The sequence below is a fragment of the Eulemur rufifrons genome, chromosome 29 (genome assembly GCF_041146395.1).
Source record: "Eulemur rufifrons isolate Redbay chromosome 29, OSU_ERuf_1, whole genome shotgun sequence".
In the NCBI taxonomy this organism is placed as follows: domain Eukaryota; kingdom Metazoa; phylum Chordata; class Mammalia; order Primates; family Lemuridae; genus Eulemur; species Eulemur rufifrons.
This window is the reverse complement of record NC_091011.1, coordinates 55,368,306-55,512,484: the sequence shown is the minus strand read 5'-3', so window position 1 is coordinate 55,512,484 and position 144,179 is coordinate 55,368,306. Positions and strand designations below refer to the sequence as shown.

At 34.2% G+C, this 144,179-nt stretch overlaps 1 protein-coding gene across 5 annotated transcripts; it reads right to left on the bottom strand.

The window, feature by feature from the left end:
• Nucleotides 1-65,898: 65,898 nt before the first annotated feature.
• On the bottom strand, nucleotides 65,899-132,987 carry HGF (hepatocyte growth factor). Of its 5 annotated transcripts, none has more exons than XM_069461441.1 (18): nucleotides 132,824-132,964; nucleotides 126,014-126,179; nucleotides 122,694-122,806; nucleotides 120,754-120,868; nucleotides 115,215-115,357; nucleotides 108,401-108,521; nucleotides 106,733-106,851; nucleotides 92,885-93,059; nucleotides 89,151-89,278; nucleotides 82,620-82,722; nucleotides 79,889-80,022; nucleotides 74,665-74,703; nucleotides 73,334-73,430; nucleotides 70,759-70,833; nucleotides 69,726-69,872; nucleotides 69,109-69,215; nucleotides 68,860-69,005; nucleotides 65,899-66,179 (listed from the first exon to the last, which is right to left on the bottom strand). In XM_069461441.1, exons 1-18 carry the CDS (start codon nucleotides 132,909-132,911, stop codon nucleotides 66,003-66,005), a joined length of 2,193 nt encoding a protein of 730 aa, XP_069317542.1. In that variant the 5' UTR covers nucleotides 132,912-132,964; the 3' UTR covers nucleotides 65,899-66,002. The 5 variants fall into 5 exon arrangements, with proteins under 5 accessions (XP_069317542.1, XP_069317543.1, XP_069317544.1 ...); XM_069461442.1 differs by having other exon boundaries at nucleotides 92,885-93,082; nucleotides 106,729-106,851; nucleotides 115,215-115,342; XM_069461443.1 differs by having other exon boundaries at nucleotides 115,215-115,342.
• Nucleotides 132,988-144,179: the final 11,192 nt, after the last annotated feature.

Sequence of the window (144,179 nt, the reverse complement as noted above, 5' to 3'; positions counted from 1 at the left end):
AGCTCTTTTTCCATTAAAATATCTATTTTTAGATTTTTTTAAATTCTTAATTACTATTCTCAGAAAATGAATAGAGCCTTTATCTCTAAGATTAGAAACATCTACTTTATTACTTTTTCATTACTTCTCTTTTCCATTTTTAACCAGACTTGAAGATTAAGATGTATTACAAAAGCTCTCATGATTTTTAATGAGGCAATTATTTGGCTGTCCTTTAACAATTCTGTTATCTGAATAATAAAATAGAGCAATCAAACAGTTTTTTTTTCTTTCAAATTCAATTTCAGAATGGTTGGACAAACTTGTCTCACTGGATATTATTACCAGCAGTGGAGATATTATTTCAGTACAATTAAAGATTACCAATGGAACACATGGAAATCTGCTGCAACTCTTCCAGGTCCTAGGGCAAAGATGTCAAGCAGGATGAGCTGAGGTCTTGGAGAAAAAGAAAAGATGAATTGTTACTAGGAAAGGAGAACAAATGTTTGTTATTTCCTGCTATAAACTAGGACTGTTCATATTTATATTCCTGTTGTCAATAATGCTGTGAAATGGATGGGGCTTTTTCTTACTGGAATTAAACATCAAAGAGGCTGTCACATAACTATCAATGTAGCCAGAGGAAAAATACTAGTCCGTCTATCAGCAAAGCTGGTGGCCTACCAATTCATCATAAATGCATCACAGTCACCAGAAGTGCTTTTAAAGATGGTAAATCTCTAATTATGGCACCGCTATTATTCTGTTGTCACTGGAATTATAGGCTTAAAAAAGTGGCAGCCACGTTGACTCTGCCTGAAAAAAAAATTCATTTCAATGTCAGTCAACACTAGGGATCTTTGGTGCCCCCAAAATGATCCATGGCCTAAAATATATGAGAACTATTATTCTAGAAGATATTTCCTTTGCCAAAATCCTGTCTACTTTTATATAATCACATTTCAGCAAATTTATTCTTTGGATGATCTAATTCTCTCTGGATATAAGTGACTTTTCACTTGGGTCTTCTGTTTGGACAAATTTATAAGGGTCATATAACATATTTCATTTTTAGTTTGTAGAAACTTGAACAGTCAGATTAAAGAACTAGAGGTAGAAAATAAAAATAGAAAGGTTTTTCTTTTTTTCTTTTTTCTTTTTTTTATATACTTTCAACATTTTCTCTCAGGATCCAGTATTAACTTTCACTTAACAGCAATCTCAAAAGTATGCCTCTTAGTCAGTTCCCTAGGGAAAATGGTAAACCAATAAAAACAGAGACAGTACAATCATTTTTGGCATGAGAGCATGACTTATTTGAACAGATCAGAAAGCATCAATAAAATATAGTGCCGCACAAGATAAATGGAAATGTGATATACTGTAGAGTTATAGAGTAAAGAGTGTCTCTTCTCCTAATATACATGTCAATCTAGCAAGGAGATGAGTTAAAGCTCTCTGGTGTCTAACAGGTCCTAGGGTCATCCTGGGAAGATACAGTGCAGATTATGTAGAGATCCACAAATAGAACACTGCAAATAAACAGAGGGATTTATGTCTTCATGGATTTTAAGAGATAATGTTTCAATTAGAGAATGATAGTGTTCAGCCTTGTGGAATGTCACATTTTCCAAATTTAAAAAATACCTTTGGTGAAGCAGCCATTTATGAAATACCTAACTCCTTGATTAAAAAGAGAGAGAGAGAGAGGGAGAGAGAAACAAAAGAAGAAAAAAACTCCAGATAACTGTACTGCAATTTTCAGAACTTAACACAAAAATTAACTAGGCCATCTGAGATAATATCTATTTGATAGGTTAAGCCTCAAACCAATTGTTTTCTATCAAAATGATTATTAATAGTTTATATGTTAAATTTATTCTCTATTTCAAATGTTTAAATGCAAAAGAATTTATTAATCCTATCTTTGAAAAGTAGATGATTTAAATATATAGATTGATAAATGTTTAGCAGTCTCCAATTTCACTTTATTGTGAATATTACCATATCACAAGATAAATTATATACTATCATTAAAATATCTGTAATCAAAAAAATTAATAACTATAAAGTTTATCCTATATATCAGACTACTTTTTAAAAATCTAAGCCTGAAAACATTTTAATTATGTAGCTTTCCTGAAGCAAATACATTTATTTATACACACACACACACACACACACACACATGTTTGTTCAGTTCAAAATGTAAACCCTCATTAAGGAACTCTTACTAACCTCACTACTGAACTAGTCATTTCTAGGCATCAAGGAAAGAAAGATGAATAGAATATCACCGCTGTCCAAACAAAACCTACAGTTTCATGGGGAAATGAAGAGGCAAACATAACTTAGATTTACTGTGGTAATTTAGGTGAGAGAGACTTGCATTGAGGAAATGTACTTAATTAAGTCTAAAAAAAAATCAGAATACTTCCCTGAGGATGTAATACAACAGCTGAGTCTAAATGCATTATATCCACTAACCAAATTAAAGATGAAATGAAGTCCCTGCTAGGGAGAGGAAACAGTATGAACAAAGACACAGAAGTGTGAAACAGCACAGTGTATGCACAGCTGTGTATGTGAGAAAGAGAGAGAGAGAGAGAAAAGAGACCAGGTGTGAGTGAACTGTGAGGAAAGAAATGACAGATGATGCAGCTTGAACAGCAGATCATGATGATCTTTTTTTTTTTTTTTTTTTTTTTTTTTTTGAGACAGAGTCTCACTCTGTTGCCCAGGCTAGAGTGAGTGCCGTGGCGTCAGCCTAGCTCACAGCAACCTCAAACTCCTGAGCTCAAGCGATCCTCCTGTCTCAGCCTCCCGAGTAGCTGGGACTACAGGCATGCACCACCATGCCCGGCTAATTTTTTCTATATATATTTTTTAGCTGTCCATATAATTTCTTTCTATTTTTAGTAGAGGTGGGGTCTCGCTCTTGCTCAGGCTGGTCTCGAACTCCTGAGCTCAAACGATCCTCCCACCTCGGCCTCCCAGAGTGCTAGGATTACAGGCGTGAGCCACCGCGCCCGGCCTCTGATGATCTTAAGTATCGCTTTTTTTAAGTGGGTGATACAGTCAGACTTGTGTTTTAGATTAAGTCATTTGAGTGTGTTGCAAATGTCTGAGGGGTACAAGCTGATGCACAAATCAATCAGGACACTGTTGCAGTTACTCAGGTGATAGGTAATAGGGATCTAAGCTAAGGCTATATAAATATATATGTATATATACATACACACACAGACACACTATATATACTATACTATATAGACTATATATGTACAAGTCTATTGTATATATAGTGTATATGTACACTATATGTATTGTATATATAGTGTATACATACACTATATGTATTGTATATATACTCACAAGTCTATTGTCTACACACACACACACACACACACACACACGGAAAAAATGCAAAAAAGGGAACAGTTTTTCTTGTAACATATGCAAGTAATGAAAAGAATAAGGCAATACTTAATCAGATGTGGCTAGTAAGAGTGAGGAGTAGCCTGGGTAGCTCCCCAAGTCCCTATCTTGGGTGTTATGTGGGTGGAGGTATCATTAGATGAGATGGGAAATGCAGAAAGAACAGAGGATATGTGATTGAGAGAAAGGAGAGAGCAGTGAATGATGATTTGAGTGTGGGTTACATGTGAGACATCCAAATATTATTCGCTCGGTAATTTTATATATTTTTTTCTAAAGGTCAAAATAGAGATAAGGTCAAGAAGTAAATATCCAGCATAAAAATCAGGTTAGGATTGTTAGTTAAAATCTTGAACGTAAGTAAGATGATCCGAGAAAGAAGAAAACTTTTTTAAAAAGCCAGTATTTAAAAGGGAGTTCTAGAATGATACCACCACAATGGTGAATGGGAATATATGATAAAAAATTATAAATATATAATACATTATATATATATGAAGCAATCAGGAAAAAAGATTTCAAAAAGCTGAGGAAATAGAATTCAGCCATTGAATTTGACATCATGAAGTCATTGGTTCACATTCCTTTGCCAGGATAGTTTGAATGGTCTTAAAAATAGTCAATACACCAAAGTAGTATATGACGGGGTGACATATTCTCATCTCCTTCATACTCAACAAAAAATTTTAAAAAGAAAAAAAAAAAAACACAGAGGCTATAGTGGAAGTTAACTTCTCCTCTATTATACATTTTTAGTTACAACTTTTGATTCTAATGCATAGTTTAAAGGACTTTAAAATGTAAATAAATGATGAGAACTATAAGGGTGTTAAAAAACAAAAAAGAAAATCCATGGCAGTTCAGACGTTATAAGAACTCCCGGAATATCTAAAACATATAGAATTGACTTATGAGAGAAAGGAAAGAAGGAATACTATAGTTCAAAGCCTAAGCTAAGAGCAACAGGGCCCTTAAGAAGCTTCATGCTGGGAGTCAATAAACTCAAAATCCTTGAGTAAGCCTTAGGCTAATCATCATAGTAATTAAAGGGAACTTCACTCTAAACAGTTCAACCAGAAAGGCCCAGGGGATTCTGCCCTCAGACTATAAACCAAGAACTTCTCTGAAAGCAAAATGAGCCCTCTGCCAAGGGAGCTATCCAAATATGGGTGTTGCAGAATAAAGAATCAGACCCTGTAGTAGCTCTAAAATCTTCAGGACCACACATAGGGCCATATAAAAGCAAAGACAGCTTTACCCAAGAGTGAAATACAAATACCCACTCAAACACTGAGTGCAAATCTCTTCCTGATTTGGTAATGGTAGGAACCCTAGCCTTCCAACTTGCTACATACATTGAATCCTGAACAACAGTAAGTACTCACGTAGAGCCCTCAGATGTGCTCCTGTAAAGAACAAGTCTATTGCAGACATTTACCAAAATCAAAACAGAGGAAAACTGCACAGCTATCTAGATAATTATCCCAGCTCTTCATTTAAGAATATAAACAAAGAGCCAAGGATCATCAGATTTAAAAAAAAAAGAAGAAAATGCCTAAATGAAAGGGACCAAGATAAACTGAACTGGAAAACAAAAATAATTCAATTGAAAAAAAGAAATTTGTTTTAAATTTTAGATTTAGTATAACCACAGATTATTAAAATAATGTTAACATTAATTTTGGGCTTACTATGTGCTGGCCACTGTGTTAAGTGATTTTTAAGTATTGATATATGTACTCCACAATAAAACCTCATCAAAATAGTGCTAGGTGCTATTACTACTCTTATTTCATCCAAGGCCTACCACTTCTTAGGTTTTACAGTTGGATTTGAACACAGATTATTTGATAAATTGGTCCCTTAACCTATATTTATGTCACATCTCTTAAACAAAAACAGACTACTATGGAAAAATAATGTATCAAATAACTAGAAATGTTACTAGAAATTAAAAGTATGACTATTAAAGAGAAATAATGATGAATTGTATAACTGAATGAATCAAGTTGTTGATATACAAGATAATATCTAGCTATCCTTCCAAACAAATCAAAGAGACAGATATGTAATATATTTAAGAAAATTTGGAAGAAGTAGAGGATAGATCGAGTAATTCAGAAGTCCAGAGTGTCAGGTCTGATCTCTTGGCAGACTGCTCTCCTGGTTCTTTGGCTCCTTGCTTGGAAAAATCACAAACAGGTCCGATACAACAGAGTGAATGCAAACAGGAAGCAATTCCACACAAATAGCTTTTACTGTAGAAAAGAAGGAAGCTACATAAAGCAAAAATATGTTCCAGAGACAGGAACAGCTCAGTCTCCACAAGTGGAGAAAGAAGTTAAGAACTCCCAAGTGGTTTCCTTTCATTGGTCTGGTCCAGGGGAGGGCTTGTGGGAGGTATGGGATGTTACCAGATGATGATATACATGATTGTCAGGTGTTCTGTGTTTTCCTGCAGTCCTTTCCCCTGACTGGTTCCCTCCCCAACACCCCACCCTCTGACCTTCAGGGAACCTCCCAGCTTCTCCCTAGGAACCATCCTCCTAGCCTGTATCTGCCACCTGAAGATTCAGTCTCTGCCTAACAAGAGACAATGTAGGGGAGAAAATATTCAAATAAACATTGTACTACTGAATGAGATTGACTACAGTAAAATGAATTAAAGTAACCCACACTAGACTATTAGAAAAGTACCTCTCCCAGGCAACTTAACACCCCTCTCATATTTCCCCAAATTGTTTCTATGTTTCTTTTCAAATATAGAAGATACATAAAATGATCACTTTAAATATGAATAGTTAGTCAAATATCTTGCCAAAGATATTTAATGTCATCTTTGAAATTAATAAAAGATTAAATGAGTTAAACATATAGAAAAAGCCAAGGAATCATAGCAATAACTTTCTTATCAATATACAACTTATCCAAAATATAATAGCAAGATCATTTTTAAATTCAAGGAACAGCCAGTAACAAAAGAGCAGCACAAGTGAGAACTTCATCATGCAATATTTTATTTGGAAAAATCGAATCTCAAAAGATAAAGATTAAATGATTTAAAAGAAATTCTTCATAAATATCCAATTTTATATAGGAATGCTTTCATGCATACAAAATTATATATTTTTCTGAAAGTTCAAAGTGAATTTTTTGATGTAAATAGTGTATAAGCATATTTTGAAGCTAAAATGATACCTGGTTTAAAAGGGATTAGATGTAGCTAGGGAAAAATTAGTTTCTTCCAAATAAAATATAAACTTTTATCAATTACAAAGTGATCATTCAGATGGATCAATTTAAACATATGAGACACATTTTTATTACAAGAAAATTTTAGATGTGAGCAACACATAATGAGATTAGAAAAATTTAATTTCATTGAATTATAGAATTTGGTGTCCACTTAAAATTTGAATGAAATCAATGAATATAGGAAAGGAAAATATTCCTAACCTTTTATGAGAATTGCTTTTAAATAGCTTTTTTAGATCTGTGATACTTAAGTTCACTAGAATATGAAGCAGGCAGTGATATAAAGATGGTACATTGTCCTAGAGTGCTTTTTTTTTGCAATGCATAGGTGGGTGGCAACACTATGTGTTTTAGCAATGCTGTATGTTTTCTGTTACATCTCATCAAGAGGTGCATAACATCAAGTTGCTCCCCTTTTAATGATGTTAAGATTGATCAGGGGAGCTGTGAAAATTCCTGAGACCCAGGTGCAAGCGATACCAACTAAATCTGAATGTCCAAGGCTGGCTGCCAGGCATCAGTATTTTTTAAAGGTACTGAGGTGATACCAATGTGTATGTGGCAAAGTTTATAAACCATTGTGTTAAGGTGATTCTAGGCTAACCCATCCCTTTATATAATTCCCCGTTAAACTTATAGTTAATAGTTTTAGTATAGTGATCATTGCTTAAATCCATTATTTCATTAGGTGTGTACGTGATGACTTAACAAAATTCTGTCATTTCTGAGCTCATTAGCTGGGCTTCTATAAACAAATTTTTGTTATCAATTATCTGGTTAGCCTAAAATATAGTTTTTACAAGAAATCCAGAATAAATTTTTCTTATTCACCTTGACTTTATTTTAAAAGTTATACTAAATAATAATAGTCCGTATATGGCCCAAGGCCTCTTTTTGTATGGCCCATAAGCCAAAATGGTTTTTTTACATTTTTCAAAGGGTACTAATAAAAACAGAGAAGACTATGCAACAGAGACAGTATGTAGACCTATAGAAGCAGAAGGAGGAGGAGGAGGAAGCCATGGAGTCTGATGTGGACCCCAAAACCTAAAATATTTCTATGTGATCTTTCACAAAAAGTTTGCCAGTCCCTAGTTTAGCACAGTTTGTGTCCTAGCAAATTTTCAAAGGTAAAGGTAACTAGTAAGTGTTTTTGAGTAAATAATCATAAATTTCAAAAGTTACAGTTTCAATCATTGCAGTTATTATTTTATTTTGATGCTGTAGTTCTACCATATATTTTAGGTATACTTTAATGTAGTTTTTAAAATTTTGTTTAGTTTTATTTTGTATTTTTAATTGGACCCCAGAAATACTTGATAGCTTTCTTTGTTTCTGGCACAAGACGTTCCAGGACCACCTTATACTCTTCCTGCCCCAGACCTAGAACCAGACATTTCTTAAAGGAGTCCTGGTTCCCTTTTATGAGAAATCATATTTAGAAACCATAATCTGAGTAATAGAGGTACTAATTGCTAATGAGTTGTTTTTCCTTATAGGTTAGATTGTTATCATTCTTATGCTTTTAAACTATTAAATCTTCCTATTATTTCTAAAACACATTTAAGATTATAGAGAGTTCTCTTATCTCATTTGATATTATATCTCTTTTATGCTAAAATCTTAATTCTAACATTAACATAACTTACTTGATTTATTCTGTTACAATAAAAATAACATTATTAATGAATTCAGTTTCAAATTACATAACTTTGTTTTATGTAAATCTATTTAAAGACACCTTATTCGATATATATTGTTGGTTAATTATGTAGGGACCAAGGTCCTTGGCTCACTGAAAAATCGCTAACATGAGACAGATTAATTAGTAGTAGAAAAGGCATACAAATTTATTTGATCACAGTTTTACATGACACAGGAGGCTTTAGAATGAAAACACAAAGATGCAGGAGAAATTGTCCATTTTTATGCTTAGGTTCAACAGAATATAGACAGCCATGTAGAAATATGGTTGGACAAAAAAGATATAATCTAATGCTAATAGACTGAGTTGGGGAACCCAGCAAGGCCTGTGTGTCTAGATTTTTCCTGGCCTCTCTGAGCATGCATTCCTTCCTCTGGGTGTGGGGCAGGCACTCTCTGCAACGGGGGTCTTATGACCTGCAGTCAAACAAGGTAGGTCAGATATTTCTTTATGGGTAGTTTTTACACAGAATATTTTTAGGTTTTTGGCTGGCTTTGGGGAAAAGGAGTTCTGGTTTCTATGACCTACCTTGGTGAAGAGGGATTCTAGCTACCTTAGGGGAGAATGGGACTAAGAGACAGGACCACAGGAGAAGGTCAGAGAAAAACTTTTGCTTCTGAGGCTGTTTCTGAGACCTTCATTTTGGGGTACTGTTTTCTGGGCCCCGCAATTAACATTGAACTCATGGCCAATAGCACTGTAACTCATGCCTGCGGGAGGCTTACCTAATGCACATATATTTTCTCTCATGGCATATCTCAGCCATCTTGCACTTAGGAACCCTAGACAGCACTGCAGCACCGTGCTTGAAAGCCATTTTAAACAGTGAAATTACAACCAAAACCCACAAGAATGTGAAAAATATGGCATTAAATAGACCACAAAAACGATACTGTTTACAGTATGAGAATTGAAACAAGAAAGCAGAATAACCTTCTTGTTTAACATCTGTTGGGAACTAGCACCTTGGGCAACTCAATTTTTCTGCCACTCTGAAAGTCCACAAATGACTGTGAGAGCTTTGTGAATATTGACTTGAGGGTTACAAATAAATTTTGGTGAGTAGATGGATTGTCAAATATGGAATCTGTGAATTATGAGGATTGGCCATATGTGAAAGATTCACAGGTAACAGAGAGAGAAAAGATATGATGCTGAAAAAGTGAGGAAGGGTTATGTTAGGCTGACTTCTTAGCTTAAGAGTTTTAACCTAGAGGAATTTGGGCATAAGATAGGGGCATTAAAGGATTTTAAGCTGAATAATAATAACAGGGTATATCTGTTTTATAATGATCGCTCTGTTTATGTGTTGTGGGGAGAGGGGAGTGTTGTGTGAGGGAGAAGCTGGAGACTTATCACCAGGCTGTAGGAATAATTCTGGTAAGAAGTTATGAGGCCTGTCCTGAGGAAGTGGCAGTGGGCCAGATGTGAGTGGGCTGGGCATGGTGGCTGATGCAGCATAAAGGATAAATGAAGGGGAATCAATGTTGACTTTCTGGGTAATGGAGGTGCCATGTACTGGGATGAGAATTAAAGGAGACAGAACCAGTTTCAAGAGGAAAATAAATGAAGAATTAAGTTTAGCTGGGTTGAGTTTTAGTTGCCTATGGGCTATCTAGTTGTAAATTTCCAGAGAATATTTAGACATAGAAATCAGATTGTAGATGAAATTTAAGTCATGAGAAGAGAGCTGAGAACTGAATTAAAACAAAACAAAACAAAACAAAACCAAGATAAAACTAAGAAGCTGAAGGAGGTAGAAAAATATATGAAAAAAAAAATGTTTTAAAAAGTGGCCAGAATGGTAAGAAAGAAATGAAGAGTAAAACATTTTCATGACAGCTAAGCAAGAGAGAGTTTCAACAAGGAAGAAGTGGATAATAATGTTAATTATGGCAAAGAAGTAAAACAAGATAAGCTCAAAAAGACATCCAAGAGATTTGTCAATTAAGAAGGACTGGATGACCCTAGCAAAGAGAGTTTCACTATAATAAAAGCCAGATTGGTTTACGTTGAGAGGGAAACAGATGGCAAGAAAGTCTAGACACTCCATTTGTGATTAAGCAAATGGATCCAGCCTTGTAGTTGTTTCACATTTCAATTCGGCCACTTGAAAGCTGTGGTAACCTTTGGCAATTTACTCAATGTCTTTCTGTTTTTGTTTTGTCATCTGCAAAATAGGTTGGATGAGAGTACTCAATGTATTTAATTGTTGTTTCTTAAGAAGGAATGAGTTAATGCATATGAAATTTAAAATTAGAAACTTTAAAAATGTCTTAAGCCTAAGTAAAACTAAGATGTGAAAGATCATAATATATGGTATAGAATTCATTTTAAAATAATGCTCAAGTAGAATAAATATAAGAAATCTTATGAAGGCTCTTCAAAAGGAACATGATTTCAAAGTTAAAAATAATATTGGTTTTCTGAAACTGAATTATATAACATAATTAAACATAAATTAATATAAAAATTAGTAAGATAAATTTCCAGAGGCAATTACCTGGTACAAAGTAAGCACTTAATAAACATTACATCCCAAATGCCCATCAATACATGATTGGATTAGTAAGCTGTGGTATATGTATACCATGGAATATTACTCAGCTATAAGGAATGATGAAGATACGACATCTCTATGGTTCTCCTGGAGAGAGTTGGAACCCATTATATTAAGTGAAGTATCCCAAGAATGGAAAAACAAGCATCACATGTACTCACCAGAAAATTGGTTTCCCTGATCATCACCTAAATACAAATCTGGGAACGACATCAATTGGATATCAGACTGAGGTGGGGGGTGGGGGAGGGGATGGGGGTATGCCTACACAATGAGTGCATTGCGCACGGTTTGGGGAATGGTAACGCTTGAAGGTGCTGACTCGGGAAGGGGAGGTGGAGAAGGGAGGGATATATACCTACATGATGGGTGCAACGTGCACTGTCTGGGGAACAGACACGCCTGGAGCTCTGACTTGGGGGGAAAGGCGGTACAGGAGCAACGTATGTAACCTGCAATTCTGTATCCCCCATAACAAGATGAAATAAAAAAAAAATAAATAAAAAATAAAAACAATAAATATTTAAAGCCAAAAAAAAAAAAAAAAAAAGAATGGACATTAAGGCAAGGTGCAGTGGCTCACGCATATAATCCTAGCACTCAGGGAGGCCAAGGCAGGAGGATTGCCTGGGCTCCAGGGTTTGAGACCAGCCTGAACAAGAGTGAGACCCTATCTCTACCAAAAATAGAAAAAATTAGTGGGGCGTGGTGGTGCGTGCCTGTAGTCCCAGCTACTCAGGAGGCTGAGGCAGGAGGATCTGTCCAGGAGTTTGAAGTTGCAGTGAACCATGATGACACCACTGCATTTTACCCAGGGCGACAGAGCAAGACTCTGTATTAAAAAAAAAAGAAGAAGAATGGACATTAAATTTTATAATATGCTTTTTCCATATCTATTGAGATGATATATTTTTTGGATCTGTTAATGGGGTAATTGACATGTGTGTGTATAATTTTAATATCAATTCATCTTTTATATTTTTGGTATAAACACAGTTGGGTCTTGCTATTATCTTTTTCATGCACAGTTGGATTCAGTTTGCTAATATTTTACTTAGGATATTTGTGTGTGTCTATATATGTATGAATTAAATAAAACTGTAATTTTCCTTTAAAAAAAAAAAAGAATTCATGAAGGTTTTTAATGTATTGATTATCATATTCCCTCCATTCTAAGACATACAATTTAATGTTTTTTAAAGTCTTAGAACCAATGAATACATTGAGTGAATGTTTTTACTCCCATCCCACTCCCCTAACAACTTACTAAACATTTTTTTATTCATCCTCATGAATTCTAGATACCCTCATTGGATTTCAGGACACCCCCTCATGAATAAAATTTAGAATAAGATGAAGTCAAACTTATAAATTAATTTGGGAAAAAATGACTTCATAACATGAGTGTCCTTAACCAGTAGTATGTTTTGCTTCCCCATTTATTCAGGTCTATGTTTATTTTTCCCAATTGATCAGTGTCATTTTCTCCATGTGTATCCTGCACAATTCTTATTAAAAAATTAGTATTTTCTATTTGCATTGCTAAGGGGAATCTGAGTTGTTTTCCATATTTTCTAACTGATATTGTTAATATATATAAAAGCCATTTTTAATATTTAAAAAAATAAAAAAATAAACATTAAAAGACATACACTCTGATAGTATTTTTATGACAAACTTACTATTAAAAGATACACAATAATTAAAAGAGTATGTTGGCATATCTATAATTTTGGATCTATTTACTGGAGAAGAAGGAAGGTAGGTAGGCACCTCTTTTGGAGGTAGTCCCTCTATATATTTATTAAAATAGCCAAAACATGGAACACTGACAACACCAAATGCTGGTGAGGATGCCGAGCAAGAGGAACTCTCATTCACTATTGGTGGGAATACAAAATCGTACAACTACTTTGGAAGACAGTTTGAAGATTTTTAGAAAATATCCTTCTACTATATGATCCATCAGCTGTACTCTTTGGTATTTACCCCCCAAAAATTGAAAATTTATGTCAACTCCAAAATCTGCACACAAATATCTATAGAAGCTTTGTTCATAATAAATAGCCAATTCTTAGAAACAAATAAGATGTCCTTCAGTAGGTGAATGAATAAACTGTGATACATCCAGACAATGGAATATTATTCAACTCTAGAAAGAAATGAGCTATCATGCCGTAAAAAGATATGGAGGAAACTCAAATGCATAATACTAAGTAAAAGAAGCCAATCTGAAAATGTTACTGTGTGATTCCAACTATATGATATTATAAAAAAGAAGAAACCATGGAGACAACAAAAAGATTAGTGATTGCCAGGGGTTGGGTAGGTGGGGAAGATGAATAGGCAGAACACAGAGCATTTTTAGGGCAGTGAAAATACTCTGTATGACCATAACGGTGGATATATGTCAACACCAAGGTTGAGCCCTAATGTAAACTATTGACTTTGGGTGATTACAATGTGTCAATGTGGGTTCAGTTGTAACAAATGTGATCCTCTGGTGGGTAGGCTGCACACAGGAGAGGGGGTGTATGGAAAATCTCTATACTTCCTCTCAATTTAGCTATGAACCTAAAACTGCTTTAAAAAATAAAGTCTTTTATAAAATAAAATTGAAAAATCGAGGTAGTCCTTGTTTACCATTAAGTAAAAACAGACTGTAGAATGTTTAATTGTGTTATACACTTGAATTTCACAAAACCAAAGTTTATTTTTAACTTTGAAATCATGTTCCCTTCAAAGAGGCTTTATAATATTTCTTATATATTCTAAACTTTAGCATTATCATTTTAAAATGAATTCTATACCATACACTGTGATGTTTCACATCTTAGTTTTACTTAGGCTTAAAATGTTTTTAAAAGTTCTAAATTTAAAAAATTAGTAAGATGATAAATTGTACCTTTATTTTATGTGATTTCTACTTTAATAAAAATGTTATGTTTCATTTATTTATCCTTTAACATCATGAAGTGTTGAAATTTTTTTTTAATGCTGTGGTTTTTCTGGATGCTGCATTACTGTGAAACTGCAATGTTTTAAGTGTGAAAGCATTAAAGTTTCAAGTTTGGTTTGGCATGAATATTTTTCTTTGGCAAACCTTCAGCTTTAAAGACATACATGCCTATTTGTGGTTTCTTATGGTTTTGAGCCTCCCTCGTTAGGGGGGAAAGAGATTGGCTTAACATGGTTAAAACTATCTCTGTGGGGTGCTGGCAGGTAGAAAGGAAAACACACAAGAAAAGACCGACTAAATGAAGAATTCTCCAAAGATGTCCCAGGAGAAAAAAAAAAATCATTCTTTTAACCATGTTAAACAAAATAGCCATATTAGGTATAGTTCATACTTGACAAAATTATGCTTGATATTTATTTTAGCTACATTTGCCTTGGTATTAATCCAAGCTATTCAGTTTTCTATTTTTGGAACTTACTGTTAGATTGTCCTTACATTAAAAAATATGTCCTGAGCAATCCACAGTTGTCCCACCAGAACCTCAAGCTCAGTTTACTCAAATACATAATTATCATCTGTCTTCTACCATTCCACATCCTCTTACATACATGTATTTTTATCATTATGGGGGCTCAAGATCTTTTTTATTCTTTCAGCATAATAATTCACACAAAAAATATTGGGCAGTTAATATGTACCGTAAATTTTCTATTGGTACTGATGACAGAAATGAAGAAAATCTGTTCAAAGATCCCATTATGGGGCATTCAATCCAGAGAGAAGTCAAATAAAGAATAACTATTTGAAATAATTATTATCACATCTTTTCAATGAGGCTTGATGAGAGTGATTCATAAGCATACCTAACTTGCCTGAAATTAGACAGCAAAACTAAATTCTGGAAGTAAAAGCAGAAACAGTAGGTGCAAAGATAATATGGCATAATGATCTCAAGGTGTTCAAGAAGCTATTACAAGGACAGTAAGACTAGAGTTAAAGCATGGTTGGCAGGTGGGGGAGTTGGGATGATATGTTAAGGTAAATATGGAGATAAAGATAAGGGTTATATCATACTAAACTTACATAATTAAATATTAAGATATTTATTGAACTTTCTAGGTACTGTTCTAAACCTATTATTTAAACTCATTTAATCTTCAAAATAATCCCATAATGCAGATACATTTTTATCCCCATTGTACAGAGGAAGAAACTTGGCACAGAGAGTTAAATAACGTGCCCAAAATTACATAGTTAGCAAACAGGAGAGCTAGGATTTGAAGTGACTCCAGAGGATGTTTTCTTAGCCAAAGAGTTTTATAGTCTCACTAGCTGGACTGCTGGGCAATGCTAAGGATTTAACATTATTTTAAGTTTACGCTATTCTAAAAGCACTATAAAAAATGGCGTGAGAAGCTACTGTAAAGTTTCAAGGAGAGAAGCAAGTAACATGATAATTTGGTACGAAAACCACTCTGATGGTTTGTTAGTGAGTGGATCCAAGGAGCTCAATATGTCTTTGAGTGTCTTTTACAGTTTTCTAGAGGTGCAATAATGCTGGCTTAAACTTGGGTGATGGCACCAGAGATGTAGAAAAATGTGTAGCTCTGAGAGCTACTCACGATTTAAAATTTAAAATTGTTGGTGATTTTGGTGATGGAGATATCATGAAAGACTCCTAGGTTGCTTTCATAAACAACTTTGATTTCTAGATTATGGAAAATACAGGCCCTTTGCTTCCCAAAAAGTAAATATTCTAACACATGCATATAAACATGGATATTGTTTTCATATTTTATGGGACTAAGAACTACATAAAGTACATGTAATGAATGCTCAAGAGTTCATGGATCTCAACTTCAGAAGTGTTGCTCTATATATTCTCTGTATCACAGATTACATGATGGTTACAGACTTCTTGAAATGACAGCAGAGTCAAGTTTCAATGCTTAAAGAATACAGTAAACAACTGTACATAACGCAACTGTATTGTGTACAGTTCTTTACTGTAATTAATTTCTGTAATCATCAGAAATTTTTCCAAATAGTGAAAGCAGAGTTGAAGGAGAGTTGAAGTATGAATCTGATTCAATAGCAGAAAACACCTAGTCTAAGAAGAATAAATCCAAGAAGCAAATTCCATATTTGAGCCTACAAGAAAAACTTAGAAATCAAATACTGTGATTCCAGAAATTGTATGACTGCTGTGGCAGATACCCATGAAAGCACATGGTTGGGTGCTCATAGCTTTTCTTCAATTCTTATAGGAAACATATTTAGCCTAGTACCATAAATTTATAATCAGTTTACAAAACTCCTCTTAAAAGTTACTAAAAATCTGACTCTCTTTTCTATCTATGCTGTGACTGTCCTATTTCACTATAAGCTCCATGTTAGCAGGAATGGTAATCTGTTCCTACTCTAACAAAGTGCCAGACCAACTAAATACTTCCTAAAATAAGATAACAGCACTCCATGCATCAGTGTTATGACTATTCAAATAAACTAAATGCTATCTACCTCCACTTTCAGCATTTCCTGCTTTCCACATGAGAAGCCCATCGGTCCCCTCGAAGAAGACCAACTAAAGGCTTATGTCAGAAGTATCCCACATTGTGGTGAGTAGAGGTGGCATGGGATGGTTTATTGGTTACAGGAATTAGGCATCCAGTAGCTTTGTCCTGTCTGCCTTTGGTGTAGGGCCATGGCAGCAAAGTATTTCAGATTTTAATGGATGAAAACAACTACCGCTTATGTTGTTGAAGATCAGCTGTCTGATGTGGAGCAAGCATTCAGAACTGAGTATTTGGCTAAAATTTGGGTGCTTCAAGGATATACATCACCTTCATTGGCCAACCTGTCTCTGGAGTTCTGGTCAATATTGAGGTAGCTTATGAAATATAAATAGATGTTTTATTAGCAGGAATGATGGTGTTCTGGGAGAATCTGCCTAGTTTGAATATGCAGATTGCCCAGTACTAATTCAGTAAAGCTGACAAATGTGGAAAATCAATCAGTCTCTGGATTTGATCAGCATTTTGATCCAGCTTTACAATTCTTTTGTAAGAAGGTACAGGATAGTTTTGCACTGTGAAGATTTACCACATAGTTACACTTAGCACTCTGTACACTTAGCAGCTCTTCTCAGCCTCCTAAGGAAGTCATGTGGAAATTTTTGTAATGTTGCTTGCCTGATGTGGATCTCATTAGTATGTTGCTGGAAGAAAATGACCCAGACACAATATTTTTAATGGGACAAGCATTTTGTTCACACGGGGCCTCTTTCAATGATGCAGACCAGATACTCTTGTGATCAACATAGAATGATCCGTACTAGTGAGCTATTCTTGGTTTAGATATCAGCTACTACTTCACAAGCTCCAAGCAGGCTAGAATTACATGTTTCTCAAGTAACATAACAGGGAGATAATAAGAACACTTTGGGAATTTCAGAAACATGGAACTGTTATGTCCCTATGTTCACAAAACCACACCAATTGCCACCAGGGAGCCAAAGCTCCTTCAATACTTTCCCAGGATCCTCAAAGGAATAGAAGCTTCCACTATCACCAGAGTGGTTTCTTGGGACCATTCAGGTAGCTGAAGCTGTAGAGGATTCTTAAGGTTATGCTCATCTTTGGATCTACAAGATGAAGCTATAGATGCCTCTATTATCAAGATGAAAACTCTGTGCCATCCACTATGGTTTGAACAGAAGATACTATCTAATATCTGATTTTAATAGAAAAATATAACATTACACCCACTGCTATTTGGACCAATTACTGATAAGAATATAAAAATCTTGTGTTAATTTATTTTCACTAGAAACTAAAGACTGGCAAAAATTTTGAACCTGTATATGTTTGATTGCTAGTGTGACAAGCACTATTTTAAGATGTTATATGAGATCTAGAAAAAATCATAGAGGAAGTTGTTTCTCTGCTTTATTTTCTTTTGGGGTAAGACCTGATAAAGTGTGAAATGCCCTCTAATCAAAGTTTTCCTTGGTAGAAGTCCTCAGTCTGACATACTTGTTGATAGCATCTATTAGGAAGAATTTAAGTCAAAAGTTCAATTGTGTAAACTGAGTAAGAAACCTTCAACCTCAGTTGTGAATATGCTTTTTTGTGTATAATAAAGTAAATGAAAGTTAAGTATATTTTAGATTCAATGTGTCTTGCATGAAGCAGGCCGCAGTTTTGATTTGGGCCTTTTTGAGCAAGTACCATCGCACTATGTGAAAACTACTTTTTTCCAGAATCTATGATTTTGTTCACAGTAATATCATGCAATGCTGTTCCTAAGGAATATGATGAAATCTCTGTATATAATATAAAGAACAGGGCCGGGTGCGGTGGCTCACACCTATAATCTTAGCACTTCGGGAGGCTGAGGCAGGAGGACTGCTTGAGCCCAAGAGTTTGAGGAGGTTGCTATGAGCTAGGCTGACACCACGGCACTCTACTCAGGGGAACAGAGTGAGATTCTTGTCTTAAAAAAAAAAAAAAAAGAAAAGAAAATATAGAGAAAAATTTTGTTGTTTATATTTGAATATAATTTTCTTTTTTGATTTCAGTAGAGGAAAGGGATGATAATTTTCTTCCAATGGAGGAATAGCAAATATTTTAGCAATAGGATTTAATCTTTTATTGTTAGCAGTTAAGCATGTGGGGTTTCATGGAAATGTTCCAGGAATGGATAGTGTCTTGCAAAGTGGGCAGATCAGCTTTAAAATAGGCTATTTGTAACTAAAAGAAAAAAAAAATACATGTAAAAATTTATTGCAGATGTTTGAAAAGTTATCCATCTCATACCCTGTGTTATTAAAAAATTACCCTTGTCATAAAATAATGAAGGCAAAGTAATGATGTTTTCAGGCCAAAAAAAACAAAAACAAAAAAACACCCCAGAAAATTTGGTTAAGCAGATCTCTTCTAAAGGAGCACTCAGACAGGGGGAAAATTACCTGTGATAGAAGCATAATAATTCAGGGAGGCATAAGAAACATACAAAAGGGAAAATAGATAGGCAAATCAGAATTAACATTAATCATGTAAAATAATAATAATCTCTAAGTGTCACTTTATCTGACAAAGAAGCACAAAAGAGAAAAGAGAAGTAAAAGACAATCTAAGTGATCTTATATTGTCTCGGAAATGATGAAAACACCAATATATACCACGCTGTAGTAAGTCAGGGATGTACATTGCTATCCCCATGGTAACTATCAAAATTGAAAGATTATGTAATCAATAACTATCATAGGAGAGAGAAACAAGATATTTAAAAGGAAACCAATTCTTAATGCAAGATGAAAAACAAAAGAAAAAAAAATTGCAAGAAAAACATGATCCAAAGAGATAAAAACACTAAAATGGAAGCTGGAAGACTAATTTGTAATTGCTTTTCAAGAAAATAGATTAAAAGCTCCAATGAAAAGGTAAGATTGTCAGATTGCATTAACCAATCAACAACTATATGGTGCTTACAAGAGACAAACATTAAATATAAGAACACAAGCATTTAAAATTTAAAAAATAAAATTTTCCATTCAAACAATAGCAAAAACTACTGAAGCTTGAGTAGCTAACCTAATACTAGACAAAGACTTTATAGTGAAAAACATTACTAGAGTTGGCGATGGATATAGAAAAATGGTAAAATTGATCAATCCACCAAGAAGATATGAAATTCTAAATTTGTTGACAGCTAATAACACAGTCACAAAATGTATAAAACACAAATCAACAATTTTGTAGGAAATTATAATAAATATTTCAAATAACTGATAGAAAGAACATGTAGAAAAAATAACTCTGTGAAGATATGGAAGATTTAAATAACAACATTAACAAACTAGCCCTAATTGACATGTATAGAATTCCATGTCCAATAATAGTGGCAAAATCATAATTTTCAAGTGCAGATGGAACATTTACCAAAATGCTAGAAGCAAGTCTCAATAAATTTCTAAGTATACAAATAATACAGAGTATGTTTGAACCCAATTAAATAAAAGAAGAAAATAATAGTAACAATAAAAATATGAACTAAGCAAACTTGGAATTTAGAACTTTATAGGCATACTTTAAAAAAAAATTCAAGGATCTAAATAAATATCAGTCTATTAAATTAGAAAAGAGCAACTAAGTTAAAGATAGTGGAAAGAGAAATAAATTATAAAAAGAAATTATTGAAATGATAAGTAACTATGTAATAGAAAAAGCAATAAGCCATATTTACTTTATGGGAAAGATGAATAAAAGTGATAATTCCTTGAAGACTCAATTTAAGAAAAAGAGAGAAGGCACATATTAATATCAGGAATGTAAATGTGGACATACCTAAACTCCTACTAATATAAATTCAATGGACAAATTCCTAGGAGAAAACAAATATATATATATATATATATACACACACACACACACACACACACACACACACCCCAAAATGATACAAGAAGAAAAATAAAATCCAAATTGTACATAAAAACTTTCCTGCACAGAAAATTTCATATCCAGGCCGGGCGCGGTGGCTCACGCCTGTAATCCTAGCTCTCTGGGAGGCCGAGGTGGGCGGATCGTTTGAGCTCAGGAGTTCGAGACCAGCCTGAGCAAGAGCGAGACCCCACCTCTACTAAAAATAGAAAGAAATTATATGGACAGCTAAAAATATATATAGAAAAAATTAGCCGGGCATGGTGGCGCATGCCTGTAGTCCCAGCTACTCGGGAGGCTGAGGCAGGAGGATCGCTTGAGCTCAGGAGTTTGAGGTTGCTGTGAGCTAGGCTGACGCCACGGCACTCACTCTAGCCTGGGCAACAGAGTGAGACTCTGTCTCAAAAAAAAAAAAAAGAAAAGAAAATTTCATATCCAGATGCCTTCTTTGGTGAACTTTTCCAAACATTTGAAAAAGAAATAACACAAATATTATATAAACTTTTTCAAAGAATATAAAAAGGAGGGAAAATTTTCCAACATGCTTTATGAGATCAGCATAACCGTGATACCAAAGCCTGACAAAAACATCACAAGAAAGGAAAATTATGACTTAATCTTTCTCAGAAGCATTGTCACAAAAATTCAAAACAAATATTCACTAACTGAATCCGTCATGTATATGTATGTATACATATTCAGCTATCTATACACACACACATATACCTATATATTCAGAAAAAGCAGTTAAAGAGTATATTTTTAATCTGAGATTGGGCATATAAAAAAACCTATAGAAAACACACATACGAGGGCTATCTGGAAAGTACCCAGCCATTATTAATATAACAACAATGGGTTGCTGGACAGCGATGTAACCTGGCAGCCAATGAGAGTGTACTGAGATGTGTATGCGTGAGCAGTGACGTCTTCACTGTACTAATCAGTGGGGCGCTAGTCGCTGTTGGGTGAGCATGTGTACTGTGTGACCGCAGCACTCAACATGACTGAGCGAGTAGAACAACGAATCTACATCAAATTTTGCGTTAATGGTGAACAGTCCTCCACGGAAACTACTGGGATAACTCAGAAGGCTTTCGGGGAGGACGCAACCAGTGCAGCATAAATAAAAGTGTGACACAGATGCTTCAAAGATGGTTGAGAATCTGTTGAAAATGATCAACGTTCTGGAAGGCCTACAACAAGCAAACACCTGAGAATGTCGAACGTGTACGAGTTAGGTCAAGAGAAGCTGGGAGAACTGTGTGAGGTTCCAAGGTGCCTACTTTGAAGGTGACTGAGGCCTCATTGTTCTATGTACAATGTTTCTTGTATCTTGTATCTTCTTCAATAAATGTCCTATTTTTCATATTACATGGCTAGATACTTTCCGGACAGATCTCGTACTTATGTTTGTTTTCAAAAACATACATACATACTTATGAAATATTGAAAGTATCCCCCACACCTCAAGTTTAGAAATGAGACAAGGATGCCCATTATCACCATTTATATTTATCACTGTTCTGAGTACCTTAGCTAGTAAAATAAAATACAGAAGGACAGAAATAAAACTGTCATTATTTATAGCTAATGTGACTGTCAAAAAATTTTTGACTGTAAGTCAAAAAATTTAAAAAAATCTACAGAGTATACTATTATACCACTTTTCTACAATTACAATTTTATTATTAGAATGAATATATTAGAAAGGCTGATGACACAAGACTAATATGAAAATCAAATATATTGTGATATATTTATAAACAATTGGAGCACAAACTATAAAAAATGATACCATTTAAATCATATCAATACAATATTTGCAATACCTCTATATTAAACACTATATTACTGAGGAAAATTAATTACTAAGGATTTATAGTGGTAATAGATATACTTAATAATTAACAGAATGTCCATGTTTGTTGCCTAGCCCATGGAATAAGGACTATTATGATAGGAAAAAAAAAACTGGCATCCCCTGAAACTATTCCCACTCCCACTCCAGCCAGCACTGAGTCAAAAAACAAGAGCAATACCACATCTCTGGATTGTGCAGGCCAGCATTTAGATTGTATCCAATTCCCACATGAGCTATAGGGCACTGTGATTGAAGTTCTATTTTCAATTATTAGTGCCAGACTTGGCAGGCAGTGTGAGACTAGCCGCTCCAAATTCCATTCTGTGTTTTAATCTAAAGAGAACTGCAGGAACTAAAACCTTACATTCAAGTGACTTGTCCATAGGATTTTTAGGTTCCCTTCTACCTTATGGTCTCAAGTGGGCCCTGGATTTATTAATTACAAAAATTCTGAAAACATTCTGGAAGTCAGAGACCTAAATTTCAACTTTACCCAGAGAAACATGGTAGTTTTTATCAATGAACAAATGAAAGGAAATGCAAGCCTATATTATAAATATACATTTTCTTGGGTTAAAATAGAACTAAGAGAAATTATCCAAACTCAAGTATAAGAAGGCAAATAGACAGGAGTTTGATGAAAACATTGTGCCTAAAAATTAGGTTTCTTTAAAGAGAAAATGTGGTGTTTGTAAAACATGTTCTGATATAAAAGGAGTAGCTAATAAAAATTTGAAAAGAAATAATAATAATTAAAAGAAGACAAGGTGATTCTAATGTAGGGATAAGGCAGAAAAGGAAGGTCGAAAGAGACTAAGTGCAACCATTTAGACCAATGCAGACCCTAACCACGCTGAACAAGGAAGTCACCAGCAAGTTGCTGGCCCGTGGTCCCCCATAGATGGATGAGTTACTAAACCAGATGTCTTACTTTGCACTTACCTTTCTGTGACGGCCATTTATGATTAACCTTTATGGCCTAACCTAAAGACAATGCTGGTCACGTATGAGTTTTTTGAACATTTAAAAACCTTACCATTGCCCCATAAGGGGTCCCCCTCCTGTTCAGGAAAGGATCCCTACTCTGTCTGTGGAGTAGGATCTGTTGTCTGTCTCTGTCTCAATAAAACTTTCCTGTAGCTAGTTGACCCGCTCTTGAATTCATTCCTGCATGAAACCAAGAACCCACTTGGTGAGTTCAGGGGGCCTTCCTCCCTTCATTGGGGCACCCCCTGCATCAACTGCACAGGAAGACAAGAGAGATATCATTTGGAAAAAAGATTGACATACAAAGTTTAGACTACAGATATAAACTGAAAAAATGATATGTTGGAGGAAAAGTTGATATTTCTAGATCTAACTACTCCTAAAGAGAAAAATAAAGGAGGAAAGATGTGTTAGTTGTTACTGGATCATATTGTTGTGAAAGAACAGATTGCAATCATTTCCCCAAAACAAGCTAAGATTCAGGAAATGATGGAGAATGCTTCTTAAATTTTCATAGTAATTAAGAAACTATCTCTTTAAAGCCTGAGACAGGTAGGCTACATGACTGCAGAAAATAGTTCACTGACTTGAGATGGGAAGACCATGAATATTAGAGTAAAATATTCAAGGGATTACAAGGATTTTCCAAGATGATATAATAAATATAGATACAGACATTCTCTGTACCTAAGAGATGTGTAAAATCAAGACTCTAGGGGAAGGTTCAGGAAAAAGAGACATGTTGAAGCTCAGAGGACAGAGAAGGAAAGACAAAGGCAGATTGACTCCAGGCCTTGGTGATGTTCTGATGGGAGGACACCTCTAGATGTGACTCTCCCAAATTAAAAACTTGAAGATGGACAAGATTCATTTAAACCTGGGGTGGTTTTGGAAGTCCTTGAACTAATTTTCACTATTTATCCCATGGGAGACAACACAAGACAACATATAGAAGATTATGAGGGTCAAGGGGAGCACAGATATTGGGGCAAGAAAGAAGTGGAAAGGGAATGAAAGAAAGCATTCTGTTCCAGAAATCAATTTGAGCCCAAGCCCAGTAAAGATGGAGAGGAAACAACCGAAACTTGTAGGCATTCAGCCGAGCCTTCCTAAAAGAGATGAAGAGTTCAGAGGAATCAAATACTAGAGGCATAACCCACTACTGCTAAAAATGATGTAGCAGATAGAATGCAGCTCAAGGCCATAAAGCTACATGAGCCCTTCAAAAGCTGAAGTAATAGACATACATTGTGGAATGACTAAATCCGAAACCAAGCAGTACCCCTCTGAGGGGCCTGCCAGTACCCCCACGCATGGAAATAAAGACAAATCTTGAATTCCTTCAGAAGTTCCGGATACCTGGCTAGCCTTGAAAAGTGAATGGGCAACCTGATGAGAACAATGGCCATCAAAGAAAGCCAGAGTCAGGAGGTGTTTTGGTTCCCTATGGAAACTAAAAGATGACATCTTAAAATATGTTCTTGGGTTGTTCTTCAGAAACCCCCACCAGACAAAAAGTTCACATAAGGGGGAACTGAGGAATTGAATTCTGACCATCTTTTTTTGTTCTAAATTTCCCCCTGAGGGAACTGTCATACCCATCTTAACATTCAAAGAATCTCAGAATCCACCTACACTCCCACCCCTAACTTCAGGATAGCTCACCTTTTGGGGCCAGACCAATGTATTAATATAACCTCCATATATTGGTTTGAAATTAGATTTACCTGAGATGTACCCCTGCCATTAAAAGCCCTGACTTGTAAGACATTGGGAGTTTGAGTTTTAAGCATTAGCTGCTCATTCTTCTTGCATGGTACCCTGCAAATAAAGCCCCTTTCTGCTGCTGCTACTCTCAGCTTCAGTGTTTGGCTTGGCTGTGCTGAATGAGTGGACCCCAGTTTGGTTCAGTTAACAATCTAACTAGTTAATATATGCATTACCTCATATAGTATCTCATATAGTTAACATCCACTCTCTCATCAGTTTTTGCACATGATAAATACACAAAATTTAATCTGTCAATTAAAAAGTAAGTAAAATAATAAAAATAAATAAAATATCAGTGTAAAAAAAATAAAGCTGAAGAAATGGAATGCCTTGGGAAGCACACATTCTGACTTGATGTTCTGACTTGACACCTTCTTACATTCAGACTTTACTCACTCGTTCTGACTTGAACAATGGGGCCCAAGTTCCAGAGCGTCAGCTACAGTCTTGATTCAGAAATCTCCTGAGAACAAATATACATCTGAAACAATGGAAATGAGAGAGAAATCTTCCCTAGAAGACAGGTATTAGCTGAAAGCCTGGGGAAGCCATGTTAATCCCTGGAGACCATAATCAGCACAGGAGGGGCACATTACGTAGGAGAGTTTGAATGTGCTGGGCAGGTGCATTTAATGCAGGCTGGGCCAAAGTGCCAATTTCTGAGAAAGGAGGGGATATAAATCAATGACTTTTTCCCCAACAGAAAAATGCACAATGTCAAATAGACCACTTAAAACGAGAGTCTTCCAATTAAGTCTTAAGTCTGAAGTTGTGAACTCTGGACAACTGGTACAGACACAATGGCATCTTTTGAGGCAAAAACAGATTTTCCCTCTCTACTCTCTTTTTCTGAAACGCTACTGACTCTCCATATTTTGCAATCATTTGGGAGTCCCATGTGTGCCTGAAATAACTGCTTGATGGGCTTTTTGTTTAAAAATAAAAAGATTGTACCATTTTGTTTTTATTTATTTGTTTATTTTTCAATTTGGTGGGTGATGAGCCAGTGCTGTGATCATCTTATTTATGCTACTAACTCTTCAGCTCCTTTAAAAGGAGACACATGAGAGACTAATTAGGACTTTAAGGTACTGGAAAAACCACAGTGATTTCCATGGAAGAGAGCCCAGGCTACAGATGCTTAAAGATGCTCACATCTACCCAGAAATTAAGAATGTCTTTGGCTGAGGCTGAGCAGAATAAAAAATCAGAGAGATGAGTTTTAGATTTTAATTTCTTTGAATTTTACCTCACGTGGTCAAAAGGATTTGATTTTGTTCTTTAGTCATTTCTACTCTTTGAACAAGTAATTGGAAACTTGGCCAGTCAGCCACCTAGGGCTCCAGAAAAATTGGCCAAAAATAATTTTTACTCTTGCATGTTTGTGATAGAAAAAGTGTGATAAAGCATTAATAACCAAAAATAGGATATTAATTAGAAGAATAATATTCAACAACTGAGTAACACACACATATACATATATACATACACACACATATGTATCTGTAGGTTTATAAACCTATACACATAATATATTTTTATAAAGAAGATAGACTGATAGTGTTAGGGGTGCAGAGAATGATACCCCAAAGTATGGTGCTTTGCCATGCGAAGCATGTTGAATTAAAATAAATTGGAAGGACTTAGAAGCTGCCTCAGAACCATGGACTTTCTGATCTCTTTTGTCCCCCTTCCCCCAAACTCAGGGTAGAACTCTCTGGAATTTCCTTATTTGACTAAGGAAACTTCTTTTCAAAAGAAATGCAATTGTCTTAAGACCCTCCTCCTCAAGAATCTCATTAAATAACCAGGAAATATTAACCACTGGATAAGAGAAAAAACTAAAAGACTAAGAGAAAAGATTAAAAGTCATCATGCCAAGACAGACTTTTCATCTATTCTTCTGAGGGCAGCCCTGAGAGATTACCTGGGAGACTTTATCTATTGGCATAAAAAGACAACCTTACTTTACTGTCAAGTTCCAGCCCTCCCTTATCAAAACTTACCTCCATCTTCCCCAGAGCTCAGAGGAACATTTTCCTAGGCCAATCGTCTGTTCTTTGGGCTCATGCATTTATTTCCCCTGAAAATCATTTACAACCTACTCATAATTACGTACATCCCCTGTTTTCCCACTCCCTTATGAAGATGGCATTTAAGCTTCAATCATCTGGCCCTTCTTTGAGTCTCATATTTGCAGACTCCTGTGTTCATGTGTGTGCAAATAGTCGTGTATGCCTTTTTCTCCTATTTATCTATTGTCATAGAAGCTTTCCTTCTGCCCCTACAATACACAGATACATACATTAATCACTCTTAGTGACTGTCAGGTTTTAGTCTGAAATGTCAGTTCTTAGTGTGCTCATGGCCAAAGAATGACCAGACATGTCAAAGTAAGGCAAGCACAAAAATGAGGTTTATTGAGGAGAGAAAGATAGCATTACAGGGCAAGAGCAAGATATAGGTTTACAGAGCATGATATACACTCCACAGATGACGACCAAACCCACTGTTGCAGCAAAGGGAGAGCAAAAGAAAAGGCACAAAAAGAGACCTGATTATGGTCTGCATCTTGTTTTATAGTGCCAGGATTGGGACCTCCCTTGTGGTTCAGACGTCACCATGGAACCACTTTAATTAGACAGTGGGGAGTTGCATTACTATGCATGTGGGTTGTTCTAGGTCAATTTCCAGACTCTATGGTACCTATGCTGCTTGGCCTGTGGGCTAGAGAGTCCTCTGCATTCTTTTGCTGCTGGCATGCTGAGCTATGATTGGCAGATTCATAGGTGTTCCCTCCTCCCCAGGTATGGCAGTCCCTCAGGAGATTGGGGTGGGGCAGGACCAAGATGAGTGAGTTCTTCCCAGGTGGGGCAATTACATCAGAGCAACAGCACCCACTTTTGTCCCTAGGAGACCTGGACCCCTACCTAACAGTGATTATGTCATAATATGTTAATAGAAGTTGCCTCTAGGTGAGAAATATTACCGATAGAAATTGTGACTTATTTTTTGATTTCTGATAATTCAAGATGTACAAAAACATGATCAAGCGTTGGGGAAGACATGCGCTGTTTGGGGAGGATTAGATTTTTTTTATGCTAAAAAAATAGTTTAAAAATCAATTCTGTCTCTTATTTCTGCTTTTCCTCCCTACTTTTGATACATATGAACAGGATAAACCAAATTTATTTGCTTCTAAAAGATTACCAACTGGACATACTGTTTCTTCAGTATTTCCCTAACATTAACTTGGAAAAAGAAATATAGCTGACTTGAATGAATTTAATAAAATAATACTGAAAATAATGGCTAAGATTTTAAGCACATTAATTTATTATACACCAGATGCTGTACTAAGATCTTTACAAATCCTAACTATTTAATCCTCATCTACCAATGTGAAGTTTACTCTATTATATGAGATTAAACATCTTGCCCAAAGCCATGCAGGTGTTTCTGAGAAAATAATTGTTAGAGTTGGGACATCATTTTTGCTTTGCAGAGAACTTGACAAAAGATATTTCAATTTTCAGAACCTGGCTGGGCATTTCTGACAACATTTTTTTAATGTTTCTTAACTTTTTAATATATTGTCACAAAAAAGGAAAATCATCTAGGGTGATTTCATTTGCACCTGATCTAACAAATTACTAGTTGTGGAATCTTAGCAGACTCATGAATTTGATATTCATTTCTTTAATAAATACTTATGTACAAGAAGGTATTCCAGGCACTGAGGCTATAGTTGTGAAAAGACTGAGCAAGTTCTCTCTGCTCCTGGAGACTACATTCTAGCCAGGGAGATATATAATAATCACGCAACCAGTACCAAGTAAGGTCATTTTAGGTGGTTAATACTGCTTAGCTTCAATTTTCTTTTCTATGAATTAAGAAAAGTACTACATACTTCAGGGCTGTTGCTGAGATTTAGTAAGATAATATGTGGAAAACATTTAATACAGCAAAATTTGCAGATCTATGTTGGCTACTACAGTAACACATATTTAACTTTTGTTTGAATCTCTCTCTGTACATAGTTCTTTTCTGCTTATAAAACAATACATGTATACTTTAACAATGTTTAAACAATATAAGTAATTTTACTAAATATTACACAATAGGATCTCAGTTTATCTTTGAAAATCTAGGCCCCCTATGTCCCCATTGTGGGCAATATTCTGTTCTCTGTTCAAAATCTTTGCCTTTATTAGTAGCTTTAAGGAATTTAAGATAAATATTTGCATAAGAAAGAGTTTTTATTGAAATGATCCCAAATCAACATATGCTTTGTCATTTGCAATATTCTCCTGAGGGAGTAGAATGAATAATAAATGGCCAGCCAGATGTAGGATTTATTTAAGTACTTAACAGAGAGTTTATATTTGAGGCATTTAGCCATGACCATACTTCAGCTGTGTTTTTGTCTTAAGCCACATTTTTTCTGACTCCGTGAATACAGAGAGCTTCAAACATCTACTTTGACTCTCTCTCTTTTGGCTCAAACAGAGTTTGGTAGTAAGAGTGTACATAGTAGTTAAAGCATGGTAAAGAAAATTCAATTAAAATTATTTTAATCTGACATGATAAATGGCATTGCTCACAGGGACCTACCTATAGGTCAACGGTTGGTATATTATAAATATGAAAACATAGTGAATTGTAAGATATGCCTTGAGTCACTGTATCCTGGTCAGAATTATATTAAGTACTATAAATTTATATATTATAAATAAGCAGATAATTTTACTGTACATTTTAAAAAACAAATGTACTGAAGATTTTATTTATTAATTTAATAGCTACTTTATGGTACTTAGTGTGTGTTAGACCCTGTTTTAAGCAATTTACAAACATTGATTACTATATTATAAGAATCTAATGAAGAAGGTTTTAATATAGCCCCTATTTTACAGCTAAGGAAAGTGAAGCCAGAGAAATAAATAAATTTCCCAAGATTGTGTAGCTAGTTAGTGGCTCCAATACACATTCAGCCCTAGAAGATGAACTTCTGAGTTAAAGTTCTTAACCATAGTCTTCGGCTGCCTCTTATTTGAAAAGCATGTAGACAGAGTAACTTATGGGTAGGAAAAGAGAAGTCAAAGCTGGTTTTATTTAATATCATAAATTCATGAACTTTTGCTATCCCTTATTAAAAATATTATTTCCAATAATAAGTAATAGTATTCTATGATAATTCTTGTGTTTTTCAATGACTATCATTTGATCTATTCAGTTAATATACTTGGCATGATGGTGCAAAGTAGAATAAATTGTAATTTTCTAGGGAGCAAAGATATAGCCACACCAATTAGAATGTCCAGATATGACTTTTTTACATACTTAAAGGTATGATAAAGAGTTTCATATGTAACACCAGAAACAAAATGCATTTTGTGATACTTGGCAAACAATATCATACAGTGTACAAATAATATTCACGTAATATGCAGAAATTTTCCAAAGAGTGTATATACTTGGGTATTGACCTTTAAAGTTCAGGTCTATTCTTTTTTTTTTAATCTTGTGGTTCATCATAGTTTCCTAGCAGACTTCAGCGATGATGTGTAACTATCAGCAATAACATTATGAGAACAATTATTTATATTAGACACTGGAGAGTTTTGTACTCCTGGTCCACATACTAATTAATTAAAATCTCTGGAAAAGAAGAAAAGAAAAATGTCATAGAAAAGAAAGAAGGCAGATTTCAGCTAATTAATAAAGAAAGGAAAAGCCGAGGATCACCAAATAAATTACATTTCACACTAACTCTGGATTTTATAAATCAGAATGAAATTGCTAATAACTATTAGTATCTTTGCATTCTTAGCATAGTAATCTAGATAAAACTGTTAATCATATGCCACTATTTCCCCCTTTGAACCATTCATGCTCTTCTATATCACAATTATGTAATATGTGCTTGGCTCTCAATCTAGGTCAACTGCTTATCAAAGCACAAAGTCTTTACAGTCTTCAAAGTCTTGACCAATAAAACTAATTATCTCTAGATAGGTACTTAGAAGTTTAATCTTGAGTTTCTCTTCATGTTTATCAAGAATTCATCATTATGGGATAGTAGCTGATGAATCTATATCCAATTCCCTTTTCTAAGTCTGGCCCTGAGTTAATCTAGAGTCTCGATGATCAGAGAACAGCCTACTGGACATCATTAGGTGCATGTTCCCCCTTGGAAAAGTTTCCTGAAATGTTTCTTATGCAATGGTATTAGTTTAGATTTTAAATATTGTAAAAAAAATAGGCCCATGAAACATCACCAGTACAAGGATTTTGAGAAGGACAGTGTTCATTACTTTATGTCTTCTATATCAGCATACTTAGAACAAATTCGTTTCTGGTGTTGACATCAAAAAGAGTTGTGCCTCTTCTGATTAATTTTTGACATCGTAAACTGTGTGGCTACCTATATATCCCTTTTTGATTTGTTTGTTAAGAAGTTTAGAAAATAGTTGCCTCCTTTCATCTAATTAGGATGACTTGAGGCAGAGTTTTGTAGGCTACCCTCGTCTTTGTTATGTTCCTGTTATGTTCCTATCATTGTTTTCTTTTGGAATTCTCTCTCTTATCCATTTCTAATTTATGTCATTGTGCTGGTTCTGGGCTCTCACACATATTTAGTATCATATTCCCCCATTCTGCTCTTCACAGTGGGAGCTACCCTGCAAGCTGCATTTCCCAGCTTCTCTCATTCGATTTTCTACTGTGTTCTGCCAGCAAGAAGCACTGTTGGAAGGCTGGTTGGTGTGCAGAGGATGGGAGAAGACAGAGTACTTCTCTCCATCTCTCTCTTTTTCTCTCTAGAGATGCAGTCAACAACTTCATCTTCCCTGAGGCCCTGGCTGCCGCCAGATAGGCCTGCAGTGATTCTAGCTTCCATGGGGAGCCTTCAGTCCTACCATCCACTAACGCAGCCTTATCACTTTGTTCCTTCAGCTGAGGGATGGCAGCTGCTCCTGCTGTTACTAATTTCTGTGTTGCTTCACTGTCCCCTGTTTTCCCTCTGCCCTAGTTTATCATCCATGTAAACAATTTTTTCCATTAAATTCTCTTTGTTAAACATGATTAGAGCAGTTTCTGTTTTCTTGGTTAGACCCTGACACTTATCTTGCTAAATTTCATGTATTTCCATATAAGCTATCTTAAATCCTTTTGGAACACAGCAGGGATTCTGGATAGATAGGGAGAGAGGGGAGGGGAAGACAGAGGGAAAGAGGGAGACATGAGAGAGAGAGAGAGAGAGAGAGAGAGAGACGATGTAAATAATGTAAGTTTTTAATGGTTGTAAATAGATTTCTAAGGCATAATTGCTTTCAAAGTTGCATTTCTCAGACTATCTCTTTGCACTTCATTCAGGTTTTTAAATGCACTTTTGCTTTCTTCATGTTCTTTAGAAGATTTTTGTGAAAGAAGGTTATGGAATCTAATGTATGAAAAGAAATGATTAGCTATTTTTTTTTATGACTGTGAAAGTAGCAGCAATCTTTTAATACTTTCCATTTCTCACTTGGATTTATTTTAAGCATTCTTACAGTCTTGCCTAAAATAACATTTCTTACTTACAGGCTCTTACATTTTAAGTCAATTCAAAAATTATGTGCAAAATCTGATTTTTTTCAGAGAAAGACACACTTGTTTTATTTTTAATGTCATTAATATTAATCACTCCTAGAAGGCCCTGACATTAACATGTGGGAAGTATAATGTAGATATTATAAATCTGCTTAACCTTACAACAACCTAACAGCTATCTTAGTCCATATGTGCTCCAGATATTTTTCCAGAATCCTTTAATGGGACATACTTGTATTATTATGTACACACACAATTTTAATGTGTTTGTTAGGAGTTTACATTTTTTTATTTTTTTAAATGTTCCTTCCTTACATACCATATGTCAAGAAAAAGACCTATAAGTTGTAGCTCTTCAGTAGCAGCTGTATGTTCATGGGAGACCTTGGGTTTCCTTTTGTTAAATATTTATGTGACATTCACACCACTGAGCTTAGCTCTCAACAAGCAGCACTGATTTTTTCTCCATACAAACCTTTACTTAATAAATGTATTGGCAAAGGCAACTTTTCCCCATTATGCCAAATATAAATTATCAACATAAAAATCAGTTATTATTACTAATTATAATTTAAACATTTGAGACAAAGAGTTTCTCCTTCCTCAAAAGGAGGGCTAACGTTTCACAGATTGGTAATTATTTTCTGTTAGTAGTTATAGCATGTATAACATCACAACATTTATTTCTTTTTTCACAATTCATTAATTTCTTTCATCTTAATTTACTTATGATATATACTCCACTCGTTTCCAATAATATTTTTGGTGGAATAAAATTAAGTATGAAATAAAAGGGAAAAACATTATAAAATTTAAAAATAAATTTAAGACCACAGTTAAAGCAGTTGCCAAACCTTGGATAAACTAATTATCAATATTAAGTGATAAATGTGATTATGGATTTCCTAAAAATTAAGGCCAACAAAGGCAAACAAATATTGTCACTCACAGACAAAAGTTGCCAATTCACATGTAAAGATCCATTTCTCCTCAGAATTTAACTACAAATTTACTCTCCATGGCATTTAACAATTGTGTAGACAATATCCTTAACTATAACAAAGTTATCTTAAAATTGATTTTAATTATTCCAGTAACACTGGTTTAACTAAAAATTTCCAGAAGATGCAGAGACAATGTTTGTATGGTTAATTTTTAAAGCATCCTTCTATGAAGTGGAAAATACGGTATTAAATCAATATAGAAGACTGAGACATAAGGTTGAACACTGTTTTTTTTAATCTATTACTTAATTTTAAAATAGAACTTGGAAAATGTATTCAAATGGATTGTAAAAATGTCCATTATGCTATGCTGAAACATCAGTGTCTTAGAAGAGCCTGGCGGGTACTGGATGGCAGTCAAGACATGATGGAATCCTCTATTTCACTCAGATATGCTGGTTAATTGAAATTCATATGCTGTATCTAGCAGAAGCAAGGAAGACAAAGTCCTCATTATACTTTACATCTTTAAGAAGTACATATTTAGTCTCGAAGGCAATTCAGAATTCATACAGGCATTAGGCATCAGCAGTTACACCTAAGTTTGTACTCAGAAAAAAGCTTTGGATCTTCTTAAGTTCTTTGAGAATATGTCAAAAGTATGAACTTTTAACCACAGGAGATATGATAGTATGAAAACAAAAAATTAGGGAATCGAATGTCTAAGTCGTATAAAGAATTGTACCAGGCTATGGTGAATTAAACCGTAAAGCTGAAAGAAAGAATTGATGTTGTTATTTAAATCTACTGGTTTGAATGCTGGAGGACACATATGGAATGTGATCATTTTTGATTAATCAGAATTGATACTGAGATGCTTTTTTAGGCGTCCATCAGTCACCAAGCCCTAACTCAGCATAAATCCACTATCAAAATGCATCAGTGGTGCTTTGTTTTTGCCTTTTCATAGAGGTAAAATATTTATCTAATTCTCTAGAAGATTAACAAGGGATTATAGAATAAATAGCAAAAAGATATGAGGAAATAGCCATTTGACAATATTTAAGGTTGAAGTTATATGTATGTATACCTGACATGAGAATATACAGCATAAAAGATAACTATTAAATAGTAAAGATTAAAAGAATGAATTAAAATTTGTGCAGAAAGAGACGAATGAGAAAATTAGAATCAATGTTTAAAGAATCATCTTGATAAATTTTCCTCTGTTGGTTAATCCAGATTAGTTCAAGGGATTTTGGGGTATTATAAGAAGGTAGAAGATAATAACTAGCTTGTGGTGTTTCCAGAATTAAGTTTGGTTTAAACTGGAGGCTTTAGATGATAACTACCAAAAAGTGCCTTATATATTAAGCCCTACTCCTAACTGGTTTGAAAGCCTAAGAGAAAGCAGATCAATCCGTTCATTAAACTGGATAAAACTTCTGAAACCATACTTACTTATTCACAATTTTTCTCTTACAAGATCTCTATTTTGTGATGAAGTAATTTTTGTATAATTAATACCTACTGAGAATGCAACAATTCAAATTAAAGAGGCAGACTTTTAAGAAAAATTAAATCCATTTTTGGTTAGTTTGATTTTTGGTTCCACAATTTAAAAAAAAGAATTCTTTTAACAGCTTAAGTGGTTGCTATTGTTTGGATGTAGTTTGTCCCCACTAAAATTCATGTTGAAATTTGATCCCCAATGTGGCAGTGTTTGGAGGTGGGGTCTAGTGGGAGGTGTTTGGGTCATGGGGACAAATCCCTCATGGACAAATTAATGCCCTCCAGTGGGGATGAGTGTGTTCTTACTCTCCTGGGAATGTGTTAGTTCCTGTGGGTTTTTAAAAAGGAATCTGGCTTCTTCTATTTCTCTCTCTTGATTCCTCTCTTGCCATGTGATCTCTTTATACACACCTCCTCCCCTTCTGCTTCTGCTGTGGGTTGAGGCAACCTGAGGCCCTCACCAGACACAGCTGCACCAGACACACAAACTTTCCAGCCACCAGAATTGTGAGCCAAATAAACCTCTTTTCTTTATTATTAAATAGTCACCCAGCCTCAGGTATTCTGTTATAGCAACACTAAATGAACTAGGCAATGGTGGTGACGGTAAATTTCAAAGACTTCCTTTTGAGACTTATACTTTACTTTTTCTCACTTAAATTTAACAATTTTGCAGTCAACTTCCAATTAAATCTCCACCCAATCCTATTGATTACAAAGTGCCCTACCACTTCACTGCCATCTGTTGTCACTAATAATTCTAGTTGGACAAATCGTAACTATGAAATGCATTGTTGTGCCAAGGAGAAATAGTTTATGATTTTAAATTCATACTATTACTTTAATTCATCTATTGTATATTTTTATTCTATGCAAACTATGACCACAACCAATAGGCAATAGCAAACAAACTCCTATTCAAAGGTTGTAGTCTCCCAAAGGACAAGGGTAAGGCAAATTGATAACTTTAATCATGACATCAACTATGAAGAAGATTAACAAATAAATAAGACACAACTACATTTACCCACAAAAATCCAAAGTAGAAGTCAGTTGTTCACATGTACAGTGCAGAATCTTCACATTTCAAATGCCTAACAAAATGTAACTTTAATTTTAAAATAAACTATGAAGTTAATTAAAGATAAAATGTGTGTCTTTAAGCCAATCTTGAGAGTTAGAGTGTGCTACAGGACCTTGAAAGTCAAACTTGGTGACTTCCTTTCTCTGAAAGGACTGAAAAATGATTCTTTAGTACTTAGATTCACAGAAGCATATTCCCTAGTCTTAGGTACCTTAGTTTGAATTAACACTTATCTAATGATTTGGTTTAAAATATATAAAAATATATTTTAAATGAATTTCTTTGTAAAGGAAAGGAATTTCCTTTGTAAAGGAAGATAATTTTTGTTCAACCATGGAAATGCTCTCTTCTGCTCTGAATAAGAAAAAAAAGAAAAAAGGAAAACAGGAAGGAAGGAAATTTAAAGTTCTGTTAATGAAACAACTTGAAAATATAATATATTTTATTATATGACAGCCTAGTATTTGTGCAAGGGAAAAATTGTTGCTAAAATATCCCAAAGGATAAGGATTGAAGAAAGAAAAAGAGTCAATTTGTGTCTGCAATTCAATTAAAAAAGTCAAAGCAGCAAGAGGGTTACATCAGGGTGACAATATTCAAATTTAAAAGGTAAACTTCTGCTCATAATACAGAAACACTGACATCTTCACTGCTAGCACTGACTTCTTTACTGCTAATATTTATCTTTTCCCCTTCTTCTGTGTTTTTTTTTTTCCCTATAGTCCCTTCTAAAAGGGAACAGGAACTCCACTCTGGAATTGCCTTCCTCCATTAGGAGCCAAGAATCCATCCTAAGAACTTTCTGGGAAACTCCCAGTTGTTGGACCATAAATTAAAATCTAGCAAATGGACTTATCGATTGTTACAAAAATAATATATAGATGTTTATAAGCTTAATAGCCTGTACTACAACATTACTACTACTTCCTTGATCATACTAATGGAATAGACTGCACATCATTTCAATAACCAACCTTAGTTCTAAAGCCAAAAGAACTTAATTTTAAATGGTCTTATAGTTATAACAGATAAAAGTACACTACAGTTACATTTGCACTTTATTGAAAGCTACATTGGATTATATGTCATTCTTTAGAGAGAATTTTACTTTCAGATTTATTTTTTAGAAAAAAATAAAACAGCTGCTTTTAGTTTAAATAGTTTACTCTTGCTAAAAGCGATGGCAGGCCAGAGACATTTTTCTATCAAGGTTTATCTCCACTTGTTAAAGTTTAGATAAGAGACTGCCAGATTTTCTGCTTCAAAAGAGATAAGAACAAATGTAACCACAGACTCTGCTCATTTATCATTAACATGTATGGCTTTACAGAACAAAGTAAAAATGCATCTATCTTTGCTTAGAAAGAGGATACATTTAAATTAGACCAAAGAGGAAACATCAGATATTTAATTTGAAAAGATAGTGGCACAGGTTTTGTACAAGAGGAGAAAATAATTCATACCTAATGCAATAATGAAATTTTGAAGATAAAGTTAATAAATTAGTTTTGAACTTCACTAGACTCAGGTGTTTTTAAGGGTTTTTGCAGAAGACTGATGTTTTAAAAGTCACCCATCATTATTCTAATGCTTACAGTTGAAACATGGTGATTTTTCTATCCAAGAAGATTTGCAAATATATTTTATACCTATATGGTATCTTTTTTAAATTTAGTAATTAACATTAACATGCACTTAAACAAGTATTGGACAAAATAAGTATTGGGAATTGTAGTGCAGACAGTATAATGTAGGCATGCTAAGCATAGAGGATTAATAGGCAACAAAGAAAGAATTCCAGAAGGGGAAGACACACAAAGATACAAGTAATCCAAATGCAGAATAATAGGAATTATGGGAGAAAAATGAATGAACAATTTATAGACAAGGCAAGATTCATGGAAGAAGGATATTGGATCTGAAGAATTATTGTAGAAGAATAATCAGGATTATTTCAAGTAAAGATGAGAAGGGGAAAAGACATTCTATATAAAGGGCAGAAGTAAAGACACTGAATCATAAAAGAACATTAGGAATTTGAGAACAAATATAGTATGACTTGGTCATATATCATCAATTGTTGAAATAATGTGGAAGGAAATAGTGCAAGAAATAGATTTGGGCCAGATTAATGAAGATAATTTAATTGAAGCTTTGGCAAAATTGCATGATACAGGTCTATCATGGCAAATAGATAACTACGGCTAAAATATGTGATATCTTTGGGTAACCAAGGAAAAACAGAGGCAGATAAAATGACTGGAGAGATGTGTATATAACAAATTGAGAAAGGTCTTGCATATTGTGCTAAAATGCTTGTATTTTAGCTGTAGTCAATGAGGGGCCACTGGAGTCATTTAAACTTGGAAATGTGACTTCTGTCGCATGGGATAGCTGCAATAATGCTGTATGGCATGAGAATGTGAAGGAACTGATTTGTGTAAAACCAAGATCATTTTAATTTTGCCTTCCCATCACTCTTTCTCCCCCTTCTGGTGAAAAAACTCTCTTTCCTTTCTTTCCTTTCTCCTTCTTGGTTCTAAGAGCAAGGAGCACCCTATCATGCCTCAGCTGGTTAATCATCTCGATTACTTATAGCTGTGGTCCCCAACCCATGGGTTGCAGACTGTTACCAGTCTGTGGCTTGTTAGGAACTGAGCCGCACAGCAGGCGGTGAGCACCGAACAAGTGAGCTTCATCTGTGTTTACCGCTGCTCCCCATTGCTCACATCACCCTCCGAGCTCTGCCTTCTGTCAGATCAACAGTGGCATTAGATTCTCATAGGGGAGTGAACCCTACTGTGAACTGTGCATGTGAGGGATCTAGATTGCAAGCTTCCTTATGAGAATCTAAGCCTAATGATCTGAGGTGGAGATGAGACAGTGATGCTAGTGCTGCAAATACAGATTATCCTTAGCAGAGAGGTTTGACTGCACAGAGACCATAATAAATCAATTGCTTGCAGACTCATATCAAAACCCTATCAGTGAGTGACAAGTTGGCAAGTGACAATTAAGCTAGACTCTAGTTGCAGGAAAACAAGTTCAGGGCTCACACTGACTCTGCATTATGGTAAGTTGTATAATTATTTCATTATATATTACAATGTAATAATAATAGAAATAAAGTGCACAATAAATGTAATGTGCTTGAATCATCTTGAAACCATGTCCCCACCCCATGCCCTGTCCATGGAAAAATTGTCTTCCATGAAATTGGTCTCTGGTGCCCAAAACATTAGGGATCGTTGACTTACAGTATTCTTTCTTTATCCCTGGCTACAGTGAAAGAACCAGAGATAGGTATGTATACTTAGCAGGGTTTTCCCCAGATAGTTTTTCCAGAGTTGCTGCTGGGGAAGAACTTAGTTTATTGTAAGCACTGAGCCACTTGCCACTTTAGAACCAGCCAAGAGGGAATAACTGGCCTGAAAATTATAGATTGGAACTGAAGAGAGGAAGAGAGACAGTGACTGATTGCTGATAAAATTCTTTCCCCATATTCACTCTTTGTTAAGACCAGCTCCACCTCATTTCTAAATTTTATTTATGTTATTATAGTACTTTGAGTGTGAAAATGGTCCCTGTTCTTGCCCACTCTTTACCTGTGCCTTTTGCAGTGTGAGTTTTCAGCTCCTCCTATCAAGAAGTGGAGTCTATCCTTTGAAACCAGGATAGCCTTGTAACTTACTCTGGCCAACAGAATGAGGTGGGAGTGACCATGGACCAGCTCTGAGCCTGGGTCTCAAGAGTCCTAGGGCAATTTGTTCTCTTGAAACCCTGCCACTGCCATAAGAACAAACCCAAGCTAGATCTATGGAATTTGAGAGACCTTGTGGAGGAGAGTTGAGTCATCCTAGCCAGATGGTAGCTGACCTGCCAGCCTACCTCAAATAATCATGCTAGCCCAGCCAAGATTATCCCAACCCAGTTCATATCAGCAGATGTGCTCCCCTAACCCATAGACTTACAGAGCAAAATAAATTTTTAATGTTACATTCCACTGAGATTTCATAGCTATTTTTGACATTGTTTATTGTGACATTATATACTTGACAGTATATAATTGTGAACAGTATATAATTGATAAGAATAAACCAATGAATTTCCCTTTTTGAATAAATTAGGCAGATTTGTGATTGTGACATAAAATGAATCCTCTTATAACCAGTCAAGAAGGCATTTCAATAGTCTAGGTGAGAGTTTAGACCCTGAAATACCATGGGATGCACAATCATTTAACATTAAAAGCAAATTAGAAAACCTAAAATTATTAAAATAGAAAGTCTTTTAATAAACAACAAATTAGATGGGTAATGCACAAAACTTGTTACGTAATTGAATGCAGTTTGGGAGTAAGGGGACATTATTAAGTAAAGCTTAATATGTTTAGCTTTCCATCTAGAAAAATTGGGTTCTTGGTAACTAAGATGTGGAATAAAGAAGCAGATCAAGAGACTGGGAAAACAATAAGCAGAAGATGTCCTAGGAGACATCAAGACAGAAGTCAGGGGAAGAATGGACTTAAAAAGGAGTTAGCATTTAATGTTTTGAATGGTTATGGAAAGGTCAAAATGATGAAATCTACAATTAAGGCATTGGATTTGATAATTAGCATAGCATGGCTGAATTTCCCAAGGCAATATCAGTGAAAAAATAAAGTGAAATATAAGAGATAGTACAATCTTCTCAAATCATCAACAACTATTATGTTATGTATCTACTTAAAAGTATATCTATCTATATATATTTTGAAAGGTAGGGATACATAAGCATTTACTCATTCATTCATTCAACATTTATCTATTGCCTGCTTTTTGCCACGTGTATTGCAAGGGATGGAGATAGAGTCCTTGATTATAATCCAGTGAAGGAGATAACATGTAGATATATATATGAAATACATTAAAAAATGATGGTAGAAGAAAACATTTAATAATATAGAACACAACTTTATTATAGCAAGAGAAATAATCAACTCTACCTTTCAGAAGGCTTACTGAAAGATAACATATGAATTGAGTTTTGAAGCATGAATCTAAATTCTCCATATGGTTTAGCAAATATATGACCATCTAGGCAAAGGAAATTATTTGCTAGAATGCACAGAATTGTAAAATGTATAGGGTATGATTGAGGAAATTTCAACTTGATTTTGATGAAGCACAAAGTGTGCTGGGGAAGTTGTGATCCTTGAGGTTGGGGACAAAGGCAGGGGTCAGATCACGACGAGATTTGTGCATTCTTAAGATTGGGATCTGTACTGCAGAGAAGCACAAGAGTTGAAGTTGAAGACACTGAAAGCAAGGAGGCTACAGGATCAGATTTTTGTTTAGAAAGATCATTCTGAAGATAGTATGAAATTGGAAAAAATCAGGGAGTGAGGCTGGGGTAATAAGATGGTCCAGATAACATACTTTCCAAACATCAGTTATTCCCATAAAAAGTCATCATGACTTTTTGCATATCGATATATTACCTATATATGTCTTTACTTCCTGCTTTATTTTATATCCACTTGCTTTAAAATTCGAGATTATTCATTCAGAATAAAACTAATTTTACTATCTTAAAATAGAATAAATAACTTTATTTTTATGGTTTATTCTTACATGGCATCTAAAATAGTCCTGTGTACTACTAGTGTCATGTGAACAACTTGGGAAACGGTGGTAAGGAAAAGGAGAGGGTAGAGTCGAGAGACTCTGAGAGGTATTCACCAAGGCCTGGAGTTTGATTGGAAGATGACAGTAATACTAGCTAACTTTATATTAAACATTTCAAATGTGCCGAACACTACTGTAAGCACTTCACCTTCTGAGAATAGAGTGAATTGTCTCCATTTTATAGAATTATCTACATTTATAGATGGGAAATGGGGCATAGAGTCTAGTAGGGTGGTTCTCAGGTTTCTCGTCCCATTGATTTTTTTCTAAAGGTTCAGCTGGATGGGATAAAGATTCAATATCATTAGGAATAAGCATTTACTGGGCACCTATGCATCGTGACTAGATATTATAACAGAATTTAGATGGTGTTTGGTAATATTAAGTCCAGGGACAAAAAAATCACCATATTCTCTCCCCTGCTCATCAAAACTACCCTCTCGTCTCCCATTATCACATAAATTTTCCTGTGAATTATTCTAAAAGAATGGCAGCAAATTGAGGATAAAGGTGCCAATTGATTAAGAGCTGAGGTAGTAGTATTCCAGATCCCAAAGGAGAACACTGGTGCAGTTGAGTTGGAATGTATGTACCTTTTGTCCACTTATCTGATTTTTTCAGTTATTTGGTAAATATATGTTGAGTACCTACTCTGTGTCAAGTACTGGGGTTACAGGATTGAACAAACACCTCTCTACCCTCTTGGAGTTTATATCCTATTGATGAAAGAGAGATAATTAACAAGTAGATTAGATATTTAGTATGTTGGATGGTCATAAGTGGCTTGAGGAAGCAAATAAAGCAGTGAACAATGACAGCGGGAGCCAGGTTGGGAGTGCGGTTTGTAATGGAGAGGACAAGAAAAGGTCTCATTGAGAGCTTTTCACTTTTGACAAAGATCTAAAGGAAGTAAACCATGAGATAACTTAAGTAACAGCATTCTACACAAAGGGGACAACAACAGAAAAAAAGCCCTTTAATCTGGCAGGCATGGGGAAGATATGCTCAGCTGGGTGAGATAGAAAGAGCTAGAGGGCTTTGCAGAGTCTTATCCACTTAGCTGCCTACAAAGAGAAAGTGGAAGAGAAAAAAACAGACAATGGCAATTTAGGTTACAGTGACTCTATTTGCTGGTTACTGTGGATTATAATACACTTGAGCTCTGATCAGGAAGATTGGCAACTAGTTCCTCCTTGAGGAAAAGCTAGGAATGGGTTTTTTAACAGAAGCAGGCATGGCACGAAAAAAGGGCAAGTGTTCTCCCCAGTGGTAGTGTTAGGTTATAGATAGGTAAATAGAGCATCTTTCTTCTAATAACTCCATTCCATGCTAGATTGTGTTCAAAGCATTGCTTTTCCAAACTGGATTCCTTGTGTTATCATCATGTATGAATCCACATCATTTTTATTCATTGCTGACATAAAGCCAATACTATGCTGAAATACAATAGCTGTTTTCTAATATATTATGGTATGGAATGATTGAAGCTACGAAGTTTAAACATCATAATAATGCAATTAATAATCATGTGTCTAGAGTTCTCTCACTTAAATGTAATCATATTTGTAATAAAGTATTGAATTTCAGTTTATAGAAATCAATACCTCATTTGAAATGATTTTTATAACAACATAAATGTGCATGTAACTAGTACAGTTGCTCCTAAGAAGAGAACAACTTCCAAATATAGAATATTATTGAAATGGAAAGATTGTTTCTAACATTATAAGAAGAAAGTGCTTATAAAAATAAATTGAAAGCAGCTCAAATGTCAGCAAAATCCAATAAAAGAAACACTAGAATGACTTTCCAATGTTGACTTTACTAGAACTAGGAAATTATAAATGGAGAAGACATAGATATCATGAAGTCACACAAGGATCTGGTGCCTTAAAAATGAGTCCAGAGGACTTTTCTCTAGGTCATCTTCTTGTGCCCAACAAAACAATACGCACGATTTGGACCTAAGATCAGAACTTTGGCAATATCTGTTAGATTCTTTGACTAGATCTGTAATGGATAGAGACATTTGTCCTATATTCTCACCTTTTTCATATCAAGCCTAGAGTAAAATAGGCCACAGTAGTGGATAAAGTTTAGGACATAATTAATATCATCCATAGCTACAAAAATACCCACCCTCAAAAATGCAGATTTAGATTAAAGCTGATCAATATTCCTTTTGCAGATTTAGTAATTTCTCATTCTGTGATCAGAGTAGGGATGTAACCTCAAGTTAAGTATTCTGTGGTATTTATTAACTCTCATTTCTTCAGCACTATTTGCCAGCCAAGGAGCTAGACTTGTGGGGAAGATAAACAGAAACCCCAAACATGATCTTATTGTCCAAAAGTTTGTGTTCCAGTGGAAATAGAACCGTAATTGTACTATATTGTGATATGATATGTACTATGGTAAAGGCACGTCTAAATTGCTATAGCAACTCATAGAAGAAAGTGATTATTCTTTCTAAGGAGGTCTAAGAGGGCTTCTCAGAGGTGGTGACAATTTAATTAGATGTAAAATATGAATATAAGTTTGTCACATATAGAAGGGAGGTTTAGAAGCATTTGAGAAAACATATGACAAGTAGAGAAAACATGTTTGGGGAAAGACAATTAGCTCTGTGTGATAATATTGGGGTGCAGGGGACAAAAGCATTTCAATGGCTTTTAAACATTGTTGAGGATTTCAGACTACATCCTTTAGAGAATTGGAAGTGATTGGAGGTTTGTAAGTAGGTTATCAAATTTTATTTTTAGAAAGATAAATTTTGAAACAATATAAAACAAATATTATTCATTAAAACACTTAAATGAGCTCTGTATTGATACAGATATGTTCAAATTCTGTCAGAGCCATTTATCACCTTTAGTTTTTAACCTCTTAGAGTCAGTTTTTCCTTCCTTTTAGAAAATGGTCATAATATATCTAACCTGTATGATGACTAGACAAATTCCCACAACATTGGGCACAACGAAGGTGCTCAATAAATATTTTACCACCAATGGGTTTTATTCACAGCGTTGTTATAAAGATAAAAATTAATTTATACTTTTTAAATTTCTAGTATAAATCCTGCCATATATTAAGCACAATGTTTCATTTCCCTTTCTTTTTATTTTTAACTGAAATAAGTGGATTTTTGATATTTATTTTTATGAGAAAAGGAAAAACATTACTCATTTTAAAAATGCCATAAGAAAATCTTGGGCATTATGCAGTATATTGGGGGAAAATGACAATAATAAAGTTATATGATATCCATTCACACAAAAAAATAACAGCTTTCAAGTGTAATGTTGACCTCTATATATACCACTAAAGTATAGAATGATTTCAGATATAGAGGATGAAAATGGTCTATAAATGTGATCATGGAAAGATATATATGATACAGTGTCAAGTATAAAAATAAAACCATAACCAAACCCATATCTATAGGCTGATCACATTTTAGAAAAGAAAGTATATATTACCTTATAAATAGAATAGTATTTAAGTAATATATGCCAAACTATTAATGTCATCTCTGTGATGATGTGTTATTTTCAATTTTACCTTATATTGTTCTGCATTTTTTGCATTTTTCATGGTCATAGGCATGTATTACGTTTTTATTATAAATACAAAATGGTAATAAACACGCATACCTCTCTCACTAAGCTTTTATTTTACACTAAGATAATACACACAAGGTAGCATTAAAGAACAAAACACCAGCTCCTTTTACACAGGGACCCAGCACACAAAAATGCAGAGGGGAAGTGGTAGCCTTGCCTTAATGAAGATAAAGCCGACGTTGAGAGAGTGCAGGGGAGGGTCATTGCAGAGGCGCGCAGAGGTACACGCCTCCACGCACAGTCGCCGACTATCAACACCGCTGCTGGGCGTGAACAGTAGAAGCAATCTGTGAGGCTTAAAATTAAGTAAATAAAGATAAATCTCTCCCTTTATTCACACAGAATTAGAAGTAAAAGGGATCAGGGACTGTGGCGATAAACAGCATAAAACTAAACCTCAGCACATGGCCCCTGCCACCACACAGGATATGTTTTCTGAGACTCCAGCTAGAGTTAAGAGCAAAAGTTTGTGTCATTTTTCACTGACACACCAAAAGTGTAGGATTATGAAATGGATTAATATGGAGTCATAAGGGGGCTCATTCTACGTTGCACAAAGTAAAGTTAGCAAGGAGGAAAATGCTATTTTTCATGTGCATGAAAACTCAGATTTTCTCTTTTAAATACTTTATGAATATTTTGTAATTGTATATATTACATTTTCTGCTTAGATAATCCCAAGGCTGAGAGGGAACATTTGGAAAAAACATAAACTAAAATTACCTGCTAATCCAATACATCATGTTTAATTTCTTTTCTCCCTCAATTAAATCTTGTTTTTCTAAGATCAACCATAGAACCCTGGCTGCCAAATCCTGTAGGCCATAATTTTTCCTATATCAAATGGATGTGTACATGCACTATTGAGTGATAAGATTTAGTAAAATGTAGCAAAAATAATTTAAAATCACTCATTTGTCCATCATCTTATGGCGATAAATGTCACCATTTTGATTTCCTGCTATTCAGCAATTTTCTCTTTCACTTTTATTTTTACTATGTTTTTCATATATATGCATACACACATACACATACATACATATATACTCACATAAATGTATAATATAATCATAAGTATTTTTGCTGAACAATATAACATTTTAATAGCAGCAAAATGTATTTATGAGTTTGTACTATGTATTAAAACATTCTAAAGTTGGTTATTTAGGTTGTTTCAGAGTTTGAGTATTATAAAAATGCCATGATAAACATATTTGCATACTTTTTCCTCTCTATAATTATTTCCTTAGGCTAGATGAGTTTACCTCCTCAGCCTTGCTCCCAAGGCTCCATAATAATACTTATAATGATAAATAAGTCCCCAACATCACTCACCCTGGCCCAAACCAGAGTTGCCAGTGGAAGGGCAACTCTAAGTCAACACCTTTTCATTTGGAGTTTCTCTCTGTTTAAATTTTAATCTTGGCCTCGTAAAAGAAACCATGATTTGTTTTTGCATTCCATAGCATCTTAATGCTTATTGTGTGCTGTTAGTGATTGACCGTCATATAGGAGTCTTGGTGTGCCTTAGTTTCAATCTTCTCAAGTGTAATTATAACCGTCAAGATAGCATAGGTTATGCCCTGGTGATAAACAACATGAATATCTTAGTGATTTTCAAGATAAAAAGCTTATTTCTTTGCACAACATATGTGAATTACAGGTAGAGAGAACATGAAAAATAGCTGTCTTCAGAGGTAGACAAACATTCAAATTCTAGCTCCTCTTGGAAGCCAATGCACTAGAAAGCATGGGCTATTGTTCTACATTAAGAAACTAAAATACAAGTCAGAAAACAAACTACTAATGATGCTCCCTCCAATGACACCTAAATTCTCATACAGTGTTGATGAAAGCTTACATTCATGCAACCTTGTTTTGGAGGGAATTTGATTATATGTGTAAAGAACTTCAGAAATAATCATCTCCTTTACTTTAGTGATTATTTTCCTGTAGCTTTAAATAAACAAAAGGAGATTTTGACCTGTTCAGCTGATCTTTTTTTTTCAATGAAATAGCTATTTTTTTGTTGTTTTTTGCAAAATTGGGAAAATGTATTTTAAATAGTATGATTTAAATTTTGTTAGGTAGAGTATATAAAATTCATCTGGGTGTCCCAGAGGACCCTCAAAGTAACAGACAGTTACTTATGGTAGGTTGTGTTATTATTCACAAATGTTCCCTGCCCTTCCCTTGGGGAGAATACATTCTGGTTCACTGACGCAGGCTTGGCCATGTGACTCACTCTGGTCAACAAACTGTACACAAAAGTGATGTGTGTTGCCTCTGGGCAGCAGCTTGAAGTCCTCCCTGCAATGCTGACAGGCTGTGGTCCAGAGTGAGGCTGTTCCATCAACCTGAGTAACAGAGCTTCCTGTCAAGCTCCTAACCATAGCCTGCAAAGCCCTCCACTTGGGATCTGGGCCCTGTCTATCTCCAAACCTACCTCTGAACCTACTCTTTCACCACTCTCCAAACTCATCCAGTTATTATTATTATTATTTTTTTTTTGAAGCCCTACTGGGAAAAAAAGTTTTTATTTAATATTTAAAAATTTAAAAAGCAGAGAAAAGGTTTTTACATATATATCATGGATTATAACATCTGCATTTCTATTTTAAGTTTAAGTGGTCTTAACTCTCTTAATTCTATGACACATCTGGGACTACCAATTGTTGTCAAAAAGCAATGAAACCTACTTCAGAGAGTCTCTGATACAAAGGAAGAATCACAAGTAACAAAAAAGCTTTTCCCAGGTCAGTTTTAAAAGTTTCCAAAGTTCAAGATAATCAAGTTTTATTAAGTCAGCGCGTTTAAAAGGTGTGTCATAGGGGTGGAGCAAAAGGAGGAAGGATTAAAGTAAATTCATGTATAAACAAGTAACTCTTAATGTTGCTAGGACCAAAATCACCAGTTGGAGATCTGTCTTAAGTACAGGGAGAAATGAACACCTACCAGATCCAATTAACTAAGACGAGGGAGGAAGAGAAGTGGATGACCACACATGAAAACATAAATGGGGTGGGGGTGGGGTGGGGGTGGGGAGCCGGAATCTCCTATCCAGAACCCGTAATCCAGGTGGCCAGTTGCCGATGAGATGAGGAAATCATACGATTCAGACATAAGGGCAGGAAAATAATGTCACTCCCAAACTCCACAATCGAACCTCCAGACACTGGGTAAGGGGATATGATCACATACTCTGATCCCAGAAGTCAAGGACAGACAGCATCGTTCCCACATGGTGCCCAGGGGGAAGGTGAGATTCACCCCTATTCTGGGACTTGGAAGCAAGCGCCCTAAGACGCACCCCTAAGAAGGGGCTCAAAGGCTCCCAGGCCAAGCCTTACTGAGGCCAAGAGCAAAGACAGCCCCAAAGTCTCCTAATTTCTTCCAGAGCTGCCTCTGCTCCTCGCACCGCCCCTTCCCCAACACGCACCCACCCCTACCTGATATGGCAGCAGCTCCTGATCCCATTGGGCCCCTCTCCAAACCTAGCCCTGTGGGACTGAGACTGGTGAAGCAGGGAGATGTCATCCGAGGGAGGGGACTTGAGGCAGTTCCCCACCTTCCGGAGCTAAAGTGTCTGAGCTGTGCATGGTTCTGACAGTCTTCTCATCCAGTCTTACAGACTTTCTTATTGCTCTAGAATTCTCCAAGCATGCGCCATGTCCATTAATCTTGCCCTCCTTCCCCATGGAGCAGTGTTTTCCTTCTTTGTTTTCTGTCTCAACTCAAATGTGATCTTCATGGAGAGGAAGTTTGTCCCAGATTATAGATCTAATTGATCTAAATCAGGCCCTTCCTCTGATTTCTTTATCTCCTTACCTTTTTTTTCTAATTTCTAAAACTGTTGTTTTTATTATTTTTTAGATGTGTTTACTCATTTATTGCCTGAGTCATTTACTGCTGTGTTCTCAATGCTTAGGACAGTACCTGACACATATCATCTGTTCCATTAATATGTGCGAGTTAGGCCAGGCGCAGTGGCTCAGGCCTGTAATCCTAGCACTCTGGGAGGTCAAGGTGGGAGGATTACTTGAGGTCATGAGCTCGAGACCAGCCTGAACAAGAGCAATATCCTATCTCTACCCAAAACAGAAAAAATTAGCCAGGTGTGGTGGTGCATGCCTGTAGTCCCAACTATTCAGGAGGTTGAGGAAGGAGGATGGCTTGAGCCAGAAGTTTGAGGTTACAGAGAGCTATGATGACAGCACTGCACTTTACCGAGGACAATAGAGTGAGACTCTGCCTCAAAAAAAAAAAAAAAAGTGCAAGTTAAATTAATGAATATTATAGTTTAGATCACATTTTTGAATAAGTTTGTTGCTGCAATAATTTTCATAAATATCAACAAGCAGAAAATGAATTAACTCCTTGAAATGTATACTTAAAAACCAGGGAGGAAGAACACACAGCTACAATGATAACATTAATATATCTATCAAGATAGATATTTTAGCAATTTCATCCTGATATTATAAAAAGAATGAAAATAAAATGCATGTCATGTGGAGCAAGATGGAAAATCTGTGGCCAAAACTACAGATTGGATGCACATTGCTTAATAGCGATCACCATGCTGAGATCCTAACTTTTCATTAACTTGTTGGTAAAATGAAGATATATAGATTATTGTGAAGATTATTGTAGAAATCTATATTCACTTCTTTATATAGTGTCTTTCACTCAATGAATATTGGCTGTTTTTAAATTATTTTTAATAAATATGTTTTAAATTGTGGGTATGCAACACATCATCATTTAGAAATAGATTACCTAATCATAAATATTTTCCAAATAGAAAGTCTATTCAATAATAAACAAGTAGGCATTATATTAGGTATATACTTTAACTTAAAAATTTGGCCATTATAAACTAAAATTCTCTTTCTTCATGAATATATGGAACCCATATAAGAAATTTCTATAGAATATTAGGTTTTAGTAGCATTTTTAATGTATTGGTGTTTTTATCACTGGAATATAAATATATTTAATTTAAATTGGAACAGTTGCTAAAAAAGTGCAAAGAAAGTATCACTTTCTTTCCTGTATAAAATCCAACTCTTGTAATTATCCAGTGTATCATCAAATCATGAGTATTAATTTGAAATACTCATGACCAGATGTTAAGTACACTTTTGTCTTCATAATTTTAACAAGATATTGTTTAGTTTTTCCTTGTCTTTTTTTTAACTCACTGATTAATTGCATAATACATTTTCTCCCCATAAAGTATACAAAGTTGGTTACAGCAAAAGTACACATAATAAAAAAGCAAAATATATTAAAACATGAAATTTCAGTACTATAATCAGATGAAAACAGTAGAAAATGAAGACAAGAGGAAAAATTTGGGGATGAAATTTTCTTTAGCAAATATTTCCATACTCACTCTGGATCATGGGAAATACTTATTTCAATCCCTTACTTGCCCCTTATGTAGCCTGACCTTGTCATTTAAATAAAATACTATTATTACTACGTGGGTTAAATTGTTTATATCAATACTCCTTCTAATTAGAGAAGTATTATAATAATTCTAGTTTGTCTTACCACCCTCACCATCTATACCATCCTACACAAAGAAAAAGAGAACTATATGCTAAATTTCCTCCTCAAAATTATGAAAAATTCTGAATAACTTAGAAGAAGGAAAAAGAAAGTTTTAAAGTTTTTCTTTAGAAAAGTAAATAGCCTTTGTCAAAGAGTTTTCCAGTGCTTCCTCAAATCCATCCTCCACTTCTTTGTTAGTAATAGAACCCTCAATATTTAGCTGGACACATGGAGCCTAAGTCACCCTTTCATGGCTAGGTTTGGCCATGTAATTAAGTTATGGCCAAGGGAATATGAGTGGAAGAGCCATGCTTGGGTTTCTGGGATGTGTTAAATGGAGGGTGCATTTCCTTCCTTTTCCCTTTTCGGTTGTCTAGAACACAGACTTGATGACGAGACCTCAGACGGCCATTTTGTACATGAAATGGAGCTGAGTATTGGGAATAATTCAGTAACAAAATAAAAGTTGTCTGAGTCCCTCATGCTTCCTGAAGTTACCATGCCAATGCTGGACTTCTATCCCCAGATTGTTTTTATATTAAAGAGAAATAAAATTATTATTTTGAATCTTTTGTCAATTATAGTTAAACTTAATTCTAACTGATAAATCCACATCCATGGGATTTTCTTTATGTTAATAAACAACATACTTAATAAAAGAATACTTAACATGACAAACAACAACAACAAAAACCCACAAAGGTATAGATCTCTTTAACATCACACAAATCATGTTAAATATTTAACTGGAGGAGGAGGAGGGGAAATTAGATTCAAACTACTGCTGATTGACTAAAAATCTAAAATTAAGATAAAACAAACCCAAGGTCATAATTTTTTTTTTTTTTTATTTTGGAGACAGACTCTTGCTCTGTCACCCCCTAGTAGAGTGCAGTGTGATCATGGCTCACTGCAATCTCCAACTCCTGGGTTCAAGGGAATCCTCCTGTCTCAGCCTCCTGAGAAGTCAGGACTACAGGCACACCACCACACACAGCTAATTTTTCTATTTTTAGTGGAGACAGAATCTTGCTCTTACTCTGGCTGGTTTTGAACTCCTGACCTCAAGTGATCCTCCCACCTCAGCCTCCCAGAGTGCTAGGATTACAGGCATGAGCCACCCACCGTGCCCAGCAATAATTATTTTAAAAGGCCTTTATATGTACATTGTTCTGAATTTCATTTTATAGAAGGGAAAGCAAAAATATCAGAATCCACGGTTCAGTGCTAAACACCTGTTCCCCCTGCAGTTAGTGAGCACACTAGGCAGCACTTGGTCTGGGCATTGAAGCCCTGAGGAAGAGGGACCAACGGTGAGAACAATGTCTACAGGGTTTTATATGCAGCAGTGTTCAAGCTCTAAGCAGGCTAAGCCCAGTTAACAACTACAGAGCTGAAATCCTGTTGCTTCAGGGAAAGTAGGTTCTTTAAGGATATTCATCTATAATAAAAACAGATGAAACAGATCTAGAGCAGTGTTTTGTTCCCAGACAATGGGGCTGGTAGGAACTAAACAAGAAAGGCAGGACTCAGCCAGCCAGCTGGTTGGGATAAAGGCCAAGAGAAAGTTACAACTACGGTCAAACTCAAAACCTAAGTAGGATTTAGAGGAGATGGTAGACAGAACTACTTCAGGAAGACAGGACACTATGAAAAAGTTATTGAGGCAAAAAACAAACGAACAAACAAAAGCAAACAAATGCCAAAATAAAGTACATCAATATTCTTTCAAGAAACTACCGTGCTATCTCTTTGCCTGGAGCAGAGCTAACAAGGAAGGAAGGGATGAGGGTGAGCTCTGAGGTCACCAAGAAGTTTGGAGTCTGTATCCTGGCAGATGGAGAGCTCTAGAAGAACTGTCACTCAGGGTGCCTTTTCCACATGTGCCTTTTACATAGATCATTCTAACAGCAGAGGGAGGATGGCCTGAGGGAGAACCAATTTGGATTTAACCTTTTAGGACACTGTGGCAGTGAAGAGAAATAATGAGGATTTCAGCTAAGGCAAAGAGGCAAACAGGAAGAGGAATGATCACTTTCAAGGCATAATTAGGAAGCAAAATCAGAAGCAGCTAGAGATCTGACATGTGGAAAAGTGGGAGAAGAGGAACGGGATGAGCCAGGGCTCTTACAGCAAGGACCCAGGGCTCTAGTTTGGTGGTTTTACAGACGATACTGCTCCAACTGGAACAGAAAATAGTAAAGAAAATCCAGGTTTGGGGGAAATGACATGATCTGGGTTTGGAAGATATTATTTTAAGTACCTATAACATCCAGGTGGATAGATATGCAGGAGTTTGTCTTTCTGAGTGAACCTCAGAGGAGCATTTTGGACTCCAAATACACTAAACTCCAGGCATAACACTGTAAGAAGGTTCAAAAAGTTCAGCTGACTAAAATCTGGGCCACATTATTATGATGGTAATAAACACAATGTTTTTCAGTTTGTTTTTACTGTCACATAAAAAAGCACAAAAGTCAAGATAATGCAATTGTTCTTCACTGACCACATTGACCACACCGACCACTTACGTGATCAGGATACCTCATTTGCCAGCTCTGTCCTTTCCCCAAACAGGACTGTTACGTGAAGAAAGAGACTTCAGAGGGATCATTAGACTAAGGAGAGCTTTTTTTAAAAAAATGGTTTTAGACATGTGAACATCTTGAGAATAGCCATGATATTCTAAGGTACTTAGAGACAGAGTTTGAAGAATCAAACGGATGAATTAAGGTGACTGAAAAATATATATATCATGTGCATGATGTAGAGAACTATAAACACTGTTTAATAAGCCTTTAATCCCAATGAATAATTCTGTACGTTGAAAAATTTAGAGCTATAGTTTCAGATTGGTCTATTAAGAACTTATCTTCTCACAGGTTGCACAGCCACAGAACACTCCTGGTCCTATATGAGTACGTGAATGCAATTCTAAATCTGCAAACAAGGCCAATCTTCTAAAGGTGCTTTAAAAAATCAAATCATCTCTCTAGGTCAGGAACTTTTACAGGTTTCTGAATTGGCAGAGTTATTTCCCCCATGGTTGGAAAGAATGGACCTACACTCATTATTCCATTTTACGCTACTGCTTGTTAGCTTGTCCTCTTGCTTGATTTGCATTTCAACTCCATTTCTGCCAACGAATTCATCCCCCAGGTTTTCCTTGGAAAGGTTTCTCTTCCCAGTCAGGGATAGAGTCAGATCCCAAACTGAATTACGGAAAGAAAACAAGTGAAAATCCACCTTGGCCCACGTCTTATGTAGGAGTTTGCTAGAACTGCACCTGAGATTGTGTCTCCCTGCCAGGCCTTTTTCCTGATCCCTTTAGGCTGTGAGGTAGATCGAGCCTCTCCTTTTCTCTGACAGTGTTTCAAATTTTTAACTATTCATTCTTTTTAATTTTTTAAAGGATTGCAGATCTTTTGAGATTTTGATTAAATTTTAACATATACTTTATTATCTCAGTTTAATAATAAGTAAAAATAAAACTAAGGTTTTGAATTAAAAATGGAGTAGATCTTGTTTCCAGGGCTGGCTCTGCCTCTAGCTCTGTGACCCTGGGCAAGTCATTATACTTTTCCGTTCTTTTATTCTTTGTAAAATGAACAGATGATTTTTAACATGCTTTTGCAGTTGTCAAAGTCTGTGATGCTATATAATATAATGCAAAAGAACCCTATGCTAAAGATTATAATTTTCTTTGAAGGTGTTTCTCTCTTTCATGAGACACCCTTTGTTATCTGGAACAAAGGGCAAGAAACATTACTGCTTTTGTTTCAAAATAAACTCAATTTATTTATTAAAAAATATTTTTCCCATCAGGACCCCTTAGAATTCATGTTTCTTCATGGTTCTTACTATTTCTATCTCACAAATCTCTTGCCTTTCTTTATCAATAGCTATATCCCCTTCTACCTACCAAAAATAAAGAAACCTCTTCTGCTAAACTAGCCCTTACCTGCTAACTTTCAACTCCATGGTAATTAGCCTTACAAGCAACTCATATTTTAGCCAGTTATATTAAAAGATGAGGAGGACATATTCCTTTAGCTGATGTCTCACAGAGCTTTGGGTAAGGCCTGCCTGAAATGCAATTTGACCTCTGAATAGCTTCTTGCTCATTTCCTACACAGATGATGACATCATTTTCTTGTTTAAATGTTTTCTCTTCTTCCTATTTTTCTGGAAAATAATTAAATCAAATGTTCAGTAGACAATATAAAACAAAAGGGTTAAGTTGAATTAATATTGAAAATCTCCCCCAAAATGTTCTTATAGCAAATTATTTGAACACCTCCTTTTCTCTAAAATGGATATAGTTATTGAACTTGCCTATATAAAGTTGTAATTATGGTTAAATAAGATAAAACAGAGCCTGGCAAACAGTAAGCACTGAATAGGTATTATTATCTATTGCTATTAGATCATCTTCAAATATTAATATAATTAAAAACTTGTGATGATAAAACATTTGTCAGTTTCATGCTAGCAAAACAAACCTTTGTAATCCTATCTCTAAAATTGCCAGTGTTCTCACCATTTGAGTAAGTACATTATTCTCTTGATAATAAATGGACAGAACTCTCTGAATCTACTAAGTGTGATACGATTCTTGGAAATGTAGGAAGAAGGGGCAAGATTTAAAAGATTAGGAACCTAGAAGAATTGAATAAAGAAAGAGGAAGATAAAAGCAAAGTAATTCTAAACTCTGTTAAATAATCAGTAATGTGATAATGGAAGTGTTCATAAACTAGAAAAAAATAATATTCAAGTTGGCAGGATTTAAGATCATCATGATATTGAAAGATTAAGGGAGGATGAGCCGAAAAGCTCAGTAAAATATTGCTGTGTACTCCAGAAGCTATTTGTACTTCTCAGTTAACACTTTCAAGGTCTTGTTTCATGCCTGCCTCCCAGACTTGTCTGTCCTTATAGGAAGGGTAGAGGCCAAGGTTTATTTATTCACCGTTGTATTCCCAGTACCCAGCACGATCACAGAAAGTGCTCAATAAACATGTGTTGATTTAAAGGGTATGACAGAAGCCTGTAGAAACCATGTTCCCCAAAACTACCATCAAAGAATTTAGAGATGTCATTATTTAAATATTAATAGTAAACAAAAGTTAAAGATTGTGAAGTGATTGTATTTTGTAAGTGAATGGAAAAAAGGAAAACTGCAAACAGATAATTACTGCCACATTCATTTAAAAAATATTTATTTATTTTTCATGTAGTACCTAGCCTAGCCCATGTTCTCATGTAGTTTACAATCTACTAGGACAACAATATTAATATAGATGCAAATAACAATTTAATTAATTGAGGTAAGTGTCCTTAAATAGAAATGCATCATCCTTTGAAATGTTTAAGTGGGTCAGGAAGGTGGGTGGGGGGACAATTGGTGACATTTAAGCTGAATGATGAAGTAAGCATTAGTCAGGCAAAAACTGGTGGGTGGGGGGATAATTCCAGGCAGAAAGAATAGCAGATGCAAAGATTTTGAGGAGCAAAAGAGCTTAGCCTACTTTCAGAACCGAAAGAGTCCAATGCAGCTGGAATATAGTGGGCGAAAGAAAAGGAGGTGAGTGATGAGTTGAGCCATCAGGGACAGTTCATTTATTGGTCAGCTGGTGGGAAACCATTGAAGGATTTTAACTAGGAGAATGACCCAGAGTTACATTTTAAAATGTGTACTTAAGAAATTGATAGAAGAGGGAGTAAATGTAGAGAAACAAGTTTTGAGATTATTGTAGTAATGAAGGTAAAAAAAAAATTGTGGCATGGGCTAAAGAGACACCACTGGAGATGGAGACGTGAGAGATTCAAGATGTTCTTAGGAGGTAAAATTGATGCCTTGGTGATTCTTTGGAAGTAGAAAGAAAGGCACAAATAGGTAAAAAATGACTTTCTGGATTCTGGTTTGAGCAAATGAGATGGATGTCCCTTTTATTGAGAAGAAGATTGAAGGGCAAGCAGGGATTGGGGTGCAGTGTTGGATGCATTCAGTTTAGATGCTGAGAGCACATCCAAGCAGTGATGTCAAGTGGACAGATCAGCCTTTGCCTTTGTCTCCATCTGGTGCTTCAGTTCCTTCTCTTTGGCCTGCTTTGCTGAAGTTCCAACCAACTTCAACTGTAAGTTATGGCAGTGGAAAGATTCTGAAGCATTTGAGAGTGAGAAGGGAGTTGTAACATTTTAGAGCATAATTTTAGTATATAGATAAAGCTTTGTTTTTCACTATTATTGGTCAAAGGGTACAAACTTTCAGTTATAAGATGAATAAGTACAGGAGACCTAATTTACAGCATAGTGACTATAGTTGATAATGATATATTGTATCTGTGAAATTATTTGAGAGTAGAAATAGTGCTTTCATCACACACACACACAAATGGTAACTATGTGATGTGATGGATATGTTAATTAGTTTGATTACGGTAATCATTTTGCAATGTATACATATATCAAACATCATGGTTTATACCTTAAATATATATAAATTTTATCTGTCAAGCCTCAGTAAAGCTGGAAAAAGGATGTCATTGAAGAAGGTAACAGGTAAAAAAGGAACAAAGATGATGAAAGAATAAAAATGGGACGTGAGTGTGGAAGAACTGCATTCACGCTCTGTGCTTGTTGACTTTAGTATGACTCATTGTCTTTAGTTTATAAAGCGGATTTGGGAAATACAAGTGATTGTGATTAAGGAGGAAAGACACTAATAAAGAAGAATAATGCCTCAGATCTTTTTGTTGACCTTACTTCTGAGGACATGTAAACGCCTGCAGAAAACTTCTCCCAGCTCTCCTTTACTTTTTTTTACAATATTTTTCTTTTTTTTTCTTTCCTCTTTGCTTTTATAATCCTTCTTCTTTTTCCTTAGTTCCCCACTTCTAAAGCTAGAAAATTCAGCAGGTGAGGAGATATTCTAAGCACTAGCAAGATAAGGGAAAAAAACAGGCTTTTTTAAAGCTTTGTGGCATTAAAATAGGACTAACTTCATATTTTTATGTAATCAATTTTGCATTTATATTAACTATTAGTGATAAGAGAGGTCCTGCAGATGGTACAAGCATGTCAAGAAAAGTATGCCTCAACACCTCCTGTCTGAGTTTTTTACTCAAATTGAGTCGGAAAAGCGTGAATCATGTAAAAGAAGATTGCTCTGGGAAAATTTGCAGAATAGAAAGATTTGCTGGAAGATGTTTTTGTAGAGAAAAAAATTATCATAGATTACAAAGACAGTAGAAATCTCAAACCATGTAGTTATCTCTGCCTTCCATTCAGAAAGTAAATATGTAAATCAAGTTTTCCTGGACTGCATTAAGCCGAACTCGAGTGTCTAAAGATGAAGTGACATACTGTCTCTGTAATTTTAAGGGGGTTCTATAATAAAGTAAATTTGAAGAATATGCCATGCCATATTCCCTCATGCAGCTTCAAAATACACATGAACATTCAAAGGCTCTTAACTATTCTGCAGCAAAGTGGCCTATATAAAGCCTCCCAGCATCTCCCAAACTTGCTCAAACCCTGAACATTTTGTTCTTCTCAGTACAGCTTTTAAGTGCCCTGCAAAAATGGTATTCCACAAAAGACCAGTTTGGGTAAAGCTTGCCTAAGTCATCAGAGAAGTATGTCCTACTTTAGGAAATGTCCATCGTTAAAGATTTTATGAGTCTTCTTATTCATTCATGTATTCTACAGCTTTCACAATCGGGAAGTACTGCCTGATTCCTAAACTATCTGGCTGAAATGTCAATCTCAGTTTTCACAAATTCTTACTCTCTTAACCAAAAGGATGTGAGCATTTCCTCTCAGAATGATTCTTTGGACAAGCAAAAAAAAAAAAAAAAAATATATATATATATAAAATCATATTTGTACCTTCTCTAGTCTGGAAATCTTTAATCACTTTTATCATTTCACAGAGTCAACTTTCAACTTATTAAATCATTCATTATTTTTCTATTATAGGATGTAAAGTCTTTGTTTTAAAGCACAGTAATGTATTATAAACTATGACTACATTTGGATTTTAATCTAAATATAAAAAGTCAGAAGTCTGAAAACTGAACAATATCTTTGTAAAGCTTTAAAAATATATGGAAAATTAATAGGAAAATCCATCAGCCTTTTGTCCAACTCATTTCATTGCAACATGCTACCCAGGTTAATTTCTTTCCATTAAGACAATTCATCAAATGAAAACCTTTTATTCAATAAGTAACAATATTGTGAAACTTCTGAAAGCACAGCAGATTGCATATTTGCACATAAGTAACGAGTAGACTATTGTTGACTCAGGGTGTTTTCGCTATAATTTATATCATCCTTTCTCCTTCAATGTTGTGACATCAACCCTTCATAGAAGAAACCCCAATGGGAAAATGTTCACCAGCATAACCTAAACTGTATTAGTTTGATAAAGTAAATCCCTTTATCCATTAGCAAGCTAAAATCTAATTTTCCATTTTTATTTTGTAATAACCACATTTACAAATATAAACATATAAACTCTCTAAAGTAAATAATTCCTATTTTTTCCAGCTGCATGGTCCAGTGTATGGAATACAATAAACCATTTACAAATAGCCCCATTGACTAGTTCAAATCTAAATAATGCAATTAAATATTATACCCTAAAATTCTTAATCCTCAATGATAGTTGCAAAATTTTTATAAGAATTACAGATCTCTTATTAACATTGATAAGTCTTCAAAAAGAGGGTGAGTTATAGAATATTAATAATTGTAAAGTACATATTAGGTACCATTATGTGTGAAGCACTGTGCAAAATAAAGAATGTACAAATATTAAAAAAAGATAATGCTGATGTCTCCAAGGAGCTCAAACTGATTGGAGGTGATGACACCTTAAAAATAAAGCAGAATTCAACAAAATGAAACTAATCTAATGCAGTCATAGGCAGACTATTGTCATAAGTGAAAAGGAAGCATAAACAACCACTGCAGCAGGGTGAGGAAGGGATGACTTTTGGATAGGGATGTTGAGGATGGAGTCACAGAGAAAATTAGGTGGTATCTGAAGGTTTTTAAATGTTGAAGATAAGTTGATATTCACAGGGATTGTTTGAACACAGAAGTTTCAATATCAACACATGTTCAAAAATGATGAAAATAAAATAATGGGTGTTTAGGAATATTTGCAATAGATGAGAGTCCAAGGTTAATTTGGAATCAGATTGGTAAGAATTTTTTGTTTTTGTTGGTATGGGTTTTTTTTTTTTTTCAATGATGTTGTTTACTTTTTTGAAGCATAAATACACATATAATCTATAATCCCATACTTCTTTTGAATTATATAACACATTGACTACCATGTGAGCTGTATTTAACTTAGGCTGGTTTTGAGCCCAGGGGTGCATGAAGCAAACCCTGCAAAAGGTTTGTGAAAATCTTACTTGTTGATGTTCTTATTGTTACAATTAATATCGACAATTTAATTCCAAAAAAGTGTATTGCATTGCACATAACTCATGCACAGAAAACAAAAAATAACAAATTAGAAAGTATCATTTTGTTTTAATAAAACACCATGGCCTCAGAGAAAAAAAAATTTTTTCTAGTGTGGCAGTCAGTGTGTTAAAGTAAAAGTGAGTTTTTTTTTTTCCTTTGCCAGGTAATTTCTGTCTTGCATGTGCGTTAGGCAATACCATATTCTTGATCATATTGCAAACTCTGCCCCAGTTACTACAAATATTCCTTTTATCTTGAAGTTACTTTTAATTTTCAACTTCCTAAATAACATATGCAGCTGTGATATTTGTAAATATAAGGGACAAAAGAAAAATATAGGCTTCCTAGAATAAAACTTCTAATGTGAATTTTACATGACAGGTTTGTAATTCGATGGAAGTGCTTTTAGGATTGGATGGGTTAAGGATGGTACTTGTGTAGGAGAATAATAAAATAGAATGAGGATAGAAATCCTGGACTAAAACATAGAGGAAAGGCAGACCAAGGTGATTCTATTCAAGACATTGCCAAATGGTGACTAATTAGAGCATCACAATTTATAGGAGTAAGTAAATAAACTATATCGAGAAACCAACATAAATATTTTCCTAATGTTAATGATCAGGCCCCAGATATTTAAACTGCTTGCTCCCTCACTTTATTGAGGACCCTGTTCAAATACCATCTCTTAAAGAGGCTTTCCTGGACTATTCTACTTAAAATAGCAGAAAATAACTTTAGAATGGAATGGAATTCTAGAAAATAGAGAAAAAAATCAAAATTTAGAAAAATAAACAGTAAACATTTGAAATATTCTTACTGTCATCATAAATGAATAAGTATATATATCCTGCTTTAATCATAATCTTTAAAAAGTTCAGATATTGTAATATGGGCTACAGAATTAGATACATTAATCCCCACTTCAGATTACTGTCTATGCCAGAAAAAATTAGTAGAGCAACCTTTCATGGGGGAAAGGCAGTATAAAACAATTTGAAATAATCAATGTTGTTATAAAACTCTCCTTGGTTAGATCATTGATGATTAGTTCTTCCAATTTGAATCAAATGAATCCATTTGATTTGTATTTGTTCTGAATTTAATGCATATTTTAAAGAGATGCCCCAAAGTGATTGATTAAATAATTTAAAATCACTTTTGTAATATATAGTGATATGAGAAAGGAAATTAGGTGACAATTCGTGACCCTTTGTGTATATTGCCAAATTACAGCATAGCACCATTCTGGCAAATATGAAGAATAATTAAATAATAATATTTTACAGTGAGAGATATTGAAGTGCACAGAGATTAATGGTTTACTGAAGACCACTTATATTTCCACAAATTTGGAATAAAAGAATAATTTTTGTCTTAGTTCTATAAACAAGTTATATGATATTTCTTTTTTTTTTTATTTGTTTTTGTTTTTTTTTTTTTCATCTTATTATTATGGGGGATACAGAATTTTAGGTTACATATGTTGCCCACGTACCTCCTGTCCCCCCAAGTCAAAGCTCCAGGCGTGTCTGTTCCCCAGATAGTGCGCGTTGCACCCATCATGTAGGTATATATCCCTCCCTTCCCCACCCCCCTTCCCGAGTCAGCACCTTCAAGCGTTACCATTCCCCAAAGGGTGCGCAATGCACTCATTGTGTAGGCATACACCCGTCCCCTCCCCTACCTCCCACCTCAGTCTGATATCCGATTGGTGTCGTTCCTAGATGTGTATTTAGGTGATGTTCAGGGAAACCAATTTTCTGGTGAGTACATGTGATGCTTGTTTTTCCATTCTTGGGATACTTCACTTAATATAATGGGTTCCAACTCTCTTTCTTGCAACAAGTATGTGTAATTTCTGTCAATGAAATCACTGTTGTTGCTGTTTTCTGCATTGAAGTCCTAAGACAGATACGATCATGCCCATGCATATAACAGAGAAGAGAAACATTTTGATAAAATATTTTATTATTAAGAATAATAATATAATCATGGTTATAAAAATAACAACTTTATTAACTACAGAGACTTATAATACAAGTCATAACCACAGTGTTCCCTTTTTTGGGTAAGCATCCAGCTATACCACTCAATAGGCAGCTTATCAATTTCCTATTTACACACAAAACAGTCATAACATCCACAGTATTTCATTTTCAGTTTCCTAAAGATAGAAACTTTCTGTGCAAATGGAAATGAACCTACTTAAAAGTTACACTGTCAAGATTTATATGATCCAGAAAATCTTAACTTTTTTTGTATTAGTAAATTCTTAGTTCTAAATTGACTTGAATGTTGAAAGATAACTTCTTTTTGGATTTTATCATGAAAAGTAATTCATTTAAAAATTACTTATTTAAAAAAGACAAACACTATGTCTTTTTTACTTTGATTTTATTTATCGAATGAGTTTGTAAATATGAGATATAATTAATTGAAAGCAGTTATTTTTTGAATCTCAATAAATCAATTTAAGAATTCTTAGTATGAGACCCTATTAAAATTCTTTATCTCATGATCTCAGTATTGCAGAACCAGTATTTCTTTTTTAAAAAAATGTTTAGAAACAACAAGAAAATGCCTGACAGTAATTCCCACTTCTTGACAGTGTTCTTTTCAAGAGAATGTTGTGGCTATAACATTCACTTTGTACAGTACCATTGGTACCAACAAGAAATATTCACAGGAATAAGTGAAATACAATTTTGCTATCACATGCCATTATTGTTATTTTTCTTGCCTTCCAGTGTCTCACATTTCCCATGGTTTGAAACACTGAGATAGCAAGCAAGAGCTTGTTAATACTAGAGATTGACTCGATATAAACCCTTTTACTGAGGACCTGCCCACAGCAAATAGGTAAAAGTCATTACACATTTTACAATAAAATTAAAGAAGTATACAAAAGGATTATTATCCCTTCTGCACGGCAGAGGTATTATGACAAATATTTTAATTTTACATTTCAATTCCTGGTAGACATCAGAAAATGTCTATAATTATAACAGCATATAACCATTATTCAAACAGCCAAAACAAAAATAGCATTGAGAACTCCTGATTTAAAAGGTCCTTTTGTCCATGACACAAAATAAAATGGATTATTGGATAAATTAGACTTTTAAATTTTTTTGTAGTTTATTCAGACAAGAACACCCGGTAAATCGTATCTTTCACAAGAAAATAATGACATGATTGCACCCTGTCCTACTACCTAAAATAACATGGATCTTGTTCATCTAGCTTTCATTGTCAATTCCACCCATTTCCCTCTATCACAAAAAAAAAATAAAATAAAATAAAATAAACTTCCCAAAGAAGAATTTCTTTGTGCACCATTCTTGATTTATTGGTGTTGTTTTTAACGCTTTAATAAAATCAAAAACACTGTGTTCAAAATGTCTACAAAGTTAGCTGCATCTTGTATTTAGGTAATCCTATCTCTTTCCATGAAAAGTTAAAGGAAAAGACATGAAAGTCTTTTTAAAATGTGAGTATTTAAAAGTATTACAATTTTAATGAAAGTTTTACAAATATCATTAATATGTGACAATAAAATTTGGCTGGTTCCTCAAGAACAAACTATGGAAAATATTTAATATTTTGGCAATATGGCTTGGGAATTGTTATGTGTTTTCATCAAAATGGCATAGTATATATATAAGGAAAAGGAAAACACAATCTGATAAGATGATGTGGACTGGCAACTATTTGGATCTCTTTTTGCTTCTACTGTAAGTTTCTTGATGCCAGCCAGTATCTTATTACAAAAAAAAAAAAAATGGCACAATTTGTAAAAACATTTCTGGATTTGGTGCCCTACACTCTGTGGACTAAGCTCTCCAAGTAGACTTAAGAGCACTTTACTCCAGATTGAACAATATCCTAGGGATATTTTTAGGGCATTGTTTGGAGACTTTGGCCTTAATAAAAGACCATACAAGAGAACCAAGTCAGAGAAATGGGAATACTGTATTCAAAGCATTCAAATAATTATTTTTAAAGATGTTTTGTACAGTAAGATTTTGTGAAAATTCAAAGCTTTTCCTATTACTCTTTGTTAACCCATTTCTCAACAAATACATGCTCTTTAGCTAAGTATGACAAATACAACAATAAATACGATGATTTAGCTGTTATTATACAGAATATAAAATTTAAGTGAATATTGATTACCAATGGCATTAGGAAGATCTTATAAAATGAAGTAAGAAAAAAATGAATATATCTTGATAAAATATCTGATTCAGCAGATTCAACTCTACTTTTAAAAAATAATTGAATACAGAGATTAGATAAGCTGATTCTTTTCCTTTCCTTTTACAACTTTTCTTTTATTTGAATAAATGTTTATTAGGCTAAAAGGCTTCCAGGTTGAGAAAAGTATTTTCATTTTTTCTCCAATATATACTTTAATGCATGATTTGATGAAGGGCTATTTACAAAACTCTGAAGACATATGGACATTTTCCTCTTAAATATTTTTAAAAATTTAAAAAGAGAATGGGCTAGAAACCAATTACAGCAGCAAGCCTTAAAATTAACATCTGTAACTACATTTCTATTGACCAAAACACTTTTAAACTTTTTCAGTTAGACATTTATCTGAAAATTTAAGAAATGCCTTAGGAAAATAGATCTGCAAATATCTTGCATAAACATGTGGTCCTAAATTTGGAGGAAAGAAATAATACGAATAGACCCATTACTCTCTTTCCTTTAAGACATAGAAACTACATGAAATAACTAGGACAATAAATACAAGTAAACACCTAAATTAGGTGTTATTTAACACTGTAGGTCATGACAACACCTGAAATACCAACCAATGAAGGTCATCTGCAAATTATGTACAGAAGATGAGCTAGTCATTTCAATGTTGCATCTTTCTGAAATATTTCTACTGGTCTTTAGAAATTTCTATTTTTTTGAGGAAAAACTACAGGTACATACTTCCAAAATATTTAGTGGTTACATTAGGTACACCACAATTTAAATTGTAGTACATGCACATGTATACCCAGGCATAAGGACATGATTATGTGTTTTGTAAAAGTGTGTTTGTGTACCAGTATTGCAGGATACACAGTGAGGAGAAATGAATGAACCATAACATATGGCATATAAAATGTAATATAATTTAATACAGAGTTACAATTTAAGGACCCAAGGTGTAAATTGTTTTGGTGAGGTTAAAGTTACGTTTAACTTATGGTTTATTCATCATTAAGAAACTAACCTTGGAAAGCAGCGTAGAGAGATTAATTGATCTTTTCCATTAAATCTTTTATCATCCAGAAATTATACCTTTGCATTTTTTAATCCATTCAAGTATCTTCAGGAAATATGTTACTACACTTGCATGTACCTTAACTCATTTCAACATTTACAAAATAACACTGACAAACAAAACAACAGAAAACACCCACAAATATTAATGAGTATTTTAACAAACATGACTCTCAAGTAGTTGTCTTAGGATTGTTTTAAGTGACATTTTAATTCCGCATTCTCTGAAATCTTCATGTAAAAGAGCTGTATTGATGGATGCTTCAGACACACTTACTTCAGCTATGACTGTGGTACCTTATATGTTAAAATAATTTTGTGTATCCATTTTGCATAATATGCTACCCGTACAAAAATACCGGGACGATTTGGAATGGCACATCCACGACCAGGAACAATGACACCAAGAACCAATCTCATTTTATGCTGTTCACAAACAAGTGGGCCACCATAATCCCCCTAGGAAGAAGACATACAACAACAAAGTATTATTAGACATAAAAAACAATAACTCAATAATATTATCCTATAAAGATTTGCATCTCAGAGATACATATACACAAAAAAGGAATAACTGAAACTGAAATATGAAGATGTAAAAATTGGTACACTAGACCATTGTTTGTCTTTCTACTGAATTAGTCAAGTAAGACTAAGGTAAGTACAAAGGTTGAAGTGTTCTATCATGTGTAATACTTACTTAAGAATGCCTTGCCTTTTCAAAAATATTTACTCATCCTTTAAAGTGTTCTTTGCCTTTATTGAATCCAGATTAACACATAACCATTAATATCTCTTCAATAAGGTATAGTTTATATTTATTTTGATCATATAATGTTCAATATATTTTATATATAGAAAATTTGAAAAATGTAGTAAAATACAAGTAAAAAATATCCATCTTATAATCATATAGTTTTAATGATTAAACTGCATTAAATTTTTTCTTATTTTTAAGGCTTTTTATCCTTCCACCAACCCCGCCCAAGATGATCTTAACAAGTTAAAAAACTTGTAGTTAATAAAATAATTCTATTTATTATTTGGGAATTGCTCTTCCAGGCAAATAATGTTCCTCCACTTACTGTTGACATTAGCAGTTAATATAGTTATATTCATATTTTATATCCTCCTTCCTGGAGGGTAGCCTATGATTTCATGGGATTTCTTGTATAGTAACCCTATTGTATCACCAATTAAAGATAGAGGAGAGAGGAAAAGAAAAATTGATAGATTGATTTCTGTGTATAAGTATATATATTCATATATAGTTGATTTATATATAAATAAATATAAAAATAAATAATAAATAGAATATATTATATATAACATATATAATATATAATAAATAAAAATAAACAGTGTACATATTGTTATATATAGCCATTAAAACTGTACTGCATCCCTTTCATGTACCAGGTAGCCTACTAAGGATGCAATGAATGGCTTTTGATGTCTTTATATGAAGAAGACTGTTTAGGACTGTCTTAATTTTCCCCCAACAGCAATGTGGTGAAATAAAACTAAACATTGCAAAATTTACTTTTGTGATACACAAGGAAAGAAGATAGTCATTGACACTCTATGATGGAGAAAACCAAGGTGAGGGTGAAGTAGAAAATCAAACAGTAAGGAAAAATAGTTTATTATAAGAGACTTTGCATAAACTATGCCACATAGCTAGTCAAACTGATTTTTGAACAAATGCACCAATGATTTCTGATGTGATTCTTCAAAGTGATTCACTTTGGATACTTTCACTAAATGTGATGCTATTGCTATTTTACAAACATTTGGGAGATTTCTTTTTCAAATTTCTTTCAGTGGTTAAATTACCTTGATTTAAATGTCAGTGATATATATTAAAAAACATTCTGGAGGATAAATGCATTTTTGACAAGTGGTAGAATCAAGTTGAAGTCAAGTCTTATCAGTAAGAATAAAAGTGACAAATATGGGATAGAGGAATAAATACTTCAATGCTAAAGTATGTAAATGAAGAATGAGTCATTGATAAATCAAATTAAAGGCTATTTTTGAAAAGCAGTTGTCAAGCCATTTTTAGTAATGGCAATAGGGCTGAGCTAAGTTTGGGCCTCGCTCAAACTTCTGTGTTCAAGGGACTCAGATTGCTTTTAGAAAAAAATACACATTTATTTATTTCTCCTAATAAATTTTCCCTTGTGGTAATGAACATGGTAATGTGGATTTACTGGAAAGGCACAAAATTTGAAAGTGGTTATTAACAAATAATCTACTTCTAACTATATCATTTTAAAGCAGTTCTAAAAACTCTTAGTAAACATTTTCTCTTCTTTTCAGAAATAAAATCTCAGAACAAGGTATAGAACACATGCATTTCAATACATATTATGCTCTATACTTAGGTCATGCATGATCCTACATATCAAAGAACACCTCACTATTATTAAACTCATTTCATGCTTTGCTACATGTAGTATTCCATAATCCACAGCTCCAAGGCTTGGAGAACATGTTTCTCACATTCAAAGTATATCTAAAATAATAGTTTAACAGTCTGTCTATGTAAAATAGGGATAGGAACACTGCCAAGTTGAAGTAACGGTTGCCTAACAAATGAAAATAACCAAGCTCTTAAAGTCATAAACTTTGACCTTGAGGTTTTAAAAAATGGAATGTTGTTTAAGTACACACACACACACACACACACACACAGACACGCACAAACCAGCTTACCCAAAAACAGATTTAAAAGTTTAAAACCAGGCATGTATCTCTTAATAATATTATTAATGGAGTTCATTTATGAAGAATTTGGGAAGATCAGATAAATTTAGAAAAGCATCAGAAAAATGCAAGCTATTTTATCAAACTGATTTGGATACCTAAATTTGAATAGTTTTCCCTTAGAGTTCTGGCTTTGTTCATTTATTATTCTTTTGCGAGATAAATGTCATCATAGTTTGCTACTAATAAAGCAACGGTTGTCTTATTGTTTAAAGATATGGCCAAGGATAACACAGGGTTACTTTTCTCAATTTCTCTCTCCTAAAACAGGTTTGTAAACGATAATTTTGACTTGAGGAAAATAAATAGAAAAAAGTAAACAGAAAAAGCTATCAATCACATACTCCTTATGAAAGCACTTCCTTTTTACCTCACATGGTCCTGATCCAATCTTTTCAGCCCCAGCACATATTTCTGACTCATTCAGAGTCACCTTCCCTTGATGATGCTGGCTGCATTTCTCATTTCCCATGATGTAGAGATGTGCTACTCGTAACAGACCATCAGAGTTGATCACTGGAATAGTGCAAAATAGAAGCAGGAAATGAGTACAAACAAGACAAATGTGGTCTTTTTTCAATAGAATAAATATTGCCGCATCTTTAAAAAACCTGCTTACATCCGGTGTAGCCCCAGCCATAAACACTGCAAGTGGTCTTTTCAGGAATTGTGCATCCATAGTTAGGTAAATCAATCGTACTAACAAAATCATCCAGAACAGCAGGCCTGAAAACAGAAAATACAATGGTAAGTACTCTCCACTGGAGTCAACACAAAATTAACATTAAAATGTAGCATTCATGTTTAGTATGACATTTACAGAGAATGCATCTGATTTTTTAAAAAACTGGAATGTCTAATATATAATAGCAAAATTTGGAATAGTAGTAGAGAAATGAGTCACTTATTTGCTAGTATTAAGAGTGTTTAATATTTTTTTCATTTTTATATTTTAAAGTTATCAAATAACTGCTCACAAAGCTTTAGTTTTAAAGCACATTGATTAGACTGTTGACTCAACTTTATTCATTTTTGAAAATTTTGCAAATACCTGTCTTTCTCTCTACACACACATACAGAGACCCATACATACATATGTATACACACATATATATGACATGTGACATATGCTTTTATAATAAATCTAAATAAGAGAGGAAGAATAGCCACACAGCTGAGGAAAATACTTCAACAATTCTGGTCTAGGTTAAAAATACAAAATCTAAAGTAACTAACCTAGCAAGCTTCAGTAAAACCAGATCTGATCCTTCAGGTCCATATACTAGCTGGGAAACATTGAGAACCTGTTTGCGTTTCTCATCTCCTCTTCCGTGGACATCATGAATTCCAAGCCAAGCTTCATAATCTTTCAAGTCTTTGTTTCTAAGTAAAAAGTTTAAATGTAAAATATAATTCCAAATTATGTAATATTATTCCTATAATATGAAAACCAGCTTACATCCAGTGTAGCCCCAGCTATTGCTATTTTAGCTATTTTAGCTTATAAGGGCAGAAAAGCAATCTAAATTTAAAATGTGATTCAAATTACAATAAATGGGAGATTCTGAATATTACAAGCATACATAAGTGAAAAGAGCTTTTCCATTGTTGAAATTCTAAATGGCTATTTAAAAATTTGATTATGCTTGCTGGAGAGTAAGTCACTGGTGAAAAATTCCCACGTAAAGCACTTTACTTGAATTCTAATTTTATTGCAAATTTTGTTTCATTTATGTCAGGTGTGTATATATTTGTTTCAGTAGCAGAGACTGAAGTTTTACACAAACAAAATCAAAGTGACCTTAACGAGAAGCAGGAAATAAACTTAAAAATGCTGCCTCCTTTTCTTTTCCTTAAGTTAATTTTCATTGAAAATTATGCCCAGAATGACTCTGAGGCTGACTGCACATGAGAAAGGAGAAGTGAAGATTACAATAGTCTATTGATAATCAGAAAGCGAATTTCTCTTTAGAAATAAAGGGTGCAAGTAGCAGGTTGAGATACAAATTATTGACATAATTCTAGCAAATGTTCCTCCAAGTGAGAGTAATATTAATTTTGAACAGAGGTGAACTGAAATAGTGCCCTGTAAGTAGACATCAGTGAAGTCAAAGTATGTTTTGCAAGCTAAATTTTAAAAAGAAATTAATAGGTTCACCCCATGCTAGTGAATCTGTACAATGAATACACATTCTAACCGTAAAAACTATATATAGACATATGTATTTTTAAAGGCTCAAAACAAATATTAGTTTCAAAAACATTTTACCTAGAAGGGAAACATTGTCTTGCGGTTAGAACCCAACTTTCTTTTATCAATGATCCTCCGCAGATATGTTTATTTCTATGGAAAGAGGAAAGAGAAACAAGTAACATCTGTGCAGAAAGAGTGATTGCCAATTAATGCAAAACCTATGGCTCCATTTGTTAAAAATAAATGCACTGGAGAGGAAAATGTAGAAATTAACCTAACTGGAATATAAATAGTTCTTTTATTTAAAGGGTGATATTTGGTGATTGTAGCATAAACTTTTTTTTTCATAATGTGATTACAATTTTATTAATTCAATTTTACTTTTGTCTAATTTAAAGAATCAGTCATTACACACCAATATCGATTCCCCACAGACACGTTCATGTGTATGTGCCTCTATACTTGTGAAAGTATGTGCTACAAATATAGGATGATTAAAACAAAAAAAAAATTTGGACCTATTTGAAATTCAGTGTTTGATCATGAGAAATGCAAAGTTGAGTTCTTATTTAAACCCTGAAAACCATCCAGTGGTAGCAACAAATATTGTTTGTACACTATTTCCTACTTTTGCTACCATTATTTAGTTTTGATATGATAAAATATAACTTAGTTTGAATTTGTTAGTTCAGTGTAAGACTGGTAATATAATATTTCACTTATAAAAGTTAAACAATTTTGAAAGACAAATCATGTAGGAAATTGTAAAATATTTTTAAAGAATTGTAAATACTAGTGCATTTATTTCCTGATATCCAAAATTTATAAATCTATTTTTTTTTGGCAGAGACATGGAAAACTTACAATTTTTCACAATTTACATTTCCAAACAGTACAGATGTTCAGTGCTTCAGAGAGTAGTACTAGAATATTCCCAGACTAAGACCACAGTTATTTATGGCCTTTGCCACACAGGAGGATAAGAGTATATATGGAGTCTTAACTTCTATTCCTCTCAGTATGTGTTTTGGAAGAAAAACTAAACAGCTGTTGTTACTAAGAACTTGGATTTAAAAGGAAAATAAATTTCTAAAAGTTTATAGTACTCTGATCTGATGAAAAAGGATTTCATCTGCTTCTCCAAAAACGAACATTACCAAAGAAGTATTCTTGTATATTCTCTTTTAGGTAAAAATAACTTAGAAGTATATGTCTTTTTCTTCTATGGTTATGAGATTAGCAAAGAATCACCAATTAACTCAGAGATGTGGATTTTTTGAACATTTTCTATAATAAAAAAAATTAAACACTCCAAAAATTTCTAGTCTTTATTAAATCTTCATATTGCACAATCAGCTTTAATATTCTGGTTAGTCTCACAATTCTATTTCAGTACTACATACCTAGGACAGCTACACTATAATTATTGGCATAAATAGTTATAAAATCTAATGAGTTATTCCTTGAGAAAAATGAACTTTCAGCCATATTTTATAACATCATGGTTATCTAAATTCATATATATCAAGGGATGTCAACTGCTTGTCAAGAATTTGTTTATTCATAAAAGGACTTCAGTTTCAAGTTGTCTCTATTCTATTTTAATGTTACTGTGATTTAGTGGTATTAAAAGATATATTTTCCTCCTCTGTTCTAGGATATTAAGGGTAAATGAACAAGGAACATTTCCTAAAAGAGGAAATCTTTGAGATTTGAAGAATGAGAAAGAATTTTCAGGCATTAAACATGGAGGAAGAAAGCCACAACATGTAGTGGGAATGCAGGAAGGAAAAAGTTGAGATGTCTAGAAAATAAGAGAAATTGTGGCTAGAATTCAGGTATATTTTGGGGTATTTACTTACTGTATGATGAGGTTCTGATAGAGATAAATAAAAACATAAATATTTTATCATTCTAATTACCATACAGGATAATATATGTAGTATATGAAAAGTTGTAAGATCAGATTTTAAGTTAACTTACATTTTCAATATTTAATTTTTATGACATAATTAAGCTTAATTTTCTTTAACAATATAATTTGCAAAGTGATTTTGTATAGAACATGCCATTGATTCTTAAGAGCATTGAGAAAAACATGTCAAGAATTTTTTATTCACATTGTTCATTATAGTATCAAAACTATCAATATAGTTTTTTAACCTTTTTTGTAATGATAAAATATTTCAGAATATAAAATGGCCATTTTTCATTTGAATGACAAGGAAAACATCAGAAATTAAAAACAAATATAAAATTTCTGACATGATTATGCATAGACATGTTAGAAAATAAACTCATCATACATTGGGAACTTAATATGTATTATAATGACTATCATGATATTAAGGTATAAATAGGTTTTCTGTATAGTTGTTCTTTGCTTAATCAAAACCAAAGTGTCCCTTGGATTTGGGGACAATGCCGACACATATGGGATCTTTGTGAACATTTTCAAACTCACTACCTCTGGAAGCACAAATTGCAAAGTCCAGAGCAAGCAGAATCTGATCAGTCCCCTCATTTACCTCCTCAGCGGGGTGCACTGTGGAGGGCACAACCTTCACAACCCACATGGGACCATACTTCTGGGAATATGACTTTTGCAAATTGTCTAAATATGTTTGATTTGACATCTATTAATAATTACCTGTATTTCAAACTAACCATCCATCCCACATTTGTTCGTGTTGGAATCCCATTTACAACTCGCAATTGTTTTGTTTTGGCGCAAGATATTACAGGATCTGAAACCAGGACCAAACATAACATTTTGACATAACACTTTGAAATAATCAGTGCCTTTCAGTTTTCTTAAATGCAGTGATAACTAGACAAATGTAACTACTGCAGTTGTATCAGAAGGACATTTTGGAGAAAGAGCAGTATTATATGACCACAGTACCGTGTCAAGCCTCCAACGCTTACCGTCTTCACATAAGTAGAAGGACACAGAAAAACTAATCAATTCAAGGCAGACAGGATCGCCATGATAGTGACAGTGGCTTTGCTCACTTACGCACTCAGAACAAGTTCCTCAAGCCTAAGCCTAATGCTGTATTTCCCTCACCACCCTCAATATAAAATGAACCAAGTTATTTATAGTTGTTTCTAAATGTCAATAGAAATCAATACCTTGAGTGAAACAAAGCAAAACATAACTATATTTGGTTATTTTTTCTGAATTTGTGCAGTAAGAATATAGAGCTATTTCGAAACACATTACTAACATTAAATTTATTGAAATTATATCCAAATGACATAATTATTATATCCAAATTATTATGTCCAAATGACATAATACAGAATTCTTTGGAGTAAACGTTTTCCTAACCCTCCTCAGTGTCCCTCGCCTTCTTCTTTCTACTTCTGCCCAGGGTCTAGAATAGATTTCCATTCGCTTCCTCAGCCTGGAGGCAGCAGGTGGTCTTTTAAATCAAAACACTTGAGAAACTTTGTTCAGCCCAAGAAATATGTGAAAAGCAAAAACAAGCAGCTCCCACTAGATTCTTAAATTGAGGCTTAACTGAACCTCTCAGATTGTATCGTCTTTTGCCTAACAGACTGTGGGGCGATCAAAGAGCTTTAAAGATAGAGCAGAATAGAGACACTGAATAACTTTCCAATTTTCTGGTTTCATTCTTTCTGACTTTAGCATTCCAATTTTATTTAAATGATAGTATATATAAAAGCAATCCATTATTTACATTGTGCCCCAAATTAGAAGTATCAAAGATTTTTTCAAAATCACATATATCAGTTTATAGATTTTCTGATAGAGAATCGAATTTTGATATTGAATATGCAGTTCCCTTTGAAATTCCTTCATCTACATATAGAAAAAAATTTTAAATAAAAACAAATAGATTAACTTATTCTTCTGATGGAAGTTAATAAGACAATTTTCTATGAAAAAAATAATGACATAATTTCTGACACATAGAAAACCAGATATACCTTATATTTTGAATGGTTACTTACGGTCTAAATTCACTATTGTAGGTGTGGTGTCACCTTCACCTGTAAAAATAAATATATAGATAAATATAATTCATACATACATATTTCTATTGTATAAAATCAAACTATATATTAAACCACAAGTATCCATACATTGAATAATTTCCTAAGATTCTTGACATTTTATTCAAAGATAAAATGTTATAGTCCTCTTTTGAGTAATTGTGTATTACTTTTATTGGATAATATTATAAGTGTATTCCTACTGGTACTAGGTGATGTGAGGAGAGCCCAATTTTATGACTGTGAAGGTTCTTAGGTGTGTGGTGTGATGACTATTGGTAGCTTGAATTTCACTGCTAGCATCAGTGAGTCACTTTATTCTACCAAGATGCCCAACGTTGTACACAATGCACATTTCATTAAATAGAACTAATGTATGTGTCTGCTTGCACCTTTCATAGCTAGACTATTTTGTCTTTACTGTAATTTGAATCATTTAAATTTTTTCTGAAAACTTTCGTTTTCAATCTTTGCAAGAATTCCGGATGATAGAAATTAATGTCACTAATGGGAAAAGAGGGATAGGATACCAAAATATAATTATTTTTTGTTGTTGGACTATTTCAAAGGTTGGCTTTTCCAGATGTTAGTAAAAAAAAAAAAAACAGTACGGAAAAAAGAGAACACTGAAAACTACAAATTAATTCTAACTAAAACCTCATAACTTACTACTTTTTCATCTCTACTGGGGTTTAATTGCTGCAAAGAGAAAGGCTTGGAAGATGCTAGGATTTGGAAACACTTATGTAGTAATAAATGAGACACAAGACATTTCCTGGAGCTTAACGTTTGACTGTTCAGAATTGATGGTACAGAGTTCAGTCAGGCACTGTTTAGACCCAGATGGTTGTTAATCCCTGGAAATGCCCTGAGCTCAAATAAACCAGCAACAAAACAGCAATGGCATATGGATGCAAATTTGATTGTTATTTGTGAGGATAGGTAAGAGAATTAATATATGCTTATTTGTGTTCATTTTCCAGCTCTAGATATTTTAAATGAATAAGGGTAAAGGTGAACATACAAATTTTATCATTTCCCTTTCCTCTTAGCTTATCCTGGGGGAGGGTTTTGTTTTAGAGTCAGCTGAGGTCAGTATTTTAGTTCACAGTACAAATTAAGATTGAGGCAGACTATGGTAATGAAACTTTCAAGGATATTGTTTTTTCCACTCAAGTCAATTGCTTGAAAATGTTAAAGTAAATAAGTAGATATTTATTTCTTATGTTGTGATGAGAGAGACTAAATTATTCATTCTAGCCTTAATTGCATATTTAGTCTCTTATTTCTAAGCATTAAGCTAATAAGTAAACAAAGTGCTTAGTTCATTCTTGCATCTTACTAAAATATTTAAAGTTTTAAAAATTTGTAGATATTATAAATGTGGGGTTTTAATAATAGTAATACATACATATGTTTTGCTTCCTCTAATCTGATATTTCTCACACTTTAGAATAAGCTGAAATACCATTTAAAATCAGATTTCTGGAGTTTCTAAGCAGGTGGCTGGATTCTGAATTTTTAAAAAGCACTCTAGGTTCTTCTGTTGTATACTTTGAGCAAAACTTTGAGAAATTGCTCTCTAGGTCTTTTCCATTTCACTATCAAATACTATTCTCATCTCTCTTCTTTTACTTACCCAACTATTTCTGCATTACTCATGTCTGAAAAATATATATGATACAAATCTTATTTGGTATTCGTTCAACTTAAATTTAAAGAAGGAAAACATGTCAATGATACATGTTTTACCTATGGAAAAGTAGATGTGTGTGCATGCATGTGTGTGTGTATTTGTATGGCCTCTTAATCAAACATGAAAATACAAAGAAATTTTTCTTTTACTGTATTCTTAAAGTTTCAATTCAAATTCAAAACTCCATGAACAGCACAGATTTCTCCAGGCACAAATATATGTTCCCATTCTCATTTTATGTATTAATATTAATATATATCTATTACACGATTATATTGCTTTATGGCTGTTTATATAAAAGTCTCCCCTCTGGATTGTAAACTATTTGAAGAAGTGGTGCGTGTGTGTGTTTATATTTTTGTATACCTAGCATATTATATAGGGCTTTGCACACAATAGCAGAGCAATAAAATACAACAAATGATTGAATAAATAAAAACAGAGATAGAAGGTAAATTTTTGAGTGTGTACTATGCAACACTGTTCATAATTGCCAGCTGCTATAGGTACTTTTATTATACAATTTTACAAATACAGAAAATGAGTCATAAGTAGGTTAAGTAACTTGCCCAAGGCACTTATAAAGTGATGAGTCTGGAATTCTTAGAAGTCAGAATTGATACTCTTAACTACACTCTCAGTAGTTAATATTTTTCTAAGATATACTAAGGGTGTGTATATACACAAACGTAGGCATTTCTACATTTTTATGTTTGCATATTTGACAAGCTTAGAATATGTTGAATATTATTTTGTAAGCATTTTAGAAAAAAATGAATAAAAACCTTCACGTTTTGTAAGAGAAATAAATATACAGTGTGAAAATGATTTATATAGTCTCTGCAGTTATATAAATAATAATAAATCAAATCTTCTAAAGATAAATTTTACTACCCTTTCACCAGGGAGAAAATGTAAATAAATCCTGGCTATAAATATTAGTTGGAAAAATGACTGCAAAAATCTTTATTGAAATTAATGTTTGCTATACACTGAAATAAAAATGAGTTATCTGCAATAGCATTTAATCAAATACTAGAAACACTATGAAGTCTTTCAACAGCAAATTACCAACTTTTAGTTTAAAAATATTAGTTGAAAAAAAATTTTGAAAACTTTTAAATTATGAGAGCTCTGTCTCCCTTAGTTAGGCTTATAAACCAAGTCACAATGCCCTGAGAATCTATGGGAGCATTTTACTCTAAACTATACATATGTGCTAGATGGAGCTGCTGTGAGTTTTACAAATCTGTAATTCTGTAGAGAAAGCAATATAAACTGTTTTATAAGCCAGATCACTGACTTTTTCTTTCTTCCTAGATCAGTGTATATTTCTATGAGCCTCCATTATTCTTAATCAGAGAGACTTCATAAAAAGATACAGTGATGTAAAACTAACATTTAGGAAAAATTCTCCGTAGTCAGTTTTTCTTTTCTTTTTCTTTTATTTATTTATTTATTTATTTATTTGTATGGCATTCTCTGTACAGGTAGCCTTGTTTGTTTTAGTGTTAAAACATGAAAGACATCTTTGCTGAGAGAACATTTTCAGGGCCTATGCAAACCCAAATATGAGGAAAGTGTAGAACATTAGGAAAACATTAATTTATTTGAAAGGCTAAGGTCATGGCTAATAAAAATATAATCATTGGAAATCCCATTTCTTTACAATTATACAAGGTATTTAATTATTATTATTATGAAGAATTTCCCAACCTATTAAAAATAGAGCCATTCCAAGTCTTACTGATGGGTATATTTGATTAGCATAATTTTTAAGAAGTTTGTCTTTTTATGCTACAATTTCATGAAATACAACTAGTGATTCTACTTAAGGTGAAAACTGCCTCTTTAATTTGACATACACTTTGGAAAAATATAGACTTGTGTTTGTGTTTCATTTTGTAAAGCAATATTATTATCTCTCTTTTTAGGGTGGGTATTTTTGCTGCTACTCTCAAAGTGCTTGCTACTACTAGCTTGTCTCACAAAAAAACTATTCTTAAAACAAGGTTCTTTTTGAACTTAAAAAAGTACGTTCTTTCTAAAAAGAAGGTAGTTTAACATCATGGTTTGCTATAAACATACAGCTATGATACAAGTGTAGTATAATGATCTCTTACTGATACAGCATTATAAAAAGGCTTTTTTACTCAATAACATCTTAAAGACATATTTCTATCTCAATACATATTAATGATTCTCAGTGGGGGTGATTTTGTTCCCCAGGGCACATTGGCAATGTCTGGAGATATTTTTGATTGCCAGGACTTAGGCAGGTGTGGTGCTACTGGCATCTAGTGGATAGAGGCCAACAAAACTACTAAACATCCTACAATACACAGAACAGCCTCCCACAACAGAGAATTATCTAGCCCCAAAAGTCAGTGTGCCAAGCCTGAGAAATCCTGATGTGTATCAGCAATATTATTACTTTTCATAATATTGCCAAACTGACTTCCAGGCAGGATTTTCAATTCACTCTCGAAAAAGTAGCATAGTATTGAGAAAGCCTTATTACTCAAGCCCTCACTAATATTGGATATTATCATTTTATTTGCCAACATGATAGGTAAAAATGATTTCTCATGCTTTTTAAATTTCATTGTTTTCTTACTAGTAAGTTTTAATGTCTTTTCATTTATTTATTAACTGTATTCTTGAAGATTTATTTTCTTCATATTTCTCCTGAGTTATCACATCTTTTCCTTACTGATACTTGGGAGTTTTTTATATGAAGTATATAAGACATGCATTTTATATGAAGTATATCAAACATGTATTATATGTTTTACATATATCTTTTACTTTGTGCATTAATATCCTTTAAACAAAGCCATCTTGGATTCAGATGAGTCGGTGGAAATCTCCAGGCTCTTCTTAGTCTTGGGTTAAAGAACTGAGAAGAACATTGTCGGGATACAAATGTTTATCGGGATGCAAATGTTATGTTGCATGCATTGCTTTTGCCCCACCCAAGTGAGAGTTACAGGCATGTCCATCCCCCAGGGAGTGCTCAATGCATGTGTGTATATGGTAGTAACATGCATCGGGTGTCGGCCAGATGGGAGGGTGGAGGAGGGGATGGGAATATTCACACCTCATGGCCTGATTTTTATGTAGTTTCTTAGTAAACTCATTCTCTGCTGTAGCAGGGTTCCCTGGAGTCTCCTCATTTAAAAAAAAAAAAAAAAAAAAAAAAAAAAACTGAGAAGAAGATGAAAGCACCAGCATTTCATGTCTGTTCATCAGTCTTTTAGTGGACTGGGGACTTCGCTTAGAGAATGAGTGTTATGTCAGTGTGTGTGGGGGGTGTGTGTGTGTGTGTGTGTGTGTCCGTGTGTGTTGCTCTCTGGAGGGCATCCTCATTTGGGGATCAACTCCAGACCTCTGATATTATTTACAACTCTGATGAAGGTATCATTTTAGAGGAATTGCAGCATATTTAAAATATTTCACATGAAAAAGATGCCTAACTGTACTTACAACGAGAAATAGGGCAATAATCCCAGGGAATGAGAGGATTCCCCGTGTAACACCAGGGGCCGTGGGCATCATCGTCGGGATTTCGGCAGTAATTCTTATTCAGCTTGCTAGCATCTGGTTCCCAGAAGATATGGCTGCATAAACAACAAGCTTCAAACATCACAAGATGCTCACTCCATCCAAGAGAAACAACATACTTCAAGAAGATATAATCCTAGCACATTACTTTCAAAGCAGATCCAGCACAAGCTTCTACTTGGGGTGAATTTTACTTATTTTGTTTGATCTCTATTTTGTTGCTGCTGTTGTTCTTATAGTTTGGTAGCACATTTTCTAACTTGGAAATATGGAAAGGGGCTCCATAATTAGCATATACAAAATGATGAGGGACTTTATAACTTTGCCTCTATTTAATAATTATAGTGGAAGGTAACAATACCTCTACACAGAAATAGAGAAACATTGTCTAAAACATGCAGATGGCAAAGATCAGAATTATAAAATGCGTAGAAAATACAAGCTATTATAAAAGTATTTTTTCACATTTCAGGTACAAAGCATCACTAGCAATATGACTATGACAAAATACAGGCAGATACACTGAAAATTAACAATAATGTGCTAATGAAATAAATTCTAAAATTTTGCTGGTCATACAGTTACAAAATATGATTTTCTGACAGATACCTAACACTTCAATCTTTCTAATTTATGTCTTAATGAAATTTATTACCAAAAAAAGCAAAAACATTATATGTTATTTTATAAGACCAAGCCTCACGGAACATCAATATTTACATTTACCTCAATAACATTAATGTAGTCAAATTCTACATGGCTACTCTGATCAAATCATGAAAACCAGACATCTAACTGAATTTATCTCGTGTTATTAATTACTACCATGCTTGAATATAATTAATATATCATTTTAAGGAAAATTGCAAAGAGCTTGAACATGAAAACTTGGACCATTTCCAGACCAAGGTTCATTTTCTAGAAAAACAAGTTCTTTACAGACATAACCTTAGACCAATCTTATGAAGCAGACTTTAAGATTATGCTTTATTACATTTAAGGAAATTGAAATCTACATAGGACAATTAATTTTATTTTCAAACACTTCAACATTTCAGCCTTTGCACTTGCTATTTCTTCTCTCTAATATACTCTTCCTCCTATACTTCTCTTGGCCAGTTCCTACTCATCATGTATGCCCCAGCTAATGTCCCTTCCTTTAGGAAGCCTCCTGACTAAGTCTGGGTAGGCACTTCTTTGCATTCCCATAACATAAACTATGCTCTCTTTCATATATAATACAGTCTTGGCATTTCCTGTTTGCTTGCATCCTATACTAGAGTGTGAGTTTTCATGAGGGCAGAACTCTGCTGCTCACTGACGTCCTAGACTTCAGGTAATAGCTTCTAGCCATGTGTGGCTAGTGAGCAATTGATATGTGGCTAGTCCAAATTGAGAGGTGCTACAAGTGTAAATATATGCCAGATTTTGAACATGTAGCATGAAAAGGAATATAAAAGATGTCATTAATAATTTTTATATTGAATACATATTGAAACTTTTAAAACTGTAGATATATTGGATTAAATAGAATATATTAAAATTAATTTTGCCATTTTATTTTTATTTCTTTAAAAGTGACTACAAGGAAATTTAAAAGTACATATATGGCTTACATTGTGAGTTGCATTATATTTATACTAGAGAGCATGGCTTTAGAACTATCATATTTGTTTGTGAAATAAATTAATTGAAATGATATCATCCACTATTGAGTATACTTTGAAAGAGAATAAGGGATTTAAAGTAATACTGAAGCAAAGTGACTCTGAGACCTTAAATTCCTATCCACATGTAGAAATGTCTTCCATACAGGATTGTGGTGGTCAAATGACATAATAACTCATGTAACGCAGCCATGTTGTAGGCACTTGATCAAATGACACTTCTTTTTTCTTTTATTATAGTGCGTATATTCAGGGATGCACACTAAAAATCTGTTTTGGGTCACAATTATGTGTCATACTTCATTTGTAATTTTGTAAACACTATCACTATTGCTAGGGCCAAGTGGATGCTACCTTCTTTGTATGTCCAATATACAAATCTGTAATGCTCTGAAAGATGTATATTTTTTTCAATTTATGTATACTTTCCTATAATTATTATAAAATTTTTCATATTAAAGCTACATGAGGAAACCTATCTCTATAAATTTTTAGTAGTTACGTGGATATTTTAATTATATATTCATATTAAAATGATCATTTATTGATTTCTCATAAACTGCTAATATTAAATATGAGAACTTAATAATCCTCTAATATACACTATTCAAACACCAGACTTGATACTGTATTATATACTCTCTTATTAAGTCGTGTAATTGTTTTGTCAATGTGACCATGTCCTCCCTGAAGGTTGGAACCAAAACATGTGCCTACTTACTGTTGATATTCCCCATGGTACCAATTATAGTACAGACTACATAGTAAATGTTCAATAAATGCGTGCTAATTTGAATTGCATATTCCAAAGTTTGCTACATGGAGAGACAATGTTATGATGAGTTGTATAGAAAAATCAATCTAGTGTTTTTATTAGCTTACTATGATACATAAAAGAATAGAAAGATATAGCAATGTATGTATCTGAATATACAATCTGTTGTTATCACTACGTTCTATATATTTACATAAAAAAATTTACACACCGGTGTAAATCTTCCATGTTCTTGTCCCACATTGAACATGTTAGTCCAGATCTTGTTTTGGATAAATTACCCATATAGTTTTTGCCATTCCCACGATAACAATCTAGATGTAAAATACATGGAAAGAAGACTAGTGAATATTAGGGAGGATAAAGCAAAGCCATTTTTTAAAAACATATGAAATTATGAAAATCAACATAAAAATTAAAATGAAGCACTCTGAAATCTGTACAAATCAAAGAGACTTAAATATCTCAAAGTATCTTTTAGTCCAATCTCTTCTTCATTGAAATAAGGGCTTATACAAATTCAAATATTACAAATAATACTTTCTTTTAATTAAAAAAAATGAGTGGCCCTTTGAGAAACCAACGAAATGCAAATTTTTAAATAACATATATATTCCCAATATATTATTCTGAAAAATTTCATTCCACATTAAAGTCGCTAGAATAATATACCAGGCACATTCCTTGTGTTTTGATTTTTGTCTTTCATGACATTGACATTCTGAGTCACCCAAGCCAGCTTTTTTACAAATACTATTTAATTTCAATTTGATTATTTTCTCATGAATAAAATCAAGTTATTTTCGACAGGAATATTTCACCAGTGATGCTTCATCTTTTTCGGACCATTATATCCCGTGACGTATGGGATCACTGGTGATGCAATTGATCACTTGGTTAACTGGTATAAAGGAAAAACTTTTCTTCATATTTAACAGAATCTGTGGAGGACTTTGAGACTGAATAAACCTCCCAGTGCCAAACAAATTTTCACAAAATGGCTTAGGCATACTTGGATGAAATTTGCATGAATCAGTTGTTACTCTGCTTGTTGTAAAATGGTTATTTTGCTATTTCTAACATGTCTTTTATATTTATTAGTTGGCATACTTTAAATAAGATTTTTTCCTTTTCCCCTACCCCTTTCATTTAGGTATTAGAAGTAGAAGTGTTAGTACTGGTAGTAGAAGTAGTTATTTAAATCTGTACTTGTAGATTCTATTTTTATTCAATGTGATACATAATCTATTCCTGTGATTCATTTTTATGTTCAAATTATTCCAAATCTACCCAATGAAAGCTGCTTTAACTGACTCCTGTGTCTCCTACCATGTCCCATGAAGTTTTAGTTTTCCTATTTTAATTGAGCTATTTGTGTTCTAGTAAATATTGATAGAAGTGTTGATATTACTAATCAAAAGAAATGTAGTAATAATGAATCAAGTTCTTCCAAAAATGTAAGTTATAGTTCTATATTTAAAAAGAAACACTGTTCTATATTTTTAAATAATAGCAAGCATTTAAAAAGTGAATATATCATTAAACATTTTTATCTGAATAAAAACTGTAAATTTGACCATAAAATATTATCTACAAGTGTACATCAATATTAAGATTATTCTGTGTTTTAAACTTGGCAAATCAGAGCATATTATCATTGATTTTAAAATGTGTTATGTGATTATAATAAATGATAAACACAAATTTTAACAAAGTTGATTAAATCAATAATTTTAATAAGTATGTTCAGTTGTCATGTGTTCATATCCTTGGATCACATTGCAATAGCACTATAAGGAATTTTGGCTTAAATGTATTAATGAAAGCTCAAATAGAGTCAGATTTAAAACAGATAAAATAGCAGTCATTACAGCACACCAAATTGTTTGCAGAAAGTATAAACTTGTAAAATCCAATACTTGCACACTTAAAGAATATATCAATTCAGAGAAACATTTTTCTCTGACAACACTATCTTTCTTTTTTTCTTTATTAGGAAAATCTAAACCTTTGACTATTAGGTAGTAAATTCTTTAGATGCGCTTTTACTAATGAAAACAATTGTGCAACACAATGTATCAGTACTGTTCTTGTACATTTTTGTTTTTTACATCTGTGTTTGGTTGACTACATTATTTGAAGAGGTCTTCCCTACCTCCACCACAACCACTATCCTTTTATTTAAACACAGGCTGTGTGCTAGGTTTTTCTTAGTAAACTTTTTATTTTAGAATAATTTTTGGTTTACAGGAAAGTTGTCAAGATACTGCAGAGAGTTCTATGTACAATGCAGTTTCCCCAACTTTTAACATGTCATGTTAGTAGGATAGATTTGTCATAACTATTGAACTAATATTGATGCATTATTATTAACTGAAGTCTGTACTTCATTTATATATTCTTAGATTTTACTCAATATCCTTTCTTGTGTACCAGGATTCCACATCATACCACATTACATTTAATTTTGGTAGTCATGTTTCCTAAGTCTCCTCTAGATGTGACGATTCTTCAGACTTGTTTTTGTTTCTGATGCCTTTGACGGTTTTGAGGACAATTGATCAGGTATTTTGTAAAATGCCCCCTCAACAGGGTTTATCCGATATTTTCATTTTGATTAGATTTGGGTTACAGGTTTTTAAAAAGAGGAGGACATGATTTTCTGAACACTTCTTAATTTCTATTCCCTTTCATTTGATGCTGCTAGGCAATGTGTGTTTGCGTGTGTGGGTGTGTGTGTATTTACATCTATTTGTTATGAGTAACTACTGATTCCTCCTAATCTAATACCCAGAGTCCTTCCTTTCTTCCATTTCATTTCTCTATTTCCTTTTTCCCACAGTGAGAACTCTGACTCCAGGTAATATCAATTATTAGTATTAATAGTAAATTCCTTTACTATTATTTAATAGTATACCAAACATAATTTCATGCCTAGCTTTTTTTTTTTAATTTTTAATTTTTAATTTTTATTTTTTCTTTTTGAGACAAAGTGTCGCTTTGTTGCCCTGGCTAGAGTGAGTGCCATGGCGTCAGCCTAGCTCACAGCAACCTCAAACTCCTGGGCTCAAGCGATCCTACTGCCTCAGCCTCCCGAGTAGCTGGGACTACAGGCATGCGCCACCATACCCGGCTAATTTTTTCTATATATATATATTTTAGTTGTCCATATAATTTCTTTCTATTTTTAGTAGAGACGGGGTCTCACTCTTGCTCAGGCTGGTCTCGAACTCCTGACCTTGAGCGATCCACCCGCCTCGGCCTCCCAGAGTGCTAGGATTACAGGCGTGAGCCACCACGCCCGGCCTATGCCTAGCTTTTTTTAAAAAAATAACCATATACCTAAAAATTATCCCATATTAGTAAATTGAGAGTCTTCTTATTCTTTTTAAAAGTTCATAGCATTCTATTGTGTGGCTGTGGCAAAGTATATTTGGGTTGTTTTGCTATTACAGATAATGCTACAATAAAAAAACTTTGTGCATATGTTTTTGCATGTTATTGGAGCTGTATATTCAGGTAGTGGCATTTTTGGCCCAAAATCTATGTGGTTTTCTTTTTTACACTCTAATCTTTTATCTATGTGGAATTTATTTTCAGATAAAGCACAAGGTGTGGATTTAATTTTATTATTTTTCTAAATGGTTAACCTGCTGATTCATTATTTTATTTTAAAAGTTCATATTTTACCCAGTGGTATATATTGCCATATTTTTAATATATTTCCACATTTAGTTAGGTCTATTTCAGGACTTTGTGTTTTGTTTCAATTGTCAAGTTATTCCTGTGCCAGAACTATGCTATTTTAATTATAAAAACCTTATAAAATATTTTAATTTCTGATAGGGTTAATTTCCTCTACTTACTCCTTTTTTCAAGGTTATGTTATTATACTTACATGTTTAGTTTTCCAGGAGAATTTTAGAATCAAATTGTTTAATATCAGAAAAAAACTTATTGACATATTTATTAATATCACATTAAATGTATGGATTAGCTTAATAAATTTCTATATTTCTTCTATAGGAATTGTTCTATTTAAGCTTTCTTTCTCTATTAGAGTCAATTCAAGTAACTTGAATTTTCCTAGTAAATTAATCATTTCACCTATATTTTCAAAGTTTTATATGAAGTTGAATAAAATGATCTTATATTTTCTAATTTTCCTGTTTTGATCATTATTTATGTCTTAATAACTATTATATATTTGTGCTTTCTCTCTTGATTCAGTTGTCTGGTAATTATTTATTTTGTTAATTTGTTAAAAAGAAATTATCCTTTTGATTTATTCACTAGTTCTACTCTTTTCTTTTTTCTCTCCTATGAATGTCTGCTTTTATCTTGATTATTTTCTTTTTTATATTTCTTTTGGTTTACTTTAGTCCCAGCTTTTTGAGCTGGAAATTTCAATCACTTGTTTTCATTATTTTAAGATATTGACATAAATATTTAAGGTTACAAATTATCTTCTGTTTATTGCCTTAAATATATCTTATATAATTTACTAAATGTTTTATTGGCATTTAAAAAAATTTTGCCATTTCTATTTTCATTTTTCTTAACAGTGTTATTTAATATTCAGTGGGAAAGGCATTTGTGTATATATACTAATTCAGATATTGTGAGATTTGAAAAAAGATTTCCAACTCATCAAACTATATGCGGAATTTATATGTTCTGTTAAGTGAAGAACAATAAGAACAGCATCCTCTCATATACATATCTGTGTATGTTTAGACATATATATATCTCTGTAACTATAGATATATACATAACAATGCATATATACAGATTTATATGTTAATATATATGTATAAAACAATGCATATCATTAGCTTGGCAGTATCATACATATGGCATAACTGTCAGTTTAAATTTCACACCTAAATGTTGAATTGTCCAGCAGTGTGAATGGCAGGTCTTTGCCTCCTTCATTTTTTACTTGTCCCACAGAGTCTGACACATTGTTGCATGTATCAAATATTGTTAAAGAATGAATCAAAGAGAGAAAGCATGAAATAATAAAAAGGTCGTTGTAAGGAGAGTCAGATTTAATTCCAACTGAGCCAATTTGAGAATTTATGCAAGTTATTTAAATTCCACAAAACTAATATCTTCATCTATTAATGATTAGATTTATTAGATAAGCAATGAACATCTACTTAAACTCCAGAATGGAAAACTTTTATATTCGATTATGTGATCCTTTTGTAAGTGATATATATGTATATAAAAATATCTTAACACATACGATAAGCTTATAAAACAATTGTTCTTGTTTCCTTCTACCACTCACAAATTATCAGCAATTTTTCAAGTAATTGAAACAGAAACACAGAAGACTCAGCTGGTACCAAACTTCCTTTAATCATTGGTTTCAACTTTATTTCCAACTGACCTTTAAAATCTGCCAAAGAATAGTGAAATTGACTGAAAGGGGACTCATCCCTTCTTCCCTCTACAACTCTATTTTCAGAGTTGCTCATGAACAATGGCACTGTGGAAAAAGTCAAAGGATGGAAGTATACATAGGACAATAACTCTATGAAATGGAGCTTTAAATTAGGCTTGGGATTTGTAGGATGATTTAAGACTGACCATGACCATGACTATCATAATTAAGTTTATGTGAAATAGAATATGATCATTTAAAAATTATAATTCAAGTTATTATACACCAACAAATGAACAGGGCTCAACCTTATTGTTAATCTTTAATAAATGCTTTATTTTTTAAATCAATTTCAATCTGACTTTACTACCACTCCCTGAGACAGTTATTGTCAATGGTATCTATATTTCCAGATACGTAATGATTTATCCCAAACCCCACCACTACACATCAGCTCCATTGCTAACACCCAGGTCCAAGCCACTCTCATGTTTTGCCTGGATTATCGAAACAACCACTTCATTGGTTCTCCTGTTTTAACCCTTGTTGAGAATAATGGCTGTTTTCCAGAATGCAGCCTGAGTGATCCAGTTAAAACTTAGATCAAACCACATAACTTCTCAGAGCCCTACAACAGAGTCCCTTCTCTTTCAGAGCGGAAGTGCAGATCATTACAATTCCTACAAGGACAATGCAATTTAAGCCCAATTGTCTAACTTTATCTCCTGCTACTCTTCATCTTGCTCACTCTACACCAGCCATAGTGATGTGCGTATTTCTTTAACTTTTCAAGCACTCTCTCATCTCATGTCATTTGCGTCTGCAGTTTTCTCTTCCTCCAACTCTCTTTACATATATATATATATATACACAAGGCATACCCTGTTCCCTCATTTCTCCCAAGTCCTCCTTAAATGTCCCTTAGCAAGTAAGATCTTCCCTGACCATTAAAGTATAAAATAGCAGCACCCCTCTCCTCTAACTTTGGGATATTTTGTCTCCACCACTTCCCATAAACTAACATAACACTCCCACTCTCATTTTTAGATCACTTGTTTTCTGGCTGCTGGAAATTAGCTCCATGAGTTCAAAGAATTTAGTTTTGTTTACTGATGTATCTCCAGTGCCTAGAAGTTTGCCTAGCACCAGCATACATGAAGGTAAATAAATAAATAAATAAATGTTGAATGAATGGATATATAAAAGAAATCCAACTTCAGACTTGGTGATTTTGTTTGCTACCCAGCAAAGGCGATACAACAAGTAGATCTTCTGCTATAAAACGCATCCTCCCTTTAGGCATTTCCTCTGAATTTAATCATGCCCATCCTGCAAAATGTCAGCTATTACCTTGTCCACTTGACACGTCACAGTTTGGAATTTGGGAGCAGTAGCCAACTCGGATGTTTGGATCAGTGGTAAAACACCAGGGTGACTCAGCCCCATCTGGATTTCGGCAATAATTTTCTCTTAGGTCCCTATTAAGAATAAACATGTTAATGTAAATTGACTGAGTTTTTACATTGGTGCAGTCAGTCCTATTACATTTCTAGAATTCCAGAATGTATGCACGTTTATAAATAGAGTTCTAAGTTTTTGGACCTATGATAGTTATAACAATTTAGAATTCAGTAGACACAACTGACACTGCCCAATTCACTGATATAAATGCTGTCAGATGTTAGCAGTTTTTTTTTTTTTTCCCCCTTCCACAGGCATGGAGTTACATACAAACATTACTGCTTCATGAAAGAAACAGTACCACAGCAATCTTCTAACCATTCTCAAAATTTGGACTTGTAATTGGTACCATTTCAAAAAACTGGCCTCTTACTTGTTATACTTTTTTGGCCCATCTATAATGCAGAAAAAAACTTGTATCTCTCTTCAGAAGAAAGGTTATTAATAGTCATTAACCACTCTCATTTAAAATGGAAGTTCAACCTATTCAAATATTTGCCACAAAAATAGCTATTTTTTCCGTGAATCCTGTATTTCTTTGATGTGTTCAATTTGCTGCATAGATATCTTTTAATTACAAAGTAGTTCTTTCTTGATTTAAAAAAGTTACCTAAAATCTTTATAAATATTTCTGTAAGGTTAAGGCCTAATTATAGTACAGAAAACCTAACTATAAAGTTGTCAATGTAGTACATGTACATGCTTCCTACCAAGAAAAAAAGTCTGTGCTGATATTCTGTGTACATAAAAGGATTTTGTTAGTTTTCTATCTTAATATAAGGTTCATATTAAATGAAATATGGAATTTATGATAAATAAAATGTTTGAAATATTCTTTTTAATTTTAAGTTAAGCATGTACTTTCTTTTCATAGATCCCTGGCTAATAATTTACCTAAATTGATATGCAATCCTATTGGAAACCACAGTATTTGTATGACTTAGGTCCGATTAGAAGTACTACAATTTTAGTAGTACCCAAATGGACCACCAGAAATGGAGAAGTTTTTAAGGAAGAAGCTTGCTCTTGGTTAGAAAATCAACAAATAATAGTCTATTTGGTCAAAGCAGGTCCGAATACAAACTGTTATTTGAGGATATGAGGACATTGATTGCCAAGAGTTAAGGCCATTATATAGTAAATGCTCATAATTATAATCCATATTCAAAGTTTTAGCCTTCTTATAAATTTATTAACTAGAAGAGATGAAAAAATCCTTTTATTTCCTTTAAACGAATTTATACTTATGTTTTAAAATTTTATGGCCGTATAAATATGGGTATTAAATTTTGCACAAATTTGCAATTTTAGATGAATAATTATTCAGTTAAATCATTTTAGATTGTTAATTTAAGGAAAGATAATTAATTAAGTGAAAATCTATGGCTATCAAAAATCTTAGTTTGGGTCCCCTTTTAAAACCTATATTTAGAAGCACCTTATTAATCTAAATTAAGCAAGAATGAAAGTCGGGGTTTCTCCAAATATTTTCCCTAAGGCGTTACCCTTCATTTGAAGAAAAAATTGTTCACAATTGCTAAAGTGAATTGATGATTTTATGATTCATGTAGATTCATCACTGAGGCAGGACTGTTCAGTGACAGTGTTTCAAAGATTGTCATTTGTAAGGAGTCTCAGTAATAGGGCAAGTGATGTTTCATAGAATTAGAGACACCTGACCAGCACATCCCTCCAGCCCTCCCCCCGCACCCCACTGCTAGATGACAAATAGTAAATAGTCAATCAATATTCTGAGCAAAATGTTGAGTCCAATTTTATCAGTTTTATAACAAAGCACAAGCTTTATTTCTTGATATTTATGTTTGGTTATTTTGGCCAAATAGCTTAATTAAGAAAACATGGTTTAAACTCCAATAAGATACAACAATTAAACTTTTGATAATTAAGTTTTAATTGTGAAGCCTGTGAATTAAATTTTTGTAATCATTCTCTTTTTTTTACAGATGAAGTTCTTTGGGTATCTGCACATACACAACTTCTTCTTGGGTATTACCAATCATTAGAAGTTAACAAAAAGTATGAATGACACAGACACAGACTCCTTTGTCCCTTGTAAGTAATATTTTCTCATTTTCTTTGTTTTCTCTAGTTTGATATTTCTGAGGTGTGAAACACATGAGTCAGGAATAGAGAGTGAATTGCTGTGAAGGAAATGAGGGAAATAAATCCAGAATAACAACTGTATGTTTTGTTATTGTAAAATAATGTAAAAAAAATTTTAGCAGATGAATATTTACTATCTAAACAAATCAATTACTGAATTAGCTGAAACACACACACATACACACACACACACACACACACATCTCCCCTCTCCTCCAGTGGATGGGGCAACTCGTGCTCATACCTCTCCACCCTGAAATATTAAGCTGTCTTATTAAAAGCCAATTACATAAAGCCAATATATGTTATTTATAGGTGCTATTTCAGCAAAGCCACTATGAATGACATGTGTGTTATAAATTTCAAAAGCAATCATTTTATGTTCCTCATAACAAGGTGGACAATTTAAAAACACATGGCATTATGGCTCTGTCTGTCTAACAAATAGTGAAAAAAAGCAACCATAGAGAATGCACAAAACAACTATATAACTGATACTCAAGGACATGATTCATCCAAACAATTGTTTTACATCCACATTTTTCTTTCTTTCTTTTTTTTTTTTTTGGCACCCAGTAAGGTAGGATACATCCTCATTTTTCAAAGTGAATCCAGAAACAATGAAAACATTCATTTAAACTTTTAAAAATAATTTTGTTCATAGATCTTTAAGGCTGAAAACTCATCAGTGTAAAAAAAAATTTTTGTTTGGTATTGTGAGGGTTCTTTTGGTTTTTTTTTTTTTTTGGTTTGTTTGTTTGTTTGCTTTGAGACAGAGTCTCATTTTGATGCCCAGGCTGGAGTGCAGTGGCATGATCACAGCTCACTGCAACCTCCAACTCCCAGACTCATCCAATCCTCCTGCCTCCCAAGTAGAAAGGACCACAGGTGCGTGCTACCACATCTGGCTAATTTTTTTTTATTTTTTGTAGAGACAGGTGTCTCACTGTGTTGCCCAGGCTAGTGTTGAACTCATGGTCTCAAGCGATCCTCCCACTGTGGCCTCCTAAAGTATTGGTATTACAGGGTGGGCCACCGCACCTGGCCCAGTTTAAAATGTTAATTGAAATCAAGGTAGGCCTCTTCTTATAAGAGGAAAAAATATGTAATTGCTCCTAAAGCTAGTAAGAAAAATTAAAAAGGAACTAGTTTGAAACAAGCCTGGTTATCATTACTATTAATTGATTTATTAAATAGACCTGCAAGAGCAAAGCTGTGATCAGAAACAACTTAGGGATGTGTTTCTCAAAGCACCATGAATCAACCCTCTGGATCAGAATCACCTAGAGTATTTATTAAAATGCATATTTAAGGGCCAAATCCCAAAAGTAAGAAATCATTATCTCTGAATGGAGTAATAAATTGCCGTGTAAATCGTGATTGTCACTGGGCACAATAAAGTTTGAGAATGACTAACACAGAAATTATTAAAAGTAATCACTTTACCTCACTTCCCCCAAGATCTGCTGAAATTTGTAACATTTGCCTATTTTACTCACTTGCACTTGAAATTTTCAGGAGTTATGTCATGCTGGTGAGGATACTGAGAATCCCAACGTTGACATGGGATTCCATTCCAAATGGTATTGATGGTGCCCCTGTAACCTTCTCCTTGACCTTGAATGCATTCAGTTGTTTCCGTAGGGACATCAGTATCATTTACAGGACTGTGAGCTATTGGTAAAAAGAAATATAAACTTAAACAAAATCTTTGAACATGACATTTACCTTTTAGAGTTCATTGGCATTTGTATTAGAAGGATTTTTGTGTCAGTTATAAGTTTTACAGTAATTGAGTGGAGTAAGAAATTTATTTAACCTAACATTCTTACTATCTCCATTCCAATTTTCTTTTCATTTAAACCCTAAATTAGTTCTTTCTTGAAAAGTTCTTTAAAGGCATTTTACTTCCACATAATGCTGAATTTATAGTGTTTCTGAAATGACTATACAATTATCCCTAAAATCAAGTAGCTTAAATACATACAAAGGAGGTAGTGAAATTAACCCTGATTTTCCTCCAACATGAGGAAATATGTATAAATATATTCTAAGCTGATATGTTAAATGTCTTTTTTAATTACCTGTTGAAAATAAGCAACAAATCAGTTGTTTCTAAGATCTATTTCCTGCTTTTTTCCCTAGTCCAACTTCAATGCTTATCACACTTCATGAAGATCATGAAACCCTCAGTAACTAAGTTTAGAAAAAGCATAAAATTAAATTTTTAGCACAACTTGTACTCTCTCTTTTTGTGTTTAATGTTTACTTACTTAATCAAAATATAACTCAAAACATTCTGGAGCAACTAAAAAATATCTTCTCAAAACCTACATGAAAATGTTTGTGGTTCGGTAGGGTAACGTCAGTGTAAAATCCTCAATTACTTGTACAGTCTAAATGGTCATTCAGGATGCCTCTGGATGAAACTCAAGTTGACACCCTGTAGGACTCTTTGAGATTCGAATACATTTCTTTGATTTATCCCATCAAGGGGATAAATCATTTTGTACCATGTCTACAAAGGAGAGGCCAAAATTAGACTTGCCTTCAAAGACTAGGGATGCCTATGAAAGTTTTCTATATTTGATAGTGTAAATTTTTTTAAATGGCTCTAAATTTTACTTAAATTTGTTTCTCTCATACAAATAATTACTACCTTATGTGGCTGAATGCTTTATTTTATTGCATTCCATGAACTAAGCTTAGGCAAACTAAGTTCAGCCTATGTTTAGAGTTACTTCATAAAGCTTTGTGAAAAAAAGGAGGACGAATACATTAATGACCATCCCAATCACTGGAATATGTTGTACACACAGATTTCCACTAAATTCCTGTTAATAACTTCATTTCAGCTCATTTAAAAATGTGTTTAAATTTCTCGTATATCTATTTTAGAAAATAGACATATGGCTCAGGAATATCCTAAATTAAAAAGAAATTCAAAGAAGATGAAAATGTCTAGGGATTGGCCCATAAAGTGGTAGTTGAGAGCTCACAGCCTAGAGAATTAAAAAGGTGATGCTGGTTACCCACATCATTCATGATTATAATATTATTAATACCTAAAGGCCTTTGATGAAATCCGAAATAAGATGGATTTCGTAGATCCTAAGGGATTATATTTCATCAAAATAAATGCCATTAAGCTACTCTATTTCTGATGATTTGAGTTAACTGTTAAATGATTTGAGGAGATTGAATGTGTAGAGGAAATCTTCAAAAGTGATGACTCTAAAGCAGGTAAAAGGTCAAGCTTGTACTGATATATTTCACATCTAGTTATCAAACTAAAATGGAAAAGAAGGCAAAAATGAATGTCCTCAGGAATCCATCAATTCATTAGTTTAACATGTTAAGAGAAAAGTTTTGATTCCCCCACCTCTTGGGCACAAGCTCTTGTGCAGCAAACGTGTGACCTCAGTCAGGACTCAGTCCTGACAACAGAAGGGAGTTCAGTGTTAGGGCAGCCCGTACAAACACTCTTCCCCTAGTCTCATAGACTTCATTGCCTGCCTCCAGTACCTCAACTCTATTACTCTCCTACTTAATTAAATGTGTGGGTTTTTTTTTGTTTTTTTTTATGTTTTACTACAGAAGTCATCAGGACTGTCTTTGGCTGGATAGGGGCCCATCACATCTCACTGAGAAACTAGTTCAAGGCTGAGCCCATCAGAGCTCATCTGAGCCCCTACTAGTGTCTGCTCCTTAGACACTAGTATGATTTGCCAGACACCAATCGAAACAATTTTTAAAAGGAATATAATATTCAGACATGATTAAAGATTTGGTCATTATTTGATGGAATTTCTAAATAGTGGAAGCAACTTCAGAAGGCTGTTCCCTCTCTATGGGAAGGTAGTCTCCTGTTGTAAAGGTATGCTTGTGCGGGAATGAGAGAGTAAAACAGTCTGTCTCTTGTGTCAATGTAAGATTAAATATCAAGTATCATTTCTAGAGCATGTTATTACACAAGGAGGATTGGAATTTCAAACTAATTTTTTCATAAATAACTTTTTAAAGTTATGTTCTTGTAGAACTGACTCATGGTAGCTAAAATTTGAAGTAATACATAGAGCCTTAAATTCAAAAACAAGTGGAAATTCACTTTATAAAAAGGAAGATTATTAAGGGAGACAAGATCATTACAAAATCAATACCTGGAAGATGCAATAAGTAACGTAAGAAACTACATGATTATCAGGAAATATTAAGAAGAATGATACAATGTAAATACTCGTAAAAGATACACAGTTTCCTAATTTAAGGGCAAAATTTGAATTTTAGGAGTATCTGTGAAAAGGAAGCTCTATATTACAAAAATCCTAACAAAGAGAAGACCACTTGTATAAAAATATTGAGGAAAATATTTCACTGCTGACTTATCCACTAAAACTTCAGTGTCAAGTTTAGAGGCCTGTATTGCTAGTGTTCATTCTAGACCTCAACTGTAGAGGTTTCCAACTAGATTTAATTTAAAATTCTTTCACTTTTAAAGATAACTAGAAAAAAGTATAAAATCTCATCATTTGAACCATTATGTTAAATATTTTTTCTAACCTTTCATTAGCATATGTTAAAGCCCTTATTACCTTATAGAGTCACTAAATATTCACTAAAAAACCCAAAGTATGGTAAAATGGTAAAATAAAAATGAAAATTTTGTATTTGGATTGAATAATTTGAGTTATTTAATAGATTCTACTTTGGAGGTAGAAAATAAAACCTTTGGGAATTTCCAAAATTACAGAATACAAAGAATGACTGCAAATTAATAAATATACAATATTCTATCAAATAAATATAATTTTTCATTAGGCTTTATTAAAATGTAAAGACTCTAAAAATAGTATTATTGTTGTTTTTCTTTTATTTTAATAAGTATCCATAACTTTAAAATATATAACCTTAAATAACGTGACAGTTTTACTTTTTCTTGTTTTTTAATTCATTGAAAATAGTTTCCATGATTTTAACCACAGACTAGCAGCATCCAGCAAATATTTTTCTTTAACTCCAACGTATGCTCTAAAGTTAGTGCATTGTATTTATCTCCTTTGACATTCAGCTGCTAGAAGTGACCTCATAAACAAAAGCTACATAATTCTCGTGGCAATGTATAGAATGAATAATATAGGCGAATAAAGATATATTAGCACAAAAAGGTAACTAAATAGTTTTCACCAATAAATAAGAGTTATTATGAGACTCCATGAAGCTGTTTAATAAATATTATCTGATGAGGAACATGATGAATGATTTTTCCATAGACCATTTAACTGTGATATAAATGTTTGATCTTTGCTGCTCACATAGTCACTACTCAAACAAAATGAATTATTCCTAAACGGCAGTAAAATAAACCCCTTCTGCTGCCCTACTATATAAATATCAAAAGCGGGTGCACAAACAAAACAAATGTTTCATGACAATTGCTTTGGAAGGAGCTATTAAATGTTGGGAAAGCCATTCCTTTGTACTTAATACTTTAACATGGAACCTGAATAAGGGAAGGTTTTTGAGAGTCTCCAGTGGTTAAACTAAGTGTCAAAGAAGTACAGAAACATCACCAAACATTGGCTGAAGCTGATCAAGTTTAGACAAAGCAACAGATTTTTAAAAAACAGCATCCCCATGTACACAAATATTTTTGCAAGTATGTCTACCAAGTTCACACTGAAAATACCAGAAACTCTCTTCTGAGAGTTCCTTACAAATAAAACATTTTGCCAGGGGCATCAGTTGTGGCCACCCTTTGGAAGCAGATGCAAAGATATTTATAAAATCCTCTGTGGTCTATGAGTGAAGGAATGTTTGCTTTTGATGACTGACACAAAGTTTTCTGTTTGGGAATGCTCTAAGGAAAACAACATTTGCTATTGAAATTTTTCACTGTCTTATTAGACATGATCAAATGCAATGGGTGCCTTTTGGAACATTGATTTCACTTTGCTGGTATGGATGTGCTGTGATCTGATTGCTATAATACTTGGAAGGGAGTTTTACGATTTGAATAGAGAAAAAGAGAGAAAAAGCATTAACTGTTTTCTAATTCTTGGGACAAGTATTCTGCCTTTTAACAGAAAGAGACCAGTAGAACAAGATCGCTAATAAAAAATATGATCAATTTTCTCTGTGAAGGACTGGCCAAAGCTTTGTTTTGAGGCCATATGACCCTAATGGAGGTCTGTGAATGGCAGCTGGAGAGTAGAAACACACAAGTATATTACACAAGTATATATTGTAAATATATATACAAGTATATATTATAAAGAGCCACATCCAAGGCTCTGTAAGCTTTATATGAAAGATGAGTAAACCTTTACATTTAAAGTTACTCATTCCAGAACAAAATCCAGATTTTCCAGTAGAGATAGGCTATTGCTCTTCTTTTTCCTATAGCTAAGAACAAGTTGCCTCACAGGCCAGTGGGCAAGTACCTGCTTATCTTTTGGAATAGTTCAACCCAACCCACTGCTTCTCACTCCCAGCTACTGAAGAGCAACTGAAACATAGGATTTACACTATGATGGTCCCTGGAGACTGAGAACAGTGTGTAAAGCCACTCTCCCATCAACAGTCCTTGTGCTCTTGGGCCACAAAGGGCAGGATCTGGCTCCTTGTAAATTTATAGAGCTCCATGTTTTAAAATTGACATGGGAAAGTACTAAAGACCTCCAAAGTACAAACCTCAAATTGCTTGCACGTTTGCTTTCCATGTGAAGCCAGGATTCATATCTGAAACTTTCCCCTGGACTTTATCCAAGCCTTTTCTGGTACAAAATGCTCAGGAGACAAGACTTTCATGAAAGGTCTTCAATTCTATAGTCTTATTCCTTAGAAGATGACTTGGAAAAGACCTCCAAGCACAAAATTTTTCCCTCGAGAAGGGATATTGATAGCATTGTTTTTTCCTTACTCAGAACACAAGATTTTCATTTCTATGAATCTCTCTTCTGGCCTTGGATAAATTAATAAAATTCAGTGAAACAATTAGCTTTCTTTAAGAAAGAAATTTCTTAAAATTATTTTCCAACTGAATTTTAAAAGATGACAACATTCTCTTAAAACAATGCCAATGTTCATTGGTTACTAAGAGGAAGGAGCTTTTGTATTTGTTACCAGTGGCAACATACCTACATTAGTCTGCTGATGCTGCCATAACAAAACATCACAGACTTGGTGGTTTAACAACCATAATTTATTTTCTCACAGTTCTAGAGGGTGGGAAGTTCAAGACCAAAGAGTCAGCCAATTGGGTTCCTAAGGAAGGCTCTCTCCCTGGCTTACAGATGGCTGCCCTCTTGCCATGTCCTCACATGATGAGACAGAGATCTCTCTTCCTTACTCTTCTTATAAAGCCATCAATCCTACCAGATTAGGTCCCACCCATACAACTTTATTTAACATTAATTACCTCTTAACAATTCCTAAATACAAATATACTCACATTGGGGATTAGAGTTTCAGTATATGAATTTGGTGGGGGAGAACACAATTCAGTCCATAGCAATATCTTGAATAGAAACCTTAGGTATCAAAGATCTACCTACGTCTCACTTATAATATGGCTCCAGACACTTAGGTACAGTAGTTCCTCCTTAGTCAAGGTCTTGTTTCTCCCATTTCAGTTACCTGTGGTCAACCATGGTCTAAAAATATTAAATGGAAAATTCCAGAAATCAACAATTCATAAGTTTAAAATTGCACATCCCACTTCATTTTACTTGGAACAAGAATCATCCCTTTGCTCAGCATGTGCATGCTGTCTAAGCCACTCGCCTGTTAGTCACTTCATAGTCATCTTAAATATCACATCAACTCTCTGAGTATCTTAGTGCTTGTGTTCATGTCACCTTTTATTTTACTTAATAATGGCCCCAAAACACAAGAATAGTGATGCTGGCATATTGTTATAATTGTTCTATTTTAATATTGTTGTTATTAATCTCTTATTCTGCCTGATTTATAAATTGAACTTTACCATAGGTGTGTGAAAAAACATAGCATCTATAGGGTTAGGTACTATCCACGGTTTCCGGCATCCACTGTGGGTGTTGGAACATATCCCCAGCAAATAAGGGGGGAGTACTGTATACAGATATCTAAAAGTAAGAAGAAAAAGGAAGAGGAGGAGAAAAATAGAAGAAAAATAAGATGAGGTCTCTCTATTTGGGTGGTAAAAGAAAAGCCATCAAGACAACCAGCAACTAATTAACATAACTAGCCCTGGAAAGTATAAAACTTGAGGTGACAGGAAGAAGGCATAAAGCAAATCTTCTTAGTAACATCTGAAAAAAGCCAGGTTTTTATATGAAAATCAAGAAGCATAGAAGAAATATGAGGAGGTACAAAAAGAAAAATGAAAAACTATCACTTACTAGAAAAGTAACATTCATTCTTTCAACAAATATATGTTGACCTCCTGCGATATGCAAGCCAATGTGTTAAGCATAAGGGGATAAAAACTGGCACGGTCATTGCTCTGTTGAGGCTTATAAATTTTGATAGAGGAAGCTATTATCCCCCAAAATTCCAAAATAAGTGTAAAATCAAGACTCTGAGAAGTACAGAGGAGAGGTTTATGGTGCTATGAATATATATTAAGGCTGCGGTCCCCAACCCATGGGCAGACCAGTACCAGTCCGTGGCCTGTTAGGAACTGGGCTGCACAGCAGGAGGTGAGCGGCAGGTGAGTGAGCAAAGCTTCATCTATATTTACAGCTGCTCCCCATCGCTTGCATCACCACATAATTTCCGCCTCCTCTCAGATCAGTTGCGGCATTAGATTCTTATAGGATCACGAACCCTACTGTAAACTGTGCATGTGAGGGATCTAGGTTGCATGCACCTTGGGAGAATCTAATGCCTGATGATCTGATGTGGAGCTAAGGCAGTGATGCTAGCGTCGGGGAGAGGCTGCAAATACAGGTTATCATTAGCAGAGAGAGGTTTGATTGCACAATAAATTGTGTTTGAATCATCCCGAAACCATCCTCCCCATCCCCAGTCCCTGGAAAAATTGTCTTCCATGAAACTGGTCTGCGTTGCCAAAAAGGTTGGGGATCGCTTTATTAAGGGATATCAAAAGGGATTTGACCAAGTCAGGGAGATCAAATGAAGAACTGGTAAGTGATGAAAAGATAACTGAGTTGAAATTTGAACAATGAATAGCTATCAGCTAGCTGAGGAAGAAAGAAAAAATTTTTCAAGGCAGACAGGATGGCAGGAGGGGAGGAACTATAATAAGAACATGGAAAATATGAAGCATAGGAAGAAAACCCTTGTGGCTAGAACAGAGAGCAAGAGAGCATGGAGAGACATGGGGTGGTATATGAGGTGATATGTGAGGTTAGAGACATAGGGTAGGGGGTAAAAGACGGTTTTGTTTTGTCTTTATCCTAAGATGAAAGGAAATCATGGAAGGGTTTTTAATCGACGGGTATGTGTGTGTAGTATGTGTATGGTGTTCTAAGGATGAGGAATGATATATTAATTATCAGAGTTTTGAAAGCATTCTGTTTGCAGCATGGAGAAAAAAATGGAGAGGAAAAATAATGGGTACAGGTACAACATAGATGATCATTCACAATGAAAAATAATACTCTCTTGGATAAAGGAGACAGTGATGGAGTGAAATGGCCATATTTGAGAGGCACATAGAAGATAAAATTGATAAGATATGGTGATAGATGAATGTGAGGAGTGAAGGAGAGGGTCATTTCTAGGATTATTCTATGCGTTCACATTTTTACCTGGGCAAGTGGTTGTACCAATCATGCAAAAGAGAGTTTAAAAAGAAGAATAGACCTTTCCCCCACAGGAATAATGAAGAAAAGCAGGGAAAAAAAGATAAATAAAAGAAGAGAATTGCTGGTGGTGAGAGCATGAGGACAACTGGAGCAGCCAGCAGGTACACCCTAGTTAGTGATTCTAAGGTGACCATATCAGCTATACATGTTCTGACACGTAGCAAAAAGTTGTTCTCAGAAGGTTCAAGGACATCTGAGGTTCCTGAAATCCTTTCAGGGGTACAGTATAGCAAAACTATTTTCATAAAAATGTTAAAACATTTATCCTTCATACAGTGGAGGTTTCAGATACCATGTAATATGTGATATCCCGAAAGACTAAAGGCAGAAGCAAATATAAGACACCCGGTTGTCTTCAATTAAGTTGACATTAACGACATTTGCAAAATTGCTAAATTTGTACAAAATCTACAATGCTAAGTTTTCCCTATTTTTCTAGAAAAGATAGATATTTGTTATTAAAAATATATTCATTAACATTCAATGAGCATGTTGCTATTTTAAATGAATTAGTAAATTCTTTTAAATTTCTATTTTAATTTCTAATACAGTAAATATAGATTCATATAACCTACACAGAAAATCTGGGGCTCCCAATAATGTGAAAGAGTATAAAAGTGTCTTCAGACCAAGAAGATTGTGAACTGATTTAAGTAACCCGGAAGTTGTCTAAGAGATGTCAGTCAGAAGAGAGCTTTTAAATTGCCAGAGAACTATTGAAATTTACTTCAGAAAAATAACAATTAGTTCCAACAAATATTATTTCTTTCTGAAAATCAGTGAACTAATGTATAGAACAAACTGTTATTCCAAATATGAAGTTATTAGAAGGGAAAACCATAAGAAAATCAGTACTTCATTCAGGCATTGTACGGGACTTCCAATCTTGTTATATATTTGCAAAGTCTTAAAATTCCATATGCCTGGAACTCTACTAAAAGTCGTATAGCAAGAATATTTATGGGTTGATGACATCTGGATAGATATCCTGTCCTGAGGAATATAGTCTGAAGGAAGACTAAGGCAGCCTGTCCCAGAATACCCTCGACACACATATGTCAGACAATGAGCAACATTCATCCTTCACTTTCAGTGATACATCGATTATAAGACAGAAGCTTGGAAACAAAGGGACAAGAACAAATTTGTAGTTCATTCAACTTTCGAACAAATATAAGGAACTGAGAGCAGTATTCAAACTTTGACTCCGAAAGGCATAAATATCCCATATCAAGGCAGTGTCATCTTTTGCTTTACTGGTTTGTGTGAAAGCTCTCAAATTTCAATCTTGTTATAGGCTTTGGTGTGTTTTGTTCACTTCTGTATCTCCAGCATCTAGAAAAGTGTTTGAAATAATAGCTGCTCAGTAAATACTTATTGAATAAATGTTAGGAGAAGAGGGGCAAACAACTTTCTGTTCTCGATACATTCACTGGGATTGCCTATGCCCCAGGCTCTTGCTAGTCTCATGACTTTCTATGACCTTCTAGAGATGAATGAACTTAGATGTACTGTAAATACAGACACCAAGTCTCTAATGAACTTATTGCTATTTTAAAAGAATTAATAAGTGTTTTTAAATTTCTAATACAGTAAATATAGATCCATATAACCCACACAGAAAATATACTCAGAAGTAAACTTGTTATCTTTTTCCTCAAATTAATAGCTCTCTTATGTCTGCATCATCTACCTAATAACTTGGGAAATATTTCAGACTTTTTTTTTTCCCTATTTCATCTCCTAGTATACCTAATTTGTCATTATATGCAATGCATTCTACCCTTTTAATATTGCTCACATCCTGCCTCATCTTATTTTTTTCACTGTTTAACGGCCTTAATTCGCACCTTCTTTATTTCTTACTGGCCTGTATTTATGTATTTTATGTTGAAGAGTCTTTTATTCCTTGCTTCATCATATTTCTCTGAAAGATTTTTAAATTCCTGTGACCATAGGGTTCTAAAAGATAAATGCACACATACATTAACACACACATTCACACACAGACACACACAGACATATGTATATGTATATATTCTGCATAAAGCTACAATTATTAGTAGTCCATGATAAGCGGCATGCATATATGTGTAGTGTATTTTCAAAGATCTCTTTGTTTAGTGTCCAAGGTTTTTAAACCCTTGGGCAATACACTCCAGTAAAATTTAGGTGGGATGGGATGTCTGCCTTTGTTTAGTAAAATCAGAAAGGGCAGTAGTGAATGGGAATGTAAGGGTGTTGAACTGGCCTGACTTCTGAAGAGAACATGCATCTAAGGCCATCTTTCATTGGGAAACAATTAATATGGAAAAGGGGAGCTGGAACTTGAGCCCCTTAAGCTATCTATGTCAAAGACCCCTACAGGAATCTTTGTGTTCCACTGAGTTTCATGGACACTAGTTAAGAAACAACTATTCCTAATCACAAATGAGATAAGATCACTCTCCCTGCTTAATTTGTCAGTGTTTCTCATGGCAGCTGAATGGGCTACTCATGTATCCCACTTGATCTGCCTCATATAAACTTAACGTTTCTCTTCTTCTTTCCATTTTCCTGTTTTTGCCCCATATTAACCTACTTACCATGTGTCAAATACTACACTGCTACTCCTCCATCCATGTCCTTGCACCTTTCCTCACTGGCCTAATCACAGCCATTTTGTAGAATCTCAATACAGATTATTAATACTCGATGGAAAGCACCTTTTTGTAGGTATTAAATAAATGGTGGCAATTATGATTTTCTAATATAATTATTATATAATGAAACAAGAGTTTAAAAAATCCCTCCTCAACTTTCAAGAGAATAAGTGACATAATCATCAACTTATTCTTTTTTCATACATATTGAAAATCCAGAATGAGTTCAGCTGGTCCAGACTAAGAGATAATCAGAAAGTTGGCCCAAGACTTTAATGATACAAATAAAAAGTGATAATTCATTATCTGTTACAACCAGTGCAAGTAAATATATGTGTGATCCCCAAGATCTCCATCCACTGATGTATACATGCTGTATAATCCCCTCCCCTTGATATGGATGAAACTTTTGAATATGGTGAGAGAGTCACTTGTGATTAGGTTATATTGTACAACAAAGATGAAGAGGTTCCACATATGTAATTAAAGCTGCTAATTATTCACTTTAAATTAATTAAAAGGGAAATTGACTCGGCAGGACTGACCTAATCAGGTGAGCTGTTTAAGAGTGTCTAGAGGTCAAAGGCTCAAAGCAGGAGAGATGCTATCCTGTAAGCCTTGAAGAAGTAAAGTGCCATATTGTGGAGAGGATCAGGTATCAGGGAACATCAGGCAGTCTCTAGGAGAGTCACAACCACAGCCTTACAACCACAAGAAGCTGAATTGTGCCAACAACCAGTGAACTTGAAATGTGACATGGAGTTTTAGATGAGATCACAGGTTTGGCAGCCACCTTGATCATGTCTTTGTGAGACCCTAAGCAGGGAACCCACCTAAGTCATTTCTGGACTCCTGACACACAGAAACTGTGAGATAACAAATGTGTATTGTTGTAAACCACTAAGTTTTTGGTAATTTGTTATGCCACAATAGAAAAGTAATACACAATTAAAACCACCACCAAATTCTTCATTTTGCACTATTGGCTTTATATGTGTAAGCTAAAACATTTGAAAGAATATTCATACAACATTATCTCTTATGCTATCCAGAATGTCATCTTTATTTTATTCATTTAGCCATATTTATATCTCTATCATATTTTTAAAACTAGAAACTGTCCCTTAACAAAATTTTTTCCAAAATATTCCCCAAACTCAGAAGATTATTTTAATCTGAATGATCTAGATTTCACTCAAAAATTCTACCCTCATTTTGTTAGAAGTAACCACCCTCTATTTAACAAAGCCATAAGAATGCATCATATTTGCATAATTAGCCAATTCTTTTTTGGACAGACAAGAAAAAGAAACCTATTTAATAGTTAGAAAAAGTCATATTCATTCTCTTTATTGTCTCTCCCAATCTCTTTAAAAATATTCTAAAGATTGGCTTGGAACTGAAGAGGAGGGCAACACTTGCATTTCTTGGTGTGTGCGTGCCAGTTGAAGCATGAATGTGCAGGTGAAAGAGAGAGAGAGAGAGAGAGAGAGAGAGAGAACTGGTCTTATTCCAGAGAAGATTTATAAGAATGCCTAAATCACAAAAATAGAGGGGAAACAGTTGGTTTATTGTGCCTATCTGGTCTACAATGATGGAAAGATTAATAAGATTAAACAAGTCAATGAGTGGAACTAACCCAATCTATACAGAAAAACACTGTCACAGGAGTCATCTTTTATTTTAAAGGACAAAACAGATGATTCAATTTCCTTGGAACATTGTGTTTCACTTTGAGAGGCTTCCAGATTTTGCAGGCATTTCACATATGCCAGGCACATCCCCTTTCTATGGGCTTTATATGAGTTGTCAAGAACATTTATTTTTATTAGCAGGTCTAACTGAAGAAAGATTTACCTTGGCAGTACCATAGTCTGGATAATATTGAACTAGATTTGTTCAGAAGAATGTCCCCATTATGCTGCTGTAGGGAAATATGCAAAAATCTATCGATGTTCTCATAATTAAATATGTTACTCTGCGTACTGGTACCTGATCTTATGTAGATCATTTATCTTTATAGATCTCACTATATACACATAACTTTATATTGTCAAGCCAGTTTATAACATCACACCTAACTAAATTTATGCAATTCTATTGATTTTAAAGAATTTTAGGAACCTGTTGAAAAAATAAGACCTGTATTTAGAGAAATAAAAACAGTATCCAATATTATTTCAGAGAAGAGTGAAAATGTGTGGGTTAGCTATGGAAGAGAGGACCAAGTATGCAGATTTGAAGGGACACCACAAAGCAAGTATGAAAAGAAACTTTTTATCATAAATGCAGGAAAGCTGAATAAGAATCAGCAGATGGAAAAGGACTGTAGTAGGCTGAGTACAAGGATAGCCACAGAGGTAGGGATCGACCACTAGAGATTAAAGACATCTGTGAGAAGCTTGTATTAGACTTATTATTCTTCATTGTGGCCTCTGTCATTCACCAGAAGAGGTTCATAGTCAGTTGACAGTTCATGTTATGTCTCTAGGGAGGAAAGATAGGGAAAAGATACAGGATTGAAAGGTAAGAACCTAAGGTCCTAGCTTTTACTATCTTAATGACTTAGTGATGCTGCACATATTTCCAATTTTTTTTTCTCTCTGTATGGATATTTTCATTTTCTTGATAGCATTAGAATGTTTAGGCCTTTATCATAAGTATGAATGTTTCTTGTGGACGTGAGCATTTTCATATTTATCTCTTTCAAAATAATGCCTCTCCGAAAAATTCAAAAGATTGCGAAGGATTATGTAACACGTTCTTAAAATATTAAAACCTGTACACATTAAAGCATCGAGTAAAATAGTTGTTAACCTGCCTCACCAATAATCGCCTGCTTAGATCCAGCCTGGGAGAGGAAAAGGAAGCAATAAATTTGACTCTAACTTACCACACATTTTAATTGCACAGTACTCCCAGGGGGTGTCAGGGTCAAGAGTATAGCACCATGGCCTCGGCTTGCCATCAGGATTGCGGCAATAATTATCATCAAAGCCCTTGTCGGGATATCTGCAAACCACACCAAGAAAAGTGTCATGTAAATCTGCCTAGAAACACCACGCAGCCCCCAGCTCACAAAATAACTTTCCACTTAGGTTGGATACTACTAGCTGGGACAAGAGGAGATTTTCTTACTGCTAATCACTGACTACTGAATCTACTAATTTACATATCCCACTAAGTATGGAGTTTCATAGCCTTTGCTAATAAGTTAGATCCATTTGGTATCTGCCCACCAGTTGAAGCTCCAAACTGAATCCCTTTCTCATAGAACCCAATTAAGGAGAGATTATATAAACATGACCTCGTGTAGAATGCTCATTAAGAAAACAGGTCCTCTTCTAGGGCAGGCTTAAAGTTCAAACTGAAAGTTCGATTTCAATAGCTCTGTTACTAATGATAGCTCAATTTTGGAAATAGAGCCTTTCTAGGTCATGCCCTCACCTCCACCAGAGCAAGAGACAAACTCCATCACACCACTTTCTCCACACCCCATCTCCCTTTAAATTAACAGGACCCTGAATTGGTGACTTGATTTTAATTGCTACCATATCCCCTCTGCTCTCACTTAAAAGATAAAACATGCATTTAAAAAATAAACCAGAGTTTTAATTTCATTTAAAAGAACAACAAACAAACAGAAAAATACAGAAAAAAAAAAAGAAAGAAAAACATGTTCCAACCATTTCTAAAGAAAGGTGGGGATGAAGATTCCTTTGTAATTATTTGTATTTTTATTCTTGATAATAAAAACAAAAAAAAAATTATTTCTTTTTCTTTTTTTGACTTAAAAGTGCCCTGTAAAATAAATGCACAAAAGTAGACACAGTTTTTTTTGTAACTATTTAAACTAAAAATCTACTCCTGGAGGAAAAGATAGACTTAAATGCCTGAATTTTCCAAATTGGCTGTTCGTATTGACAATTTCAAGATACACCAGGATAAAGCAAATGAAGAGTTGTTTGTTGCATGTTTCCTTCCCTTTCTATGAGCATTGCCTATGTCATGATGTTACATGTGAGTACCTGAGCCTCTGAAGATGCTCCTCTAGAGGAAATTCGCTTGCATTTAGTAATACTGTCTCCACCGACAGCTCAGACCTGTCAAAGTGGTCATTTCTGAATTGGTCTTGTCTTGCCCCCCACCCTCCACCCCACTATGAGGGAGAAAGAGGAAGCTTCTATTAGTGCTTCTACTTTCCATTAACATAAGCTTAGTTATGTTCCCTCTGATGGTTCTATGTTGAGGACCATCCAGATTTTAGGAATTCTTACCCCAATCAGCCAAGCCTACCTAAAGGTGTAGTAGTGTTTCAAATACCTCATCATAAATCCCTTTGCCCTAAGACTACCTCCTCCAAACTTAACGGCTGGCAATTTTGTCTGAAGAATTCTGAGTCAGGGAGTTCTAAATTTTATGTTCATGCTCTATCAGGAAAACATCATTTAAAGAGAAATTCCATGGCAGTGTGTAATGGCAGAAATTCATGGCAGTGTGGCATGAAGCAAATAACAATTTGTAAAAAGAATCACAGAAACACAATTCAGGAATATTTTACCTTTCAGGCAAGAATTTGTGCCGGTGTGGTGTCTGATGATCCCAGCGCTGACAAATCTTGCCTGTTTCTGTATGATCCATGGGGCCTCGATAACTTTCCCCATTGCAGGTCATGCATTCAACTAATAAAATTAAAGTATGGCAAGTTAATTGTTTTCTGACAACAAAATCACAAACACCACTGTTCCATTTAAAGAACAGCACCTGTTAAGCAAACAGATTTTTAGAAAACCCTACCCAACGTTCTAACTTTAAATTAGGGCTGAATGTTCATAAATAGTGGCATAAAATACATGCTATGGAACTTTTCATATAGTTTAAATGTGATTTTTGTGATTGGTGTCATACAGATTTACCCTAGGGCCAGGATACTGCCTATATAATTTTTCAATAACTGTCTGAAAGGTACCTAGAAACTGACTAGGTACCTTTAAGATAGATCCTTAGTGATTTTTCGTTTTTGGGTAAAATGCAAGTCTCTTAGTATCTGTATTATCAGCACACTAATGTTCCTCTCTCGACCTGCCCTCCAAACACAGACAAAGAAATTACACAACTTAAATTGAGTTAATGTCATACTTCTATGGTTAATGCCATAGTCAGGACCACATAGATTTAGGATATTGGCTTCTGATAGAAATCTGGTACAATTCAAAGAACATAGATATTTTTTTAAAAAGGAAATCACAATCCTTTCTGTTACTGAACACTCATGTTAAATAGTTAAGTTGAATAGGCAGACTTACATTACTATCTAGCTTAGAAGATGACCCGCTATTGAACTCCTTATACCGACTCTTTTTAAAATGTATAAGCTGATCTAATTATGCAGGATCTTACTGATGATTCTGTGAAGTTAATGAATTGTTCTCTTCTGCCTGGCCTCTTATGTCACACTGAAAACTCTGAATCACATCAACTAGCTGAAAATGAGACTTCTCAAACAGACAGGTTGATTTGTAGCACAGCGAGCATCCTGTAGAATAAATCATTGCTTGGCTTTTCTACGAATCCGGCAAACTTCCCCAAACACATCATTTGTATCTTGTGATTACTGATCGTGTAACTTTAGCAGAAGTGGAAAGAGATATCAATGTTTAGTTTTATCCACTGGAATCTAGACTAATGAGTATTTGTAGTAATTTAGGGTATAATATTAGAATCATCACTTTTGAATCTTTGATTCTTATAATCTAATAGGACGTTAACTATTAACTTTCTGAAACATGCGACCATTTGGCTGGATCCACCTACTTCCTTTCATGAAGTTTAATCCATGAACTAAGAAAAGGGACCAACTCAGCTTGCCCTCGTTGGATACTAAGATTCTCCAGACTATAGTCAATAAGCACCTGAGCTGTAAATGAGAGCATGTTGATAAAGGTGCTCAGCTTGGCAAAGGTCATTTCCACATTGAAATGTTAAACATAGGTTATGTATCATCACATTTCAGCTTTCCATTTGAACAGAATATAGGCTTATTTAGTTCCCTTTTTTTTAAAAGAACACAAGGTTTAACATCTTCAAAGAAAATGATGTAGCACTAATCATTTTTGTTTGCTTCTCTGTATTGAATGAAAAAGTAGAATAGAATACTATGGTCATATATAACAGATAAGTACTCACATATACAATTTTTACTCTTATATGGTACTCAAGGATAAGAATATATCTATTATTTCTCCTTCAGAAAATTCAGTTTGTAATAGTATATTCCTTTCTAATGAGAGTGAATGGAATTATTTTTTAGGAAATTCTTAACAATGGGCATTATTATAAAAACTTCCCCCCTGACTTATAGACGTGTAAGTCTTATTTTTAATAGTCTTATGGAAAAATAGCTGTACAAATGAAACAGACGACCTTATAAGATGACTACTTTCCAGTATAAGTGTGGTAGATCAATACTTTCTCAAACATTAGTGTGCATAAAAATCACCTGGAGATCTTGTTAGAAAGCAAATTCTGATTTCATGGATCTGGGCTGGGGCATTACTAACAAGCTCCCAGAGGATGTAGATGCTACTGGTCCTCGAACTTCACTTTGAGTACCAAGTTGTAGATAATGTGGTCTAGTCTAAAAGTTCTACATGTTTGGCAATAATGATTTTTTTTAGGATTTGATTTGGACCTTGAAGAATGGGTGAAAGTTGAATAAGGTATAAAGGGACAAAATAACATAAAATGGTACAGAAACATGAATTAGTATATTATATTTGTAGTAAAGTGAAGTGAGAGTTGTGGCTGCAGTTGTGGGCCTAATGACATAAAAATAAATAAATAAAAGTTAGCAAGAACAATGTTAAATTTTGGAAAGGAAGGAAAGTTATAGTTGCGGTAGGGATTAAACATGTCTTGTGATAGAAATGAGATGCTAATATATTATAGTTACATATTATTTGATAATTTATTCCATACTTCTAACATATAAGAGATCATTTGATTCTTACAGTGAGGAAAACGACGCTCACAAAAGTTTTACAGGACTTACCTAAAAACAGAAAATGTCAAACCTATGTCTGGAACACAGGTCTTCTGACCCAGAGTCAAGAGTTCTTTGCATTTTCCCAAATTGTCTTTTTGATCTACATAGTTTAACATCTTTGCCCCACATTCTAACTGGCCATATTTTAAGGTAGACTGATAGCAAAAATTTTAGAAATTTGATATCTCTGCCTTTTTCAACATTTTCATTACCCTCTGCCTTCTTGTTTATTAATACAACAGGAGGTTGCCCTTGTGTTGGATTCTCACCTTTTGGAGCTTGGGCAAAGGAGGCCATGGGAAAGCATCTAGACTGGCCATCTTATCCAAGGTAAGTGGCTGAAAAGCTGGTTGTTTTACCATTGAATCAAACTGTCAAGTTAGTCATAAAAATTACTTTAAGAAAGCTAAATTTTGAACTCATATTCACTTTTCAATCTTCTGGAATTCTCCGAATCTTCTAAATTTTCCTAGCTCAAAGGCAAGCAGTTCAGCTGGAAATCAAGTCCACTTCTCAGGGAAGCAGGTAAAAGTCTGAACTATGTAACAGTGCAGGGAGGTGAGAAGTGCCCTTGTGCCTTGTGGCTTTGTGGCCTTGTTGCCAATGCATTATTTAACCATTCTGGCAAGTTCTTCTCTTGAACAAAAGAAAAAAAAAAAAAGCAAAATACTGTCCTAGATCACAAAAACAAACAAAGTAATAGTTTCTGTTCATAAGTTCAATATTTTTTCCAAATATAGTTCCGGACTAAATGATAGTTGAAAACTACACAAACTAAACATAAATTAGGATTGATCTAACCACATCTTTCTCATCATATCAACAATCAAACTCAAAAACTGTGTTCCATTTTTCTCGATCTTTTTTTTTTTTTTTTTTGAGACAGAGTCTCACTTTGTTGCCCAGGCTAGACTGAGTGCCATGGCGTCAGCCTAGCTCACAGCAACCTCAAACTCCTGAGCTCAAGGGATCCTCCTGCGTCAGCCTCCCGAGTAGCTGGGACTACAGGCATGCACTACCATGCCCGGCTAATTTTTTCTATATATTTTTAGTTGGCCATATAATTTCTTTCTATTTTTAGTAGAGACGGGGTCTCGCTCTTGCTCAGGCTGGTCTCGAACTCCTGACCTTGAGCGATCCACCCGCCTCGGCCTCCCAGAGTGCTAGGATTACAGGCGTGAGCCACCGCGCCCGGCCCATTTTTCTCGATCTTAAAACCACAAGTGATGTGAGGGTATAGGGTAAAACAGATTTTGAAAGTATCTTAATTTATAGTTAATCAGTGTTTATTTTATTCCAGTAAAGGTAATCTCTCAGAAAAATCCATGCAGGTGATTACTTCAGCAAAACTGAATATTTAAAATATGAATAGTCTCACAAATCCACATTAGTAATTAAAATTTTTATTTAAATCATTGTTCTTAAAAGTCTTTCATCATAGAGTATGAAATTACTCACATCAATTATGTAAGTATTATTTAGGATTTTAAGTATAATGCATTTAAAAATAATGATTATGGCTTAATTAAAATATATTTATTTGAATATTTGACAATCATTGAAATTGACATCTGCTCCAATGACTAATCACTGCTTTATTTTAAATACCAAGCAAATGCTAAAGCAAGAAATTGGATTTTTCATATCTTAACTTCTATAATTTTTGAATTGAATTAAGCATTAATTGGTAGTATTCTTTACATAATTATGTAAGTTTCTTTTTTTAAATTGGCAGATTAAATTATATGTATTTATTGTGTACAACATGATGTTTTGAAGTATGTATATATACATTATACATAACTAAATCTAGCTAATTAACATATGCATTACATCACATATTTATCATTTTTGTGGTGAGAACACTTAATATCTAGTCTCTTGGCATTTTTAAGAAATATTATATATTGTTATTAACTATAGTTACCACGTTGTAGAGAGGTCTCTTGAACTTATTCCTCCTATCCAACTGTATGTGCTACATGTGATAAAATAGTATTTATTTTTTAGGGGAATGATTAATGTATTTGAAAGTTTTAAAGGATAAGAAAATAATATTAATCATTTGATATTAGACATAATTCTTTTATGAGCCAAAATTTTAGACAAATTTCAGGTCATTATTTAGCCAGGAGTTTAATATAGTTACAGGAATTCCAAAAAATACACACTATTCTATATATATATATATATATATATATATGTATGTCTTTTGCAACAGAACAATCCAGAGTTTAACCATAGGTATTTAAATATACAAAATGATCTGATAATTACTACCTCATCCACAGTGATGCGACCTTGATAACTTCACACTTAATAAATTGATATCCATGGATAGAAATGACCTGCCCATTCTATCCTTTAAGCATTCTGGATTTTGAGGTTTCTCCCTCATATGTTTATTTTAGTAGAAATTTACATCATGTGTACATTATTTTGTATATTTTGTATTATCTATTCTGTCTCTGTTTTTCTCTATTAATGTTTGGACAATGCTTTTTATTTTGGATCTTCTTTATTCAAATCCTGCTAAAACATTGTTCATTTTAGATTAAAAGATCACAGTTCAATTCATACTCTTTAAAATACGTTTAACTTACAGGGTAGATGTTTGTTTCCTTCAATCATAGGCGAGTTTTTCTACTATTGTCAGGTCTCTGTTTCCAGAAAAAGCACATCTGTAACCTTTAGTGCCGTGGTGACCAATAGCATCGTGTGCCATCAATACCAATGAGCAATGCCATTTTGTAAATGAGATGTGATGATTTCAAATTATTAAAGGATATTAGAGAGTTACAATCTAATAAGGTACGGATAACTGAAAATAGGATTTTTCCCAGTTGCTTCTTTTCTAGCATTTTTAGTCTATGTCTCCCATCAGCCCAGATCTATATAAATATATTTTGTTGAAGGTTCCTCTTATAATCCAGGAGAAGAAAAAATCACATTCTCACAAGGACCAAGCAGGCAATGTAAATGCTAAGCTATTTAAACTATGATATTACCTGCCTTTGAAAACACTTTTCCAGGTCAAAAAATAATAATAATAAACAAATTCCTTACCAATGATTTTTAACCTCAGAAAACTGTGATAGTGGAGATTCCCCTACAAGTAGGATTTTTTCTTCCATGTGCAAAATTAAGACAAATATTAATCACAGACTTATTCATACAAAACAGACTTGTTCATAACGTTATCACAGATAAGTTTATTATTTTTAAAAGAAAAGAAAACAATGAAGAAGTTCTAGGGAACAGAATATGATATGGAATGGAAAGTAAGAATTTACAAACAAAGATGAAACTGGCTGTAGCACAAAAAGTCAAGGATTTTAAATTAACCAACAACAAAAAACAAATTCACCTTCTCTGTGACAATAAGCTAACAATGGCCTTTACTTTTCATGAGATAAATATCAACCTAATATTCAATGAATATTTCCAGAGGAAATATTAATAAAGAAATATTTGGTTAATAACAAACAGCTAAGATATCTTACTATAAAACTTGGACAGCATTCCTATAGTCCCTTCCCCAAATACTTCAAAATCTTAATAAATTTCCAACAGAATTTCATCCATGTTTCACTTAGATTTTTGGAAATTTAGAGTTTCTCACAGAACTGAAAAACCCAGCTATTTAGTAGCCAGATAACTTAGAAAAATGAAACCACAATCACTGCTGAAATGATTACTCTTCCATCTTGTCAGCCATTCAGTTTTCCACTGCAAAAGTAAGGACAATGCCCTTTTATGCTGTGAGAAGAGGTAAAAACACAGACATGGATTTAAGGTGCCTGCCTTCAAGACAGCTTGGGATCCATTGCTTAGATCTCTTGGTTCTAGGCAGCTTTTCACCAAAACATACATGGAGGGAGTAGGGGTAGAGCTTCCAGCATTCCCTCTCTTATACCGTATTCTCTTCTGGATCCATATACCCTTGTCACACAAAATTTCTGTAGAAGCAGGCGCTAGGTGAACACGATTAGCATTGCTAATAAAGGACTAAGTTTCCTTCTGCTCCTTTCAGATGCTGTATAGGAGCTCAAGACAGTAGGTATATAAACCTACTCTTTTACTCTCCCCAGAGGGATGTCTCAGGCTGTGTTAGAAGTCAAATGGATAATTCACTCCATTATTTTGCAATAATCTGGTGATAATCAGATAGTTTCAAAAACATTGTGTAAAAATGCTCAAATAATTATCTAGAGTTGCATTTGAATGAACAACATATTTATTGTGATTGTTTCTATGAACTTTCAATGTGAGTTACAGTTCTACACATAGGGGGAATAGAATGCCCCACATGGCATTCAGATTCATTTACCTTCTGAACACTGAGGAATGTCACAGACTTCGTAGCGTACCTCTGGATTGCTTGTGAAACACCACGGTCCCCCTTCTTCCCCTCGAGGATTTCGACAGTAGTTTTCCTGTAGGTCTTTACCCCGATAGCTCGAAGGCAAAAAGCTAGTTTTAAAATGATAATCATTACAGTATAAGAGCATGCAACTTTATTTATGGCCTATTAATTTTACTAGTTAGTGGATATGTTTGCCTGAAAGTCGAGAAACGCTTTATTTTATCTCATATGTCTTTCTATATTTTAACTTAAATTGTGCTATTTCCAATCATTTTTAAAGTACTTGAATTTTATTAACATTCATTTAACTGAATTGCCATATTCAACATCACGTTAGAAAGATTAGCTATTAGATCTGCCAAGAGCCAAACATTCTAGAACATAATTGATGTTTGTAACACAATTTCAAAGCTCCACTCAAGGGTAACAAATGATTGAGCAAGTCCACTAGGAGAGAACTGAGAAAATGCTGCAATTGACTTTGAAATCTCACTATTTATTACATTCCTTATCCGAGATCAATACTTGTTGTTTATTGCTTTTCTTATCAAGAAAAGCCCTCTTTTTTTCTACACAATTGAGAAACAGATTGATGAAGTAACATGAACAAAGGGTACAGAATCGAATTAAACCTGGACTCAAATTTCAGCACTTTCTCTTACTGTGAGACCCCAGCAAGTAATTTAGCTTCTTTCATCCTATTGGCTTACCTGTACGCTGAGCATAACCATAACCTATACTATCTTATACCTTAAATGCCTGTTCTGAGAAGCTCAATGAAATGATGGAGTAATTGACACTTAACAATAACATTGATAACACTGATAACCTGTTATTAAGCACACTCCACTTTGTGGTCTCTGTCCTAAATAAAGAACAAAAACTTTAATAATTTTGACTGGGGCTTGGTGCTCCCAGTTTTACTTTATAATGGTAGGCCTTTGGGTGCAGTAACCGTAATACATTACCTTCATTTAAAATTTCTAATGTCCTAGTCATAGTTTTGTTACTAGCATAAAATATTTCATTGCAATCAGAAAAGCCCAAGCCTTTTTTATTCTTTTGTTTTGCTTATGGTATTGGACTCAAGGATGCTACATTTTTCTGCTAGACTACACACAAAAGATCCCACTACAGAATATGTATCTGTAGGTAATGCTAGTAAACATTTTTTTTTGAAAATCCAGTAACATTGTCAATATTTATTTTGGTTTTTGTTAAAAATTTAGTTTTATTTCTACTTTTACTAATCTCTGAGTTCTATATAGTACTAAATTAGAGTGAAGTCCAAGGATTGTAAGCTTTCAGTAAATACTATTCACATGTGTTCCCTACCCAGTGAAACTTCTAATAAAGAAACCATCATTTTTCTTTATGTTGTGACACAAACCAAATATAGACATGCATCAGGTACTGAGCAACATTTTGCAATGAAATTCTCTCATTTTGACATGAATGTACACCTGAGTTAAGTCCTCAAAAAATATAGATTATTGGTCAAAAAGAAATAGTCTATTCTAAGAGACTTATTACTAACTAAACATTTTGAAGGAACCAATTAAACATTGTAAATATTAATGCAATTCCTAAGTGTCTTTAGATAGAGTATATCCTTACTTCACTAGCATTTTAAATGTTGGGAAACAAAAATAAGACAACAGGCCATATGACTGACAAAAACTATAATGCAATTAAAGCTCATCATATTAATGATTTCACAGTTCCAAACAGTGATTTTAAAAAAGGTCATTTGTTTTTTGTCTTAGTTTTACCCCTATAATTAGAGAATATTTTAGTGTATCTTTTGTTTGTGGTATTGCTTGAAATTTATTTTCTTTCGTCTTTTCACCTCTTAAATTTTTATAGTAAATTCATATGAAAATGCTCATTTTTCTGCCAGAATCAAAAGTGAATTTTGTTTTATATATTTTTACAAAGTAATACACTAATCAAATTTATTTAAGAAAATTTTATTGTAACTATTTTATGAAAAAGCGTGGCATAGTAGAGTGGTAAGAAGTTATTGTTAATCATAAAATCTACATTGTTGTCGTATATATATCACCCGACTAGTATATGACATTAGCCATTAGACAATTTATTTATTTTCTGGGCTTCAATTTCTTCACTTATAAAATGAATGGAGTGAACTAGATTATTATACTTTCCCTTTTTTGGTGTCATTTTATATACTAAAATTCGTTAAGAAACCTAGTAGTTTTAGCATATGTTCAACACACGTATATTCAATATCTACAGTTGCAGAGAGAATTTTCATCCCACACACACATACACACACACACACACAGAAATACACACACATATATACACGTATACCTTTCCAATGGATTTATAAAGCCAAAAAGAAGCTGTGAAGTAGTAAATGAATCAATCAATCATTTAGTAGGAAAAATACATGCAAAAAGGAAGAGAGCTAAAGTAGAAATCAAAGCTAGATAAAGCTAAAAGATGAATAAACTTCCCCCACTGGAGTTAATAAAATCAAAAGGAAGAGAAAAGAGAGACTTCTTTCCACCATTCTGAATCAAACCGTATCAAATTCCCCTCTAGGACATGGAGGTTAAAGAGCAGTCTGGGTCATCTTTTTTCTTCATTCCTGGGTGTATTTTACCTTTTACCTAAATTAACTGGTTTTCTTTTGTGTCCCAACGTGTTTAGCCTGCTTTGCTCTAGCATCCCATACATGGCCAAAGGATGAAGCTTAGCCCTGCTCTTTCACTTATATTCATTTATTCAACAAATGTTTATGAGAACCTCTTACACACAAGGCTTGTGCCAGTCAGTGGGCTCTGTAATAAGCTTTTGTTCACAAAGGTACTAAATTTTTGGTCCTCTGTCCTTGATGTTAGCCAGGCTTTAAGAGAGATAAGTAAAGAAATACTTAAGATTGGGTTATATCCAAATATACTTTGAAATATAAACTAGGTCTTCTGCGTGCTAGCCTCCCTCTCTTTTCTTTTAATATTAACTGTGTTTGTAGGAAACTTGATCTATTTCATCATCTGATTCATTAATGAATGCTGGGTGGCCAATGAAAGATACAGATGTAGATATCAGATCACCTGATTTTCTGGTTAAAGTTCTCTACTAATTTCATCATCCATCATCATCTTCCTATTAAGCCACTTGTAAAATATTTCAATGTAGGGAGTCAACAATAAATCATTCCTCCTGACAAAAACATATTTCTTTCTCCATTTCCCATAAAATTAATCTTTAGTCAACATAACTTAAAAGTGCTATCATGCAGATATTCCAATAAGTTACTAATTGAGGAAAATTAAGTGTTACTTCCACCACATACAAAAAAGGATTTGATTATTATACAAGATCCTCTTGGCCATAAACGTCTGTATCACAAGGAAGTGTTCGTTGGTAAAATAGCTGATCGGACTGGGAAACCAGTTCCCAGGGAGATCTATTTCGTTTACTCCTTTTGCAGAGAATCACAATCATAGAGAATTTGGGTTGAAATAAGACCTCTACTAGGTCAGTTCAATGCGCCCTCCTGGATTGGTAGGATTGATTTCAAATGCTATTCCTTTGTTCGTGAAAAACTTAGAGCCATTTATTTAAATAAAATGTTTTCTTCACTATGCAGGGGGTGACACCATGGAAATTCTTAAGTAAGGACATATCATTTGTTTTTGTAATATAAGGATAATACTATGTTTAGAGGTGTTCCTACATAATTGTAACTAATTTGTGAAAATTGTTGTTTTCTATTATTGAACTACCATAGAGCTGATCAGCTTGGACACTTACTAAGCTGGTGTTAATTAGGCCAAAATCACCAGTTTGATCACAGTGTAAAGCAACTAACTCTTTTTCTTTATATTTTGGCCAATTAACTCATGTCTGTTTACTAAAGTAAAATTATGTGGCAAAATCATACCTCAAAATGGAATGGAATAAAAAGTGGATTCATCAGGGCAAAGTCATCACCACTATTGCATAAACAAGTCACACCACACACATCCTACGGACAGGCCAAGTGTTTCATGCCCTGGGTTCATAAAAACACAGGTTATAGAGTGATAGTGGCTGCACTTACAATCTGGCCATGCCACTTACTAGTTGTGCATGACCCTGAATGTGTACTAAAGTTCTCTGTGTTTCAATTTCACCCTGTATATAAAATAGAACTAATAACACTACCCAGCGTGTGGATCTTGTGAGGATGAAATGAGATAAACCAGGTAAATTGCTCAGCAAGGTACTTGGCACATGGGAAACTAAATCTTCCAATGCATTTACTAACCAGAGGAAAGCTATGTTAAACTTCATTAGTTCCTGTTGAAAGCATTTGTGAAATACGTCTTGAAAACTGTGGCTATATTTAGGCCTCTAGCACTGCAGTCCCCAACCCCAGGGGCGGAGGACGGGGTACCAGTCTGGGACCCAGCCTCAGACCTCCTCCGCCCACCGCCCCCAAGGTGGGGGAAAAAAGTGTCCCCATGGTGGAAAAAAGTGTCTTCCATGAAACTTAGTAAGGGAGGGGCGCACAACAGGAGGTGGGGGGCGGGGAGCCAGCGAAGCCTCATCTGTATTTACAGCCGCTCCCTATTACGCTTTCATCACTGCCTGAGCTTTGCTCCCCTCCCCCCACCCACCATTTCGTGAAAAAAGTGTCATCCATGAAACCCATCCCTGGTGCCAAGAAGGTTGGGGACCGACGCTCTAGTAGGTATTAAATATCTATGTTTTTCTTCCATGATGACTAACACTCTCAGTTTCATGAGCTTATGGATACTATGTTTACTCATCTTTAAATAGTACCCATCTGTTATAACGAGCACGATTGCCCTATTCAGTGTAGACATGTAATTTCCAAGGAATGAGAAGTTTTCTCTAGTCTTTAGGCAGTAGGTGAAATGGGAAAGCTGGTCGGTCTGAGGCGTGAGCTTTTAGCAGTGGTTCTCAACGTTGGCTGGACTTTGGAATCATCTGGGGACCTTAAAAAATAATAGTACTTCATTCCCCACAGACATTCTGATTTAATTGGTCTGTGTTGCCACCTGGTTGGTGGGCTTCAAGGACTCAAAACAGGTGATTCTGATGTGCAGCCAAGGTTGAGATCCACCGAGGTTAAAGATCACCCAGCCCCTCAGTAAGCTAAGAATCTATGTCTGATTTTTCACAATCACCGTCTCTAGCCGCATACTGCTGCACTTTCTCAAAGCCAAAAGAAAAAGGAATAAAAATATTTTTAAAAACAAAGTTTACATTATTTCTTCACAAACACCAAGATCTACAAATTGAAGCATTGAGGTAAGAGAATGTTAGGCCACATTTTATTGATAAATTTATTAGTCTTTTCCTAAAATATCAGTCATGAATTCACATAAGCCTTGGCCTAATACAATTCAGCAAAGTTGGGTAAGCTATTATAGAACTGTAGAAGTATTCTGAAGGACTAATGTGAGGCTGTTGACACATATAAAAGAAAGGCTCCATCCTCTTTTCTTCATACTGTTCTTACCTGTGTTCGTGTGGTATCATGGAATTCCAGGGCTGGCATTTGATGCCGCTCTTAGTGATAGATACAGTTCCCTTGTAGCTGCCTCCTTTACCAATGATGCAGTTTCTAATGTAGTCTATTGAAGAAAGCAGAGAAAAATGCTGTAATGATGCAAAACATATGCTGTATTTATTGAAGGGAAAAAATAAAATAAAATTCCATTCAAACCTGTAAGTAATTAACTCTTGTAAACAATTTCAAATAATATTGAAATTTCTTGCCTAAAGCTTCCACTAGTATTTTCAAAATAACACATTTTAGAATAATCTAAAACAAACAGACTATTGAGAAATTTTAATTTTGAGACTATATGCATGGATCACTACAGATATTAGTCTCTATAGTTAACACAGATTAGTCCACATACTCAACTGGCCAGGCAATTGTGACTTGCTCAAGTATATAGAACATATTAGGAAAATAGTAAAAAAATAATAATAATAATAAGTAGCTGGGCACATTGGTTCATGCCTATAATCCTAGTCTTTTGGGAGCCCAAGGCAAGAGGATCACTTGAGGTCAAGAGTTCTAGACCACCCTGAGCAACACAGCCAGACCCTATCTCTACAAAAATTAGAAAAATTAGCTCAGTGTGGTGGTGCATGTTCATAGTCCCAGCTACTTGGGAGTCTGAGGTAGGAGGATTGCTTGAGCCTAGGAGTTTGAGGCTATAGTAAGCTATGATGACACCACTGCCCTCCAGCATGCGTGACAGAATGAGACTCTGTCTCACAAAAAAAAAAAAGAAAGAAAAAATTAAGCGAGTTTTTAAAAACCTGTATCGAATTCAGAAAGTTAAGATAACATTAACTAATTCTAGTAAAATTGTATGGATTTTGTGTACATATGTGCATGTATAAACTAATTACAGCAGGTTGCTTATTATTTTCCATATTTTTGCTAACATTTCAGCTGCTAAGTTATAGGACAACCAAATTATAACAAGATACATATCCTATCAAATAATATAGTGCATGCATCTGTTAGCAAGCTGGAAAAAAGATTAAATAAAAATGATTTTACAGTAGATCTTAAATTATGTTTATGATTTGTAGAATTATTGAGTTATGTAGAGATTATCTTATTTTCTACATGAATTTATTTTTAATTTCATTTAAACATTTACCCCATTAACATGAAAACATCTTTATATAGTACCAACTACTGTATCCAAATTTAATAGGACACAGTATGATTTTTTTAAAAAATTAAGATTGAAATAAATGAAATGTTATTTTCATAAGTATAATTCATAATTATTTTGTGATGAGATACTTGGTTTATAAAATTAATATTTATTTATCATTCTTTGGTTATTTCATGTTATATAATTCTGCTTTTGAACAAAATACATATCTTGTGAATATATCAGACTGCCAGAATAGAGAAATTAATGAATAATATGGTATCAATTCCTTTTTTAAAGACTTTTTTTTCAAGTATATGATTAAATATAGATCCAATGCATTTTTGTAGAATCTACACATTTTGTTATTTACAGCATTTATCACTATAATTAGATTAGTTATCTAACATTGTTAAAATATAAAATACTACAGTAAATTCAAAATTTGCCATAATATAAGATGCTTTAAACTAATGACTTAAGGTAGCAATTTCTAAAATGAGCATAGAGAATTTCACTTCTTGGAGATGCTTCTTTAAAAAAAAGGGAGGAAAGAATCTAGATTATTGAAAGTTTGGGAAAACTCTCTATAAAGTACCATACTAAAAATAGTCAAGGTACTAATTTCATCTGTCTTAATGGATGAACTGACTGCCTAACATATCCAGCATATAATAAAAAAATCAGCAGAAAAGAGCACTATGGTAAGAAATTATAAACATTTATTTTATTATACTTTATTTCATTATTCAATATTTAGGGAGAAGTCAGTTACCTTTGTTTTCATAGAGGTCAAATTCATGGCCAAACTCTTTTTTCACTCCACTTGACATGCTATTGAAAGGGAACCAGAGGCATCGTTTTCTTGTTTTATCAAAAACAAAGGCCCTGAAAAAAATATCTGAATGAAAAGAAGGAATAGTACTATTTATACAGTCTTTAAAGAATGGACATATGGTTAACCAAGGAGAGCAACATAAAAACAAAGGCATAATTACATATATATAATAAAGATATGAGTAATATTTGAAGCTACTGCTTTGATGGCTAAATAAGAAAGACCAAAATTAAGTTTTGTAGGTATAGATTTAAATATTAAATACAATTTGTAATGTTCTCATGTTATGCTAAATGACTTGTAGAAAAATAAGGTCTTCAACATGCAAAATCAATATGTAACACAACTACTTGGATTGTTTCTGAAGACTTTATTTTTTTATAACTGTACAGCAAGTTGGAAGATTTTATTTGTAGTTGTAAAAAGATGATTATATTTGAGATATGGTGAGTAATTTCTAAAGCTTGTACTTGTATCAAGTGCATTCTAAAACAACATTTTCTAAGGTGCATTAGATAAATCCCCACCCCAGGAGATTCTCCTAGGAAGAGGGATCTGAAATCAAATATTTGATAATAATTGCGTATAATATACCTTTTTGGTGAGTTATAAAACATTGATCCTTATTAAAGGCTATGAAAATCTTGCTGAGGATAACTATTTAAGCCAGTATTTCCTAAACAAATCTACTTGTATAAGCATTTTTAATTTTCAAAATATTAATTTTAGAGAATATCCTTTTGATATAACATTGCAAAGAAAATTACTAAAGTGTGTCACCTGTACTATTACCATGCCTATAGCTAGGTTTTATACTGGTTTGTTGTTGTTCACTAAAAATGGCTATGATAAATACCAAATAAGGCGATACAGTTTTAAATAATTTCTTCTGCAAAGTGCATAACAAGATTTCTAGTTCTCTGAGCTCATTCACTCTTTTATTCCATCACAGTGATCTTTTCTCTAAGAATAGTGTCTCTTTATATTATTTTGCACCTCAATGTGGAGTGGGTGGAAGCCATCAAATTCCATGAGTTGCATCTTCCTTTAGGTTTGACTTTAAAAGTCTTTACATAAGCATTATTTTAATTATCATATTCTTTTAAACATTTTATTTTGTCTGTTTCCCAGTTTTTTATGGCAAAAAGGCAATTCTAGTATCAGTTACTCAGTCATGGCTGGAAGAGGAAAGCCTCCTATTTTCTTCTAAGTCAATTCATGAATTAGCAATTTTCTGAAGAGCTTAGATTCAGGCATTCTGATCATCTTTCGTAACCAGCAAAGAACATCTTGAATTCCTATAAAATCAATATTGTTGATACCTTCTCAAGAGGAAACAGTATTTGAGAGTGTTCTACCCACTCAATTCACAGATGCTTTCACACAACTTTGATGGTATTTTCAAAGTGGTTTAGTGTATTTTTCATTGTTTTTCAATGATTCTGTTCCATATATAACAAGTCTGAAAACAGGATCCTTTAATTCATTAAGAACTTAATTTCAGGGTATCCTAGCATATCCATTCAATTCTGTATAATTCTGTATAATTTAATGATTCTAAATACATACATACACATGTATATGTACACATATACGTATATGTATATGTATATATAGAGAGAAAGAGAGATGATTTCCTCATTTCTGGGCAGAAGAAACTTGGCTGTACATAGGTAATATTATATGTGTTTTTCTGTACAGGTTTCCATAAATTTGGAGACTGAATATAACTCAACCAGAATATGATAAGAAAGTATGAAACCTCATACACATGGAATATGTGAGTACTTAGTAATTAGATTAGGTCACATATCTTCTCCAATCCAGCAAAATAATTTCAGTTTATACTAAATAAAACAAAACAAAAGCTTTTCTTTTCCAGGCATATGGCTGACTAATGTGAAAACTGAGGGGTAGCAATACTTTTCTTATTTGTGGGTCCAGAACAGTCAATTTTCAGATTAAAAATCAACAATGATATATCATCCTTTCCTTCCCTTTGGCTTGTCCTCCCAACTCCAGCCTCCTCAATTGCCTGAAGAACATCTCCATAAGTCTTCAAACCTGAGATGTTGATTAAGAGTAGTTTTCTTTAATTTATTTTTGACAATCTCAAGGCTTTTATAGGGAAGTCAGGGAATAAAGTAGAATTATCATAGCAATATACTCGCAAAGTCAATTCCCACACCCTTACCAGGAAATATCTCCCTGAAAGTGGCAGTTTGGCCATAAAAATAGAAAGGAGAGAGTTTCTCCTCCTCCTAAGTCTGATGAAGACCTTCTCTGGCATGTCCTTTCCTCTCAGGCCCGTAACACTCATTTTTCTGAAAAAGGCAAGATTCAATTAGGACCTCTTGCCATGACATTGCTACATCCAGTGTTCCCATTATGTGTCACTATCCAAATGCAATTGAGTAGAATTCAAAATTTACAGAATTTTATGCACAATCCTGTAAAAAAAACATAAAATCAGGAGTGAAAAACTAGGAAATAAGTGAGGGGAAAGAATGTATATAAAAAAGAACCAGAAAATGCATCTTCTTTTGGCAGTTTGGGAGACTAATCAGATGGAACTGTCACCTTACTGGCCCAAAACTAAAAGTTTTATCATCTGGGATCACTGGCAAAGTAGTAAGGAATTCTTCCCTGTGAGATCACACAGGACTGTCAAAAGATATAAAATGCTCTGTTTGAGTCCCCTCACGCCTCTTCAGATTGCCCTATTAATTTTCACCTGAACCCTCATCATCACTATTCTCTCACTTCTTTTAAACAGCCTCTGCTGCTGACACTGATCCCTCTAGTATTTTTTTATCTAATTCTCTCAACACCTTTTATTTAAATCCCTAAAGATGATGATATAAGTTGCAGTAAATTTTGGCTGTTGCCCAATTTCTATTCTGAAAATTCCTCTTTCAAGATAAAAATAATGTTTACTCTGAATAGAATATTTTAAGAGATATCAAAGTCAATCTAATTTAATTTTAGTTTCTCAAATTCAGTTGTTCATAATATGAGAATACAAAATCCATAACCAAAGCTACTGTGGATTTTATTAATGGAAGGTAGCAGTTTTTGTACTCTCCCTTACTCAAGCCATGTTTCCATAAATTGAGAGCTAAGTCTTCTGCTGTAATGAGTTAAAACTAGACTCAAGCTTAGAATTTTATGGCCAAATCACATTCAATACAAAAAACACCATGATTATAATGTGTACATGCCATAAATTATCCTAAGAACAAAATGAAGTAACTTACTTGCAAGTGAATGGAAGTCCCTTATTCCTAATACATCTATTAGCACACTGGTCTGCAGTGTTCATTTTTTTGGTTTTTATCTTCAGAAATGGGTCTTCTTTGATTAGAGTAGTCTTTGCTGATTTTTTGAATTCATGAAGTGTATTTCTTCTTTTCTTCTGTCCCTCTATTAAATACAAAAAATTAGAAAAAATAACCATGGGAGAAATGCTTTTAGGGATCATAGAGAAAAAATATCTGTAAGGATCATCCACAGAAAATGATTTTATCTGACAACACAGTAGACCTCCAAAGGTTGGGATGAAGTGAGGTGGAGAATAGCTAAGAGCAAGAGAGTAATATTGTAATCAGAGAAAAACAAATAATTTGTCATGTAGAGTCACTCATTTATATTCTTTCAAAGGAAGAAGCTTTTAAAAATTAGGGCAGAGTTCACCCTAAATAAATAAATAACATGATATTCTCCAAACAGCATGAAAATGCCAGAAGCTTATCATGTCATGCTTTATAATTAGATTTTTCATTTCCTTCTACAATTGGTCCTTATGTACATTAAAGTATTAATTAGATAAGCCAATTCAAAGACAGGTGAGAAACCTCTCATTAAAAACTGTGCAGTAGACAAATTCTTCTGACTTGATCTTTAAAGTCTTTCATAGTATTCATATTTTAGCCCTTCTCTTCTCATGTACTGTAGAAATGTTTTTTATGCTTTCGGGCACTATTTCTTGATATCACTGAACTGTTTGTTTTGAGATCAGGCCAAATGCTGTAGATGAAATGTATGTAAAACTTCATCCTTTAATGTGGGAATATCATTTTTCTTCATGAAAGTACAAGGCCCCTAAATAGCATGGAGCCTCCTACTGATAACCTGAAAAACTGAACTAAAACATCCTAAAAGACTTAATTTTATGGATAACTCTAGAGTACCAAGAACTTGTTTCTTTATGCTCAATCTGCCTAAAGTAGCCCTGATCTAACGATGATCACTATTTTTACAATGCTGATCAAGATGTCTAATAGATTGCAGTTATTGTACAATAAGGATGGATGTGCTCATGCTCCTCTGCCTATCAATTCTTTTTGAACATGTTTATAACCAAGGAAGTAATGATACATTCTTTTTTAAGTCTAAGAAACCAAGATACAGGGAAAAATTAATTGACCATTTAGAAGATCTCCGATTGGAAACCCAGCTGCCCAGCTTCAAAACCACTACTCTGAACCACTTCCCATGCCATCTCTATCTAAGAAATGCAAAGATTGCATGTGGAAATACGGCTTTTTCTGAAGATTTGGTTTAGAGGTATCAATAGAAGAAACTTGAATGGCAGAGCAGGAAATACATTCCTGATCTTTGTATACGGTGAAATGTCTCAAAAAGGGAGGGTGAAAAGTTTTGTGCAGAAAATTTGGAAATATGGCTAGCAGAGTAAGTTACCAAAATGGCATCATATTTCAAGTTTGCCAGCAACCACTGGCTCCAATTGGTTTATTAAGCATGCAGATGCCACTCATTAATGTCTATCCTAACCTGAAGTTCACAATAAATAAGAGAAAACCAGAGGTTCTCTAAATTTCTAGTTCTTTATAAAACTTCAAAACACAATCTCCATAAGTACTAATTCCTGTAATGATGCTTTCATTTTTAACTTTTCTTTGCCCTATAAGATAGAATGGCTATGGTACAACACATGTAATTTAAAAGATATTTTAACATGGAAATTAAAACTACCAAATAATCTATCAACATGTTATTTATTGAGTGTGGACCAAATACCTTATATAATGTTGGCAGACAGATGATAATTCTGGTATTTTTAGTGACTTGCCAAATTACTTTAATTACCTGAAATGTTAATATCCAAATTAATCTACAAAATAAAAATTATATTACTTTAAACTAAAAAAGTCATTTAAACTATAATAATTAAGTAAATATTTGGGAATCAATTTGGATAAAAAAATGTGATAAATATGCAAAGTTTTAGTTTTGTTCTTGAAATTTAATCCTTTACTTTCTGGTATAAGAGAAGAAACTTACTCTCCCAAGCAAAGAAGACATAATTCTTTTCAAATTTTGGTTTCTATCATAGAACTATATTAATGGGAAATAAGTTTTTCCATTAAGAATTTCTCTTTCCTTTGACCTTATTATGCTATTCCTTAGGTGCTATGATATGTTTCATAATATAATAATTATCTGATTTCCTATGTAAATCTGAATATTTCTTAGAAATAAACGGTAGTTAATTGATACAAAAAAAATCTGTTAAACTATCTACCAAAATGGAATAATTTTATACATACATTTCTCAAATGAATTCTGTTAACTAAAAATATAGAATTAAAAATGGCCTGGTGTATAATGTATTTATTAGACATGCCTAAGGGTGAGAGAAAAGCATAAAAGTAAATTCAAAAAGTCTAAAAGAAACATTATAATGTATTTTAATAATTATCAAATAGAATCCCTGGTCAATGTTCTGGTTTCTTTTCTCAATGCCATGCAATATTAAGGCAAGCTGTGAAGACTATTCTGGAAAAAAGAGGTCTCTGTGGAATTGTTGGTTGTGTTTAATTCTACACATCCTCAGTTGTCCTATTGAAATGTGTTAATGTGTGGTTGTACCTCATAAAAAACAGTCTACCCTTGCTTGCTGATAAATTTTCCATCCCTACCTTTCATCTAAAGATCAAAAAGCATTTTGAAAAACAAATAAATCTATGATTTCCCTTTACTAGATAATAAATAGAAGTGAAAAGCTTATCTGGGGCTACAAAGCTAATCAAGAACAATCGGAACCAGACACAAGAATTCCCTTCTCACAATTTACTTTTCAAGACATAGAAACTTTCCTTTATAATTCAGTCATTTATACTAGGTCAGTAACTAATTACTCAAAAATATGAAGTTGGAGCTAGTTGTACATCATGTAATCCATGCATCTATGAAATTAATGCCTTATTAAATAAAATAAAAATTCAAAACAGAAGTCATTCAAAAACAGCATCTGAAAATAAAATTCCTTTGCTGAAAATAGTTTCAACTTTCTCTTCCATATGTATTAACAACTGATGCTTGTTTTACTGAAAACAGTTAAAAGCCAAGCTTAATTTGGGAAGAAACTCCAAAATATCTTTGGATCAGATTTTTCCCTACTATTTTTTGTGCGTGACTGTTAGTTGTAGTTTATAAACAAAATATCGAAATGACATCAAAGGGTGAGAGATCACTGCAAATTTGTCATGCTTTCCTGTACTTTAAATTACAACTCCTTTTTCCTCTTCTCCCAGTATGGGAAAACATTCTGGAAGCTATATTTCCTGATGAACCTGAAGTCCCTGTTTTAAAACTGAAATCATTAGGATCCTAGTGAAAACCTACAAACAGAAAGTAGGGTCAAATGTATCAAGGTGCTTGAAGAAAGACACATTTCTCCCTCTGGTCCCTGGGCCTCACACTCATTTCTCTCAGTACCTCATATATTTTCTTCTCTGTGTGGACTAACCATTGACTTCAAAGGAAAATCATTCAAGGAAAGGATTTGCAGGGTGTGGAAAGAAACAGGAGTCTGGTTCCATACATTCTGAGAAACCTACCCACATGATTAGTGATTAACAGTTTGAAGTGGCAAGATGTTAAGATGAAAGTATACAAATAATTAATGGAAGGGAATGGTTAGGACTGGAGATTTTCAACTCTCCAAAGACAAAAATCACAAATAGAAGTCCAAATTTTCATTGTTATTGTCTAAGACTCAGATTTTGCAAATTGACAGTCATCTCCCCTTCTTCAAATGTTGGAATTTGAGAAGCATCATAAATAATCTCTTCCAAGGAGATTTACAAGATGAAGCGATGTTCAATGCGATTTTAGGGACCTCCTTAGATATTTCCCTCCTCTTTCTTTTCAGTTATTGTTCAGGGTTTCATTATTAATAGAAGCCTCATCCAGGTCTCTGCCTTCATTGTCTGTTTGTGTCTACAACTCTCCCTCCACACAGCAACTGAAGCGACCATAGTGAAGTACAACTTCAATCAATGCAAAAACTTTCAGCTGCTGCCCATGATATTCATTATAGAGAATACATGGTTTAGCATGACGTTCACGGCTATCTATTCTACCCTATCTTACTTTTTCAATCACAGGCCATACTTCCCCTCACATACCCAGTACACCCACCCCAAATGGTTGCCTTCAGTTGCTGGGGGAGGTACTTTCTGGGGCATCCATTAGACTTTCTAACCTCTATGCTTTGGGCCACTTGTGTTCCCCTGCTTAGATACCAACAATGCTACTTCCCATCTTTTCATACTCAACTTGTGTACCATATACCCCCAAGCCTGGTTTGATCCTCTACACCACAAATAAACTTTCAACTATAGTATAATAGTATTTCTAACAGAGGATTTTTTTTTCATGTCATTTTCCTAAGCGACTTTTTAAAAGTTTCAGTTGATTTCACTGCTGCTGGCTTCAGTATAAATATAAGGAAAAAAATTTCAAGAACAAAACTAAAACTTTGCATATTTATCACATTTTTTATCCAAATTGATAATTGAGGTCTTTAAGCCTCAGTTTCCTCATGTAAAATGAGTCCATCAATCTTATTAGAATTAAATAAGCTTTACTTTAGAACTTGGTCCATAGCAGTTGCTCAACAAATACAGGTTCCTTTATCATTCGTTAATTTTTATATTCCCCACAGACTCTTGGATACTAGGTGCTCATGTGATGCTTCTTTTATTACAGAGGATTGGATATTTATTTCCAGTGTGAGTGGGAGTGAATAGAGGGTAATTCTAAGTAGACCAACTCCTAGAAGGATGGCTTAGGTCCACTATATTGACTATTTCTTAAGAAACCTTTTAATAAATTGTCTCCATAATGTATTCTATTCATAACTGGTTTTCCACTTATTATAGTATCCACTTCTATTCTAACAATGTGTTATTTTATAATATGTACAATATATACAATACATACAAATATAGAATAAATCAAAAAGTATAACTAAAGGAAATAAGAAAAATAAAAGAAAAACCTCTAAATTTTTACTATTAGATAACATTAAAAAAAGAACAAACTTTCTCTATATGTTCTAAGAGGGCTACCCATGTTTTCCATTTTGGAGGTTATTTAAAAAAAAAAAAAGTATCAAAATAAACTGGCCACCCAAACAAAAGCAGACCCTCTTTTGATGACAATTTTAGAATTATCCACTTCAGGAATTATTCACAGCATATTTGTAATTCCCAACTGGACCCTCCTTGCCTGCCAGCATACTCTTGGGCCGCTTTCTCTCTATGTTCAGGAAACACAGTCATTTCTACATTAGCCAAAGCGAAATATAATTACGAATGTATATCTCCTGCCAAAACTTCATAATGCATGCCAAAAACAAATAGACATTGTCTATGGTTGATCTACTGTTTGGGTTTTCCACACTGTGTTCCCCTTGCATTAGCACAGATGATTTCAGGTAACCATATTCTACTTCAGAACGCAACATTTTAATATTTAAAATGAAAGCCCTCAAAATATGAATCATGATTTCAATTTGTGCACAAAATCCCCTAAACCAGCAATGTCTTCTATAAATTCATTTTTAACATGACACATCTCAAGCATGATAACCTGCTTGATTTGCACTTTTTTTTTTCACCTCTTCAGAAATCTTGCCTAAATGGTTTCAAAGTGACCTTTCCCAAACAGAGTCATTTTCCAAAAGGGCCACTTTGCAAACTAAAAAAAAAAAACAGGTGGGTTGAATAATTTCTCTTATCATTTAGCAAGTCCTTGAAGTTTTTACCCTTGTATTACATCAGAAACTAGATCAGAGATCTGATAAATTTCACATTCAACTTATCTCCAAAGACATAGCCAGTTCTCTGTTTTATATTGTAAAAAGGCCATGTCTACCAATGTGGGCATTTGTTCCATTCTTTTATTCCCCTGTGCCCACCCCTAATGCACCCTGCCGTCTCCCGTTGGCACCCCAGCCACTACTATGATAATACAACCAAATACAGATGTTTCCTCTTGTCCTGATAACAAGAGAAAACTTCCCCAAGCAGCAAATGAGATCTCTAAACTTCCAGTCAATACGAACTTTCAAGCAACTCCTCCTCAACCTACAAATCCAAGGGAGAAAGTAGGAGACTGAGAAGAGCAATCCTGCAGCTTTAATCAAAGTCATGCATTTTGTGTCCCTTGCACTGTAGTTTCACGAGGGCAGACATCCATACCCAGAAAGAATGAGACCTTAGAAAAGAGGCTTTCTCTTTCATTTTTATAACGTGCATATTCCCAGAGTTTAATCTATCTCCTCCAAATGAAAACCTGTATAAAGTCATAATTTGGCCCTGAATGTTGATTGGATGATGTGGAATAGTGGATTATCATGAAAAATTATCCTCTGGAAAAAGATGAGTCCCTGCTGGGCTGACCATCACTCTCCCCTGTTCAGACCAGACCCTTCAGCTTTAAATTTGTCCAAACCAGCAAAGTTCCAGCCGGTGTTAGTACTTCCTACTTCTCCCATAATCCACAACTATTAAGCTAAGTGAGGTGGGGCTGGGTGTTGGGACGCTGGGGGCTGCTGAGAGAATGTTAATTATCATTTTAAATGCTTTTCAAACAGAAAAAGAATGTCAAAAGAAAGCATAATGAGAGGTTTCAGGAACCCATACCACATACTGAGTTAAGGATGCTGGCAAGAGGGTAAAAAGAGTGTGTGAAAAGGGAAAGGAAGGTTAGCAAAAGACTAAATTATAATAATAATGAAAAAGAAGAAAACTAACCTGCATAGGGGATGGCGATGGGAAGCAGAAGGAGATGGAGGAGGACATGCTGCAGCAGCAGGACTGGCAGAAGTTTGGTCACCCACATGGTGCTGCTGGCCGTGCTGGCGGGTCCCACTGGAGGAGATGCCCGGGTGAGAGAATCCTGCGCCGAGTCAGTGCCTAGAAGAGCCAGTCGGCTTTGAGCTGCTTTTTATTGCGATGAGCTAAGTTTGTTGTGTGATTAACTGGAAAGATCTAGGTCTGAACTCCCTCTTACGGTAAGAAACTGTTTAACAACAGCCCTTTACTCTCTTCCAGCCCCCTCCTTTCCTCACTCTCCCCCCAGACACCACCAAACAGATCCCACCCACCCCTTCTCTACCCCCCCGCTTAGGAAAGAAACTTACAAAGAAAAGGTCACCTGGCCTGAGGCCAGCTTCAATTTGGAAGCTGGAGCTCCAGATCCCAGTGGCTCCTATCCGAGTAGGGAAGGGAGAAGCCAGGCTCAGCCCAATAGCTAAATCAAGGCACAGGCAGAGGACCAATTCGCTAAATTTAAACAGGAAAATACATGTGTTTACATATCTATTTGGGAAAAGAGGAAGGGGAAGCAGCATAAGAAGAAAGCAAAAGAGCTGCCTTTCAGCCAAATGTGCCCCAGCTCCTAATCTGTCTAGTTTCACTGCTAGAGCAATCTAGGGATTCAAAGCACTGACAAGGTTCCCCAGGGTTTTAGGAGGAGAGAGGAGGGAGGGAGGAAGGTGAGGGGGAAGAGCGCAGGCAAGGCCAGCCCAGGTAGAAAGAGTTTAGGTAAAGAAAGGGTGTGGTATTGTGGGGCAAACATAAATAAACAAGTAAAACAAAAGCACCCGGATCGTCAGGTGGAAAAACTACCCCTACCCCATGAGCTCTGAGCAGGCAGCTTTTTTCCAGAAGCTATGCTGAAACTCTCCAATCACCACAAATTTACCCAAAGTATACAAAAGAAACTTGTCTGATTTATCTGGTGATACTTTCTCTTAAAACGTCTAAGAGATAGTCATTGTCTACTGCCTGTCCCTAGCAGGTAAATATTCCATGGACTGGATGTCCTAACATAGACACACGTATGTGTACATGCATGTATGCACCTTCTGGGATTAACTTGCACTGGATATCTGTCAAGCCGTTTAAATTCGTGAATAATTAATGTGCCTCTCTTCTCCGGCTCCGTCCGCCTGCACACACCCCCCCAGCCTCCCAAAGTCCAAGTGGAAGGATGAAGAGCTTGCACGGGGAGGATTTATAGGTAGCAAGCCTTTGAGATCATTGCGCAGATCTCTCATTTTATTCAGAGAATGTGTCTGTACACCTCGAGGTGGATGCTCCGATTATTTTAAGCAAGAGCTCGCTTTCTTTCTAATGGATGTTGAAGGATAGCTGCCCCTGTGTTTCTCTGAGATGGCTGTTAAGTAGGAACCAGCATCTCTGTGGACAGAGGAAGGGAAAGTGGGCGGAATGACTCGGGAGCAGTGGGCGGCTGCCAGAATTGCTAGGAGTGGGGCAAAACTGAAGTCATCCACGAACAGCTTTCATTCTTCTTTCTCCAGCTCCCCCATCCCTGCCTTCAGGGGAAAAAAAACCTGCCTAATAAATCCCTGAGGTGGTGGGATTTCTGGAGAAGCTGGGGATTAAGAGAACTCTTTTTGAAGGATCTATTTTATATTACCTTTTCCTTTTGCTAATCCTTCCCTTTTATCATTTTCTCCTTACTTAAAAATCATTTGTCAGCTTCTCTCTGGTGTCCCAGTATCCATTTTACTTTCTTTTTAGTGTCCATTACAGTTCTGGAAAATCTCAATTTCATTTCAGTGTATCTCCTGAACATGACCCTGAATTGCTCCATTGCATCTCTTGTGCTTTGTTAGGGTGTAGGGGCTCAGAAAATGATACCCCAAAAGGAAAGCTTTAGAAGCAGCTCTCTCTGACTTTCTCTTGCCCTCCTGTCTAGGGGCTCTTATTCCTCCCCCACCCCCAGTCGCTGGCCATAGAAACTAGAATCCCTCTTCCCAAAGGGGGTTCCTAGAAGCCAGAACCCCTTTCCTCCAAAGCCAGCCATAAAACCTAAAAATATTACTCTAACTTTCCCCTATGCCTTTCTGTGTAAAAACTAGCCATAAAGAAATTATCTGACCTTGTGTGATGATAGGTCGTAAGACCCCCATTCCAGAGAGGGTTCTGCCCTATACCCAGAAGGAAGGAATGCTGCACAGAGAGTCCAAGAGCAACCTAACCAGACTCCCTACTCAGTCTATGAGCATTAGATCATACCCTTTTGTCCAATTATATTTCTACATGACTGTCCATTCCTTATTGAACCTAAGCATAAAAATGGGCCATTTCCCTTGTATCTTTGGGTCTTCATTCTGACGGCTCCCGTGTCACGTAAAACTACGATCAAATACATTTGTATGCCTCTTCTCTTATTAATCTGCCTCTTGTCAATGATTTTCAGTGAACGTTCAGAGGGCAATGGCAAAGTTTTCCCTTGGCCCCAACTAGGGATTAAAGGTGTTTTAAAAGAAGCTAGATTTTTCTGTAAGTAAATTCTTGTAGGTAAAGAATGAAAGAGAACAGTCTTTCTATTTATTTTTTCTCTCTCTCAGAGAAAGTGGAGTGAGGACTGTAAGCATAGGTATTGTTACAAGTTTGAAGGAAAATCAGAATGGGATAAGGAATTCAGAACAACATAAGAAAATTGAATTTATTTATTAGGTCACACATTTTCACAATCTTTTGAATTATCACATTAAATGTGGTAAATACAACTTAAGCCTATTTAATATTATGTATTTATATTTCTTTTTGACAGAGTTGATTTGGTTTCTCTTTATTGAAATTATAGATAATATGCATTGAGCTTTTAGTGTATCCTAAGCATCATGTTAAGAACGCTTAAAAATTGTCTTATTTAATCCTTACAATAAGCTTAAGAAAGAATTGTTACAATTCCTATTTTATAGTCCAGGAAATTTGAGTAAATTATTTTTATTCCTAAATAACTTGTCCAAGATCCCACAGTAATATTCAAGTGTGAGCTTCAAACAGATTAGTCTGTTTATCATCCCAAAGGATGGGGTAAATTTCTTTAAACCCCAGGAGGAGATGAATCGTGTTCAAAATTATAATAGCCAAAATTAGTCTAAAACTGGACATGTAGAATATACTCAAAAATGTTTACAAAATAGGCCAATATATAAAGAATTTTAAATCTCCCAAAACTATAATGAAATATCCAAATGAAATGAATTATTAATTATGCCATTAATTTACTGTGTTTCAATAGCACACTCTGTTTTTTCTAAATCATAACAATGTTTTCCCCATACCCTGCTAATTACCTTCATACAGGAATACCTCATTATATTGCACTTTGCTTTATTGTGCTTCACAGATACTGTGTTTGTGGCAACCCTGGATTAAGAAAGTCTATTGGTGCCATTTTTTAAATAGCATGTTCTTAAAGTATCTCATTTTGGTAATTCTCATAATATTTCAAACTTTTTAATTATTATTTTATCTGTTATAGTGATCTGTGATCAGTGATCTTTGATGTTACTATTGTAATTGTTTTGAGGTGCCACAAACCACACCCCAAACTTAATCCATGAATGTGTGTGTTCTGATTACTTCACTGACTGGCTGTTCCCTCATCTCTCTCATTTTCCTGGGGCCTCCCTATTCTCTGAGTCAGGAAAATATATTAAAATCAGGCCAACTGATAGCCCTCCAATGGCCTCTAAGTGTTCAAGTGAAAGGAAGAGTTGCATGTTTTTCAATTTAAATTGGAAGCTAGGAATGAATGATTAAGCTTAGCGAAAAAAGGCACATTTAAAGCCGAAAAAAGGCACATTCAAAGCCGAACAGGCTGAAAGCTAGGCCCCTTGTGCCAAACAGTTAGCCAAGCTGGGAATGCAAAGGAAAAGTTTTCGAAGGAAATTATAAGTGCTATTCCAGTGAACACACAAATGATAAGGAAGCAAAACAGCCTTATTGCTGATATGGAGAAAGCTCAAGTGGTCTGGAAGGAAGATCAAACCAGCCGCAACATTCCCTCAAGCCAAAACCTAATCCAGAGCAAGGCCCTCAACATGGAGGCAAGACCCTTCATCAGCAAAAGATTATGGCTCACTGAAAGCTCAGATGAGCGTTAACATTTTTTAGAAATAAAGTATTTTTAAATTAATGTATGTACATTGTTTTTTAGTATATAATACTATTGTACATGTAATGGACTGCAGTGTAGTGTAAACATAACTTTTATATGCACTGGGAAACCAAAAAATTTGTGTAACACACTTTATTGAGAGACTCGTTTTATTGTGGTAGTCTGGAACGAAATCCACGATATCTCCGAGGTCTGCCTGTACTTCTTAAATGTTGATTAAACAGTTTGTATAAATCCCCCAAAAGATATGTTTGAAAAGTTTTTGATAAAGAATCTTACAAAGAGAATACTTAAATGCTACAATTTATGTATTTACTTAAATACTAGATGGATACTCACTGTCATATAATTTCATTTTAAATCTTTCCTATGATTAAGGTCTCTAGTATCCCATGTAAACTAGATGGATTGAATGGAAAATTGTACTTTATTGTACTTTTTAAAAGGCTGCCCTTGCTTAAACACACACACACACACACACACACACACACACACAAATATCTTGTCTTCCAAAGCACATGTTTCCCAACCACAAGTGATGTTTATAAAATTGTACATTGGGAATAAGCTGGTCTGACCTTGTGATCTGCAGACCACTAATGAGTTTTTGTGCTTTTGGACTGGTCATTTCATTTATTAAATGCCTGGCACATACCAGGTTCCTTTCTGTTTGCTGCTAATGCTCCTATAGGCTCTGTTTAGTCATATGCCTGGTTTCAGATCCCAGCTGAGTCACTTACTAAATCCATTACTAATTGAGAATGGTAATTAGTTTCCCTAATACTTCAGTTTCCCTACCACCAAAATGGGATTCTGTGTGCCTGGTACTGTGCTAAACACTTTATGCGTATTATCTTGTTTACTCTGCCCTCTTCCCCCAGAAAAAAAAGAAGTATGTATATCTGAGGTACATATCTGATTTACAGATAAGGAAATCAAGATGGAGAGATGATAAGTAACTTAGTTTAGGTTAAACTGTTAATAAAGTATGATTCTAAGCCATTGGCTTTCCAGATATCCAGACACTGCTATCAAACACTATGCCACATTGAAAGAGATCCAGATTAAGAGATATCCAACATTCCTTCCAGCTTTAAAATTTGATTATTCTACTTATCTAAATTCTACAGTGGTCACCATACTTCTATACAATTCTTACCTTCCACATCTAATACGGAAGCACATGTGTAACCTTTGATATAGCTTACCTTTCCTACATAACCATATCTTCTCATTCTTTATCTCTTTGTTGGTCTACTCTCTGAGTGGTCATTTTTCATCTATACGCCTCACCACTGAATAATTTGTATTGACTACCCTTGATGTAGGAAATATTACACAAGTCAGAGTTTGAATCAGAAAACATTATTAAACACATGAAGTAAAAATTAAAAAATATATGATGTAAGCAGGTATGATGACATATGTATTTGTAAAATTATTGAAAAGTAGGTACAATGTCCATGCAGAGACCTGGACCAATGTTGTGCAATGTGGCAGCTGTAAACCATTTATAGTTATGTAAATCCAAAATTAAATTAATTAAAATTTAGACTTAACTTCCTCTGTTGTGCTCAGTAGCCACACTCGTATGGTTGGTGGCTCCACAGTGGAAAATGCAGATATAGACTGCTTTCATCATTGTAGAAAGTTCTATTAGATAATGTTGCTATAGTCTAAGATAATCGATTGGTGTAAATATTATCTAAATGTGATTATGGCTCACCTAGAGAAGCAAAGCATGATAATGACTGTTCAAGTTGTAGTAAAAAGAGATTCTATGAAGTAATCTGTATGTTGGTAGCACTTTAGGTTGAAACCCCCTACTTGCTTTCTACCAGTATTTTATAGAGTATGAGCAAGGATAACAAGTCTTTGATTACTTTGTCTTTTGAGCATAAGTAACAATGACAGAAGATAGCTCATTGTTTGGAGGGTATGTCAAGAAAATACTACAGACACAAGCCCAGAAAAACATGGTTATGAGAAAAATGCTTTTAAATAGCTATTTTTAACAAAATACCTGTCTGTAAGGAACGTGACGCAATCCACACAGTCAAGTATAGATTCCTTGGGAATGTGGCAAAGTGTTTGTCTATTACATAATAAAAATGGCCTAATTAAAAGCAACTGACAAGACTTTAGGACATATTATAGACATAATGTAAAAATATTTTTTATTATTAATTCAATATTGATTAGCCACTATATGGACTCTAATGGTTACTTTATCAAATCATAGGCTCAGCCACTCACCCATGACTTTTGCCACACTCCCAGGAAATCTGTTGCAGAATTTGTGGTGAGACCACAAAGCAACATCCAGGAAAATGACAGTAACAGTTAAAGTACATCATCACAGGGTAGGAATTGTCATGTGTATAAAAATAGCAGGGTTATTTCTTCTCTAGAAGTATGCCATATATACTTATGCAGAAATCATTCTTTTCATGTAGTTCACTATGTCTATAAAGTAATAGCCTGGTGCATATTAAAAAAATTCTTCTCAAACAAAAAGGATAGTCCTGACTTGAGCTGTGCTTTGCCTTTGGGGAGTAAAGAGAAGATAGGCATTGAGAACACCAGGAAATCTGAGCTAAAACTAAACTCTGATGCTGCATTTTCAGTTTTCTTTTCTGAGACGCGAGGGGCCATTTTCTGGAGCCAGGGGGCCTAGTTAACTAACACTCATCACCTTGGGCTTAGAGGCCAGCTTTTATGTATTTCCAGGTGTTGGCTGCTTTGTTAAATCTGGAGTGCCCTCAAACTTATAAAGCCTAAGCACTCCACACCTGGTATGTTGGACACTGGCATATTAGGAAAATGCATGAATTTGGAGAATCTATTTCTTTTTTCTCAGTTTAGGATCCAAAGATGATAAAATCATTAGTGTAAGAAAACTGAAATATTCACAATAAGGGACTTTTCAAAGTAACTGTTTAATCCATTTATGTTGCATCTTAAAAGCCACGTAATAAAATTGAGGTTCCTCTTTTACTATATGTACATGTTGCATGTTTATTGTGGTCTTGGGGATAACTGAGAGCAATTCCTATGACCAGATGGCACTCAGTACCAGGAATTACATTTCAATCCTGGGAGGAAAAGGCTCCACCTGGTGGAGCACTGGTTTTTTTCCGGGGGGGGGGGGGCGGGGGGAGGCGGGGCGTGGAGGGGGTGTTTCTTTATAATGTACTATACTGTACACAGCTTATCTGGTGTATTGGTCCTACATCTGAATTACTTAAAGAGCTATTTAACTAATGCTATGACAACATGGCCCCATATGATATGCTAATCTCGGTAAATTCTTAAAACGGCTGAATTTATATCTAGCTTATGCTTAATTAGGTAGCATGGTTTAGGTTTTTTAAGAAGCTTACACTTACAACATTCCCAATTTGTGAGCCTGGGAATCTTTATTCTAAATGGTAGAGTCCGTGACACAGATTTCTTACCTCTGTCAAGTTTGTATTTGTAGCCACTGGACTCCTGGAGACTTCATAGAGCTATGGGACTATCGAATCCACCAGAAGCATCCCTTTTCTCTAGTCATGGAGTACTGCATATGAAGAGGCAAATTCGTAGCTCCTGAAACTGTCTATATTTTTTAATTATTTAACCTCTATTTATATGCTTTTATAGTTCACAATACTATTATGGGGATATAGCAAAATGGAAAATGCCAAATGTAAAGGACAGATGAAGTACGCTGCTCGATGCTTTAATCTAATCATGAATGAAGGGAGATAAATAGCTCTAGAATGAGCCTGGTGTTCTCATGCTGCAAGTCTCAAACAGAATTATGCCTCATATGTTGACTAGGTAATGACATTTAGAACACCCACTATGGAGAACACCAGATAATAGCTATCCTTAAACTTGTTTTGTACTTTGCCCTGATAACAGAGAAAACGTTCATGTAGTTTTCTGAGTCTCTTTTGCATGGTTAATTTATTTTCTTTTTTTCATATGAATAAAAAAAGTTGCAGTCTTCTCTCATAAGATTTAAGTGAGTAAAATATCCTTTTAGGCTATCTCTGTCCAGCCCCCAAATAATATATTTATCCTAGCATTTTTTACATTTAAGGTGTACTAATATTTTTTCCTTCTCTACCAACTTCTTAGATCTCCAAAGCACTATTACAAATCATTCAGCGTTGTTCTACATGTTACTTATCAGAAGAAAACCTTGTGTCTTGTTCAATTTTTAATTCTGGATTTCTGTATAATAAACAGCTTGAATACCCTACTAATTAACATTTCTTGTTATGGATTTATTTCCTTCCTAATGTACACAATGAGATAGCACGAAGTCCAGACCAGCTGGTTTAAGTCTTAATTTGTAACTGAGAAAACCTGAACAAATTAATGCACTGTACTCATCTGTAAGATGATTATAATAAGGGTTGTGGCAGTTATTTGTAATTATATTTATTGTATATTAATTATAGTGATGATTGCAGAATAAACATACAAAGCAAAGGGGGCATATTTAGGAACATAATACATTTGTAGTTATTCTTGTTGATACTGAAACATTTAAGATATTCTTTTGGTCATTCAATATTTTAAACAGAAAATACCTAAATTAAAATGCACAGTGAAGACATGATCTTGACATAATGATATTAGGAAAGCTCTTAGTGTTTAATAGTTATTTAATACAAAATGTCTGTTAATATTTTATAATAAATTTTAAGTAAAACTAAAAATGAATTTAAGCTTTCCATATGCCTCTATTCACTAATGCAAGGATGCAAGAAAGCCACACAGAATTCCATGTTATAAATATTGCTAGTGAAAAAATTATATATAAGTAAAATAATTTAATATTTTAAAATGTAAAAGGTTTTGGGTATGCTAAACTTTTCGTTGGCATCTTGCCTAAATATCATCAAAATAATTGTCTTGAAGTTACTGAAGGGAAATATAGCATCCAGAAACTAACAGCATTTGTGTTTTGTTCCATTAAATCAGTACAAAGAGATTAAATACCAACATATTTTACCCAAAAGATCCTTATGGACTCAATTCTCAAGGCTAAAATGTTAACTGAATTTTCCTATTTCAAAAGAACTCAAGCTAGCCACTTATTAAACTCTAGCCTATAGAGTTAGAGCCTATAGCAGTGTCTGCAATGTCTTAGTGATGACCAAAAAGTATTTAGACTCTGAGTAGGCTTTAATAGATTTAACTAATATATTCGAAGTGTTTGCTGTTTGTATTCAAATAGCATTACAAGATAATAACAATTTACCATTACTTTTATTCACACAGATACACATATACACATATGTATATACATACCTACACACACACACACACACACACACACCCCCACACACAAATGTGTGGAAGTAAAATCTGTTCATCAAAACCACCGTAAATTATTCTAAGCCAGTTTACCATTTAGTAGACTGCTAGATTTTTAAGTGACCCAAGATCTGTCAATTTACAAAAGAAAAAATTGAAACTGAGAGCAGAGTTCTACTTCCAGAACTCTCAGAGATCACCATTCTCTGACACACATCTTTATACACAGATTTAAGACAAAACCCAAGATCCCTGTCCCTTGGCACTGTAGTGAGATTGCATTCAACTCTAATAAATACTATTCTAGGTAGTATATGATTTGTAATAGCAAGATTTAGGAGTTCTATTAACATATTGACATTAAAATTTATTTTTCATAATTATAACAATATTCAATAATAGATTTATAAACATATATTTATAAGGTGTTTTTTAAACATTTTTTTACAGACAGGTCTTGCTACGTCACCCAGGCTGGGGTGCAGTGGCTATTCACAGACACGACCATGGCACACTACAGCCTCAAACTCCTGGGCTCAAGTGGTGCTCCTGCTTCAGCCTCCTGAGTAGCTGGGACTACAGGCATGCACCAAATTGCCCAGCAGCTTATAAATTCTAAATTGAAATCTTTAAATCTTTTGACTTGAAATAATTAGATATTGTTGTAGCCAAAGCCAAGTCATGTAGATTTATGTACAAGTGATGTCTATTTTCATAAACCTAAAAACACTTTTATCTTTATTGTTTTATACATCTTTCTACTTATACATTGATTCAAAACATTTATGGAGCACTCTCTAAGTGTTAAAAATACCACAGTGATTTTATATGTTGTAGTAGGCAGAATCAAAGATGTCCAGGTCCTAATCCCCGGAACCTATGATTACCATGAGTTTCATAGCAAAAGGGACTTTGCTTATGTGATTAAGGTTAAGAACTTTGAGACAGGAGATTATTTTACGTTATCCAAGTATGTCCATCACATGCGTCCTATAAATCGGAGAACCATTCCTGGCTAGATTCAGGTTGAGCTGTGAGTACTGAAAAAGGGTCAGAGAAGCACAAAATTGCCAACTTTCAAGATGGAGAAAGGGACCAAAAGCTAAGAAATACAAGCAGCCTCTAGAAACTGAAAAAGGCAAGGGAACAGATTGTCCCCTAGAGCCTCCAGAAATGAACATAGTTCTGCTGTCACCTTGATTTTATCCCAGCAAGACTCATGTTAGACTTCAGATATATTTTAATACATTAACAATGATAATATGATTGTGTTACTTTACGCCACCAAGTTTGTAGTAATTTGTTACACCAGCAATAAATACCTAATACATATGTATGTCTTACTTTTCTGAATACTTTATAAATTCTTTAAAGGTATTTGTTAATTCTTAAATTTCATTGTATCTTTCCAAATTACCTATTTCTATGCCTAGCATTTCATAAATATTAAAAGAAGGCTTGATTGAATGATTGATATAAGGAAGTTTTCTGTTGAGTTTTTTTAAGACACTATTTGTACTGAATAGGTTATAATGGCAATCCTAACCTCAGAGTGGTTTCTGCCTTGCCCTGTGCTCTTTCAGAGAAACATTTTGCAATGTGCTGTTTATTCAAGTAATCAGGAGAAAGCACAAAAATTACACTTGACTTTGCAGGAAGATTAGCAAACAATAGTGCTGTTTTGAAAGACACAGATCTGTATCTTTGAAAAGGGAAGTTGCAAAACTGTCTTTTCCTTTATCTATTCAGATTCCTTAGGAAGGAGGATTTTACAACTAGTATTATCCTTGTTGGAGACTCTTTTATTTGTCTGGCAATCCTCCAGTCCAAGTTTATCTGATACCCTAAGGC

Excerpts from the sequence above, each read along its gene's own strand:
- HGF (XM_069461442.1), bottom strand. The coding sequence starts at position 132,911 with ATGTGGGTGACCAAACTTCTGCCAGTCCTGCTGCTGCAGCATGTCCTC. Across the intron at positions 73,431-74,664 it reads TACAATAGTGAATTTAGACC|ATCCTGTAATATCTTGCGCC; the intron begins GTAAGTAACCAT and ends TCCTGGTTTCAG. Across the intron at positions 70,834-73,333 it reads ATGGTTAGTTTGAAATACAG|AAATAAACATATCTGCGGAG; the intron begins GTAATTATTAAT and ends CTCTTTCCATAG.